The following is a 129,395-nucleotide window of genomic DNA, read 5'->3' on the forward strand; positions in this document are numbered from 1 at the left end:
CCAATGAGTCATTCCAGATATCTGTTCAAAACCAGACTTGCTTAATACTATTTATTACAAAGCACTTAGTCTTCTCTTGACGGGGGATACCTTTAAAATGTTGACAGTAGCAACACATTTCTCTTTTCCTTCAATCAGAAAAAAAAGTCACAAAAATAAGAAACTCATTCAACATAAAATCTGCTGTGAAGTCTCATTCATTCTTTAAAAAAAAAGTTCCTCATATTAATATTATCTGCCTTGGGTATTGGTACATTATTGAAATACTAGCTAGACCTGTAACAGCTCCTCCGATATCTTGAAAGCCTATGACTTGGTGATCTATTTATGTGAAATATGCTTAAGATTAAATATATCGGAAATGCATTTGAAGCTTCTGGAGAGCATTCACATTTAAAACAGTCTTAAAGTCTGAGTTTATTAAATTTTAGAAAAATAAATAAAATACTATGGTGGTTCTACCACCCCTGCTTCTGCTTTTCTCCCTTCACAAATATGAGTTTAAGAGCCGAGGTTTCTAAAAAGCAGAGGAAAGTGAATAGAACACAAGTTTTACTATCCACATTTTCTTCTTCTTAGTGCAACATACTATTATCACAAAAGCAAATTCTCTTTCCTTGAAATGAAGATCCCATCTTCTATGACTTAATTTAAATAACTCTTCTTAGGAAGTCAAAAGATAGTTTAACCAGTGCTTTTAACAAACAAGCAACTATAAATGTCTATAAAATTATACATAACTTGTGATTTTTTAAAGAGTACTATTATAAAGTCTGAAAGCAATATCTAATCATTTGATTTTAAGTTTAATCTCTTTAAAAGGTCTTCTGTTTTAAAAAAGAAATTTTAAGAAAGACTTTATTTTTAGAGAGGAGAAGGAAGGGAAAATGAGAGGGAGAGAAACATTAATTTGTGGTTGCTTCTTGTGAGCCCACTACTGGGGACCTGGCCCACAACCCAGGCTTGTGCCCTGACTGAGAATTGAACTAGCAACCCTTTGCTTTGCAGTCCAGTACTCAATCCACTGAGGCCCACCAGCCAGGGCTAAAAGGTCTTTTAAAAAGCTATAAGCTATATTATCAATTGCCAATTAAATTCCTATTCTAAACTACTTTATAAAAATAAACTGTCACACAAATGTGTAAGTTTAAGGTAACTACATTTCTCATGTTGACTTTTCCCCCAATCTTACAAATGCAGTAAAGCAAGAAATTAAGCACCTAGATGTTGGTTAAACAAACTTTCATCTGAGCAGCATCTTGATTTTGGATAAAGGGATTCTAAATGTAGTCTATAGCCTTCCAGAAAGTCATATTCACATTCACTGTACAGGATTTTATACACACACAAATACAGATTTATGAGAAATAAACAAATTAACCTACACTTTTCATAATGTAAAAATTACAATGTGAGCACACACTAAGGTAAATATTTGAGAAATATTCTTGGTGTTCATTTCTGATGGCAATAACATTGAGTAATATATATATCACATAAGTACACCATAGACACTTAGGTTATTTATGACCTTAGCCTAGGCCTAACCACAGTTTTCAGTGAAAAAGATTCTCTGTTAAATCCAAAGCCATGAGAGTAGTTATATTTACTAGTAATGTTTGGAAAAGAAAGATGAGGGAAGGTGTGATAGCAGATACCAAATGCTTTAAAGTGTACTTGTAGGGAAAGATTAAAATTCCCTTTCCAAGAGGAAATCAGAACTTTCTGATAAAGGCTGTCAAGATGTGAAAAGGTTTGCTTCATGAATGGGAATTCCCAGTCCCATAAACAACCATGCCTTGTCAGGGCTCTTGCAGTGAAGACTCCTGTGTTGGCAGCTGGGACATGGAACATGGTTAGGACTGGAGGAACTCTGAAATTCCTTGATGCAACTTGTATTGAGATTGAGTTTCTGACATATGACTTCTTAGGCAGTTTGCTTCATCTTTTGTTCCTGCCCATAAAGCAGTGTTTAATTTTGCTGTTGTACTGCTTGTGAATTAGTGGGTTTGGCCTTCCTGGGATACAGCAAAGTTTATTTTTCTTATCTAATTGCTCTCTCACAAAAACAATTAGATGACTGTGATGGGCTTCACTTACTAAGTCCTCCACCAACTGCTGGCTGATGTAGGCTACTTTGTAGATTTTACTTGGAGGGTAAAAAAGTTATTGAATCTGCAACGTGTATTATTCTATAAAGTTCTGTTATTGAGACTAAATGGGAAACGCTACTTGGCACTCCTTTTCCTCAGATGGCATGCCAGTACTTACTTGTCACAGTAAGAAATTCTTATTATCAGATTTGAGGTGTAGAGGAATAGGAAGTATGGAAATTTTGATCTATTTAAACAAACAAGCAAATAATAACTATTCCATAGTTTGGAAGAGGATTTTAACTGTAAAATCAAGGCCTTTTTTCAGAAGATTACATTCACTAATAGTGTAGAAATAAAAATCTCACTATGGCTCTAAATATAAGACAAATAAATAAGGTCATGAGGTTTATACATTTTAAATTCTTACAGAGGCCCTATGTTATTTCAGGAAGACAGTTTAAAGTATTGTTCCCTGAGTTCTTGAGGCAACCCCAAATGTAATCTCATAAATTCCCAGACTTTTGAGAGAGAAAAACCCACCTGGTGTCCTTTTCTCCCTTCTAAGAGTAGCTGTTCTCCAAAGTGGTCTGTCCAGTGCTTTCCCTATAGTTCAAATGCTTTAAGAATGTGGCTTTATCCATTTTTAGAAGACAAGCTCCCAAGTAAAACTTATAAGAAGGAAAAAGAGGGCTATTTAAAGAAAGTAAAGCTGCAGAATTAGTTAACAGTGCCGCCGAGTAAATCAGTAATATATCTATAATACATCAAGAGTGGTAATACTGTCAAAGGTCTCAGAAGGTAGAGTTCTACGGATTGTCTTTTTTGACTTCAGTGGTTATTAAGCGCAGTTTCTGTTGCCATGTAGGAAGTCTACAGTTAATTCAAAGAATGAAACTATTAGAAACAGAATGACTTTCCATATTTAAATGTTAAGAAGGCATACATTTGGTTTAAAATAAAGATCAAAACAACAAAATTAATTAGATATCAAACTGAAAATAGCTAGAATTTAATAATTATTTCAAAAAACTCATTCAAAACCGGTATTTTAAGGTTCTGGAATTGTTTTTAATATCTACCTTCTTGGTGGCTGTTAGAATCTTCTTAAAAATTCAAAAGTTGGGAATACTTCAAACAGTGAAATACGTGACTGTTTGCAACTCCCATTAGAGTCTGTTTAGAAAAACTCATTACAGTGAATGAAGACTTCAATTCTGTTGCTGGCAGTCCTAAGTTAGGCTTAACTTGAAGCCATTAAAGGTTTTTTAACTTAATAATTAAAAAAGAGGTTGACAGAACCTACTGAAATGTCCCACCCATTTCAGTAAAGTGCACAAACACGAGTGTATCCTTTGGCTTTGCTAGGACCTCAAGGGAGGTGTAGAAGTCAATGGTGCTGGTGTCAGATTCCTGACTATATTGCTGAGGCTCGCAATCTTCTCTTCTAGGAGGTAATTTTTCTTCTCGGCTGTTTTTTGTCGCTGTTCAGTCATTTCCAGAGCTTTCAACAACTGGGCATTTTCAACATACAAATCCTTCACCGTTGCATCTGCTTTAGTATTCTTGCAGAGCTAGAAACAGAACCAGAAACATCCTGACTCCATTTCTGTCATTCTTTGAAGTTAAAGTCTGACATATGGACAGTTGTTTACAAAGGCAAATGGCTTCTATCAATTATATTCTCTTACTTTACAATACAGATTTAGTATCAGGCTGGCATCAGAGATACAAGTGGAGTACATCCACTTATTCCAAACTGTTTCTTTATATAATGTTTATAGAGGTCGCTGATAAAAAGAACAAACTGATATTTGAGAGTTCAGAAATGAGAAGTGTTTTTCCACCTAAATAAATTAGGTATTATTCCTTTATTCATTCTTGAAAAATATTAAATACTTTTAGAAGTTAAATTTCTGAGTTGTAGGATGTGAATTGTGTTTAACTTCATTCTTAACAGATGCTTTATCTTCCTATTCATAACTATAACCCACTGACTATTTAAAATGTGGCTCATGTATTATAACAAAGAAATAAGACCTGGGCAGTTACTTTTCCTTAACTCTTCTTCTTTTAACATAGAGCCTTGTCTAGAAGATATTTATTCTAATATTGATGGTTAGAATATATAGTTTAGGATAGGGTGGGAAAACTTGTCAGCAGCCTTTGGGTAATTTTATTATTGCTTTTGTCAGTATTTTCTAATTCCTCTTTCCTCATTACACGTTTAACTCATTTACACATAATTTCAAGCAGGACAGCTAAAAGTGTAAAGGCTGAGGGGGGATACAGAGTGGCTAACTGATTTATTGGCATTTCATAGGGCAATGATGAAGCCCAGAATGTAGATGACTGTCAGGTGTAACACACTAGCCTACTCTATTGAACTGTTCTAATACAACTTTTTTCCCCCTCCCTCCCTTCCATTAAAAGATACTTTGATGGTTCTTTATCATCTAAGGAATGAAATTCAAACTCCACAGCATGTTAGGCCTCTACTGCCAACTCCTCCCTATCTTTCTAGTTTCTCCTCCTGCTTCTCCCAGGACAGTGTTATGCCAAACTATTAATGCCAAAGTGTTTGCAGATGTCCATGCCCCAAATATTGTCATAACTGCATGATGTTTCCACAGCGTAAAATGCCCCTACATTTCTTCACCTGTTAAAACCTTACTCAACGCACAATACTAGGTTTAAGAGGCCTTTAGGAAACTTTCTTTAAATTCTTTGGGTTGCAACAAGTATTCCTTCTCACATTCCCCTCTACTGAAAATAGTGGACCCCATTTTCTTTATTTTTGAAATTATTACTGGCCAAATGCTCAATACTTTAAAGGTGAACTATACTACATGTGGGCAGCAATTTTATTTTGTTCACTGCTGTACCTCTAGTGCTTACAATAGGACCTGGCACATAGTAACTATATACTGAATAAGTTAATGATTAAAGGGTTAAATCAATTAAATGTTTTTTTTTTTTTTAAATAGGACTTCTTGTTTCCATTCTATAGGACAAAGGAAAGCTCCTGTCTACCTCTGAATGAAGACCCTCCCTTGGGATTATTCTTCCTAAATTTTACTTATCTAGAAAACCAGGTTGGGCAACTTCTTCCTGCCAAACCCTACCAGTTCGCCTCAAACTTTCCTAGAAAGTAGCCCTTTTTTTTGCATGTCTGTTTAGTGGTTGTACATATAATTCCTAAACATGGAGGCCACACCTGCCACCAGAAGGTGAAAAGGTCCAGACTACTTAGTGGACAGAGTTCAGGGTCTGGCTTTTAGTTCAAAGCACAGCCTTTTGAATCTGGTTATAATTATAAGGTACTTTTTGAGGTTATCATAGCTGTTGCAAACAGGAAAGCTCAAGTTCTATATATTATCCTCCATTTTTTTTACTAATATAAATTTTCTGTTTATTTAAGTAGGACTGTTTCCTGTCTTGGGCCAAAAAAAAAAAAATCTATGACTCTGTTAACAAATACACATTTTTAAAATTGTGGACAAACATATGCCTTAAAAGAGCTCTAGAAAAAAATAATGTAAAATACAGAATTCATTTTTTTGAAGTGGTATGGGCGAATGTGAATCCTAACGTCTTCTATACATTGATAGTAGAATTTGCCCTTATCGGATAACAGTTAACAAGTTAATGGCAATAAAGGAATGCAAAATGAGTTAAAAGTGGAATGTAAGATGGGTGGGTAGAGATGACCTGGGAGTCTCACTTGTTCTTTGAGCTGATTCACTTTCTCCTGAAGAAGCCTTTTCACCAGTTTCAGTTTCTGTTCAACTTCCATCATTCGTTCCTCCATGACAGTTACCAGTTGTTCCTGGTTTTCCTGAAGGAAGAAAACAACACGTATTATCTTTTGAAAATCATGCCACACTGAAGTGAAAACACTAATAGTTTATTTTCCCCATAAGGTGCACCTAGGGAAAAGACAGCAAATGTTTGCCTCTGTAACAGGGAGGGTGGATTTCTTATGAAATGGGAGTTCTGAACACTGCATGGGTTGTATGTGTTAGAAAAATAATCCTATCAGAGAAAGAATCAAAGATAAAACAAAAAAGAATCTTACCTCTGTTACCATCTTCCCCTGAGATAAAGCAAAATTCTTAAAACCCACAATTTAATACCTGTGTGCACTTTTAGCAAAATAGGTATCCAAAGTAAGCTAAAAGATGGTTATCAGCCTTCCACCTGTGACTGGGGTCTTTGCAATACTGTGGGCCTCTTAACAACAAAGCAAAAACTGAGTTTACTCTAGCCTAACATTTCCAGTCAGCTTGAACTATGCATATCTGTTTTTTGTTGTTGTTGTTTTTTTTTTTGAAATGGCTGATTACTGTGAGGGTGTTAGTGTTTCTTCATGATAATTAGCCTCTTCCTGCCAGTTATTTTATTCATCTGTTTCCAGTTTGACTTGTTCATGTGAAGCAAACGTCGGGCTGGAGGACATGTTTATCAACTGAACAGATTTAAAATGAAGAATCTTCTCCCCACAAACAACTGAAATAGGGCAGCAAAAAAGACCAGGCTTCTTTTCCTCTCCTCACAGTACAGTGCAAGTGACGGCCCTTCCCCACAGTCCACTAAAATGTTCACATAAGGAATTTTCCATTTTAAAAAATTCTTCAAATGTTAAGTAGTAAAACTCAGGTGTTAGTGACTGATGGTATAACCAGCCTTTAATAATCACACAGGATGACCAAACATGAGTTGAAAGCCAATGTATTACAAAATAATAGCATTTATTCAAACATAAAAGAAACTAAACCATGTGATTACTTTGAAGATGAAAATTGTAGTAGGCAAAAGTATAATACAGAAAGTAAATTTCAAGAAATCAGGCTTTGAAAGTATCTAGCTGTTTAAAAAATCCCACCTTTTAGAAGATAGAATGGCTGTTTAAAATTTAAACATAAAATGGAAAGAGCCTGATTTCCACTTGCCTTAAAAAAAACACGAAGCAAATAAGAAACAATAACAGCTAATTAATTTAAAGAACAAGGAGCATGGCAAAAGAATGAGGAAAGAGGAAAAACAAAGGCAGTCATATTTAAAATTTATTTTATTGTTTCATCAAAAATTTCCTGTCAAAAAAGTATTGTACATCTCATACAAAACAGTATAAATAAACCCTGATTTTCTTCAAATTCCATATAGAAAAGTAGTACCTTTTATTAAAAATAGTTACAACATATGGAATGAGAAAATATATGGAATACATCCTTTCAAGGATCTCAAATCCATACTCTTTAAATGGTATAAATAAAATGATTTCCAAAAGGCTAAAATTTGTGAATTTGATTCATGAATTCTGTCATTTCTACATAAATAAATAAGAGATATAATACTGCAAAGGCATAATAATAATAATAATAATAATAATAATTTAAAAGAGCACTTGATTCCAAAACATTTCTCAGCTTATGTCTCTGTGTTTGTGTGGTGTGTGTGGTGTGTGTGGGGGTGTGGGTGTGTGCATCTGAGTGTCTGCCATGGTAAGAAATGCCATCAATAGCAGCCCAGTTTTCACAGGTGCCCAATCCTTCTGTAGGAATCTGCATGCACTGCTCGCTGCTCCGGTAGCAAGGCCTAGAGAAAGAAGGCAAGTGGTACACTTCACCCTGGTGTCCAGATCATGTTTTTTTTGGGAGGAATCTAAATTCACACATTTATAATGCAAGCAATTTTTAAAAGTACACACATTAACACCACATACGCAGGCAACGCAACACAAAGGCAGAAGAAATCACATCACTCCACGCACAGAGACAACGTGCACATTCTAATAATATCCTTAAAACTAGTGTCAGCTCAGTTACAGAAACAGCAGGGCCTGTGGTGGCATTCTAGTGACAGCAATGAGCAGCCCACCCTGCTGTGTGACTGGAGGAACGTTTTCGTTTTAGTATGAAGATCTTAACCTATTTTTGTCTACCCAATCCTGAAGTAACTGGAATAAATTATTTTTCCAATAATTTGGGATTACTTATTTTTAAACATTTTTGGGGGGGTTGCTGGGAAGAGCATGCTTTGATAATAGTGTGCCTGAGAAAGCAACGAATAAAATCTTCACCTAGTCATTGGTTTAAAATGTCCAGTAAAAAATGAGGTCAAGGTTTTATAAATCGACTCTAATGAAGAGTTGAAGCATCTAATAGACCACATCGCAGTTTTTATTCAAGAGCTTAATTTTAATATTTGAAAATTGAAGTGGAATGTAGGAAGTTTCTAAAAACATGGATTTTAAAGCACAAAAGGAAAACATTCTTAAAGGCTTTGTTGGAAAGAAAATGGCAGAAGTACATCATGACAAAGCATAGAGATACATGTTAGGAGAGGAAAAGAGAACTGCTCTGATATATAATTATAGTGTGAATGTGACTTTGCAAAGCCACTTTGAGGGGCTTACAGAAAGAGAGTCGGGAAATTCCTTATCAAATGTCAACTGAGAAGCAAAGTATTTGAAAATAGAAAAGCATCCAAACCAGAAAGAATTAATTTATAATTCTACAAACTAAGGAGTATTTGTAATTTTATTTCTAATGCTGAATAAACTAAATGCACAAGACCAGAGAGTTAAGAGACTTCTGAACAAGGATGATTATGAGTGAAGCACTAGAGAGAATAACTATTTGAAAACCTAGGTAATGTAAGGTGTCTGGTAGTGAGTGTCCTGGGATAATGCAAATTCAAAAGGGAGGGGAAGCTCTTTATTATCTTAAAAATGATTTTTTATATGATGTAGTTTGAAAAACTCTAAGTGAGCTATGTCAACTAAAAAGTCACTGACTATACATTGGACTCCGTTAGTTGTGAACAGTCCCTAGTTGTGCATTCCATGGAACTCAGCAGGCCGCACGCCTCTGGTACAAGAAAACCCAGGAAGCTTTGTTAGTAATGCATGTCCTAGAACTGCACTTGAATTCTGTAATACTTTTGGCATCAGACAAGACTGTGCACTATCTACAAGTTATCCTGATACTTTATCATCAATTACGAATATGCAAAGGAGACCCAGAGCACTTAATTACCCAGCTTAGAAGCTGAGGACTCAAAAGCAGCACTGCAAAAAACAAAAGAAAAAAGGCACTGCAGTTCTGACAGAAGATTTACATTCTTTATCTCCACCTTTCAACTGGTATGACTTCAAATAAACAGGTAAAATAATTAGACGGTCTGAGTTTCTGTTAAAGGAAAACAAGAGCCTCATACCTGTGGTGTGTTGGTTTCGGAGGTTCTGTTTTCAGGTTCCTCCCACTGGTGCTGGTTTATCCTTTCTGCTTGCAGCAGCTGGTGTTGAAGCTGCAGAAACTGCTCCCTGGGCACCATTGGACAGGCTTGCTGCCGGAGCAGCTGCAGATCCCAAGCATGAGGGGATGGGCTAAGCATCACAGTGGACCTCAGGTGCTGCATCTGGAGGACAAGGGCAAAGCCCTGGTCAGCTGCAGCGCCTTCAAACACACCTTACCTTGAAAGTGTTAAGCCCGAGTAATGAAGCCTGACCCCCTGACAACCTGCAAATCAGTATAGTGCATGGGTCTGGATAAGGAGTAAATGGGAAGAATCATTTTGCTTGGGAAATAATATAATTAATGAATCAGTAGTCCTTCTTAAAAGTTTAGACTTTAAATTGTTCTTCCTCACTCTTGAGTGAGTATAAGGGTATGGGGTACATGATATACATAATGTCTGAATTCTGTTTCATTTTTTTTCTTAACACTAGACAGGGGTGTCAAACTCATTTTCACCGGGGGCCACATGAGCCTCATGGTTGCCTTCAAAGGGCCAGATGTAATTTTAGGACTGTATAAATGTAACTATTCCTTAACAGTTAAGCGAGAGCTTGGCACTGCTGCCAGGTAGAAACAAGGTGGAGGGCCAGATTCAGCCCACGAGCCTTGTGTTTGCCACCTGTGCACTAGAACATTTAATTATCTCTCTTCAAAAAACAACCACACCAGCGTTGGAGTTCACAAAAGGAAGAGAGTGGTTGTGCTTTAGGGGCTTGCAACTTACCATTCAAAAAGATTCTTAAAAGCAAATGTTCAATGGCAATGTATTTTTCAAGTTAGCAATATTTTTTCAAAGAATCTTGCATCTAAAATTATTTTAACCTATCAGCTTATCAATGTTAATATTTTTAAATAGCACAGTAAAACAGGCAATTCTGGGGCATAAGGTGATATCCTAGAACACCTGAGAACTGAAGTACACAGAAGACAATGTGAAGTTCACATTGTCTTGTGTGAAGTACACAAGACAATGAGGAGGTAGTATGCGTATCACATGCCAGTCAGAGTTGGAGAGAGGAAAAGGAAGAGGAGAATGCACGGCATTTGGCCAGTGAATCATGCCAATTCACACCTGTTGACGGCATCCAGCAGACACAGGGCTCACTGGAAGGCATGCAACAAACATGAACAAGTACTAATCTCAAGAAGTACCTCCAGGCTTGTGAGAAGGGAAAAGGTCCTCTAAGACACGATTATAATGAAAGGTTATTAGGAAACTTCAGAGCCACTATCCATTTTTGCAAATCTAAATTTTGGGGGCGGGCCATTACCCATTTTGAAACATGTTATAGATTCAGAAAATCCACCACTTTATTTTCAGGAACAAGGAACATGGAGAATTATGATCCCATGATTTTATATCAGTGGGATAGTTTTCATCACGTCTTCAAATACTGAGTTGTAAATACTGAGGAAAATCCTGATGTAAATGTAAACAGAAACATATTCCACAGTTAAAGCAAAATGAAAATGAATATTGGCTCTTTCCTTAAGTATTTATTAACTGCTACAGTCAGAAGAAGTGATTACATGTAGAAGGAATTGAATGAGATGTCTCCATGCTATGAAATTCATTGAAAGAGAATGTTCTACCTTCACACACTATCTCAGGCAGAGAACTGCACCCTTCTCTGCTAGTTCCAACCACAGAGTTCTAGGTATAGGTTAGCCACAGACAAAACAAAAACAAAATTGCAGAAGTTATAAAAAGAAGAAAAGTATGAGTTATAAAAAGAGAAAGAGGAGTACAAATTGAGTGTATTATATACCTGAATATGTGTGCTTTAGTCAGTAAGAACTTACAGAGAACCAACAATTACATTGTATATAAATTGTGCAGATATTAAAAGCTTTGGAAGTTAGGTGGCGATGGTTCTGGAACATCATGAATGTAATCACCACCACCGAATTGTACACTTAGAAATGGTTAAAATGGCAAATTTTATGCATATATTTATCACAATTTTAAAAATTAATGTAATATACCAAAAACCATTGAAATGTACACTTTAAATAGGTGAATTGTAGTATATGAGTTGTATTTCAATAAAACTACTAAAAGAATCCAATTTGTTCAGGTCTATACAGAATAATAGCTCAGTCTTATTTTCCCAAAGAAAGCTTTGTTAGAATAGTGTATAAGATGTTCTTTTCAGTCTTTCCATTGGAAATTCCTGCTTCCTATTTATTCAGCTCTAGTGCCAAGTACATTCCCTCATCCATTAGTAAACACTTACTATTAGATCAGGAAGAAAAATATGAGGGAAAATTGCTCAGGATGGCTAATAATGTAAAGTAGGGCTGGGAGATAAGGGGGTTTCCAAGGCCAGTGAGAGCAGTGGGAGAACTGGCCGGCTGCCAGTGTTTGGAGAGGCTCTAGTAGCGACGGAGTATATACCCTGTTACTCTTCAGTGTGGTAGTAGACACGGCAACCTTAGATTCAGATTTCTTATTCACTACAGTATATAATTATTTCATCAGAAGAGCATAACTGCATGTAAACACAGCCTGCAGCTCAAGGTTTTGAACCTTTGAAGCAGTATGAATTCCTATGACATTTATTATATACTGTCAGAGAAAGAAAAAAATGCTTTGGATTTTGCTATTTATAGTTCAGTAACCTCTCTATTAGTGAATGAATCAGAGGACATAAAAGTGACAGAAACCTCAGTGATCATTTAAATGTCAATGTGATATGTTTGCCCATGTTTCATATTTAAAAACCAAGCATCTATTTAAAGTTACCTTTGCATGTGCTCAGCTTCATAAAAATACTTAAACATTTCTCTTCCTTCTGATAATTCCAGCTTAAAAATAACTGTATACATAGTACTTTTTAACAGCACACAAAAAAGGCATTTTCTACTCATGCCTCCCTACCTTATAAAAATTTTACAGTTCATAAACATTGGACTAATATTTCCACCTACCCAAAGCAAAGTATCTCAATGAAATTACAACTTATTAGGGAGGATTTTTACATAAGTTGTTTCATAGCCATCATTGTTCTAAAATACTCAGAGCAATCCAGTACACTGAAACCCAGTGTCCGGGCTAACAAGTTTACAAATCCATTTTTGTGTTTAACAGCTGTACCTCTCGCAAGGCAGTGCTGAGATACTAATGTAATGAACAGTGGCAACACTTGAAAGTTAAACTTCTAAATGCTAATGTTCTTGAATACATTGCATAGATTTCCTTACTGAATAGGTTGTTAGAGAGCAGTCATATCTATAAAACACTATATTATGGAAGGCATCAGGAAAACAACCACAGCAAAGGCAAGAGAGCCATGGGTCTCTTGGCTAGTTTTGGACAGTCCCTGCACTTGAACAGGTCCTTCCATTTCAGGACAGTCAACATCATTCCTTCCTCTGTGAAGCAGTATGAATTCCCATGACTGTGTATTAAGCTAAAATGTCCATCAAACTTGCTAAGATAGACCAAAGAATTCAGCTTGGCAGCATACTTAGATTTTCACTTTTTTCCATAATATGAATTCTATGTTATGCTAGGCTCTCCCAACAAATGGCTCATTCATGGATTAAAATATTCTTCATAGCTAAGGCCATTTGCTTAAAAGCTTATACCTCTATTAGCTGCTCATCCAGTTTTACTTGTTTCTTTTTCAGGCCTTCAGTTTCCAAATGAATTGTTTCTAATTCTTGTTCAAGGGAATTCATTTGACTGACCTGTTAAAAAACAAACAAAAAAAATGCCCTTTAAACAAAGTAAAATGAAACTTCCATCTGAGTTGCTCTACTTTATTTTGACAAGTTTACACTAGTCAGAAATCTCAGCTCTTGAAAGAAAGCTGGGTTCATTCCTTGAAGGAAATCAAACAAAATAATTCAGTGCATTTATTACATTTGAGTAATGTAGTTATAATCACCACTTCTCAAGCAGAGCAGATTTCTTAAGGGAGCTGGCTTTCAAACTTCAATGCCACTCACTGTATGAAATACATTGTACCTTGCAACCCAGAAAATATACCCACTCCCACTTGTTATGTATAAGTACATAAGTACATATCACTGAAGGAAAACTTTCCGAAATAATACTTATCCTTACCATGCACTCATATTTTGTGGTATGTTTTGCTAATAAGAATGCTGATGTTTCCCTAAATCAATTTTATGATTCTCTACTATGGATCTGCAATGGAAAAAACACTGTCTTAAGGCAAACTTTAAAGATTTAAATCTGGGAATACATCAAACTTGATTTCTATAACTCCTCTCTTAATTTTAAAGATGAAATTTGAAGATTTTATGAGTATCCATTTTTGGAATTCTCTTTATTATAGGAAGAATCTAATGAGCTTGAGAGCACTGGGATTTGGAATACTAAATAGAAAACATATGACAATATGCTAGAATATTAATTTTTGATTCTACCAGAAGAGATGAAGAGAGTAGCAAGAACTGTTAAACAGAGTGTAGTCTCCCAAGGTATATTTAAATTCATTGTTAAGTTAAAACCTATCATTAGATTTTTCCCTTAGTGAGTAGCTAGATGAAACCCACTGTCTTACTTGAGAAGCTTTCTTGAATGTATTAAATGACATTTAAATGACATTTCAGCTTTAGAGCACACCCATTCTTCTCACTGCAAATGGTCATCATAACTTTGACAAATATTAATAAAATTATGAAATTTTCATAAAAAAATAAATGATCATCATTCTTGCCAGATTTTTAAACAAACCATAACTTTCAGAAGCGAATAGTGAAAACTGCGAGTTTTAGTTTAGAAAAAGAAAGAAAAACAAGTAATAACAAGAACTCCCAGAGTAACACAGGCCTAGGACTCTAACTTCATGGGACAAAGAACTGAACTGTGCCACAAAGGTTTAACCACATGGTAGCCAGCCTCCCTGATGGTGCCCCACGATCTCCACCCCCTGGTCTTCACACCCCTGCACGGTACCCTCCTCTCTCTCCCAGGGTTAGTGTGTATGACCAAGAGAATACAGCAGAAATAATGGTGCTTATCATTTCTGGGACTAGCTTATAAAAGGTACGAGAGCTTCCGTGATGGTGTTTTGGGATGTCTTTATCTTTTCATTCACTGCCACATCCTGAGAAAAGACTAGGTGGTAAGGAGCTGAGGCCTCTGACAATGAGTCAGCGGGAAAAGAAGCCTCCTCCTAACAGGTATATGAATGGACCTGGAAGTGGATCCTCTAGTTCCAGTGAAGCCTTCGGATGAACACAGCCCAGGCTGATATCTGGACTGCAACCTCATGAGACACCCTGAGCCAGAAGCACTCCGCTAAGCTGCTTCTGAATTCCTGACCCACAGAAACTGTGAGACAAATGTGTTTGTCGTTTTGTTACACAGAAATAGATCATACAGACTTTAAGATGTTCCTCATATATACTTTACTAACTTATAAAGGCTTTGTAATACTAAATAAAGATGAATAACTGTCTTCTTTATGAAAGCTTAAAGTTAATCGCACCTTTGAACCACCACTCAGTCAAAAAGGAGCACACTGTTTGACAAGATTACCAGAACACAGACGTGAGGAAGAGCAAAAACACACCACTGCAGTCATTTCCGTGGAAGCACACCGGAAGAAATGCACACTTAGGGACATGTCATAGTCAGAACATAGTAGACACAGTATAAACTCTTAAAAACTCACCTTTCTATTTGTAGGAGATCTTTCCTTTTGAAACTGTTCACACTCTCTCTTTAAGCTCAATTTTTCCTGCTCTGTGGGCTTCACAGTACCTGATGAGTTGAGATGTTTTTGGTGCTTGGTGGGGAAAAGGTTGGATTCCAGTTGATGGACCTAACCAGAACAAACGTAAGAGGAAGACACGCTAATATAATCACCCAGCCAGGAAAAGCAAACCACGAACATAAGGAAAGTTTTTATTTACCACTTGGGTATCACTGTGTTAAAAATACTTTTATCAGTCAAGTCTGCTAGTTTTTAAAGTCTACTTCATTTCTATTTCAAAAAGATCCTTTCTAGGTAAATCTATTTTTAGCCTGGTTGGCTCTAAAAATCCAACACTGTAAGGAACACACAGGGAAGGAGGGGACTTCTGGCCCTACCGAATGCTAGAAGTCAAGGGAACACAGTTCTAGGCACTTTTGCTCTGACATGAGGTCACAGTCCCATCCATTTCACATCTGAAACAACATATTTACATCAACACAGTTCCATGAGGACAGTGACCATGTCTGTCTTACTTGACATTACAGCTTCAGGGATAGCAGAGTTTGTGGCACACAGTAGGTGTGCTAAATGAAAATCTGTGGCTCTTTAGAGAGTTATTCCTTGAAACAGGTGTTTAAGTAAAGGTTAAACAAAGTTGGTCCACTACTTAGTAGAGGTAAAGAACTTACACATCAACCTAGTAGTTGGAAGAGATGATCTTTAAAGACCATTCTGGCCTCTAAACTTGGAAATAACCTTTGAAAAGGGACACCTTTTCTCTTAAAAGGACTTAGACAAAGAAGATTTGGGTCTTGTTTGGCCACTTTGGTACTACTAAGTCTCAACGGCTAGCCTATTTGAAGAATAATGTATGGCTAACAACTTCCACAAGTCTATATTTTGGATATGAGGATTAAAATAAGATTTTAATGTACTGATAGAACTGCTTATACAAAAATGAATATTGTATAAACATATCAGGATAAATTTTAATGAAAGCAAATGATAAATAAAACATTCTTAAAATAAGTTTGCTGTAAGAGAACACTCAAATTCATACCTTACAACTATTTCCATCACATGAAACATTCATTTTCACATCAAACTAAGCATTTTCAAACATGTGCCACCATGCACAACATTTCCAGTACCTTCTCCTGGGAGTATGTGAGTTCCGCTTTGGTGTTTTGCACCACAGTTTGGAGTCTCTCGTTCTCTTGCCAAAGCAGCTGTTGTTCCTCATTCCTCAGATGATCCAACTTGTCCCAAGACAGCCGTTGCTGCTGGCTGTGGAATCCTGATGGCTGGCTGGCTACTTCTGGGGCCCCGTTCTTAAGAGAGAGGTGTAGAGTTAAACTTAAAAACAAGCTGATTTCTGGTTTTGAGTGTCATGTTTACCTAATGCCAACAATTCTTAGTAAATGCCTTTCAACTTTCATCTTTGTCTTCTAATGAAAGCAACTGTATGTGTGTATATGTATACACACATGTATATATATGTATGTGTACACACACAGAGATAGATAGAAATAAATACAACAATGTTACTGGGGTTTGACTTAAAAAAAAAAGGGCATGTAAACGCTTTCTTTAAAACAGTCTTTGGCAAAATAGCCCCATCAAGTCTAATAGTAAAGGTGACTGAATAGTCAAGGTGACCGCAAGGAAGTCCCAGATCCACACAGGACACAAGTACAAAGAGACTGGTGGCCTAAAAAACTGCCTCCTTCTTATGAAGTTATGCCTTGAACCCAGATAACTACTCTCTTGGCTAACAGAGGACGCAGAGGGAACTCAGAAATGTACTGCTAACTTGAAAGCTTTCACAAGCTCAACTCTGCTTCCATTTTCACACACGCGATCATACCCTTTTTTAGATCCCAAAGCACATGTTGTCCATGTAATTGAGGCCTGAACACAGAAATATACTTTAAGCTACCAAAGTGACTTTTTGGATCCTGAAAATTGATTTAAAAAATAAAAAAACCAACAGAAGTAGATAAGCCTTTTAAGTCAAAACATGAAAAAGATACCATTTCACTTTGAGAAAAATGTCAGCTCAAAAGTAATTTTTTTAAATGGAAACTATGTTATTATTTTTTTAAATCACAGTTGAAAAGTATCACCAAGAGATAAAATAACTGAATTAATGCCTACTTTTATGGAAGGACAAAAATCTCAACCTCTCCTCAAGGACGGCATCCACAGCACTGTTCTTTATCTGTGCACAGATGAAGCAGCACTGTGATATTAAAATGAGATGTGCTTTCTACAACATCAAAATGATTTAGTTTTACAACAAAACAACTTAGTCATGGTCTTCTGACTTGCACAATACAAAAAGTTACCTTGTCACTATGGTTCTATTTATATGAAGCTCAGAAACAAGGGTCCCTAATCGAGGGTGCAGAGGGTAAAGCAGTGGTTCCCTTGGGGTTATCAGCTGCAGGGGACCGAAGAGAGCCTGCTGGGTGCTGGAAGTGTCCTATATTTTGAACTAGGTGGTGGTTACACAGACACAGACACAGAGATATGTAAAATATATTTTACATATACATGTATATAAATAGCCAAGACATATACTTAAATTGTGTATACTTTACTGTATAAAGTTATATGTCCATAAAAAAAGAAAATTACCTTGTCACAAGCATTCTGAAGTTGCTTATGTAAAGACATCACTTCTTGTTTTAAAGCCTCCTTTTCCTGCTGAGTCACTCGTAGATCGGATTTAATCCGGGACATTTGAAGGTTTACGTTCTGCAGGGTGTCCTCTAAACTCTGGACCTGCATGAGGGGAGCAACCTCACACTGTGACCCAAATCCTTGTGGTCTCGCCTGCAGCATGTCCAGGTATAAATGAGCTTGGAGAAGATAACCCCTGGGTCCCTTCTGTTTCCACTTACTATCTCCAGCTTTTTACTACGGCTCAGTGGAAACTCAGTAATATTATGTATATTTACAAGATATTAAATTATATATACAACAATGATAACTATGCCTAGAGCAAGATATTGCTGATATAATCATCTGGTATATTACCAAGTACTATCTTACAGAACCAATGAGAACCAACTGGCATCGCAAAAGATGGTTTTACCTAATTTTATAGAAATTATGTTTAAGCCTGTGGTGTTTAGAAAGAACCTCTTAGTTGAAAATAAAAATATATACGTCTAGAACCCTACTCTCTGCTAACATCTCAATTATTTCAATTAAAAAATTAAATGTGTAAAAGGAATGGTAATACAGATCTTTATAACAGGGCATGAACCTGCCTTAGATAACCCATTTCTAAATTAAGAACAAGCAGTTCTTTTTGCATACTATTTTCAAGCTTTCATAAATAAGTAATTTCATAATGATGAGATAATCTCATAATAATGAACTCTGAGGGAAATATTCAAGTTATGCATGTATCGAATATTAGTCAAATTGACTCATTCTGAGCCCTTTTAGGCCACTTCCACCTGGGATATTCTTTCTTTTGTGGGTTCTGTTGGAAGACACAGGAAAATATAAACTGTGCAGATGAAACAAGAATTGTCCACATACCTTTTCCTGTGAAGCCACTAGTTGCAACTTCAAGCTTTCATTCTGGTGTTCCCAAGACTTCTGTTCTTGCTTCATCGTAGCAATTCTGTGCTCTAAAAGACTTGATTGTGTCAACTGTTTTGGGAAATGGAAAAAGGTAATAGGGCATTTTTGCAAACATATCTAGCCTCAATTTATGTGCCTCCACTTACACTGAGAAGATCAAGTACCAGCTATTTACATGGTGGAGCAGAGCAAAGTGAAAGAGATTTTCCTAACTGACCCCCTTTTCTGCCTTTAATTTTGAAGAGTCTCTTTTCTTTAGGGATTCCCATTTTTCTTTCTCATTGCCTCATATTTTACAGGTTAGACACAGTGGACTGGAAGGCAGTTAGAAATCTCAAGAGTGTACCATAACAGGAAAATAAGGCAGGTGGGACAAAAGCATTGTTTTGGATTTGCTAGGGAAAATGCAATAGAAAAAAAAGTGTCTGTGTAATAGATCGCAAATTACTAAATACAACAATATGTTTATATTATATATAACTAGATAATGATAGATTTAAATACTATTATTAAGTAGCATGGCTAAATATTAAAATGAGACTAACTTTGTATTAATGTATTTAATAATATAGTTATTAAACAACTAATTTAGATTGCTGTTAAAATCATGGCTTCAGCTCTAAGGTCACGTGATGCCTGCTGAAATGCTGTTCCAGGAGACTTTGGAACAGTTAGGCTAATGATTAGGCCCATGCGTACAGAGAAATGCTCATTGTGGTACACACTGTATAATCACAGTAAAAAGCCATCTTATTTTTACTACCTTATCAATACAGCTGTTTAATTCTTCACTTAGAGCTTCCTTCTCTTTTTGCAGTTTTTCATTGTAGCTTAGAACACTAGCAATTTTTTGCTGGAAGTCAGAGAGATCAGGACATCTGTGCAGCTGTAAGAGATAAGCAAATGAGCCCTCCCGTCACATCTCATGCCCACATTTATAAAAAGGTATTTATAAACAGAGCATTTTCATGGCTGCTGCTAGATATTTCAGAGGTCATCTAAACTCTCAGGGACTACAGTTAACTTTCACACAATGTTCCCTGCTAAGCTTCTCTGCATTCTCCAATTGACTGCCAGTTCAGATAGACTCAACCAGACAGACATTAATAGATAATGGTCCTGGCTTTCTGTTTTACTTTCAGGGTAGAATAAATAACATACTGACATCCTGTCATCAATTTAACTTGTGTACATATAGCACAACACATTTTCCTCATTCCTTTTTAACTTAAAAAATCTTCAAAAATCTCAGTCAAGCCTAGAGAATTGGCATGAACCAAGTACAATGTATTAACACAAAGGCGAGTTGAAAGATAAAGCAATGTTTTTCAGCTTGTTCCATGTGCCCTTCTCTTTGGAAGATGCCCAAATTGACACGCTTAGTACAGTGTTGCTGGGGTAGACACAATGGCTTCCTCTTCTCCCTTTATGGAATCAGGACAAACTAAAGACATTTTTTTGTTTCTTTTCAGCATCAACCTTAGCACTATTGACACTTGGGGCCAATAACTCTTTGCTGTGGGTTCTGGCCTGCACACTGTAGGGTGGTTGGCAGCATGTCTGGCTTTACCAATTAGATTCCAGCAGCACCCCTCCCCTTCCCCGCACACCAGTTATAAAAACCAAAAACATCCCCAACATTGCTAAATGTCCCAGGGTTGGGGAGCAACCCCCACCTCCCTCTAACTACTGCTTTAAAGAGACTGACTGTTTCCTACACTTCTTAACTCTTTTCCATGGTGCATACAATTTTAATTTCCCTCCAATTCACTTGGCTTTCAAATTTTCAATTTTTTATTATCATTATGATTGTATGGCCATCTTTCTACTGCCTACCTGAAGTTTTTTTACATTTAGCTTAGTAATAGTATGACAAAATAGCCTTTAAGGGTTGAATCTTGTCTTCAACCAGCAACAAATCTAGCATACCTTACAAATCTAAACAACTGAGAAGGATGTAGGGAGATGTATTTTAAAGTACCCGGGCATTGGTTTCTGAAGGACCTCTCCTTTGCTCACTACCTTGCCTCCCCACTACCAGACCCTCACAAAGCCTGGTATCATTTTAGGTGTCTACAAACTGGCGTGTGACTTCTGCTAATGCCATTCGTGTTTCTTTTCAATGTAACAGATGATAAAATGTTTTGTGAACGAGGGGTTATTAGGTCATATAGAGCAGCCCATGCTTTGTAGATCCCAGCTGTATGGCAGGGATAATGAGCTAACACCATTCCACTGTTGTGATCCAAAAGAATGCCATGAAGCAACTTCCTGCCACAATTTACATCAATGCCACTCTAAAAAATATGCAATAAAAATGTGCCAAATGATGACCTTCCTCAGTGTGTTCTGCCCCTTCTCTTCTGATTGCTAGCTTAGCAAACATGCCCGGCACATGTGTTCCATGCTATGGATTTGGAATGATCATCATCATCTTAAAGGCTGAACAACATGCAGATTTTCAAAGGGTAAAGAAGGAAAATGTGCCCAAGTTCATTACCATGAAGTGGTAGTAACAGCTTTGGAACACTTATCCACCAGAAAAGGGCCCTGTGAGTTTTAACTTCTGCAGTGTTTGCATGGACAGGCAGCTTCTGTTACGGCAGAAGAGATATACTCTGCACAGTAGCATCTGACTTGAAAAGGTTCTATTAAAGCACCCATTAGGAACCAGTACTGTACTAAACATTATGACAGACACAAATTCCCTGAGAGTCTTAGAATCCTATTAGGAAATTAAGACTGACAGGAGCGAACTTGAGGTTGACACGAACATAACACTCGGTGGTAGAAACTCAATATTTCAGCATTCTGGGAAGGACACTTTTATGCTCATAGGCTGAACAGATACAAGAGAGGGAATTTCATCGTCTAAAAACATATTATACTATTAAAATAATCCTTTAGTGAAGCAAATTCACTAAAGGATTATTAAATAAAGGATCATTAAATAAAATGAACTAAATTCTTTCAAACAGAAAGATCCCTGTGCTCATTGAAAAGTTCAGAATAAAGAATAGAATAGGACAATGTCCAGGACATAACTTTAAGACAAACCCTGTTTTGTACTTAAAATTAAGTCTTTGAAACTTTGAAATAGGCTTCTGAAAGGCAGATTTGTGAGACTGCAACCCTGATAGTACTCTAGAATTCACCCTTATGTCTTAGATGCCTCATACATGCTATAAGAAAAAAGGAAAAGAAGGACCAGCTTCACCTGTGTCTTCATGAATCTAGGTGAACAGTTATTAAAGTTATAAGCCAAAGTGATCTTTTTTTTTTTGACAAACATACCACTTTTCCACCTGGTTTGGAAAAAGTAGAATAAATTTCTTAAACTGAAGTGGTTATGATTCATTTATAGCAACAGAAATTCAGTCTATAACATATGTAAATTACAAACTAGAGCAACATTTAGAGATTTAGCAATAGTAACTCTTACAAATAGATTTTCACTTTAAATCCTCAACTTGACTAAGCAATATGCTAGTTGCCATGATTCAGTAAAAGGGACATTCGTGGCAGAAAAGCCAGAAGACCATCAGGTGCGTATTGTTCTGTGAGTCCCCTTCCCTTTGACCCCTCCTAAGCAGCAGATAGTCTTACTTGTTTCATTTTCTCCAGTTCGTCTTTGAGAAGGAGGTTTTCTTGTTCCACAATATGAGTCTGTATTTTAACTTCAGAAAGTTCTGCTTCCAGAGAAGATACTAAAGTGGAGGACTAGAAAAAAATTAAAAAGTGAAATAATGTACACATTCATTTACTCTGTGGAAACTCAGTAGGGTCACAAAAGGCAGTATTAAGGACGTACTAGTACAAATTCAATGACACACTGTTTTATGACCATTCATCCTCATTCTCGAAGGAACTATCTAAAACTATCTTTTCAAAGACTTTCCTCTTAAATGGCATGAACATAATTTCTAGGGTAGTTTCTGCAAGTTTCTCCACAGAGCAAACTTTCTCTTGGGGGACGTACTTTGAGGCTGTGTAAACTGTGTTTGTTCTTAAACTTTTGCTTATTAATTTTGGTGTCTATCAGTAGATTCTGTCTGCAATAATTATTACTCTGATGTTAGCCTTGTCGTAATTTTCTATTTCTTCCTTTCTACATTTATTAATTGGAATTCTACTGTAAAGGGGGGAAGTGTTTTTCCCCCCTTTATTTACTTACCCAGTTTTTTATATAGGTATGGGCCTATAGATATTTGTTTCATCCTACATTTGTAATGATATTTATTTTATGTTATACTATGATTATTTACTTTGTTGATGAAATTGTTCCACCTTTGGCCACAACGTGCCCAATCTTTCTTGAGCCCTTTTTTCTTTCTGGCACCATGAAATATTCCAGGCTCTTCTTGAATGTTCTCTGTCCCGGCCTTGGAATCAATCATTTTTCCAAGGAGCCTGGGTTCCTTTTATAGGAGAAAGGTGTTTAGAAACCAGGATCTGGGCGCTCCATCAGTGTACACACATCTACATCTCTGTCTATTCATACGCCAGTACCACAGTTTTAATTATTAAGACTTTAGGCACAAGAAATTTAACATAAGCATTTATTTCTTGGGATTCCCTCCAAAAAGGCCGTATGGTGGCTGCAGACCAGACCTGCACTTCACGGTGTTCCAGCTCCTCTTGCAGATTGGACTTTTCTTCTTCACAGTTCCCGAATGTGCTGTGTTCTGGCACCTTCTCCTTCTGGCACAGCACTTCTGCCAGACGTTGCTTAAGTTCTCGCAGTTCTTTCTGACTTTGAGAATTCTTTTGGCTAAGTTCCGTATTTTCCAAATCCAACTGTTGGTTTTTGGTTTCTAATTCTGAAATCTAATTAAAATTGAGATAAGTTTAAAAAACTAGTTACCCTACTTCTGCTAAAAAAAACAGATTCAGAGACTAATTGTTCTGTTTCCTCGCTATGTGGATAAAGTTACACACACACTTAATAACAGAAATAACACAGAGTAATTGTTACAAATTCAGTCAATTCAGAAGTGTCTGAAGAAGTGATATATACTCAGTCCAATCCCACTCCACGTGGGTAGCCATTGTGCACAGCTGGACTCGTATCTCACTGTAGATGGTTTTCTATGCACACACAAAACCCATGCACACACAGAGATTTTTTTCTTCTTTATAATAAAAATTGGAATCTTTTCAGATGTTAGGACAGCCTGTTTTTTTCCCTACTTATCATATCTTATAGACTCTTATCTTCCAAGTCAGTGCATTCAGAAATTACCACATGCTATATTTTTTAGTGGCTGTCAAATATTCTATGCATCAAGACATTGCATAATGCAATGAATTTTAATTATGAAGAAACAAAACAATCCTTTATAAAATTCATTTACACATGGTAGCATTTTGTATTTAGGATTTTTTTTAGTGGTGCTGCTGGGTTAGAAGGCATGAATGTACATTACTACTTTTGTAGATATCCTCAAAATATCTTCCTTACGGTGCTACCAACTTATAGTCCTGTCAGCAAGGTATGAGAGCCTTAACTTCCTCACTACCTCTTTTACACTTGATGATATCCCTCTCTAATTTTTGCTAATTTGACAGGTAAAAAAGAAAACTCATTTAATTTGCACTTCCCTAATCACTAACGAGGCTAACCATCTTTTTATTGATTGTATTCTTTTTTCTGTGACTTGACCATTCATATCAATTATTCACTTTTCAATTGAGTTTTGCCATTTGTGAGTGCACAAAATACACTTTAGATGTTAACACCGTGTCTATTTCAAGTACTCTTTTTCCAGGATGTCTTTGCCTTTTGACTGTTTCAGACAGATTTATAAATGATCTTCCCCTACACAACTGCATGTTTTGAGATTATATAAATTAGGTACTGAATGTCACAAGCTATCTGAACAAATCGTAAAGATCTGTGAAAAGATATACTGATTAACTGGTATTTGGTATCTTTGAAATTTTGTCCTTAACTTTCTGCCCTCAATCATGGTGAGAAAACAGGATGGAGCTAATGGTCAAAACGACAGGGTGGATAGATCTAGTACTACATAGGTTTGGTTTTACAGCTACCACCTACGCATTCCCACTGATACAAAGCTTGTATTAAGCACTGAGTCAAGAAATAATAATACATTATTATACCCACAAAAACCAGAAACCTAGTTTCTAGACACAAAAAATTCACCTACTCACAAAACCCAAAAACCTAGTTTAAAGTCAGCATGAGGTGAGTTTATACATTGAAATGCTGGCTTTACAACCTTACCACCACTAGCTATGTAAGTTATTTCAATAGCATGTCAATAGCATACATTTGTAAATTTCAATTAAAAAAAGGAAAATTTCAGACTCAAGAAGCACTGGGAAATATTAAGCATCTCTTTACCTGTTTCTTTAAATTTTCAACCATCTTCTGAACTGTGGCTTTTTCCTGTTTTACAGTTTCTATATTTTGCCTGAAGGGACAATGAAAATATAACTTAAGAGTTAGGCTTTAGAAGTTGAGGTAAAATAGTTTTAGTCCTTGTAAAAATGCCTTAAGAAAATTTAAGTATATGTCTTACCACATTTCTTCCTGAGATCCATTTAATTTCTCCAATTGCAGGTTAGAAATGCTATCTTCTTCATTTAGAGTAGTAATTTCACTTCTCAAAATAGAATTTTCCTCTTGAAGCCTCTCAGATTCATATCTGAAGTACAGAGATTTGAAAAAAAAAACTAGTTACAACAAGGCAGTCATCTGGCATCTTTGGAAAATTCTTTCTAGTAATTTCCAATGAAACAAGTATTCCATGCCAGTTAAAACGAGAAGTCTAAATTAGTAGTCTCTTAGTTCTTAGAATTCGAGCTGTGACATATTGACTCATTTCTCATGGGAAGTAAGGATTTCACTCAAAGACATTAGGGAAGCGTGGCTAAAATGCCTGAACACGGAGACAGAATGGAGAGCAATGCCCACTCTGGTTGCTGATTTTCTCCATGGCAACAATGCTGCTTTGAGCAAATAACTTTATCTCAGTCTCAAGTCCTACCTGCTTCAAACAGGCATAAACCATGTCTTAGCTTTAGTTTTAGGCCCCAGGGTACCTAGACAAAGAAAATTCACTATGTGAATAAAAGGGCCATACTGAAATATACACACTAATGTTTACTTTGTGATTTTTTTCATTCCATTATATTCTGTTTTTTAGAACTGAAAATCATCTGAAGTAAAAAAAGGAAAACCTATATCCAGAATTAAATTATTTTGTCTCATGTCATTAAGATATTTCAGACATGGTATAATATTTTACAAAGTGTTTTAAAATCCAAATTTGCAAGAAGACTACTGCAATCACATTTTATAAAGTCAAGTAACCAGTGGTTCAAGCAGTGTCATTTCTGTCTTTATTTTCAAGTGCATTTCATAGAATCTGATAGCTCCTCAATAAAATTATATGTTCTAAGATAAAGTTCTATTGTCTACAGGATATTAGCATGTATAAGCTACAAAACACATGTATCCTATATTAGTATAAGAAGAGAGTTATCTACCAAGCAAGTTAATAATATACAAAAGGCATTCATTCTCATGTAACATGTTTTCATCAAAATAAGGAAAACAACATTTAACAACAAAAAAATCTATCTGTCCAAATGAAGTGCTAGAAAAGGGTTAAAAGACATGACACACAGTGATGATGCTTGCGGTTAAACAGCACTCTCCATTACTAACTTTCACACCCCAAGTGAATGACATTTATTTCCTACAGAGGAAGGGAATGCCTCCTAGGCAAGGTTATTCTATTTGTTAATACGACACAGAAGCAGAAGGAAGTCTAAAATACTGCTCTCTTCTTGAAGACTAACAGGTTAGTTTCTCTAGGTACAGCAAGCAGCAGAAGTTAGAGTTGGCGAGGTGCTCTGTGGGGTTCTGTGAGGTGTGGAAGTTACATACATTACCTCAGCAGTTCAACTTTCTGCTGCATCTCACTGCACGTGATTTGCAAGTCATGCATCATTGCCTTCAACTCTTCCTCCTTTCCTCCTTGAGAAGGTACATCTTTTTGTTTAATTAAATTAGTGACTTTCTCCCTCAACTTTCTAGTCAGCTCCTGCAGCTTTTGTTTCTCCAGTTCTAACTCTGCTATCATGGCCTGACGCTGAAAATGTTTGTCTTGAAGGCCTAGGAGAGCAGTGTTTTCCTCTAATATGACTTGATTCTGTTCTCCAGGCTTTTCTCCATGCGTCCGGATTGTTCTGCGCAGCCAGGCAATTTCATGTGCTTTTATTTTTTCTAAAATCTGTGTATTCTTCTGCTCGAGGTACCGGTTTTCTTGATAATGTTCTTCTATAACCTGGTGTACATTCATAACCTTTGGCACACACTCTCCCAGTGTCTGACTTAGTTCAAGTACCTTCCCACCAGCTTTGCAGTCCAGGCTCTTTAAACGGGCTTCCCAGAAGGAGAAGCAGTCACACTGTAGCACTGCTCTTTCTTGCAGCGTCTCAATCTTGCCTTGAAGTCTTAAAACAACCACATGCAGGTTCTCATTTTCTCTTTTGACCTCATCATAACTCTTTTCCAGGCTAAGAAATGTTTCAGTCATTTCTTCCACTTTCTTCAGCTCATCCTGTAATCTGAAAACTTCTGAAGTGAGTTCTTTGTTGTTTTCTAGGGCTTCATCGTACTGCGTCTCCAACACTCTCAGCTCTTCCTGGAGACAGTCATTTTCTCTACTAGCATCTTCGTATAACAATTTATACTTGGAAGAAGCTTCAGGGATTCTCTCAAGCATACTTAGTTTCTTTTTTAGCACAGAAACATCAAAAAGTAGGTCCTGTTTCTTTTCAGAAGCTCGATCACAGTCTGCACGTAAGATTATTAGTTGTTCCTGAAGTTGACAAATCTGATTCTTCAGGTCCCAGGTCTCAGTCCTGGTCTCCTCACTGGTTTCAAGTTCAGAAAAACTCTCTATGGATGCTTCAGACTCCTCTATTTTGACCTCCTGTCTCTGAACAGAGCTTGTTCCAGTGCTGCCCAGATCCTGGACCTCATTGTCTTGCAGGTCACTTGGGATGTGCTGCCTGGTTACACTTTCTACTTGCTTCATTCTGTTCTGCAGTAAAAATGGCTCTGTTTGTTCCACAGACTTTCCAAAAAGTCCAGTAGTTGGCTCCTCCAAACAAGATGACATTACTGACCCTGGCTCTAACTTTTGCAATCTCTGTTGCAGTCTAGAAATTTCAGTAGCCATTTTCACATTTTCCTTCACTGCTTGTTCGTGAGCTCTCTGCAGGCTTAAGAGGACATCTCCGTTCTCTTCCAACAGCTGCTCTCCCTGCTGGAGCAGAGACATGGCTCCACTTCCTTCTGCCTCCTCCTCTCCCATCTCCTGGCAGCCATTCTGAAGCCTGGAGGGAGGAGATGCCACCTGCTGCATTTCCTTAATTCTATTCTGAAGCCGGGAGATTTCTGCACTCATCTCAGCTCTCTCTCGTTCTGCATTCTCACAGGTCACTTTGTGGATGCTCTCCATGGCCAGAAGCTTGGACATCATTTCCTGCCTCTCCTGGTCACGTTCCATTTCTAGCCTTTCAAGCCGCTGGTTGGCAAGCTGCTCGGAGACGCCTGCCTGGCACAGGACCTGCTCGCGGTTCTGCAGCTCTCTTTCATGACTGCTTTGCAGTTCATGTATCTGGCTGGACAGGAGGCTTTGCTGACTTTCAGACACAGTTCTTAGATCTTCCAGGTCTTTGAGTAGCTGCTCTCTCTCGACAACCATACTATTTAAGTGTTCTTTGTATGTTTTCTCCAGCATCTCTCTCTCCTGGGTCAAGGCCAGGGAAGATGCCTTCTCTCTTTGGAGAGTCTCTTTCAGCTGCTCCTGGGCTTCTGCACACTCCTGGGTGAGCTCATCCTTCTCAAACTCCCACTGAGATCTCTCCTCGCACTGTTGTTCCAGGAGCTCCTTCAGCTCTTGGTGGTAGTGCCTCTCCAGGCTTTGCAGAGCACTTTCACATCTCTCAGTGACTTTCTGACAATCAGCCTGAAACTGGGCTTCTATCTGACAGGTTCTTCTATTACACTCAGTTTCCATTTTTTCCCTAAATGTGGTCAACATACAGCATTACTAAAACTGCCATTGACTATGGAAGCAAAAAAAAAACAAAAAACATTTCCCATGCACAGAAGAAGCCGCCAAGCAAACAATTTAAATACTTTCTAAAAATAGTTTTCACTTATCCCTCTGTGATTCTTTTATACTGAGAAGGCATCTCATTACTGAGAGCCAGGACCAGCAGCTATAATTCATTTAAAAGACTTCATTCTGCATTTAGAAGGAAAATTTAGGAAAAAAAATTCTTTGGCATTCTCCTGAATGTATTTGTTTTTGGATATTTAACCAAAAACTTAAACTGGTATTTCATGGTAAATGATCAAATGCATTCATATTCCCACAACTTGGGAAATATAAAAAATGTTTCCTTTTACTTAAGTATACATTGGAGAAGAATAATCATGTAAACCACACATATTAAATTCATTATATTTTTGCCTCTTATTTAATGAAGTAGCATTGAGGTCATCAGAGTATGAAGCACCAAAGCTCTCATATGTACCTGAGATTTCATATTACCCGTATTTTTTGGACTATAAGACATACCCCCACCCCCAATGTGGGAGGAATAATGGTTGTTAATGCTGCTGTTGAGTTCTGTTGCCATTTATATTGGTGAAATATTATGTTATTTATGTTATTAAATATTGTATCACATTTTTTTGTTTCAATTTTTTTTTCCTATTTTCCCCCTCTAAAACCTAGGTGCATCTTATGGTCCAAAAAATACAGTAGTAAGGTAAGCACAAAAGCAGTGTTCCATAACTCTGGGGAAAAATGGAACTTTGCCCAGAATCTAGTTTATAGCCTTTTTCAGAAGACAACAAGACTTAACTAGGAAGGAGCCACATTTGCAATAACCTTATCCTCATCTGTGACCTTAAAAGATACAAGTCTGATGTAAGGCATACTTTCCTCTTTTAAAAGAAAAACAGTTTCGATAACCCCAAGGTAGGCTCATGTCTGAACAATGGCAAAACAGCTTGAAAGACTAGACAGGAACTAAGGGCCTATTATGCCTTCTGATTCATCCAGATGTCCTTAACTGACTGGAACTGCTGATGCCTGTGACGGACAGCACCCCAGGTTGCTCCATTTCTCCCATTTTTCTTACCTTCCCTCTTGAAGGTCCCTTTGGTGTTTTTCCAAGAGCTCTTTGCGCAACTCCTCTTTCTCAAGAGTGTGCTTCTCCACCAGGCTTTTCAGCTGCTCCTGGTGAAGTTGCTCTAGTTCCTGAGTCAAGCCCCTCACCTTCTCTTCTGTCCAGGCGCCATCTTGGAGAAGTCGTTCCCTCTCTCGGTGAAAGCTCTCCTCCGACTGCTCCAGCCTGTCCTTAAGTGCCGCTTCATGTTCCAGCCTCAGCTTCTCCTGCAGAAGAGTCTTCTCCTCATCCCACTTCATCTGCAGTTGTTTCTTCTCCTCCTCGTGCCTGCAGTTAGTCATGTGTTGAGCCTCCTGGAGCACCACTGCCTGGCCCTGAAGTTCTGCAATTTCATTTTTAAGGTCACTTATTTGTTTTTCCAAGATGTGCACTTCATTCTCATGTTTTTGCTTCATGTTCTCCTGCTCCTTTTCACAGGCGACCTTGGTTTCCTCTAGCTGCTTCTCATACTGCTGCACCTTAAGTCAGAAAGCAAAACCACCACAGTGTTATTCAACTCAAGGCTACGGCAGTGTGCTGGGGGCAGAAGTACTGTTTTTTTCCGACAAGACATTCTTCAGTTTTGCAATTTTGTTTTACAGTAGCAATTCAAAAACACATTAAATAACATACATTTAAATTGGTCATGGTGTGCTTTCCTTTTATTTTAACTTCGTTGAATTTTATTTGTTTCTCAACAACTTTATTCAAACTGACCAGACCTTTACATTGATGCCATTTGTCTTCTTAGGCATCTGTTCTAACTGCAAACTTAGGGGTTTAACATAGTTAAATTCATATATTTATTAAACACCTATCAGGCATTCTGAGAGCCTTGCGGGGACACAAAGTTGGGTAAGACAAAGTCCCTGTCATCAAAGAGAAACCAGTCTAGAAGTGGTTATGACAAATACGAACAAGTATACTACAAAGCAGAATAAAATAATATTAAGGTAGAGAAAAAAGGAGCTATAAAGTAAACAGAAGAATCAAAGAAGGGAAAAATCATCTTTGGTGGGGGAAATTTAGGACTGGGTTTATGCAAGAGGTAACATTTGATATAAACTCTGAAGACTAGTCTTTCAAAAGATAGAAAGAAATAACACAGCATGTAATAGCATGAGCAAAAGCTCACAATGATGAAAAACAGCAAGCTACCTGGTCTGACCAGAGAATAAAGTAACTCAAGGGAATGGTATAAGAGAAAAAATGAAAAAATAAGTTAAAATGACAAGGTTAAGAAAGGGTTTTGGAGGCCGACATTTAGAACTTGTATCTAATTAAAATGTAATGTTATACATCTTAAGGCTTTTTGTTTGTTTGTTTTATCAAGACATTGTTTTAACAAGTTGGAAATAATGCAATGGCCTTCAAGTTCTATTACATTTTGGAGAAACTCTCTGAGGAAAAGGTCTCATGTATGGCCTATGAAACCATGCTGAAAAACTGGGTTCCTGGTAGCCACCAAGACAAGAGAAAATTTACAGAAAGTGCTACACTATGAGAACAAAGAGTTAAGAATGTACTACATGCAAAAGCTTGTTAGAACTCAAAGAAACTGGAGAGCAAGACTGGTAAGGAGTACTTACTTTATCTTCAAGCTCCAGCCGTAGGTGACACAAGTCCCTGTGATGATGTTCTTTCATCTGTTCGATGACCAGCTCTGCCTCGATGCTCATGTTCAATGGATTGCATTCTTCAGAACCAAGCCCTGAAAATACATGAGATCTGTTGATCCTGATCTTTCAGTAACACAACTGGCATCTGAGGGGGGACATCCACTTAACACAGGAATAATTTCAGCCCAGATTGCCACAGATGAGATCTACTAGGAAACGGTAGAAGTCAAGAGCAGTCTTTTCTGTTTTTGAGCATCAGGGAAAACAAGGCAAAAATGAAGGTGAATAGATTTTGTCATATATACTCAGTGCACCAAACCTTACACAATCCATCTTTTTGAACAGTAGGTGGGGGGTAGATGTGGAAATTGCTGCTTAAATGTGATCACCTCCTAAAAAAAATGCTGTGGACTGAAGTAGTTTACTCAGATCAACCAGCCTTCTGTCCATCCAACAAACTCTGTAACAAATTAGCTAGGGGCAGATATCCAAGATGGCGGTAGAGTAGATGGAAGGTACACTCACTTGCTCCCAGGACCAAACTGGAATTAAAACTGAAATACACAACAATCAACCTGAATAACCTATTGAAGACTCGCTGAAAAAAGTCTTATAACCAAGGATTTATAGAGGAAGCCACGTTGAGACTGATAGGAAGGGCAGAGATGTGAAAAGGGCTGGCTCTGCTCCCGTGGGTGGTGGCTGAAATTCTGGGAGGATAGTTCAGCTGAAAATGTTCCCCCTGAGGAGCATGGGGTCTCATCCCCATGCCAAGCTCCCCAGCCCAGAGCACCAGAGCTGCAAGAGGCTCCTACATAACATCTGGCTGTAAAGAACAAAAAGGATTCTGTCTGGCAAGGAAACAGGAGTCTAGCTTAAATGTAGAGTCTAGCAGACTCTAGAGGTCTGCTAGAGACACAGGCACCCTCTTAAAGAGCCAATGCATAAAATCTCATTTGTAACCATTCAACCTGAGTTCTGGCAGAGGGAGGGTGGAGTGAACTAGAGCCGTGTGAGGAAAGACTGGGATTTGTGGCTTTGGGAAGAAGAGCTAATGGGACAGCTGCCAGGATCCCTGTACTGAGTCTTTCTCTCACACTGCAGACACCATCTTTCTTGGGTGGAACACGCCCCTCCACACAAAGAAGAAATCTTAAAAGCAGCAAGAGAAAAACAACTACCTGCAAGGGAGCTCACATAAGACTGTCAGCTGATTTCTCAACAGAAACATTTCAGGTGAGAAGGGACTGGCATGAAATATTCGAAGTGATGAAAAGCCAGGACCTACAACAGACTACTTTACCTACCACAGCTATAACTGAAAATTGAAGAAGAAATAAAGTGCTTCCTAGAGAAGAAAAAGTTGAAGGAGTTCATTACCACCAAACCAGTATTACAAGAAATGTTAAAGGGAGGAGGAGAAAGAGAAGAAGGAGGAGGAGGAGAGAGGAACGTAGTTATAAAAAAATAAAATGGTAATAAATATGTACCTATTAATAATCACCTTAAATGTAAATGGTTTAAATGCTCTAATCAAAAGACATAGGGTAGCTGAATGGATAAGAAAACAAGACCCATATATGCCGTCCACAAGAGACAAGCCTCAGAATAAAAGATGAACACAGACTAAAAGAAAGGGATGGAAAAGATATTTCATGAAAATGGAAATGCAAAAAAAGCTAGGATAGCAACATAGACTTTAAAACAAAAGCTATTGTGGGGACTTCCAGCAAGATGGAGGCATAGGTGGACCCACCGTACCTCCACGCACAACCAAGATTGGAACAACAACAATTTAGAGGCAGAATAACACCCAGAACTGACAGAAAATTTATCTGAATGGAAGTCGGACAGCCAAGAAGTTGAAATAGACCCGTTTATCCAGACCAGTAGGAGGGGCAGAGACAAGTAGCCAGGCGTGGGTTGGGTGCGATTTGCGGCACAGAGAACAGGGAGAATTGGGTGCATAAGGCAACCGGGAACGCGTAAGGCATCTGGGGCGCACAAGATCGCAGCGGGTGGACCCTGAGTACGCAAGCTGCAGCTGGCAGACCCAGTGAGGTGGCAATTGTGGAGCAGGGCAGAGCGCGCAACCAAGGATCCCAGGGGGGGGACTAAGGTCCCATGGAGAACAGAGCTACCACCATTGTTCCCTCTCGACCCCACCCCCACATACAATGTCACAATCTAGCCACAGCCACTGGGGTGCCCAGCCCCAGTGAACACCTAAGGCTCTGCCCCTCACCGTAACAGGAGTGACCAGACCCCCCCCCCCCCAGAAAAAAAAGAGAGAGAGAGAGCAAGATGGCTCAAACAGAAAAACAAATCAGTGCCCCAGAACTCATCCTTTTGAGCGACTAAGAGATAGCTAACCTATTAGATGCACAGTTCAAAACACTGGTGATCAGGAAGTTCACAGAATTGGTTGATTTTGGTCGCAAATTAGATGAACAAATGCAGGTCACCATAAAAGAAATGAAGGAAAATGCACAGGGAACCAATAGTGATGGGAAGGAAACTGGGACTCAAAATAACAGAGTGGACCAGAAGGAAGAAAGAAACAACCAAACAGGAAAGAATGGAGAAATAAGAATTCAAAAAAAAAAAAAGAAGAAGCTTAAGAACCTCCAGAACATCTTTAAACGTTCCAAAATCCGAATTATAGGGGTACCAGAAGGGGAAGAGGAAAAGCAACAGATTCAACACATATCTGAACAAATAATAAAGGAGAACTTCTCCATTTTAGCAAAGGAAATAGACTTCCAGGAAGCTCAGAGAGTCCCAAAGAAGTTGGACCCAAGAAGAAACACACCAAGGCACATCATAATTACATTAGCCAAGGTGAAAATGAAGGAGAGAATCCTAGAAGCAGCAAGAGATAAGGGGACAGTAATCTACAAAGGAGTTCCCATCAGACTGTCAGCTGATTTCTCAAAGGAGACCTTACAGGCAAGAAGGAGCTGGAAAGAAGTATTCCAAGTCATGAAAGACAAGGACCTATATCCCAGATTACTCTATCCAGCAAAGCTTTCGTTTAGAATGGAAGGGCAGATAAAGTGCTTCTCATAGCACCTTAACTTGATAAGGTCAAGTTAAAGGAGTTCATCATCACCAAGCCCTTATTTTATGAAATGTTAAAGGTACTTATCTAAGAAAAGAAGATAAAGAAAAAACATGTATAGTAAAAGGACAGCAAACTCACAATATTAACAACCACACCTAAAGCAAAACCAAAAGAAACTAAGCAAACAACTAGAACAGGAACAGAACCACAGAAATGGAGATCACATGGAGGGTTAGCAACAGGGGGAGTGGGAGGAGGAGAGAGGGGGAAAAGGTACAGAGAATAAGTAGCATAGAATGTAGGTTGAAAATAGATAGGGGGAGAGTAAGAATAGTATGGGAAATGTAGAAGCTGAAGAACTTATAAGTATGACACATGGACATGAACTAAAGAGGGGGAAGGAGGGGAGAGGGTGTACAGGGTGGAGGGGGGTGAAGGGGGGAAATGGGACAACTGTAATAGCATAATCAATAAAATATATTAAAAAAAACAAAAATGAACCCAAAAGCTATTGTAAGAGACAAAGAAGGATACTACATAATAAAGGGAGCAATCCAACAAGAAGATATAATCCTTATAAATATCTATGCATTCAACACAGGAGCACCTAAATATAGAAAATAAATCTTGATAGACATAAAGGGAGAGAGTGACAGTAATACAATCATAGTAGGGGATTTTAACACCCAATTTACATGAATGGATAGATCTTCCAGACAGAAAATCAACAAGGAGACAGAGGCCTTAAATGACACACTAGATCAGATGGATTTAATTCATATCTTCAAGGCATTTCACTCCAAAGCAGAATATATATTCTTTTCAAGCACCCATGGAACATTTTCTACAACAGACCATATGTTAAGACACAAAATAAATCTCAATAAATTTAGGATTGAAATCGTACCAAGCATCTTCTCTGACCATAATGGTATGAAACTAGAAATCAATCACAAGAAAAAACTGAAACACACACAAAGACATGGAGGCTAAATAACACATTACTAAACAATGAATAAGATTAAGGAAGAAATGAAAAGATACCTTGAACAAATGAAAATGAGAATACAACCACCTCAAATCTATGGGACACAGTGAAAGCAGTCCTAAAAGGGAAATTCATAATTACAGGCCTACCTCAAGAAACAACAAAAATCTCAAATAAACCATCTAACTTTACACTTCAAGGTACTAGAAAAAGAATAATAAACAAAGCCCAAAGTGAGCAGAAGAAAGGAACTAATACAGAGTAGAGCCAAAATACATGAAATAAAGTATAAAAAATAATCCAAAAGATCAATGAAACCAAGAGCTGGTTCTTTGAAAAGATAAAAAAATTAACAAGCCTTTAACTAGACTCATCAAGAACTAAAGAGAAAGGATCCAAATAAATAAAATCAGAAATGAAGGAGAGGAAGTAATAGCTGACACCACAGAAACACAAGGGACTGTAGGAGAATGTTACAAACAACTCTATGCATACAAACTGGACAATCTGAATGAAATGGAGAAATTCCTAGAACACACAATTTTCCAAAACTGAATCAGAAAGAATCAGAAAGTCTGAATAGACAGATTGCAACTAGTGAAATTAAAACTAATAAAAAAACTCCCAACAAAAGACCTAGACGGGATGGCATTACAGGTGAATTTTACCAGTCAAAGAACTAACACCTGTCCTTCTCAAACTATTTCAAAACCATTCAAGAAGAGGGCCTCATTTTATGAGGCCAGCATTATCCTAATTCCAAAACCAGATAAAGGCACTACAAAGAAAGAAAATTATAAGCCACTATCCCTGATGAATATAGATGCTAAACCCCTCAAAAAATATAAGCAAACTGGATCCAGCAATACATTAAAAAGATCATATACCATGATCAAGTAGGATTTATTCTGGGAATGTAAAGTTGATACAATATCCACAAATTAATAAATGTGACATATACCACATAAACAAAATGAAGGATAAAAATCACATGATCATATCAACAGATGCAGTAAAAGCATTTGATAAAATCCAATTTATAATAAATCTATCAGCAAAATGCATACAGAGTGAATACAGACAGACACGGACAACAATGTAGTGAAGGTGGGTAGAAAAGGGGAGAAGTAGGGGATATCTATAATAATGTCAACAATAGAAAACAAAATTTAAAAAAAAAATTCAACAAACAACAAGTGTTGGCAATGGTGTGCAGAAAAAGCATCCCCTGTGCAATATTGGTGGGAATGAAGATTAGTGCAGCTACTGTGGAAAACAGTATGGAGTTTCCTCTAAAAACTAATAATTGAACTGCATTATGACCCAGTGATTCCACTTCCAGGATTATAACCAAAGAATACTGAAATACAAATTTGAAAGAATATATGCTTTCCTACGTCCACTGCAGCATTATTTACAATAGCCACAATTTGGAAGCTGTCTAAATGTCCATCAGTAGATGAGTGGATCAAAAAGATGCAGCACATTTACACAGTGGAATACTACTTGGACATAAAAATAAAGTTTGTCAATTCACATTCAATCTTGGTTCTAAAAAGAAAGTTAAAGGCAGACACTCTGAAGACAGGTGTCTGAATGGCTTACCCTGGTCAGGCTCAAGGCAACCACTGTTAACATCAAGTTCTTCAGACAGTGAGTTCTTCAAGGGAAGTCTGAAGACTTTGCCTTGTGTGCGATATTCTTCCAGCTCAGACTGGAGTTCATCTACCTGGTCTTGTAATTCCTGGAGTTTAAAAACCAATGTGAATCTTAGATGTGATGCCAGGCAACAAAACAAAGAATAGATAAATAGAACATCATCAAAATTAAAAACTTTTGTGCTTCAAAGAATACCATGAAGAAAGTAAAATAATCTACAGAATGGGAGAAAAGTTTTTTGCAAATTATATACCTGACAAGGGACTTATAACTGGACTATATAAAGAATTATTAAAGCTCAATAATAAAAAGATAAATAATCCATTTAAATATTAGGCAAAGGATTGAAATAAATATTTCTCCAAAGAAGATATACTGAGAAGCAAATAAAAAGATACTCAACATCATTAGCCACCAGGGAAATGCAAATCAAAGCCACAATGAGATACTACCTTATACCCACCAGGGTGGCTAGAATAAAAAAGACATACAATAATAACTACTGACAAGGACATGGAGAAATGAACTATCATACTGGTGGAAATGTAAAATGGTGCAAACCCATTGGAAAAAATTTGCAGTCCCTAAAAAAGTTAAATATACAGTGACCATATGACCCAGCAATTCCATTCCTTGGTATATACCCAAGAGAAATGAAAGTGTATATCCACATAAAAACTTGCACACAAATATTCACAGCAGCGTTATTCATAATCTTAAAACAACACAAATATCTATCAACTAATAAAATGTGGTACAGTCATATAATGGAGTATTACTTAGCAATGGACAGAAATGTACCGACACATGCTACAACACAGATGGACCTTGACAATTTTATGCTAAATGAACCAAGCCAGATACCAAGGACTACATATTGTAGGATTCCATTCATATGAAATGTAAACAATAGGCCAATCTATAAAGACAGACAGTAGATTATTAGTTGTCCAGAGCAAAGTGGAGCGGTCACTTCTTTTTGGATGGTGAAATGTTCTACAATTGATTATGGGAATAGCTGCACAATTCTGTGAACATACTGAGAAACAGTGAATTGTATTCCTCAAATTGGTTGAACTGTATAGTTATGAAAAGCATTAAAAAAAAGGAGTGGATGGATTTGGGAAATTTTTGGAGGTAGACCTGACAGAGTTTTACTGAGGACATAATTGAAGACCTACAAAGAAAAAACCTGTACTTGATTAGAGCCAAGAGCCAAAACTTAATTGTAAAGCAGCATAAATGTTTCATTTCTTTACTCAAGATGGGCATATGTATTTCCTGAGAAGGCAGACAATGAACCACCTCAAAAGGAGGTGTTTTCCTCATTTCTGCACAAGTACAATGTTCATCTAAAGCGGTCAGAACTCAGTTATACTTACCTTGTTAGAATAAACAAGTGTTTGTGGCTTAAGAAAAAAATTCAAACACCTAACCTGAGGATAAAAAAATCTAAGATTTCTATCAATCATATAAGGATTTTTTTTGTCTCTTCTGGTAGGAATTTGTAATGATTTACTAAAGATTTGAGTGGTTTCTGCTTCATTTGCATTTGTAAATAAAGCAATGTAATCAGGAAAAGACCCCCACAGGACAAAAGCAAATTACATCATATCAGTTCCCTTATGACCAACCAGGAAAGGCTAATTTGGAAGAAGCACAATCAACATGACGGCATATTCCTTCCCTCGAAAGAAAACTAGATTTTCCTCTAAGCACTAACAATTTCTGCCTTAGACAAAGCAGACTTAAATGCAGTGTTCATGATTCCCTAATAGTTCAAGATGCTAAGTAATAATATTGACAGCTAACATCTGGGTTAAGTGCTTACTAAGTTCCAGGCTCTATTCTAAGCATGTCACATTCAGTCACTCATGGACTCTTCATAACACCCTAGTATTTTTTTAACCTTCTTATCGATGAGGAATTGCGATACCACAGATTAAGTGACTTGCTTGCTAATGGTCACACAGCTAGTCAATGGTAAAGCAGGATGTGAGCCCAGGCACTCCCCCGCTTACTAAGTCCTCTTCGGTCACTCACCCTGCACTGCTGCTCATACTCATTTCTCATCTGTGCCAACCTCTCTTCTTGCAGGAAGAATTCAGCACTGTTGGGATCGAGGTCACCAAACTAGAAAAGGAAAAGGAGAAAGCTGTCATTCTTCCCAAGTGCCCTTCTTTGACCTAGTACATACCAGAAGTCCCAGTTTCTGGTGTTCACACAGTCTCTTGAATATGAAAGGAATGTGACATTTAAGCAGAAACACCACCAGCTGGATGATGGGAAGAACATGCTAGAGAGGCATGTTCAACTAACACGGGGATCACTTTTCAGTACCTTGCAATGTTTTCCTCACGCGCAACCTCTTACACGAAATCTCTGCAAAAATGACTGCTTCCTTTCGAAAACCACCTACATAAATCCTTAACATAAAATTTCCTGGTGGAACTGCTTCTGCTCTTTTGAGTAAACTGAACTTCAGGCTGCATGTCAGGAAATCAAATTTAAACAGATTTACCTTTTCTGCTAACACATTTTCCAAATTCAGTTGAAGTTTTTTGGTCAGATTCTCATATTCTGCCAACTTCTCTGCATTTTCCAGAAGCTCATTTTCTAGACGACTGTTTTCCTGGTTTGGAGAAATTAAATAGGCAGGGATTAAAAAAATAAGCAAACTGTTGTACCATTTTATATGCGGCATGAATCAGTGGTCTAGTCCGAAAATCTGTGTACTTTGAAAGCTTCAGATTAGACAAAAGTAAATGTTAAAAAATGGATATTTCTGGCTGGCGTAGCTCAGTGGATTGAGCACGGGCTGGGAACCAAAGTGTCCCAGGTTCGATTCCCAGCCAGGGTACATTCCTGAGTTGCAGGCCATAACCCCCAGCAACCGCACATTGACGTTTCTCTCTCTCTCTCTCCCCCCCCTTCTCTCTCTAAAAATAAATAAATAAAATCTTTAAAAAAATGGATATTTATCTTACAATCTAGAAGTCTGTCCCTTCTTCTTCTTTTTTTTTTATCTTATAGAACTGTGCTGTCCAGCGTGCAGCCACTGGCGGTCCCTGTGGACACTGAGCACTTGAAATGTGTGCAGCTCCATCTGAGACATGCTGCACGTGTAGAATACTCACCAGATTTCTAAGACTTAACACAGAGACATAAAACAGCCTAATAATAATAATTTTTGTACGCTGATTATATCAAAATGATAATCTTTGGAAACACTAGATTAAATGAAATGATTTTAAATGGATTTCATCTGTTTCTTTTTACCCTTTAACGTGGCTATTTGAAAATCTAAAATGACAGGTATGGCTTACATTATAGCACTGCAGTAGAAAATTCAATGACACAAAAAATATTCTCAACACATTATCACAGAAAGAAAACTGGTTCAGCTGCCAGCAAAGGAGAAGACGGCAAAACTATAAAAAGTAGAATAACTCTAAAATCGATTTTTATTTAGTGATGTTATAGTTTGGTTTATATTTAATTTACAATTTTATTTTGATTCTAAGTTGAAGTCCACAAAGGATATTTTTCTCCCCTCTCTCTATGATACTTGTTAGAAGGGTTTCCACCCACATTTGTTAAAAAAATAGTATCACGCAGACGTGCCATTGACCTATTTTCTATGCCAACGTTAAAGGCTGATTGGAAAAACAGTATTTTCAAAGTACATTTTGCCAAAAGAATATAGAGCCAATATACTTTAATACATTCTAGTCCACACCTTCTCACAGCAATATGGAGTAAAAAAGAATGTGCCTGAAGCATTTAAAAAAAATACTACCTTCTATGATCTCACCTATAGGTGGAACCTAATCAACAGAACAAACAAGGGAGCAAAACAGAACCAGAAACATGAAAACAAAGAACAAACAGTGACCAGAAGGGAGGGCGGAGAGGGGATAGCGGGGAAAGATGGAGAAGGGTCAAGTCAAGGAACATGTGTAAGGCACCCACAGACAACAACAACTGGGGTGGGGGGCGAGAACTGAATGTGGAAGGTGGGGGTTGGGTAGGGCAGAGCAGAGTAAAGGGGGAAAAATGGGGACAACTATAATTGAACAACAATAAAAAATTGTTTTTAAAAACTGAGGGAAAAAATGCTACCTTCCCCTAAAATGCCAATTCTACAACTTTAACCTTTCAAAATATGTCTACATTTAGATGTCAAACAAGGAGGAGCAATCTCAGAGCATCAGGCCAGTGCTGGTGCTCTGGAGACTGCGGAATCCGATTCTGTTACTGACATCAGGGAGTGCAGAGCCCCGACCACGGAGAAGGAGTCACATGTGAATACAGTTGTCTGCAATGCAACAGAAAAGAATGCTATCTCTGGCAAGAACAAGTAAGTGAAATGGAAACAAAGTGATCCGGCCTGCAGTACTGGCAAAAGCAGTGAAGGAGCATAAAAGCCTATTAAGGAACTGAGGGAACTGATGGTTGGTGCAATGGGGCTAGGGGCATGACCCCGGGTGAGTGGGGGTTGCTGGTGGTTCCTAAGGTTAGAAAGGTACGACACACCCCATGTTAGGGGCCTCCAGTTCTACCACACTGCAACCTTATGAAGGGTAACAGTGTGACTGTAAGTGTTCTTTAGTAAAGTGTCTCTGGTGGCCACAGGGAGTCAGACAGAAGAAAGCCTGCACATTAAGTCCACTGAGAAATCGTGATGAATCCTGAACCTGTTCAGAGCCTGTGGAAGTGAGAGGAAGTGGATAAATCTGAGAAACATTTCAGAGCATCAAGAAGACTTGAAGACTGATGAGTGAGGATGGTTGAGGGTTTTAGTTTCTGTGACTTATAGCACATGGTGATGATGTAGAATAGGGAAAATAATTGAAGAGAGGAAATAGTTTGATGGTCAGGGAGCAAGAATTAGCTCAGTTTTTGATGTGTGGAGTTCAGGAAGCTTTCACAACCTCAACAATAGTGAATACTCCATACGTACTCATTACCTCCCTGACAATATATGTAGAGCATCTCATTTAATCCCCGTATCAATGCTACGGGGTAGGTATAATGATGGAGCCCATTTTGCATATTAGGAAATGGGTTTGAGTAACTTGATCAAGGTTTTCCAGTAAGTAGTGGTATCAGGATTCGAATCGGGCAGTCTGAGTCTAGAACCCGGCCTCTCCGCTTATCTCTAGACTACACTGTACCATAGTATCTGGTGTCAGAGTCTATTAAAGAGAAGGATCACTTCCTCTCTTGGGGCACAGGAAAGGAGAGAAGGATGTATAAGGGAAGAGGCACATTTGAAAGCACAGAAGCAAAGCTGATAGGCTCTGTGCAGCAGGGGACAAGAACCATTTGCTACGAGTAGGGGTTGAGGGGAGGGCAGGGAAGGGTGGGGGCATCAACCAGGCAAACAGCCCTGAGGACCCAGTGCTGCTTCAGGGGCAAAGAGGAACAAGATATACTAATCAACACTGTTAGCCAATCAGAAGCCTGGATACTCTGGAAATACAGATCCCAAGGGGGCCCTGCTATGTCTGAGTCATGGCGAAGCGGGATGAACTTACAGTTATCCCTGGGCTGAGCCCTGTGCAATCTGCCCTCTTAAGAGAGCTGCGGTTTCCCCAGCAGGACACAGACCACAGAACTGATAGGGTGATTACCTTTAAAGAGAGGGCAAGGCGGTCTCGGATGTAGTTCTCTTCTGTTTTTGCCTTCTCAATTTCCTGCTCAAGTTCCAAACGCTGCTTGCCCACCTGTTGCATGATCTGCTCTCGCTCCTTTCGGAGTTCATTCTTTAGGGCTGCTATGCGCTCCTTGTACTCTTCATCCAGTTTCCTGTGAGAAGGAAAGACTGATAAGCTGTCATCACATCCCTCAGAGATCCCCATGAGGATCCACCAAATATGGAAATAGAGTCACAGAGGTGGGAAGCAACTTAAGAAAAGTCCTGCTTTCCTTTAGGTTTAGCCACACTTAAGTCACCCCAGCCAGGTGTAGCCAAGCAGGCAGGCAGGCTGAGCCCCACTGCCCTGGGCCAGGGTGCTGGGTAGGGAGGGACCTGGCCCCACCAGTCGCACCTGAGGTTGTACTCATTCCGCCGCTCTATGGCCGCATGGTGATCGTCCACCTCTGAGGCCATTAGAGACTTGAGCTTCTCGGCTTTGTCCAGATCTGACCGTAGCTTCTCTTTTTCTCTGACCATTTGGTCAACACGCTCCCTAGAATTAGAAGCAAACTGAGTTGAAGGGAAACTGTTTGTAAGCAACAAGTAGGCCCAAAAAAGCTCTCATCTGGCTCACTTCAATACACACACAAAACCCAACTAAAATCCTTCCAAAACAAAGACATTCCACAGCTCCCTTCAAAAACCTACGTGCACATCTAAGCTCTCCCTTATTTTCACTGTAGAGAGATGATGGGAGTTTAGCCATATTCGCATATCGAATAAAGGAGTGCATGTCACAGGCAAAGGGATGACTTGCTGGGCGAGTATAAAAGGAAATGAATCAAAGCAGGTGAACCTTTCACCCAACTCACAGTAAATGCCGGATTTCTGCTTTAAAGCTGGCCAGAGCCGCCTGGTGAATGCCATTCTTGGTGACCAAAAGTTCATTTTCAAGAGCCAGTGTCAATTCTGTCAGGTTGACGTTTCCATCAAGGCTGAAATCCAAGGCCTAGAAATCGGAACAAGTTCAGGACAATCATGAGTTCTATCCACTGAAAGCAGAGAATGTGAAGGCTACCAAACCCAGGGAGCTAAGTTTATAGTCTAGAAGATGGATGATTATAGTTCTTTAGTGATTGCTAGTGAACAATCTTCAGTCCAGAACATGACTAACTTCTTTTTAAGGAAACCATCGCATGGTTATTTAAAGAAACATGGTTATTCAGTGCTATCTGGTACTTTAAATAAACACAATGGAATAATTCTAATCTTTATCAACCAGAGATCAGTTAAGAGCTTTTCTCTTATCAATAATTTAGTGGTTAAAAACCTGGAAAGTAGTTAGCAACAGACTTCTGGTTAAAGGAAGTGGGAAAATTACCTCTCATCTCTGAGGTTTTGTGAGTAGAAGTACCAGTAAGGAGAAATCAAATCAAATCACAGTTTTAAAAAAACCTGGAATTTTTCAACCCCTTCCTGATTTGTCATTTTTCTCCCATTTCTTGCTGCCACACCTTCAGGATCTCCTGGCTGTTCTCAATGCCCTCTTCCTGCCAGGTGTCAAGTATTCTCTCCACTGACGCATAGCCCATCCCGTCATCCAGGCAGGAGAAGACCCGAAAGCCAATGGTACTTGTCATCGCCGATGGGGTTGTAGTACGTCGTCCACTCTCATCGAAAGACTGGAAGAAGAAAGAGACTTCGGGAAGCCCAGGCATTTCAACAAGATGTGGATGAAGACCAAAACTGGTCAGTCCTGGCCACAGGGAGCAGAAGGCATGTTTCTCTAACTTATGCCGCTACAAGAAAAGCCGTGCAGCCCCTTTGATCTCCTTCCCCCAAGTGTGCCAAGAATGCAAAGCTTATCAGCAACAATTGCTCTGGTGCAGAGTTCCTTGGTGTAGAAGCAAATGCGTCTCTGCTTAACCCCAGGTTTCTTCCTCAGCTAACATTAAGGGGCATAATTAGTGGTCTTCCCACTCTGTAATTTACAGTCATTTCCTAAACCCAACTTTTCCTTCCCAACAGTTTAGTCTTAGTCTCATTCTTCTTTTGCTTCTTTCTCCTTAGTATTTTCTTCAGACAACCAATCAAGTCATTAAAATTTATTCAAATGGATTTTACTTCCACTTGTAAAGAAACTACTTCCCATTTCTTTCTTACCTGCATGGAAAGATGCCTTTTCAGTTGTCTATATGGAGTAGATGCCGATGGTGTAAGGGATTTTCCATTTTTGAACACACCGTAGAAAAAATCTTCTACACTCATTGTACCATCAGGTTCAAGGTTATGGAAGACTTCTTCAAGCATCTATAAAAGGATAACCACATATTTTAAATATTTCACTCAAAATAACACAAGGCCCAAAGTATACTTCTGGCTGAAAGAAACTGGCACCACTGTTGGTCCCAGGACTCCGGAGACGGAACACATCCCTTACTGTAATGTCACTGAATTTGCCTTCCTTCCTGGTGACTTGTCCTCCCACTTCACACAAACTAAACAGAAGTCCACTTCAACACCTTCACAATCTTCACACAAATAACAATGAACTGTTTTCTTTTTTATTCACACTTTTAGAGCAGGTGATTAATGTTACTACACAAATTTAAAAATTACTTAACAATATAAATATATAGACTCCTAGTGTTGTAACAGTAAAAGTTAGGTGGATATCAGGCCATTACACTGTGGGGACTTACAAAATACTGTACTTATACTGCATTTTTGAAGTTGGTATGTCAGTACAGTGAATTTGGCCCAGGGCAGATTGTAACGATCTTCACTTGGGTCTGAAACCCCTGCCTTGGGATTTAGAATGTTGTTTGGAACAATGCTATGTGTTTTGGGTTTTTAATTTATGTCAATGCTTTAGCACAGGAGAAATGAAGATTGGGTAAGAAGGATTTTGTGTGTGTGCGATAGAAGGGTTCCAAGAGATTGTAAAGAGAAGGGAATTTTGCCTGGCCATTTTGCAACCTCCCACAGTAATCAGGAGCCCTCATTGTATAACTGGGAAAGAGGACACTGGACGCCAGTCCCTTCCACGGGCTTGCCTCCGAGATGGTCTGTTCCCTGGCTCAACAGAAGAGTGGAGAGGGGGGTAAAGCAGATGAATCACTGGAACACAAACCAGGGAGGGAAGGCAAAGGCCTCTTTCTCCTCCTGGCAGTTGGATTCTTCTTTATTTGGGGAGCGGGGAGGGGTGGCTAAATTTTTTCTATATGAATATGCCTCCGATGAAATAGAAATTACCTGAGGATCTTGTTAAAATGTAGACTCTGATATAGTTAAATCTGGGGTGGGGCCTGAGAGTCTGGATTTCTAACAAGTTCTCAGGTGATGCCCATGTTGCTAAGTAATAAACAGAATAAACAACAAATTTATTCTTTTTGCATTACAGCCTACAATTAATTGGGTCCATTCTAACAAAGGCCTCTTTGTAATACATCCTCAGTTTTCAATATTCATTTCATAAGTCTGGACTGTAACTAGGATTCCTGCCATCTCAGAATTGTTGATTTTATTCTTCATGTAATTGCCTGAGGCATTTCTTTAATCTCAAATGCTTTTTTCCAATTCATATCCAATAGGAAACATCTGTTTCTATTCCTATTTATATACCACTTCCTCTGCAGAGAATTCTAAAACAAGAAAACCATTCTAAAGAGTGGAAATCTTTGGCAGAAGCAACAGTTCCTCACAGAGAATTGTGTGGTGAAAACAACGGAAAGGTATTTGGGTCAAGGCTCTGAAGTTGCCAAGATCCCTTGGCTTCTCCGTCTCATTCTTATCAACCAGAAGAATACTTGCTTAGTGGACAAGACTTTCAGGCCCGTCAAACCAGGAGTCACAGTAAAACCCAGCTGTGCTGACTGCAGTTAACAGCGTATTTTGGCTCCAACCTTAGTCCACACTATTTGAGTTTGTGGCCCCGGCCAAATCAATGCATGGCTTCCAGATTGCCCAAACACCCATCACCTGACCCACTCAGAGTGCGACCTGCCCATTATTGTACATGGGGGAGAGGGCAAGTGGCGAATAAAAAGGATGTGAACTCAGAAGAGGGTGGATGAGCAGGGTTGGGCTGAAAAGAGTACAAGTCAACTGGGCAAGTGGGGCACCCCCTGTGGCCTGTGCAGGAGCCGAAACTGGAACCCTGAGGACATTCTTATTCCCCATGACATGCCAGTCAGGTCTTTGGATGGTTGATGTCCCAATGTGTAAGTTGCAAAACAATGCACTCGAATAGGGGCCATGAACCCAAGTACCTAGAGAGGCCAGGGAGGCAAATAAATAAATGACAGGACAGGACAACCTGGACACAGGAGAAAGCACTGCTATTTAAAGCAGTGAACTGAACACATGAGGGCAGGCCCTGTCCAAAGGAACTAGGCACCTCTCACTGCCAGTAAAATGCAGCCAGACCCAACTTTTAGAAAAATTTCCTGATTTATAAAACTGCAGTTTTGACCAGTGTGGCTCAGTTGGTTGGGTGTCATCCTGCAAAGCAAAAGGTTGCCAGTTAGATTTCCAGTCAGGGCACATATGAGGGGGGCACCTAAAAATCCCCAGAATTATCTTCTGGAGGGTGGGCCCCTTGTAGTACAGGCTTTCTCCACTAGGTAAGTGTTGTAGGAACCCATCTGTGCCAGTGTACCAGCTGGTGTTGTTGTGAGAGGCTGCATTTGACCTCAGTGAATTTTTTTTTGAAGACACTGTCAACATGTTTGCCCATTTCATGATTTATGAGCGCACCTGCCCACACCAGGCTAAATAGTCAGTAATTTTTGATAAAAAATGACACAACCCCCGTGCCCCACCCTCCCTATTCACCCTAGGTCATGGGTTTGGTCCCAGGTTGGGGCACGTGCAAGAGGCAACCGATAGATGTTTCTCTCTGACATCATGTTTCTCTCCCTATCTTTCTCCCTCCCTTCCTCTCACTCTACAAATAAATAAATAAAATACATTTTTTAAAAGTGCAGCAAAACAGTTCAATTTTTAAACATTGAGCAGGCCAAATAAAATAGCCATTGGGCCATATTTGGCATCTAGAGTGACAGTTGGCCACCCCTGCCCTGCAGATGTCCTTGCTTCCAATAAGCAGGGTATGAGTTACAGACATAACCCGGGACTCTAGTTCCCCCTTTGTGGTAACGCAACACGCAGCAGTGATCTCACTGTCTCCATCTATGAAATGAGGAGTGACTAAGTCTAAAATTGCTTTCAGTTGTAAAATTCTAGGATTCCAAATTGTATGCTGATGAAATCATCTTGAACTTTCAGCTCCTCTGTGGTCCAGAGAGCTAGTAATACAAAGTACCAGAGCAGGCTGACAGCTCTGGAGGTTAGGAAGTGGAGAGACTGAGCAAAAAGGAAAAAGCACTCATGGACACGGACAACAATGTTGTGATTATGAGAGATGGGGAGGGAGGCATAAGGAGGATAAATGGTAATGGAAAATATAAAATAAAAAATAAATTAAAAAAACAAATACTACAGTATTTCATGATTTTTTAGAAGAGGAAAGCACTAAGTAAAAGTTGTATTCAATAAGCAATCTTTACTCAACCTGAGATCAGAGGAAAATAACTACATATGCTACTTCTTTCCTTTTAATCCTCACCTAAGAATATGCTTATTGATTTTAGAGACGGGGAAGGGAGGGACAGAGTGAGGGAGGGAAACATTGATGTGAGAGAGAAACTTCTATCAGTTTCCTCTTGCAAATGTACTGACTGGGGACCAGAAATTGAACTTGCAACCTTTCTGTTTATGGGACGATGCTCCAACCAACTGAGCCACACTGGCCAGGGATACACTCTTCTTTTCCAAGGTTCTAAAAACTCTACCACAAAGATGCAACTTCCTGCAAGTGGCTACAGTTTAATTCAAGAGCTCCTCAAAGACAGAATCTCAGTGGCTGACTTCCCAGGGAAAAGAGAGTGGAGTCTCTGTAACACACTGCAGGAAGCCAAAATATGGCTGTTTCTAGCCTGTGGCCAGCTGAACTTTTACTATGATTATTATTCATGAATAAAAATATGATGCGTGGCTTACCTCTCCATTGACATTCTGCAAACCATACTGCTCACAGATGGAGACCAGCTTCTTTCGGTTCAGGTGACCATCTCGGGTAATCCCCAAATCTTCACAAATCTCCTGCAGTTTCTCTTCTATCCAGTCTTGGGGAGGGGAAGACCCACTTTGGGAGGCAGTCAAATCATCTGGGTTCCAAAATCTTAGCTGGCCTGAAACAAAAGCCTACATTGTGTTTTCTCCAAAGGGATGGCAAAGAGACCTAGTTTCAAAGAAAACGTGCTTTTTGAAAGTAAAAACTATTTTTTTTTAAAAATACTATGCATGTTGATTCCATTTTGAGTTGATTCTAAAGTTCAAATAAAATGGGACCGTCAGTTCTCAGGCTGCAACTAGAGCAAACAGGCACGTTTTGGGGTTCGCTGGCAGTCAGACCCGTGTAGGAACTATTTCCCATGCAGTCATGCCAAGGCTCTAGTCTTGTTTTATTCCAACAGGAAACAGGCACAGGCTTACGCATTGGTGTCATCGAACGAGAAGGCTACTGAGAGGCATTCCGGAGAGCTTTAAGCATGCTGCCTCGACCAGAGCTACCATGATTTTTACTATCTCCATATTCTTTCTAGTGTAAGCACTAGGACTACTTTAGCTGAGAAGAAAATTTCATGATAAATATAAAATAATCATAAAGTCTCGAGATTAGCTTGTTCCCCAAATCTTTACACATGTGAATATTCTGACTGGCAATTCAACTTGAATGAATAAAAGGTTGTGACTCACAAGTTATTAATTATCTATATGTTAAGGATAAGTTCTATTTGAAGACTTAAGGGTCAAACTATTTATTTAAAAATCAAAATTTGTGTTCTAAAGTTCTCACTTCTAGTTAAATTTTCAACTTACCTATTAGAGAGTCTTTAAAGCCATTACTTAAACATGAGATCCTACTGGCACAATTTTGTGTGCCTGGAAGAACCTTGGAGGGCTGAGCAGAGCATAGGGTTATTCAGCAAAGAGATCAAGCCTCTTACTGCTGTGTCTTTACAGGTTGGAGACCTAGAGAACACGCTGTAACTGCATTTACAGTTAACCTGCCAGGGTAGGCAGGTTCTGTCGGCTGAACCACAGTGCCATCTGCTGGCCAGAAGATCAACGTGTTTCGATGTTTCTTAAATACATCTACAACTTGTCAAGAGATAGGTCAGTATTTAATTCAGGACTGTTCACAGATGAATTTCAAAGTCTATATGAGAGTAATTAACCTGTAAGTGAAATCCTACATCTTAGTTTCCATATCTTGCATGATGTTAAAGGTTAGTATTTTAAAACGAGCTACCCAATTGGGAATGGATTGCTGCTGCTGTTCTTAAGGTTGCTTCTTAGCAGGCCGCCAGCACACCAAACTACTAGGGAGAAGGCTAGGAGATGCAGGAAGGGGAGTGTGGAGAGTGCCTGTGGACAGCAGCCCTTCCTTCCCTGACACACACTCAGTTCTTACCTTCCGCTTCATACTCCTCACTGTGCTGCGTCTTCCAGTGCTAGAGAAGGCAAGAGAAGGTGGTTAGTGTGCTTTAGAACTCAGTTTTCCGAAGACCAGCTAGCTCTCTGGCTCTGAGATCAGCATCTGAGTGAGTCATATAATCAGGACTCTCACACAGCCTTCTGCAGTATCTCACCAAGGATTTGCCTTTCCCAATTGTGAGGTCACTTATTCAACAGCAAAATCTATCACAGCCAATATAATCAAGCCAGAGCATATATACAGATTCTAGCAACTAATAAGGGTTTGTATGTATGCACTGATGAGTTTGGTCTTCAACAGATGTTTATTGGGTGCCAGGTATTATGCTATATCTTTGGAATACAACTATGAATAGCATTAACATTTCTTGCCTCGAGGAGTTTACATGTTAATGAAGACATGCAGACAAAACAAAACAAAAACCAAACAAACATACCAGGAAGTACAATATTGTAGTGTATTAAGCACTAAGAATGGAAAGTTCAAGATGCTATAAGGATATACCTAAATGGATATCCTTCAGACTTGGGAGATCCGGGTGGACTTCCTGAAAGAATCAATGTCTAAACTGAGAACTGAAGAATGAGCAGGAGACAGCTAAGTGAAAAATAAGGAGCAGTTACTATTTGCTGACGCATGGAGGCAAGAACAGCCTGGTGTGCCTGTGGCACAGTAAAAGGTAGAGATACAACCCAAAGAAAGGTAGGCTGGAAAGCTCCAGTAAAATAAAATATACATTGCCAGTAAACTGCATTAAAAGCAGTGAAGTACATCTGACCTGGGCCATTTTATCCCCTTATCATGCTATATTACTGCTAGTGTTCTCTAAGTCACAGCACACAGCTGTGGTTTGCGTTAGTGCACAAAAACACTCAGCCGAGGACACAAGTCGGAACCCAAATCCATGCCTGGCTCCACTGGCCGTCATGGCACTGTCTGCTCCAACCAGCGGCAATGAGAAGGTCCGCAGTGGCTGTGGCCTCATCGGCAAGCTGCCTAATCACTCCTTTTGGGAGGTTCTATGACCAGTGCAGGAAACCCCACTGAGAAAAGGTATACCCCCACCCCCCTGCCTTTCGACACCTGGCCGCTGTCTCTGCAGAGAGCCAACTTTATGAATGAAGCTACCTTTGATGACCAATAACCAGCTTACTCTGATGGCTGAACTGTACAAGATGAACTGATTTCTTAGAATCCTGAAATAAATCCAACATGAAAAGGAGTCTAGTTATCTCCTGTCTCCAGAGCTTGGATTCCTCAGGGCAGGCAGTGTGCCACCTACAACTCGTAAACGCTGCCTTTCAGCAGTAGCTTGTTCAAGTTGAGATGAGCTGAAGGACTTCTTCCAGGCAACCTAAGCACACCTACTTTGTTCCCTCGCCACACTCACCTAGTCCCCTCCTCTTAACTGAAGGACAAGTGTCCACCAGGGTGTCACAGTTCCGTATTTTCCTTAGAAACATGTTGAAGATAGCACTGATTCAGAGAGTTCGGTAAATTTTGCCACACTAAACTGAAACCACAAACTGACGATGCTGAGATGGATTATTCTCACCATACAGAAAAAAACATCAAAAGGCTGTAACTCCAAATATGTAAATTTACTACAACTCATTCAGATGCCAACTGAAAGTCACTGATATACACGGTGTCTGTGGAAAAGGAGTTAGGGCGCGATGTGATTTTTGCTTGTTTGTTTGTGGTTACAATTTTATCAGCCCGCATTTCCACATAAAGACGTATCTCAGACCTGGAAGATAGCTAAGCATGGTGGGGGTAGGGAGGGAACAATGGAGTAAATAGTCCTCCACAGATTTTCTTATTTTATTGTTTCTGGGCAGAATTCAACTGTTTTTTTTTTTTTGTATTCGAAGTTTTAAATCAATAAAGATCTACTAATAAAAGCACCCTGCCTATCTGCTATCTGTCCCTCCCTTTTTATTTCCTTATACAACAGAGCAAATGATTTAAATGCTCACATAACTTCAGCACCCCAAGTGTGAAAACTCACTGAGCATATAATATGTTGGACACACCCTAAAATAAACTCCATTAAATCTACCTAAAACAAATAAACTAGGCATCTATGGCCTAAGAACCTTTGGTCAAAATAAAACCTGCCAAATCACAAGCAGGGGGTGAGGGGCGGGGGTGGTTAACAGCACAAACTGACAGCAGAAACGGCGGAAGAATGAGTACCCTGGACATGAATGATGAAGGGAGCCCCTACTGGAATACAGTTGGAAAAATGCAAACACACCTTCAAAAAAGCCTTAGGAATAATTCCTAAAGCAATAAGGTGTGTATCTTGCTACACAATAGTTTCATTCTTACATTTGCTCACTTCTCAATGCATTCTAAAATAGTGAGCAAATAGTTCAGAGGAGCACCAACATCTCCTGAGTCTATGGGACTGGGTGCAGGCACCTGATTCAATCCCCAGGGCAGTACCTTCCGCTGTGCTCTTTTCCTGATTCTTGCCCCTAACTAGTAAGAAACAAAGTTGAAGGGATTACAGCACAGAGGCAAGAGCCGCACTGCCAGGCTCGGAATCCTGGCTTACCTACCAAGTTTGGTTTGGACAAGTTTCTTAACATCTTTTGCCTCAGTTTCTCCATCTATAAAATGGGAATAAAGTAGTACATATTTCACAGAGCTAGATGAAATGCTTAGAATTGTGCCTGGCAGATATAAGCACTATATAATGTCATGTTTTTATTGGACAGGTATCAATGTAGTACATATTAAACTTATGTTTGTAGATTTTTTTTCATTACATTTAAGCTTAAAGCATTAATTTGGGTCGCCCTGGGGAGGTTATTAGTTACCCATGTCAATTTGTAAGAAAAATGCCAAGTCTCCAGCAAATATGCACAGAATACAGACAGACAAGTTACATAAGAGGCAACACAATCAAACAGATGCGGGGAAAGTTTCATTTCCTCAGCAATCAAAGAAGTATAAATGAAGACCAAGGAATCACTTTGTTGTCATTAAATTAGAAAAGTAAGATATGACTGTTATTAACATCAAACTCATCATTTAAAATAGGCCTGTTTATATGTTACTGGTAGCAGTGTAAACGGCTATTACACTTTTAGTAAAGAAAATGATTTAATGTAACAAAAGCCATAAAAGTATTCATACTCTTTGACCCAATAATTTCATGTGATTTATTATGGCAATAAAGTCAAAGGAAGAATAAAAACAGACATAAATACATACATTTAGCATTTTTTATAAGAGTATTGAAAACAATTGAAATATTCAACAATGTAATGGTACATTATAATGCGGTCACTAAAAGTACAATGATAAAACCATGTAAGAGCATAGAAAAACATCTTATGAAATGTTAAGGGAAAGACCATAACAAAAATGCCACCTACGCTACGATCACTACTGGCAAAATATTTATACAATTAGACAAAGACTGGAAGGAAATAGATAATAAAGTAGGTACATTTGGTTGAGGGAATATGGGGAACAATTGTATTTCCTTTACTGTAATAAATGTTGTTTATGTAATATAAATAGGCAAACCTTCACTGTTTCCTTTGCCCACCTGCCCTCAAATTCTCACTACATGAATTCCTGTGACCTGCGGGTGTGGAGAAGAGGAAAGTCCTCTCTGAAGGGTCCTGTAGCCATGTGACCTGCGTGTAGAGAGAAGCCCTGTGGGGGAAGCCCAGGTGCTGCTCTGGAAGGTGAACGCTGCTGGTACCCAAGTCTCCTAAGCTTAGTGGGGTGTGGAAAGACCAGGGACACTGATCTGGGGCCTACACTGGGGACTGACTATGACCATCCAAAGGAGGCATTCCTCAGATGGCCTAACCCAACTGCATCAGGCAGCACGACTCCCCAAACCCTGGGCAGCACCAGCAGCTTACATGCTTTCACACTGACTCAGGGCAAGAGGATGTGGGGTAAGGGATAACAGTGTTTTAAAATCTCTAGGGGAAACAATTTTCCAAGCATGTCTCCCATGGCCCTATGTAAGAAACATGGAGCCAGCTAGGCCCAGCCCATGCTAATGGCTACATTTTCATTCCAAGACCACCTCAATTGGAGAAGGAGTTTGCCATCCCAATAGAGGGATGTAAACACACTGTAGCTGAAAGTTTGTTACTACATTGCAATTGGGGAACTGGCGGGGCGCGGGGTGGGGGGGATTCAGTTCAGTCACAGCTCATTTATTTTCATTCTCACTGCCTGGAGCCAGTAGTTCCAATTAAAAAGCAGGGGGAGAGGGAGGGGAAGGCAGGTGAAAAGGTTGGGGGGTTAGATCATCAGACCACTGGAACACCACCAATAAAGGCAGGCATCATCCTGGAACAAGGTCATTTAATCGCTGATGGTTTAGCCAGCAAAGTGAAAGCCTAGCAGGTGGCCTCTAGACTCAATTGCCAGCAGCACTGGAAGGGGGATAATCACAAAAATCTCTGGGGAAATGGGGGAGGAAGGGAGGGACTATTGCTGGGATGTGTTCTCAACACTAATTCACAACAGAGGAGTGTAAATTTCTCCCCTTGAAATCTTGTGTAGCCTCTCACTGGAGAAAGAATAGATATCAATAAAATTTTTAAAATTGCTCTGTGGGACTTCAGCTGCCCCCGCCTCTGGAGGCAAATGGTGGCTGGCGGGAGCACAGGGGCCTGGCAGGGAGGGGCACACGGCTGCGTCTGGCTCTGCCATTTCCTGCGACCCCTCATACTTTACTCCATCTGCAAAGTGGGGACACACAGCACATGAAAGAATATGCCTGGCACTTGGGAAATATTAGCTCTTTTATTATGTCACCCAGAACAATAGTGTGGTTAAGGGTTTGGACTCCAGAGTCAGACTCCCGGAGTCCAATTTCAGTTCACCACCCCCACTTACTGGCTGTGCAGCTTTGGGCAAGTTCCTTAACTCCCACTGTGCCTCAGTTTCCTCATGGGTAGATCAAGAGCAATGCCTACCTAGGGGGGAGTGCTAATATTCGGAAAGCACTTAAAAGAGTGCCTGCTACCAATTGAGTGCCAAGTGTCTGTTAAGTGAATAAATACTACAGTGACTATTCCTACGACCTGGGCATTCAAAACTAGGCCAAAGGCAGAGGAAAGAAGCAGCAGACAGACCAGTGTCAGCTTTAAGAACAAATCCAGAAGAGACTTGCAGAGATAACAGCTTTGAGCATGAAGTTGTGATGAAGCAATCAACTTTTTCCTTGAAATCCTCACCTGAGGACATGTTTATTGATTTGGGGTGGGGATGGGGGGACAGAAAGAGAGAAGGAAACATCGATGTGAGAGAAACATCGGTCAGTTGCTCCACCACACACCCTGGTACCCTGCCTGAGGATCAAAGCTGAAATCTAGGTATGTGCCCTGACCAGGAATTGAACTGAACCCACAACCTTTTGGTGTATGGGACAGGATGACACTCTTACCAGCTGACCCACCTGATCAGGGCATGAAACAATCATCTTTTGATTCAGTTTAGAGGCAGGGCTTTCTCAGGGGCCTTCCTCACGTGGACAGTGTCCTCTGGGTGGCCACAGCTGGCAGGGCCTATGCTTCCATATTACCATGCCAAGTGTGCTCGCCAACAGCCCCACCGAGAGCAGGCAGAGGGGAGAGGGTCAGAGGTTGCCAGGCTCCAAAATGGTTGCCACAGAAGGCAGCCCCCACCCCTGCAGGCAGACAAAGGGAGCCCCCAACCTGCCTTGGGGGCTGTACATCTCGGTGTCACGCTGGCCATTGTAGCCAGCTCTCTACAGCTGGATGAGTATGTCTTGCACACGTGGGCCCCACAAGCGGCACTGCTTTCAGGAATGCTTTCTTTGGAGGGACACCTGCTTGGCTGGACTGCAGAGCAGATGGCCCGAGCCTCTCGGATCCCGGGCTTCCAGCGCCGAGGCGGGGCCAGCATCTGCAGTCTGTGGGCCTGGCGCAGCCCCTGCCCACAATAGTGCAGTCACAGCCCCCACCAACCATCTGCTCCAGGGCAGACCTTGTGCCCTGCAGAATGGAAGGATAATTAAAACAATTATGGGGGCACACCCGGGGCTATTCTTTTCCAGCAGGTTGCTGAGCTGATCTCAGCAGCTTTAAGCAGAGGTTTTTTTTTTTTGTTTTTGTTTTTGAAAGGGTACAGCCTAGCAAGTCCAGAGAGAAGAGGAAGGAAATTTTCTAGAATAACAAAGCTTCCCAAACAAACTGAACCATAGAGTCCATTTTACAAGAGTAGCTAAGCAAAGGAAGTCTCTGAAAAAAAAAAAACAAAAAAAAAAAACCCCAAACACCCCAAATTGGTTTAGGAGAATGCTTATGATTGAAACTGTAGGACTTTTAAAAACACAGCATCTATGGTGCTTTTAACTAATAGTCCTAAATATTTAAAAGCCACACTCTGGGCCAGGTACTAGAAACTAAGTGTGCCCAACAGGGTCGGCTACTGTTTCTGCGGGGACACACTTCCCGGGATTTTGGTTCATTTCCTGCTCTCTCAGCTGTGAAGGCAGAGTGAGCAATGGAGGACCTGACGGCCCAGCTCCTAACCTGTCTGTTCTGAACCCAGGCACACGCTGCTCAGTTGTGGAGCTGTTGCAACTAGAATGCAAATCAGTTCCTGAGACAGATCCTGTATCACGGTAATGTACAGTCCAAACCTACGTGTCCCTATTAACCAGTGTTACCCCAATTTTAAAAAAAGGCAATTAAAAGTTACACGTCAGTGCTGGGAGTAACAAGAATCAACGTTGGCATGATTTTCAAATGCACACATTTAGATGAGTCCTGCTATGTTGCCAAAAAGCCTTCAGTGTGTGAAGAAATGCTCAATTTAAAAGTTTTAACCTTAAACTTCTCCGACAAAGGTTGGAGACTGGTATTGGTTCACTGAATTTTAAAGTCCTAAAGGAAAAAGATTTTTTCTATACATCCGCTCATGGTATCCAGCTCATCAGAGTTGCTCTCGATGGGTAGCGAATACTGCTTTTCCATTTGGAAAACATGTTAACAGTGTATAATTGGAAAATGTTATTGTTATCGTTAAAATTGCCTTGTTAATTTTTGATTTGTTGCCTATATCATTTCCTAGTTAGAAAATAAATACTAGAAATTGGTGACCTGGAAGTAGATACAGGTGGGGGCTGACTCCAAGGGAACTGCCCCTGGGATCAAGCCAGAAAGACTTTCCAGAACAGCAAAGCTTGAAAGACATCTTATTAGCTTTGAAGGGTCTTCTTTATATCACTTTCAAGTGATCTACAATTGCGACTTGGATGAGTGTTTCTTCTCTGAGAATAGCCAGATGACCTAATCAGACTGAAGAAATATAAAGGGAAACACGGGAATCCCACTCATAAACTGTATCCTGGTGATGTCACATCATTTGATGGAAATAAATGGCAATAGTAATAAAGCTGTCTACAGACCATCAAAGTCAACGGCCAGGATAAAAATGTAATGGGAGTGATGGGAAAACAGGTTCATTTCCACTTCAAAAGCTCTTAGCAGAACTTCTCTCAGTTCTTAAGATGTTTGCTCCAGAATTCAGTATTTACTCTATACCATGTAAATGAATAATTCATAAAATTTAACCACAAGGTTTATGCATGTATGAAAACGAACATAAGGGGAATGAATATAAGTCAGTTTCACACTTCTTGAAGAAGTTTGATTTTTATGTAGGGTAGTAAAATCAGTTTGTTCTTTTTTTTTTAAGTTTGTGAACCCCCACCGGCTCCCATCTTCCTACCCGCCAGTCCCAGCACAAAGACGGCGTGCTTGTCCATTCTTGAGTGAAAAAAGCAACTGGCTTTAACTTTTCTCCCAGGTCCTCGCTTAAACTGCGTGGTTCTGGTTTTCACTATTATTGTCTACAGTTGAAAAAATAATTGTTTAAGCCCTCTCGCACTTGATAAGAATCTTGCTAGGCCTGATTTATTCCCGGTGGAGGAAAACACTTAACAAGGTGTCCCCTGTTTTCAACGAGGACAGAAAGCGAAGTGGCGCTGCCCCAATTGTGTTAGTCGGACAACCTTTCCTACCAGGGCTGAGTAACACAGAGCAGGATTGAGAATTGGCTTTGTTTTTCTGCCCCTTTCCACCTACCCCCAGAAGAAACAGGAGCATAAAATTCCGGGTCAGTTCAGTAGCCGCAGCATATACGCATATAAAAGGGGGGAAATGCACTGTTTAGAAACTAAAAACTCACTTCTTGTTTCTTAATGAAGTGAAGCAAAAATGACTGACGACAACCAAAACCTTCTCACTAATCACACCTTACGTTGGAATCAAGAATGTGCCCTTTGTGAGCCTGGATTCATTCAGAATAGAATGCCCAGTAGAATTGCCTCGAGTGAAAATGATCCCACGAAGAGAAAAAAAAAACACCACTTTCCTTTCAATACCACCCAGAACGAGAGGTCAGACTCCCAAGGGATCCACTTGCCAGAGATGCACACCAAGTGGGACGGTGGATGCCCACTTCAGGAAACCCACCTGTCCTGTGTGAGTCAGCACGTTCCGCCGCAGGGTTTCCAAATGCAGTTCTGGAATACACCTGTCGGTGCTGAAAACTTAGCAAGATAGCAATGGTCCTTCCCTATGGAATGGCTTTATGGGCTTGTAAACTAAACTTGGTAGGGGAGGCATGCTTAGTAGCTAGGTTAGATATTTCCTGTTTCACCAGGAAAGAATCAAATGGCCTAAATAAAGCTGGGGGGTGGGGATAAATGTGTGGGAAGGGTAGAATGAAGATGATTAAAATGTTTACATTTTGCATTAGGGCATTAACATATGTGAAATTGAAATGAAAGTTGAATATAATCGAAAACACCTTGTAACAAGATTTATTCTGGTATATTCTATTCGGGGGATGAGGTCGTGGTGGTGGAGCATGTCACCCCCTAATAACCATGTGAGCCCTCACCCGAGGCACCAGATCACAACGGTGCACGATCAGCAGTCACGAGAGGAGCACCAAGTCGCTGCACCTAATGAAGCCTGAAGCTTTGTGTGGAACTTACATTAAAAATAAATTTGATCGCTTGAAAGCAGTCTATACCAGCATCACCCTCACTTCCTCACTTGTCTCTGCATTTCTATGTTTTCTTGTGTGGCAGGGGAAGGGTGGAGGTGCAGGTAGACTGCAGAGAAGTATGATTACTGAGAATTACCTAGAAGTTTAGTTATACGTATGGGAGTAGACCTTCCATGGAAAGATGCAGAACCACTAGCCCAGGAGCCTCGGAATGAATTGTCAATCTGTAGCAACTCCCCTACTGTGGAACAACCCTAGAAAGAAGCGGGCAGGGTAGATTATTGTTTTATCCCTGAAGATGACTGTTTGCTCCCATATCCCCCCAGGACGAGTTTCTAGAAGGAAGGACGCCACTTCGAGGACAGCTTTTATAGGTGCTTGTGGCACCATTCTATCCCATTGCCCACCTCTACCCAAGTCCTCAGATAAATAAAATAATTATTTGATTCAAGCTAAAGCTAAAATTCGTCTCCTCGTGGGTAACAGCAGCTAGACTTCCCCTCCATTTAACTTCTGACAACAGTTACAGGTCCTGTTGCCTTCATCAAAAAACTCTCAAGTCACCCCAGGAACCACCAGGCAGATCTGAGAGCAGGAGAAACTGTAGCCCAAAGGCAAGCTCAGATCCCACCTGCCCCTGAGCCAGGATCCAGGAGTCAAAGGAAACCAGTGATCAAAACCAAGAAGGCCTGTCTCCAGCTCTCCATCTGACTGCTCCTTATGAAATATTCACGCCAGCGGAGACCAGTCCTGCTCTCTCCTTCAATACTGCCCAGTGGTGCTGAGATGTATGAGCCACTGATAAAAAAAAAAAAAAAAACAAAACACAACCGAAGATTAAATTCTTAACACCCAAAGGCAGGAGACCAAAGGGCCTCAGGCAACCGAAAGGGAGAAAAAAGAAGTCAACGGTACAATAAAGAACTCCTGACAGATTCTGAACTCTTCATAAATTAAGAGTAAATAAATCCCACAGGTCACTGAGAATTTTTTCCTCTCCGGAGTCCCCACTTAGAGGCTACCCTAGAATAGGAAAGATTACCCAGCACTCTGGGAGACCTAAACAGCTTCTGTAGAAGGGGCGAGGGTATTTCTAGCACAAGCTGCCCAGAGCGTGAATTTCTGTTGGCCTGCTGAGTCGAGGCCCCTATGAAAACTGGCCAGGAAACAGGACTGCTGTCTTGACCCAACAGTATGCAATAAGACTGACACCCTGATGCAACTATGTCACCAGGCATCTGTGAGTGTGACCTACTATTGCGATTACTGCCTGAAGCTGGGACTGGCCTTCCTTACTGCCAACAGGAACATCAAACATGTCATGTGAACCTATTAATTTTTTAAAGTGATGAATTGATTTCAAAACTGACAGGCTCAATGCAGCTCACAGATCACTTCATTTTTAAGCAAGAAAGCAGCTAGATGAGCTTTGGTTTGAGTCCATATTCAGCAATTTAAAAAGACAGGGTGAAAGGTGCTGCCTGGAACTCCTGGAGGCTTTCTGGGGAGGGATGTCACAGGCTATCAAAGTGAGTCAGGAGAAGTCCTCGGGGGAACAGACCATGAGAGAAGCGACCCCCTCCAGGCCTCTATTAGTTGTTCTGCTCATGGTGGGTCCTGGAACACAAAAGTTTCTGTATTTAGCATCAAAAGGTCACACCCGAGAGGTTCTGGAGAGGTCAGAGAAGCTCAAGTCCATCAGGGATGAAAAGATTCTCCCAACATACCCTTCTATTAAGACGCAAGTAGCAAGATTTTGCCCAGACGCAGGCCTCCGCTCTTCATTAATACATGAGGCCAGAGTCTCACTTTTTAAACAGTAAATCTCACTGGAAGTCAGTGGGTAAGATAAAACAAGGCTTTGAGAAATATACTGCCAGCAACAAAAGCAGCTCTGCCCAAGAACTTTCTGTGTGTTCCCAGGTGGTAACTAGAAACTATCTTATTAAAAACTAAGGAATCATTTAATTCCTTAGCACCAAATAATAATGACTTGGGTGTTAAAAATAGTTGGAGAAGGAAGATACTAGACTTAAAAGTGTTCTGGAAATAACCAAAGCTAACCTCCTAAAATGCTGAGACATATTTTACCCATTTTTTTTCATAAAGAAATGTCTCAGATACATTCCACACCACTGAGAGTTATTAAACAGACTTTGTATAATAAAATGATACCCTTCCTGACAGCAAGATAAATATTACAAACATTGCAATAACCAAAGTGTGCAAATTACTTGCCTCCCCAAAACTGTATATGTAAAAATTTTCTGCATGTGAATATATGTGTTTTATTGGGGGAAACAGACTAAATTCTCACAGGGACCCACAAAAGGACCTGACACCAACCAAACCAAGACGGGAAGTAGCCTCTGCCTCAGACTGCCTGGTCCCCAGGGCTGTGATGTTCTAGGCAGCGTTTTCCTTCTTGCTTCTCATGGCCTTCTCTGTTTTCAGTTGTCACTTCTCTCCCACACTACTCTTTTACCATTTCTGCGGTTTCTCTCTCTTCTTCTCTAGCTACATTTCCTCTTCTCTTTTGGCTCACCTTTTTGACCCTGCCTCTTCACTTCTGGGGTGAGAATAGGTATTGCTTGTTTTTAAAAAACGGTGCAACCTCTGACTGGCAGATCAGTCATGGGTCTTCTAAATTGCAGTACTTGTGGCTGGTTTCATTTCTGCTCAGTACTTGGGCCCTTTTGTTACCTTTGGGTTTGTGGGTATTCTGGAAAGTTGAGGATGCTAGATGTCTGATTGCTGGGGATGTGATTGGAGCAAGCTTCCTGCAAATTGCAGTGAGCTGAACATTCACACACATGCCCCAAACCAGCCTACAATCTACAGACTACTTTCAGAAAGTTGAGGCACTTAGCCTCTTTTCCAGTTTATATTAGTATCTGAAATGCTCGCATCCCCAGGCTGAACTGGGGTGTGCAAGAAATATTTAGAGCTTGCTCAGCACGGCATTTTCAATCACATTCTATAAATGGCATGCTGTTAAATGAGCCATAAAGAAAGAATCAAGAAAATGTTACTGCTTCTCCTTTACTGGTACATTATGGCAACATGCAAGATGAAAAGCAGGGAGATGAGGGAAGCAGGCGAACCTGACTGTTGGAGAGCCGGACATGCCCGGGTGCCCCAGAACCGGGAAGAAGAACCATAGCAACTGCTGAGTGCTGCGACAAGAACCAAATTTGAAAACTGTGCCCCCACCCAAAAGATAAGATGCCAGCTCTCAAAGCCCCTAAACACACTGCTTTCATTTCCTACCTGTCATGGATGCTGCTTTATAGTTTGGGGTTGGGGTCTGTTAGCTTTTTACACAACTAAAACCAACAGGGTCATGGAGGAGAGATCTATTTCCTAGAAAGTTATGAGAAGTGGCAGACACCAGATAATCTAAAAATAACTGAATCCAAAATGTACAAATACAAAGCATGCACAGAAACATTAACTCTCCCAAAGTTGAAAGGGATGAAAATATTCAAACAATAGAAAACATAGCCTATTTATCCAAAAGGCAAGTAATAAGATCATCAAGGAGATGGTAACTGAGAAAAGTCATTCACTCCCTCGGGCCTCCTGTCTCTGCACTGCGGCGATGTGGGTATCCATGGACACCCACACCTGCGGCCCACACGATGCGCCTGTCCGATTCCTTACCTCATTGCGGTCACTGGCCGGGATGTGTAAAGGCCTTGCTTCTTCTTCTTCTAGGGGCTCAATCACTGTCACCTCTGCAAACTCCTCCACAGATTCTTGAAACTCCGGTAAGGACCTTCGCCCATAACGTTTCCCACCTCTAACATATTTGGGCTGAGCTTCTAGCGGGCAGTCTGGGCAAGGAGACAAGAGTTGGGGCCACATTACATGACAATCTCAGCCCTCAGTTGATTCTCACAGCCGCCAGAGGCAGCCTCTTATACCAGCCCCAAAATAAACCACCACCATTCACCAGTTGTGGTAGACGTGGGTGTGTGGGAGCCACCAGGGCAGATGCAGAGCATAGCTTCTAATTCTGAACGATTTCACTGTGCCCAAGGATACCTCTGCATGTGATGGGAGAGAGGCAGCACTGGCAGGGAGGGGTTGGACATAAAAGTACAGAATGAAGATCAGAACAAAGAAGGGGTCATGCTGGTTTTGTTTATTAAGCTGGTGTTTTGCAGGAAAGGGAGAGGGAGCGATCAGACTAACGAAGAGGCACACTGGAGGAAGTCTTGGAAAATCATGATAAAACAAACACTGTAGCAGCACTGTAAAGTTAGTAGCCACACCAGTGAGTCTGGAACACACCCCTCTTGTACCTCAGTGGCTCCTTTGTCAGCCATCCCACCTTGTGGTCTATCAGTCAAGCAGGATGACAGAACAAAGAAGCTGACACCGTGGGTTTGAATCAAACAATGACAGTTCATCGCTTATATGAAACCTGGCATCAAGAGCTCATTATAAAATTAAAAGCTGGGGAATAAAATAGCAAACATGAAACTGCATTAAGAAAAATGGTGTATGATGTTTTTTTTCTTCTTCAAGAGCTTCAGTGTCATACAAAATAAAAAGAACTGTGTATAAGGAGAGAGTCATCTCTTGACTTTAAAGAAGAACTTCAGCATTCTGACATAACATGTTGCAGGTTCAACATTCACCACCAGCACCGCCACCACTGCCACCACCACCGCTGCTGCTGCCACTGCCACCGCCACCACTGCTACAAACCAACCTTTTTCTACAAAGGATCGCTTTGAAGCAGTAAAATAAATACTTCACTCCATGCAAATGTCATCTTAGATACAGGGTTTGTTGGGTTTTTTTGGGTGGCAACTTGCACAGAATTAGGAGAATAAAATACCCTATTACATAAAAAAGACTGGCAATGCTTTGATTCTTATCATCCACACAGACATCACGTCTCTCTGGAGAACATAAATATGTGTTCTGTTTGAACACGACAGCCCTAACAAGATATGTCTGAATTCGGGCATGTAGATTTGTAGATGATGTATGTACACATACCAGCAACATGAAGATGGTTGATTAGATAAGAACTAAAAGAATAAAACCTTTTCTTTATCACCACTGAAACCATGTCAGAGGTTTGCCATTACTTGGTAGTTTCCCTGGGAGGACGGGTGACCCTGCTAGACTAGTTCTGTCCCCTCCCCGCACTGCCTGTCCTCTAGCATAAGCTCAGATTTCGCAGATGTGGTCAGAAGCATCCTGAAAATGCTCAGCAAAGCTCAGAGTGAAGTACTTATGCTTGCTCTATAATTTCCAGCGATATTTATATCCAGCTTTTTAAAAGTCCCAGCCAAGTCATTGTATTAGGTTGAGCGATTCTCTTACAGGAAGTATTAAGGCATACAAAATTTATATTGAAAATCACATGCATATTTGAAGGTACCTTTTATCAGAAGAGAGTGTGTCAGCTTGTGAGTATTCAGGATCGGCCCAGACACCCGAGCTACTTGTTGGCAGCTGACACCCACAGATGCTAGTCAGATAAGAGGCAATGCAGAACCATCCTTAATTTATGACACATTCTTAAATTGTACCAGGGACAACAAGATACACCATTAATGATGGTGGGGGCTTAGGAAAGAGGGAGAGGAACATGGGGCTTTCCCAGTGTGTGAGCACAGCCACAGTCTGGAGATGGAGAGGGCAGAGGAGCCCTGAATGCACGCTGCAACTTTTCCAGAGGAAAACAGTGTGGGACAGAGCAACCATGTTTTTTTCTTAAAAAACAAACAAACAAACAAACAAACACCACTGTAATTAATCCAAAACCCACTTGCAGATGAAATGGGTCCTCAGTGGTAGCCACAAAACAGTTCTTTTTCTAAGCAACACAATGTAGCAGGTTGCGAACCCCTAGGAACTACGTGGGGTTTAAGCCAATTTATTCACTTACTTATTTTTTCCATTATCAGAACTTGAAAATTTTTAAAATTTATTTTATTATTGTAACTAATTTTGAGCAAGCTTTAAGATTGTTTCCCACAGAATATACATACATTACAAAGTCAATTTTCAGAGAAACTTATTAAAATGTATAATTTTTTTGGAATAAAGATATTAGCACACACAAAAGATAAATGGGGAATTAAGGTTTCCTTGTATTGAAGGTCCCAAATTGTCCACGTGACCAGTGAAGACTCAGACTAATCACACCAATTGAAAAGTCATGACTCAGACTCACTCTCACCTGTGCCTCTCTCATTTCCAGCATCAGCATCATCGCATGACAAAGAGGGAAAAGACAGCGAAAGGGGGTCCAGAGAGAACACTGCCAATAGCCACTGCTGTGCTAAGTACCTGAAACTCTATTATTTTCCTTATCAATCTCCATCGAGCCTATAGGAGTCCATGGCCGCAGTCCACCAGGCAGGAGGCCTCCGTGGGGATTTCAAGACACTCTCACACATCCAAATTAAAGAATGCCTTACCCCTTTCCTCACCACGCCCAGTGAAGACTTGTAAAACTGCAGCCCTGGGTCAAAGTTTACTGGCTGTCTGAGTACATCCAGATGTAACTTACATAGTTCAGGGTTTCCTACTGGAACGATTTTATCTATGGGTCATTTAACTTATTAAGAAATAAAGTATTTACATCTACAGCTCCCTTTAACAGAAGTGTAAGTAGCTGCTCCAGTCATGAGCTCCACAGAGAGGTGGGAAATGCCAGTGAAACGAACAAAATCATAGAGGAGTGTGGTGCTTTCAGTATTTTATTTTCTCGAACATATATTTATAATTCTGCCTGGACTGGCAGGCTTCTACGTCATTTTCCATTTCTCCTATTGGTCATCACTATATACAACCAACAGTGGGCTTTGAAGGACAACAGACAAGCCCAGAATGCCTAGAGGAGTCTTGGACTCCGCCCCGGACAGCTTATTATGAGACACACCAACCCAGTGAGGTGACGTGAGGCAGTCCTGCCTGACCTAGTTTGGATGACCTAGGCTTTATTCCATAAACCAAACACTTGGTTTGATTCAATTTCCTAAAGACTGCTGGAATAATATGGAAGCAACTGACAGTCTTTACAGAGAAAGTGGGCAAAAAGGAAAAAAAAATCTACTTATGGTTCAAAAGACATAAAACAAAACAAAAAACCCCATTCCTTCTCATCTTAGCAATTAAACAAAATCTGGATGCTCAGACACCACATTCTTTTAAAAAGTTAGTATTTCTTTTAGAAAGGGGAAGGGAGGGAGGGGATATGGGAGAGGAACGCTGACTGGCTGCCCTCCCTCCACGAGCACAGCGACCTGACAGCCCGAAACCCTGGCAGCGACCGGACCAAACTGGCGACCTTTCTTTCACTTTGCAGCAGGACAACCAACCAACTGTGCCACCCAGCCGGGCAGACCCCACATTCTTCACTCCATATCTCATCTATCCCAAGAAGAGGAACTCCAGACCTGTGATAATAATGTTCACTTTCCAGAATCAGCATACACCACCATACACATGCATGACTTCTGACCACAAAGTCTTGTACTTATAATAAAAGAACAATCGAAATACAGTGTCAGTGAGAATGACCCTCAGGGGATAAGCCAGCTGCAGGCAGGGAGAACAACTGATACCCACCCAACCCTCCCTGACACCCTTCCCCCCGCCAACCCCACTCCCACAGCCACAGTGTGATGCAGAGTGCCACTCCAGAGCAGCCAAAGGCAAAGCAACAAGGACCCAAGAGGAAGCTGAAGTAGTTCCTTGAAAGCCTAAACACTATTTATTCAATCAATGCTCTCTTTGCAAAAACACAAGCTTAAGACCTGGAATGAAGCAGCATCCACAGCACATACATGGGAAGTTAAAGAGGAGTTTCAGAGACGCACCACTTAACTCATACTTATTGAGCACCTGCCATTGGCAAAGCACCACATTGTACCTATCGAGGGATAAGATGAACATTTTATCATTTTTAATCCAATTTCCATGTTCCTAAAAATGACCTGAGAATATTTCCAAGATGAAGAGGACAGCCCTGCCTTTGTAGAGCTGATACTCTTATTTTGGAATTGCTTGTGCTGAGAGCCTTGTGCTCTGCTTCCCTTCCCGTCCTGTTCAGTCAGCCTGGGAAATCACTCCCAGGACTGCACCTCCTTGCAGAGGACCTCAGCAAGGGGTACCACCAGTCTGAGGCTCTCCAGAGTCCAGTTCTGCCAAGCTCACAGGAGTTCTGAAGTCTATCTCAAAATAAGAAAGCAAATATGAAGTGCAGGCAAACCTCAGGACAAGCACTCCAGAAGCTTTCCTGGGAAAAGGCAGTTGTGCAACAAGTGAGGACCCCTGAAGCCCACTGCTCACCCCCACTTCTTTGCCTACTCTGACCACGCCATTACACAGGCATTTCATACACAGGGAAAATGCAAACCGATTCTACAGAGAGAAAATGGAAGGAAAGCATCAAAGACAAGACCAAGACAGAGAGAGATTGACAGAGACTGACACATAGAAAAGCAGACAGAGATGGAGAAAGACAAAGAGAGACAGACTGAGACAGAGAGAGAGAGAAGGGGGTGGTGACAGAAGATGGGCAGAGACCCAAAGGCCTGTGGAGAGCAGAGTGGAGGAAGATCAAGAGGAACAGGTAGGGAGGGGACCAGAGCTTAAGAAAGAGTGTGGGGAGGAGCAAGGAGGAAAGAGGTGGTAGAGGTGAGCTGCAGCGGTGGAAAGAAGAAAGAAGTGAGGTGGGTCTGTCCCAAGGAGGGGAGGGGAGGAGAAGAGAGGCCAAGAGAGATTCCAATGCTACCCACCACTCCCTCTGCCTCCCAGCATGCTCCCTGCCTCTGTGGGCGGTTGTCAGGAAGCAGCTTCTGGGATCAGGTCACAGGGCTCCTCACCTACTCCTCTCTCTTGATGCACATGTTCAGTTAGAGCTTTCAGGTCCTCCCTGGATGCAAGGACATCAGCTCTTATCAGTCTCAATGATGAATCTTGCTGGAACATAGCTGCTTCCAGACACAAAGGTAATGAAGGTGGCTTGGAATTTCAAAGGTTAGCATCTCACAAGGGTGTCAAGGAGGCAACCAACCCCCAGGGGTGACTGGTCTGACTCCATGGTCTATCTTAGCCCTAAAGCAGTTGAACATAGGTCAAGAGAAAATTCTTTTGAGTAGATAATGATGATGTGATTATTTCTCCAGCCTTCTCCTGGAGGAGCTGGGAATCAGGGAGAGACACCCACATGGGGTCCCAGAGCAGGAAAGTCAGAGACAGCCTCACAGCCCTTGATTTCACAATAAATTTCCCCAATCTTGTTGGACCTCATTTTTCGTAGTGGGTGAGATTAGTAGCAAATGCATAGTGACGTTATCCAGCCCATCATCTCAGAAACCAGAGCTGGCTCCGCCTCATTATTGCCCTCATTTTCTCTTCCTTTATCTCAGCAACAGGCTGATGTGAAAGGGACATGCCAATTCTCTAAGATTCCTTGTAGAAACCGATCGTCGTCTATCTCACATTTGGAAAACTTCTCATACACTGAGGTTGAAATAAACTTACAACATCAGCAGAACTCCTGAGTAAACGGTTTCATTATAAAAATTCTCACCAGCCCTATTTATTTAATTTCAAATAACGTGAGTATTTTTTGCACATACCCATATATTTTTAAAAATTATTTTATATATATTTTTCAATAACACATTTTTTAGTATGTCTATTAGATGTGTTTCTAGAAGTGGAATTTTGGGGTTAAAGTTGTGGGCTTATTTAATTTTTTTTGAATATTTTATTGTTTATGCTATTACAGTTTTCCCAATTTTTTCCCCTTTGCCCCTCTCCACCCGATCACCCCCCCCCGCCAACAATCCTTCAGGCAATCCCCACACCACTGCCCAAGTCTATGGGTCATGCATATATGTTCTTTGACTAATCCCTTCACCTTCTTTTAGCCAGTCCCTCCCTTCCCCCTCTCCTTTTATACAGCTGTCAGTCTGTTTCATGTTTCTATGCCTTTGAGTCTATTTTGGTTGTTAGTTTATTTAGTTCATTAGATTCCACATAAAAGTGAGAGCATGTGGTATTTGTCTTCTACTGACTGACTTATTTCACTTAGCATAATAGTCTCTGGTCCATCTATGCTGTTGCAAAAGGTAAGAGTTCCTTCTTTTTATGGCTGTGTAGTATTCCATTGTATAAATGTACCACAGCTTCTTTATCCAGTCATCTACTGATGGGTAATCAGGCTGTTTATATATCTTGGCTATTATAAACAATACTGCTATTAACATGGGGGTGCATGTATTTTTTTGAATTGGTGTTTCAGGATTCTTAGAATATTTTCTCAGAAGTTGGATCGCTGGATCAAAAGGAAGTTCCATTTAATTTTTTGAGGGAGCCCCATACTGTTTTCCAGAGTGTCTGCACCAGTCTGCCTTCCCACTGACAATACACTAGGGTTCCCTTTCCTTGACATCCTCGCCAGCACTCGTTTGTTGATTTATTAATGATGGTCATTTTGACAGGCATGAGGTGATATGGATCAATGGAACAGAACAGAGAGCACAGAAATAAACCCACACCTTCATGGTCAATTAATATTTGACAAAGGAGGCAAGAGCATACAATAGAGTAAAGACGGTCTCCTTGGTAAATGATGTTGGAAGATCTGGACAGGTACATGCAAAAAAATGAAACTAGATGACCAACTTATACCATACACCAGAATAAACTCAAATGGATAAAATATTTAAATATAAGTTGCAATACCATGAAAATCCTAGAGGAAAACATAGGCAGTAAAATTTCAGATATCGCATGTAGCAATATTTTTGCCAATATATTTCCTACAGCAAGGGAAACAAAGGAAAATGGGACTATGTCAAATTAAAAAGCTTCTGCACAGCTACAGAAACCATCATCAAAAAGAAAAGGGAACCCACTATATGGTAGGAACATATTTGCCAATAATACATCGGATAAGGGTTTAATTTCCAAAATATATAAAGAACTTATATGAGTCAACACCGGTAAGACAAACAATCCAATTAAAAAATGGGTAAGGGACCTGAATAGATACTTCTCCAAGGAGAACATACAGATGGCCCATAGACATAAGAAAAAAATGTTCAACATCACTAGCTATCAGAGAGATGCAAATTAAAACCACAATGAGATATTTATATATTTTTTAAAGATTGAGTTTTAGTTTAATAGCTGCTTAGTCTTTGATTACACAAATACGTCATAATTTGCCTAACAAATACATTGCCAAATATTTATGCTTGATGTATTTGTTCCCTATTTTTTAAAATTTTATTTATTTTTAGAGAAAGGGGAAGGGAAGGACAAAGACGGAGAGAAACATCAAATGTGTGGTTGCCTCTCATGTGCCCGCTACCGGGGACCTGGCCTGCAACCCAGGCATGAGCCCTGACTGGGAACTGAACTGGCGACCCTTTGGTTCATAGGCCAGCACTCAATCCACTGAGCTACACCAGCCAGGGCTGTTCATTATCTTAAATGACTATTGTTATATATAAATCTTTGTGCACATCTGTAATTATTTCTATAGTATGAAATCTAAGAGTAGCATTGATTAGCCAAAGGCATTTTTATAGTTTTTGGTACCTACTGCTTTACCTGACCACCACTGGGCATGAGTGTTTCCAATTCCCCCTGACCTCACAAACTGACTCCCCTCCCCCTCCTCTGTTGGTGGTGGTGATAGTGGTAGGGGTTTTATTTTGCTTTTAATTTGTGGAGAAATGTTCCAGTCCTTATTGTTAGCATCCTTTAGGTACCAAGGGAACAGAAGACTAAGGGCTTCCTTATCTTACTCAGCCAAAGAGAGGACAGCAGAACACGCCTGTTGAGCCACCTGTGTATAATAACTCCTAAAATGTAGGAGGGCCTGGCTCAAGGCCTCTGAATAGAGTTGCAAACACAAATCTTCAATCTTTGCAATTCAGGATCAAGTCCAATGTCTGTTCATCAGGCCTGCTTCAATGCAGATTAGCTGAGTGAATAAAAGACATCTGTGTATTATAGTCAGAACTTCCTCAAAATATAAGGAAAATAATTAAAATTAAGGTGGGATCTGGAATTAGGAACATTTACTACAAAAAAAAACCCCAAAACACAATCATCAGCACCAAAACCATGCCTAGCCTTGTTTTTCTAATGATTTGGCTTTTCCAAATACATGTCTTTTCCCCTCACCAGATAAACAAAGGGAAGATATTTTACATTAACCATATCAGGGGAGAAAGAGACTAACTGCATTATGCTAACACTGACTGCAAACAAATCTAATGCAAGAAGCATCAGATGAGGACGCAAACCTCTGGGGAGCAGATCCAGACAGCACGTCGGTGCCTGGTGCCGTGGAGCTGACAGCCTGCGCCAGCATTTCCATCACAAAAATCCTATAATCCAAGGACGCAGCAAATTGAATAAATGACTAATAATTAAGTTGTTGTCTCTTCCTTATTCCAGGAGAATAATTTAAAAATTAAATCGTACATGTAGATATGAGGGAGTTATGCCACTGGCCACGTTAATCAGTTTGGAATTTACAAAAGATTCCCTACACTCACAATCCATTTTTCTGCCCTTATCTGAATTTCAGTATTTTTTCATCATATTTTTGTATTATTGTGGTTATTTTTGCTTTTTTAAAGAAAACACTCTCTTGTAAGATTTAGAATCATAAATATCAGAGTTAAAAGTATGCTGGAAATAATCTAGTCCAGTGCCTCTAATTTTAAAAATAAAGAAACTGGCCCTGGCCAGTGTGGCTAAGTTGGTTGGAGCACGGTCCTATAAACCAAAAGATCACGGGTTCGACTCCTGGTCAGGGCACATACCGAGGTTGTGGGTTTGGTGTCCAGTCGGGTGTGTATGAAAAAAATGATTAATGTTTCTCTCTCTCATCAGTGTTTTTCTCCTTCTCTCTTTCTCCCTTCCCTTGTCTCTCTAAAATCAATAAGCATGTCCTTGGGTGAGGATAAAAATAAATAAAAAGAAATTGTACCTCAGAGAAGTTATAAATAGCTAAACCCAAGCTATGGAAATAATGACTTAACTCCACCTCCTCTCAAATACTATTATAGCTATGTATTTGTATTATTTATATATAACTGCCTTTTATTAGGGTTACATGAAAGTGTGTCATGTACTGGGCATTTCTCCCTAGGAAGCGAAATGCTCCAGTGTCAATGTATGTTAGGTAAAATCTTATAGAAACAGGAAGCTAAGTTTTTTCATACACTTAGATAAGGTCATTTAGATATCAGAAGACAATACAATGAAATTTTGGAGCAGAATGAATTTTTAAGCATTTTTTAGTACAACCACTTTTAAATGCAAAGTGACCACCAAGACCACGGAGGTCATGGCGTATAAGGCCACCCAATTAGAAGGACAGACACAGCATTTCATAACTGCTGAATCAAGGCTCTTCCCCCCATATCAAGCTGGCTTTTCTATATCATGATCTGGTACAGCATCTGGTATTTTTAATGTATAGAAATCTTAGATGTTATAAAATGTCAGTTCATGACTCTGTGCCCACTATGGTCTCCTCTGCTTTCAGTCACCTTCCAAAGTCTAGTAGGTCCACTGATTTCAGAAGGCAAGACAAAAATACCACAGCCCTTAAGGTAGGTAGGTAGGTAAGGTAGATGAAGTAAGTACTGAACAGGCACATCATCAGAGGGCACAGACCTCCCTGTCACTAATGGTCAGGCGAAACTTGCTCTTATTCACTCCTTTCTGCTGCCTCTGGCCACCTGTCAGAATCCCTCTGGCCAGGCTGCACTGGCTGAGGGCTGGGTTATTCCCAGCTCATCCATCTGAGGGCAAACACCTTTAAACTGGAGGCTCCTGAAATCACATCCCTTGGTGATGTAGCGTCAGCCTCCTCCTCTGTCACTATCTGTGACAGTTCACTTAAGCTATGCCCCTCTTCAGGCCTGAACATGCTCATGGAAAAAATGGCAGCATTCTCTCCAGCCTGACAATGATATGGTCTATGACTTAAGGGATGGTTATTTTCCTGAAGGGGAAGGAGTGGGTGAATTTGGGTGGCCTCTTGATACACTGCATTTGAGTCCTGACTCTTCTTTCTCTCTCTCTTGCCAGCCAGTCAGCCTGGGGGTGTGGAATCACATTTTAGAGTGGGTGGGAGAACATTTGAGTAGAAAGAACTGCACGATCCCCAGACACAACTGGAAGGGCCAGACAGAGACGGGCAAAGATAGAAAAAGCAGAGATGCTCAGGAACATTGATGTGGGAGGAAGGGCTGACTCATTGCCTCCTGTGAGATAAAACACTCTGAAGGCACTGGCTCAATCCTAGATTTTATTCTGCCAGACCAAACGTCAGCAAAGTGGCGTAAATGCTGGATGAAGTGCATCTATAAGTACTCTGCTGCTTCATCATATGCATGTGGGGCAGGTCTGTAACAAAGGTTCACTCCAGCCTACCCAGAGGATGGAGCACACAGCAAAACTATAAAACCTCCTTCTGTATGTTGTCCTGCAGACTAGTCCAAGTTATGGTCTCGGAAGTGAGGCACAGGACTCTGAAGTCACCATCTGGAGCCAGACTCATAAATGCTACTTCCTAGCTGTTACCAAGCTCAGCCAGCCACTGTCTGTGTCCTCATCCCATTACCTTGGTCCCAGCACTCTGCAACTCTACAGTGCACCCTTCACGTTTGCGGTCACCATAAACCTGTGTATTTGTTATGACAGTTTTCTGGCAGGGGACTGTGCAGGTTTTAAAAAAAGGGCAGCAAAAGGATCATGTGGACTAGGGGCAGGGCTGCCCCTCCCAAACCCACACAAAAGCCCCTCACAGCCTAGAGGGGAACATGGAACGCATGCTTCTGTTACCTATGCTCTTAGCAACTAAAATGCGGTGACGTCACCAGAGCTCTAGTCAGGGTCCCTAGATACTGCACTGTTGTTACTAAGATGACAGACAACCTTAAATAAAGAAAAACATCAATAAAATGTGAGACCCTGTAAGAACAAAAGTCACGTTCCAGCAGCAGTCACCTACAGAATATCTGTTAGTTTAGACAACTTTGAGACAGCAGTCAAGGCAATAGCCTCCCTCCCAGGCTCACTGTGGGCTGCCAGAGGGCTCTGGAGAGACTCAGGTTAAGGATAAACTTCCTGGAGGTGGTCACCATACACAAAAAGGCGGACACTCAGTCCAGTGTTCATGCATATGACACCAGTCTGGAGCCCTTCGGAAGGAGCGATGAAGAACTGGATCACTAGTGAGGATCAGAAATGAGTTCCCATCTGTGCTTTGTCTAAATAGGTCACAATGAATGGCTCCTTGTGGCCACAAAATGTTAATGACTTCTCCCCAGTCTCAAAAACTGGACTACATTTTTGATGCTCTTTTAAAAGTAGGGTTTATTAAGATATAATTTACAGAGTAAATGTCATCCTTTTGGTGCATAATTTTATGAGTTGGAAAATTCATGAAATCTGTAACTACCACCATAGTCAGGATATTCAAGTTTCATCACCCCCAAATTCCCTCATACCCCTCTATGATCAATCCCAGACCTGATAGAACTGTACTGTATTTAATACAAAGGTTAACACTTTTTAAACTTCCCCTTAGATATTTACCATATTTCATTCATTGTAAGACACAACCCCACCTTGATTTGAACACTGAAACTAGGACGTGTACCATAATCTGTGGCACTTTACCCTTATTGGTAATCATTTTTCTTCTTAGAGATACATAAAATAATGTGTTTTATCATCTCTGGTGCCCTTTAAAAAAATCAGTGAAGTATATTAAAGTCATAACATTTGAATACTTACTATGGGTTAAGCGTTCTACCAAGCCCTGAAAACACAAAAATGAATCAAATGGTTCTCAAGGAACTATCACTTGAGGGGAAGAGATAAACAATTATGAAATGTAGTAATGTCTACAGTGGAGGGGTATCCGTCACTAGGACTACATGAAATTATCTCTAGATTGGCCACCCTTCTTCTTGAAGGCAAAATCCACCCCCTCATTTGTACCCTTCCGTGTACACAGGAAATAAGGATGAAGGAAGTATCTTTTGGCTTCATTGCTCATTCCAGGAGTGAGTTATTGCCACAGCATCTGACATATCGCCTAGGAACAATCCAATTATTTCTCCCGTAACTCACTGCTGTCGTAGGGAAGTCTCATTTTAGTGTTCAACAGCTGCAAGGCTTTTATGATAATATCAAAAGACAAGTCACTGAAAATAACTGCTTAATCTGTGAAAGGCAGATGCCCCAAATCTTTCAGAGACATGCTTCAAGGTCCCCAAATTCTTCCCTGCACAACTTTTAAAGGGCAACACAGAGAAGACAAGTTAGTGTCCTTACCTGGTTCTTGAAAGTGTTCTTCATTTGATAGAGTCCTGGACAAGATAAGTATTAATGCTTCTTTAAATTGGTCAAAATGCACCTAAAAAAAGCAATTAAAATAAATTCAAAATACTTCCCACAGCCTTAAGGTATAAAATCCATCTATACACAAGGCACCAGCCCAGCTGTTAGCATCCCGAGAGCCTTGAAGTAAGTCACAACCTGCTTTTGTTCCCTCTTCTTCCTCATTTCTCCAAAGCACTAAAGGAAAATGGACTATTTCTGACACCAGTGTCATAAATGCTAATATCAATACTAATATTTATTTAATCCTGAGGGGGAAAGCTATATAGCAAAACCTTCTTTATAAATACAGACAAAGATGAGTTTTGAACTCTTCTTTTATTTTCCTGAACAAGACCAGAAGAAAAAGATGTTAGGTTTAAATATTAGGAAATACTTCCCAGGTAAATGACCCTTGGTAATGATGCCCCAAAGATGCTCTCATCTCTTCAGATACTCTAGAAAGAAGTCATCTTTTGAGGATGACTTGAATACAGTCTTGCCTGTGGCAGGTATATAATATTTATCTCCCGAAGGCCTTTACAACTCTAAAAACAAGCAGAAATCAATAGCAAACACAAAAGATAAAAGGACCTTCGAAAGCATTTTCCTGAATCCTTAAAATCACAGTTACTTTGACCGCAGTAGTAAAGAACTTGAGTTTTATTTAAGTAAATACTGAGAATTGAGATATCACTCTGGTTAAAGGGGTGATATGGTTTTCTGTGTGGCCAAGTATGCTCTTCCAAAACGTAACGTTATGTGATCTCACCACGGGGCAGAAGGGAGAGATGGTATTTCTTCTCACCATCACTCTAGCTCAATATTGTGGCAACTATTTACATAGAAGCCCATATGTAAACACAAAGTTAGTAAATTTGTAATCTGTGCTGTTATGAGTCCCTTTGGATATCATTACAAAACAGTGTGTAGAAGTTTTAAATATAGGTAACAGATTAAAAATTTCAAATTAAAATTGGAAAAGCAACAAACCTCATTAGTTATCTAAACAATGGAAGAAAAATCATACAATGTCTTATCCATGCAAATCAAAGGAGAGGAATCCATTGAGATTCCTGTCATAAAATTGTATATACTTGTAATTTACCAGACTCTCCCAGAGTACATGTGATTTCCCTACCACATTAGTTTTGTTTAATTGGAATGATATTCGAAAAGCATATTTCTTTAGATCCTGCACACTAACAATCAGCATAATCTACAGAGCCAGAGCAGAAATCTGTCAAGGGAGCCAGGGCCACACAATGAATGAAAGGGTTAAAAGACTGTAGAAACTGTAAGCTGTGCTAATTAGGTTTCACAGGTGCCAAATGGCTTTGAAGCCTGGGGAAGGGAGGAGGGGCAGGCTCTGCTGTGTCCCAGAGTCTGAGGTGGGCTTCAGGCACTGCGGCATCCTAGCTCCAGTTCCCAAGGACAAGCGCATCTTCCCAATCAGCCAGTCCATCCACAGACCTCACTTACCCAAGGGCTCCAGCTCAGGAGCACTTCCAGGCACTTCCTACTTCCTGCCAGAATCACGCCTCCCTCTAGGGTGTGGTTGGGGGGGGGAGTAGAAAGGTTAGGACCACAAGCTCTGGTTCTGACCCTGGCTCAGTTACTCACTGCCTGTTGTGAGCTGGCTAAATTACTAAACCTATCAGAGCTTCAGTTTGCTCATCTGTAAAAATGGGAATATCTAACAACAAGTATTTATGATTCACTCATCAAACACTGAGCAGCTGCCATACACCAGGCACTGTCCTAGGCTCTGGTGACACAGCAGTGAATGAGTGACAAAGACCCCTGCTGCCAGGGAGCACAAGTACTCAGGGGAAGTCACAGGGAATCGGGCAGATACTGTGCAAAGAGCATGGCATGTATTTTGTTATTGATAATATATTCCTGATAGCTGAGTTAGGGATAAAATGAGTTTGGTCAAGCATTTAGAGCTTCCTGGGACTTATTAGGTATTTGACAAGTAGAAGTTAACGCTACTAACAGGTACAGTAATTGGGGTGACTGTTTCCACCACTTTTACAGAGAAACAGGGCTACATTCTCAAGCAAAACAACTGGTCATGGGAGTAACCAAGATAATGGAGTGGGGGGGAGAGAGAGAGAGAGAGAGAGAGAGAGTGTGTGTGTGTGTGTGTGTGTGTGTGTTTGGGGGGGCAGGGCAGGGGGGTGGTGACAGCAGGGAAGCCCCAGAGCCTGCCTTGCCCCCAGGGTCTGTGCAGTAGTCCAGCAGCGGAGATAATGGTCCAGGCTGCTGTGTTTAGGGACCTCCAACTGGGTTTCTCCTCTGCCTTTTTCCCCCTTCTTTCTTAAGGTATTAATGGAGATGGCATGAATAAAGCCTAAGTCTCTTGTTGCCACAGTTATGAATTGAACCGAAAGAGGCTCCTGTTTCAAAAAGGCAGGGCTTGCTTGAGACTTTCAAATTCTTTTTTTTTTTCCTAAAGATTTATTTATTTATTTATTTTTAGAGAGGGAAGGGGGAGAGAGGGAGAGAGGGAGAGAGAGAGAGAGAGACAGAGACAGAGACAGAGAAACATCAATGTGCGGTTGCTGGGGGTCATGGCCTGCAACCCAGGCATGTACCCTGGCTGGGAATCAAACCTGCGACACTTTGGTTCACAGCCTGCGCTCAATCCACTGAGCTACAACAGCCAGGGCGAGACTTTCAAATTCTTTCAAGTTGTCTCCAGGGTCTCTGATGGGGCTTGCAAAGACAAAAGTTTTGACAGTGGTAATGAAAGAGCCCTTCCGAACTTTGTCCCAGCAGTTCAATTCAGTGAGTGTTAGCCATGAAAATCACCCAGGGGGCTCTGCACCTCAGTTTTACTCCCCCTGAAAAACGGCAAAAATAGCTATAATCTGGAAGTGAATTCTAATCAGCTCCCAAGGCTTTACTATACCATATTTAAGAGATACTTAGGCTCACACAAACACCCCAATTTCTGGGACAGCAGCACCCTCATTTACATGGAGGTCGCTTATCTCTCAGGCTCAGTCGGGAAATTCGCCAGTGGAGTCCAAAGCTGAGGACAGCGTCACGATGCCCACACAGTCTTCTCATAGAAAATGCCATAGAACCAACTCAGAAGCTCTTCATCTCACTCGACCTGATGTGTTTTAAGTTCCATTATCCTGCTTCCCAACCCACTACAGATTGGAAGCAGTAAATAAAAGACAGGGCAGGGCGCTCCAAGGCAAGTCCAAGAAATAACTATTGACATACTGGGGAGGAGGAGGAGGGACTATCTGCTAACTAACATAAATAAAGTACAAAATTTTGTACTTGAACAAACTATTTTTAAAAACTATATAAATTACATAAAAAAGGCACATGCCCTCAAAAACCTAACAGGCTGAGATTATTTAGTGTTGGAGCAAGGACACATGTGCTGCTAAATAAATCCTGAGGATATTACTCTTATAGAAGAATACGTGATAGACCAAGAAGATTTATATGATCAAGAAAAGCCTCATATTGCTTAATGTACTCTTTGATAGGGTAAGACATAAATTAAAAAAAAAATTAATCCCCAATGGCTAACCTTAAAAAAAAAGTCTGCCACTAACTGAAGAGATCCAGTTATTAGAAAATTGTATAAATGTGGGTCCTGAAGAGTACTAGAGGAATGGGGGGATTAATGTAGGTTTTCTTTCCTGGGCATTGGGTCATTTGGTACTCACAGCATCCATGTGAGATGGTCAAGGCAGGCATCCCTCCTTAGCATTGACGAGAGAGGCTCAGAGAAGGCCCGAGCCTTGCCCGAGGCCACATGTCTTGAGGGGACGGAGTTACTTGAGAACCCAGGTCTTCTAACTGGACACGTTGAAGTGCAGCTACTCTGCCAGCCCCACACTGCTGCATTCCTGGTCTGACCTCTCCAGGAAATCCCTCTGCTGCAAGTCCTCAACCTGACACAAAGCCACTAAGTACAAAGCACTGGTGCTTCGGAGGATATAAGATCAAAAGATACAGCCCTGGCTGGTGTAGCTCAGTGAATTGAGCACGGGCCTGAGAACCAAAGGGTCACTGGTTCAGTTCCCAGTCAGAGCACATGCCTGGGTTGCAGGCCAGTCCCCAGTACAAGGCCTGTGAGAGGCAACCACACATTGATGTTTCTTTCCTTCTCTTTCTCCTTCCCTTCCCTTCTCTCTAAAAATAAATAAATAAAATCTTTCTAAAAAGACATACATAACCTCTGCCCTCAGGGGGTTTACCAGCTACACCCTAGACTCCAGGGTGTGGGAGGGTAGAAAGGGGAAGAAAAGAAGAAAGTTTACTAGTAACTACAAGGAAGAATCTGGTGAGTTCTGAGAGAGACAAAAACAAGCTGGTAGGGGGGCCTCTGACAAAAGAGCAAATCCCACCTGGCCAGCAGGGAGGAAAATAGGGACATTTGACAACATCTGAGTTCTCCAAAATATTCACGGGCAGAGCTTAAAGTTTTCCAAAATGGACTTACAATGTATTAAATTTGCCACATTTTAGAAGGGTCTATAAAATACTAAACATGATTACTAACTCAGAGGTTCTTCATAATCCAACGTCTATCTAGGTGACCCCTTCTACCCCACCAAAAAAAAAAAAAATCTAAAAATGTAAAACCCAAACCTGGCAAACTGATGAAAACCACTGGAGAAGTGGCAGAAGGCAAGATGGGTCAAAGGGGTCAATTATATGGTAACAGATGGAAAATGGACTTTTGGTGGTGAGCATGTTTTAGCATAGAGATAGTGAATTATAATGTTGTACACCTAAAATTTATATAATATTAACCACTGTTACCTCAAGTAAAAAATATTGGAACAGCTTTAATTTTTAAATTGATCTTTATTTTTCTTCTTGCAAGGGTGTTTAGACACTGGACCCTGCACTTTAAACAGCAGTGAATCCCGTATCTTTGAAGAACACAGTTCTCTAAGAGAGGCAGGTGACTGCTACTTTCCATCCATGCTCATGAATACTGATGCGGCAGAAAAGCCCCTTAGGGCACAACCCAGAACCCAAATGTTAATAAATGCCCTCTATTGTGAAGAAACATGCATCAGCGGGCTCACTAACTTCAGTAACTGGAATTTTTAAGTACCATTTTTTGTCTTCCAAGGGAGTTGTGCTGTTGAATTATGTTAAAATTTAGAAATCATCCCAAATATACAATGCAATTAAATCTCACAAAGTAACAAGCTTCCGAGCTGTGCATCCCCTGGCTGGTACCTCCTCATTTGAATAATAATTGCTGCCATTCATTTTACAAGCACTCCTATATCTTGTATGCCTCAAAGGGCAGTTTGCAGCAATGGGAAAATTACATGACTGACTGAAAACACACATGACATTTAAACTAAATTAACAGGAAGACCAGTCAAGTCTGATTTTTTTGTCATGTGTCATTACTGCTTAACAGAAATTTACCTCATCACTTTCCTCTCCAAATTTCATAAGAATGCGTTTTTAGAAATACGATTTGCATTTCTGAAAAAAGAATTTAAGCACCATTTAAACAAGAAACAAATGGTATTTTAAACCATACACACAAACTGCAACAGGAAGGAAAATAAGGAACTTAACGTTGCATAAAATAATCTTGTGCAATCTTGGAGACCAAATGCATAATTTCCACATGTGTGCAGGCCACACTTCACACAGACCCAAAGTGAGAGAACTCACGCCAGCGTTCAACAAAGTGTGCTTGTAAAACAAGACAAAGGCTCATGTGACCATCTTCATAGGAAGGAGGTTTGTATCTAGTGATACAAAGGGAAGTCAATGAGAGAACATTCAAAACATTGTTAGTTGAAATGGGTATAGAAAGTTGGACTCCTCAGAAGATCGATGTAGAGGAAAATAATGTTTCTTGCATTATGCAAAGAGAAATGACATAAACAAAAAACAGTTTCAAGTGAAAGACATAGTTATAAAACGTTATATTCTAAATAAAGCATTCTAGTTATTGTAGCTAAGTAAGTTATTTCCTTCAGACAATGTCTAGAGAGGCAGAGGCCATTTGAAAATGCAAGTTTTAATACCCTAAAGCAGCTGTATGAAGTTGTACTCCAAGACTGATCCAAGGAGCCCTGCCTTCAGATGGAAATAGATGAAACCACCACCACATGAGTTTCTAGCAAATTCATATTCTGTTCTAAAGAAATTCCTCAGAAAATCATCACTGGAAACTCATTATTTATTGAACACCCATTCTAGGGGTGTAAGAGAAGGAAGGAGATACAGAACACAGTAGTGAACTGTGTGCCTGGCTGTAGGATGTCTTTGATATATACACAATCTAAGTCAACCTTCATCACAGTCTTACAAGAAGGGTATTATTTTCCCCAATATACAGATAAAGAAACTGAGACTCAGAGATAATATGCCCATATGGCTGAAACGTGTCAAGATCAGTATATGTACCTAGGTGTGAATTCAAAGACTGTGCCTCAATAATACACTGTCTTGATGGCATGATGGGGGTGGGGATCGGTTGAAGGGAGATAGAGAATTAGATTCATTTCTGCATCTCTGGAGTCTCAGGAGGCTGTGAAGACATGCACTTACCCTCGGGGTCTGGGAAATCTGCGCTTCCCTTCTGGTGTTGCTGCAAATGAGATGCCTGATCTTGGACATATCACTGTACTTTTCCAAGTTCTGGATTCCAAGTTTCTCTTCACCCAGATGAACATTTAAGTCTAAAAATCTGTGATGAACACTGAAGAACTTTAAGTCCCCTCACCCAGACAAGATAACTCGTGAAAGTATCAGTGAAATACTATGGAAATTTAATGAGCATTCCTGACCATATTTTCTCTGGTGAAAGAGATGACCATTGCTGAAATAAAGCAGGTAGACAAGAACAGCTTTTAATACTTGTTCCCCACTCTTGCTGAGAGCCGAAGGCCTTCCCAACAGCTCTCCCCTATGCTCTTGCTTTCATGAGACTAAATACAGCTGAGAGATTCAAGGTTCACAATATGCAAAACCAAAGTTAATTTTGCAATGACTTTGACAAGAAAATGTTAATACAGAATGGAAACAAGTCTTGTAGGCTCTGACTCAGAATGTCTTCTTATTTATAAATGGGAACTCGAGATCCTTAGAAGTTTAATTCAACCCCAGATGAGACTGCTATAAAGGAAGGGAGTGATGGAGAGAGGTCCATAGTCACAAGACCAACATAGGAATCAGAAAATATCATTCACTCTTTCGGGATACTGATTGGTGGTTAAACAGTAAGGTAAAGGGAAGGTTCAGACACTTAAGAGATGCAATGAGAAATGTTTCCACCGTTCCCTCTAATGAGATCAAAAAGGCTCGGATCAATACTATGAAACAGGAGCACAAACAGGCAGTAGTTATAAATAGGCACTATTGGATGATCAAGCATAATTTTGCACACAGAGAACAAGTAGCAAGTCCAAATAACTACCACCAGAAAGTGCTTCTGTATTTCTGACTTACTTTTCGAATGGTTAAAATATGTACATGAAAGAAATCTTTAAAAGCTTTTAATGAATTAGAAACAACAAACAAGCAATCCTCCTGAAGATCTGTAAATTAATCTCAACATCTATAAAATAATGAAAGGTGGGAAAGCTGAGCTAAAGCATGTATTTGTACAGCTATCAAATTTTAATACTAAGAAATCTTTAGGTACCTTTGATGACCAAGGTCTTCCTACCTATGGGACTCTTCGGAAGCCAATGATGAGTTCTGCTTCCAGGTGGCTTGTTCTGATTCTATACAGTGCCAAGGGCATGGGGCCCTTCAGCATCCAGATTCATATTAAAGAATATAGCAAGGAAATGCATCAGAATCCCAGGAGGCTGCTCTGTCTCAGGTTCATATTTGATTGGGATATTCAATTATGAAAGGAAAGTGTATTTTTTAAAAAGGATATAATTAAAAGCTTCAATAAAACCAAGGTACATGATCATATTTATGTCCAGATTTTTAATAAAAAAGATAGAGAGGCATATGGAAACATATCATTTAAAAGACACAAACCCAGGAAGCACCTAAAATGCATGTCAAATGCTTGGATGAAAACTTAGTTCAATACAGGAATTAATGTGGTTCCCTTTTCTAAATGTTTGTAGTATTTGCTCCCAGTACTACTCACCTGTCAGGTATATCATGTGACCAGACAATAAACTCTTCAGTGTCTTGAGCAGTCCCTTGTCTTAGGATCTCACCCACCTGATATCTGCTTAACTGTGATGAAAATGTGAATGGAGCTCTTTTTTTTTCTTACTACATTTTTTTTATTTTAATCATTGTTCAAATACAGTTTTCTCCTTTTTACTCCCAATCCAGTCCCCTCTCCCAACCCTCCCCACTTATCCTCCCATTACCACCCTCCCCTTAGTTTATGACCATGTGTCCTTTAAGTTTGTTCCCGTGAACCCTTCCCACTGTTCCCTTAAATTCCCTCTACTCTCTTCTCTGGGCACTGTCAGCCTGGCCTCTATTTCAGTGTCTTTGGTTATATTTTGCTTGTTTCTTTGTTTTGTTATTTAGGTTCCTGTTAAAGGTGAGATCATATGGTATTTGTCTTTCACTGCCTGGCTTGTTTCGCTTAGCATAATGTTTTCCAGCTCCATCCATGCTGTTGCAAACCGCAGGAGCTCCTTTCTTTCTGCTGCATAGAATTCCATTGTGTAAATGTACCATAGTTTTTTGATCCATTCATTTACTGATGGGCATCTTGGTTGCTTCCAGCATCTAGCTATTGTAAATTGTGCTGCTATTAACATTGGGATGCATAGGTTCTTTTGGATTGGTGTTTTAGTGTTCTTAGGATAGAGTCCCAGCAGTGGAATTGCAGGGTCAAAAGGCAGATCCATTTTTAGTTTTCTGAGGAAGTTCCATACTGCTTTCCATAGTGGTTGTACCAGTCTGCAGTCCCACCAGCAGTGCACTAGGGATCCCTTTTCTCCACAACCTCTCCAACACTTGTTGTTTGTTGCTTTGTTTATGATGGCCATTCTGACTGGTGTGAAGTGGTATCTCATTGTGGTTTTAATTTGCATCTCTCTGATAGCTAGCGATATTGAACATTGTTTCATGTGTCTTTGGATTTTCTGTATGTCCTCCTTGGAGAAGTGTCTGTTCAAGTCCTTTGCCCACTTTTTAATTGGATTCCTTGTCTTCTTAGAGTGCAGTCTTGTAAGTTCTTTATATATTTTGGAGATTAAACCTTTGTCTGAGGTATCATTGGCAAATATGTTTTCCCATACAGTTGGTTCTCTTTTAATTTTGATACTGTTTTCTTTAGCTGTGCAGAAGCTTTTAATTTTGATGAGGTCCCATTTGTTTATTCTTTCCTTTATGTCCCTTGCTCTAGGGGACACATCAGTAAAAACGACATTACACGTCGTGAAATGTCTGAGATTTTCCTACCTACGTTCTCCTCTAGGACTTTAATGTTGTCACGTTTTATATTTAAGTCTTTTATCCACCTTGAATTTATTTTTGTATATGGTGTAAGTTGGTGCTCAAGATTCATTTTTTTGCACGTGGCTGTCCAGTTCTCCCAACACCATTTGTTGAAGAGGCTATTTTTACTGAATGGAGCTCTTTTGATAAAATAATAGAAAACACCTACCAGCAATATCCTCTTTCCTTCAACTGGTAATTCACACTCTGAGGCATCAAGCACACACACACAGTGTTAGGCAGAAGTAGGTTTACAGTTGTTCATATTGAAAATAATCCAATAATTAATAAATAATAATACAAGAATAAACTGTGTTTTGTGTATTCACAATTATAAACCTACTTTGGCCCCACCCTGTAAAACCACTGTGCTCAGGGGAATATGGCTTCAAGTTATAAAGCAAGGTTGAGCAGATGAATTGAAACATAATTTGGGGATAAATTGTCTATTAGTAAAATGCATGAAAATGGCAAGTTGATTTGTTACTCTCCTTAACGCTGTCAAAAGAAACATTAGGCTTTAAGAAAGATAGCAAAAAGTTATTAAGGATGGATTTTAAAATAAAAATAAACAGATGACATTCATGTTCTTAGCTGAGGGGGAGAGTGTTTTTTTAATCTGTTTTCAAGGAAAGATGATTAATTGAGCTGAATTCCAATAAAGGTAAACTTAAAAGTTTTGTTTTATTTAAAAATTAGACTTTCTAAGATTTAAAAGGTAAAGTTAAAACCATAAGTGTCCTGGAGGCTGATGGGTACTAATGTATTCAAAAACCAACTTGACAGAAAACTGTACTTTGTGACAAACGTAAGACTAGTAGAACACCTGACATACAAGACACAGAACAATACATATTTGTTGAATTAATGAATAGATTAATATACTTAGGTTTGTTACGCTACTATTTCTTTCTCCTGTTTCATTAAACCAGGCTCCTAACCCTTGTGAGTTTTCTAAAACTAATACCTAAAGAGAAAAAAGATGCCCTGGCTGGTGTGACTCAGTGGATTGAGCACTGGCCTTCGAACCAAAAGGTCCCTGGTTTGATTCCCAGTCTGGGCACATGCCTGGGTGGTGGGTCAGGTCCCCAGTAGGGGGCGTGTGACAGGCAACCACACACTGATGTTTCTCTCCCTCTCTTTTTCCCTCCCTTCCCCTCTGTCTAAAAATAAATAAGTAAAATCTTTTAAAGAAAAGAAAAAAGATGACTGGCATTAGAAACTTATTTTACAACTTGTGACCCTTCTCAATATACCAAGAAGGTGAGAGCACTTGGATTGCTTCTATGAATTCTAAGAATTTTTTCCCTATAATTTAACATTATAGACCATATAGGGTGTCTATAACAGCATATGGCCAAGTTTATGAAAGCATCCGAGAATAATTCAATTTCACAAAAAATGCAAATTTAACAGTAATACATTAATTCACGCCAACCCTGCTCTCAAGACAATCACCAGGGACACCCACATGAAATCAATACGTAGACATCTATTTAACTTGTATCACGGGCTCCCTAAGCAAATATCACACTACAAACCACTTAGGTATCCCTTATTCACAGGCAAACAGTGAACATTTTATAAAGCGAGCTGAAAGTGTCAAGTCATTAACAAATCAATCGATAACTGCTTCCCGCTTGAGTTTGCCAAACGAGGGCACAGATGTGCAACATCTGGACAGCAAACTGCTAACTGGCTGCAAGGTGTGATCTGCTTACAGCAGAGGCTTCCGTGTTTACACTGACTCCTCAAAGAAACCTTCCGTTCTCTTATGTCTCCTCTGGCTTCAGTAAGCATGAAAAGAAACCCACTCTCTCATACTATTCCTTAGATACCAAAAAGCCTGAGATCTCCAAGGACCACAATGGGAAATACTACACTACTCTTTTGCCTCCTCAAAGTGTCTGGGACTGAGGCAGAATGAAACAAAATGCCTGAGTGCATTACGTGATGAGGAGCAAATGGTTTAATCCTCGTAGCTCCCACTTCTACTGTTTTCAGAGCAAAATTTTTAGCATTTGGTGGGGCACACATGTATTCACAAGTAGCCAACTACTCTAAAGGGACCAAGAATGACCCTGGTTTTGCAAACAGTTACTTCTCTAAGTGTGAGCCCTGTTAATCACCACACTCATGGTGCCCAGCCCTTCAGAATGTCATCCTCTGTGCACAATATCAGGGCGGTCACTACTTCTATCTATCTCATCTCACAGAGAGCCAATACATCACACGGTGTCTGAGGTCACTTACCCAACTTGTCAGCTAAGAGACAATGAAAATGAAGAGAAGTGAAAAAAAGTTCTGCTTCCTCAATTTACACCACATGACAAAAACTTGTCTACAATGTGTCAGCAATGACAGCAACAGGCTAAAAAAGTATTGCCCATTTTCTCCTCTCATCCATTCAAAGACAAACAAAAAAAAATTAACAGCAAGACTCAACCCAAAGCCATACAAATGATGCTCTTAATTGTGAGAACTGAACACAATCTCAGGTCGGGATGGATCAAACATCCTTTCCACTAACAGAGAGGGGGGGTGAGGGTGGGGTGGGGTAAGAAACCTCTTACTCATCTCAGTGACTTGCTCTGTGGGGAGAACATGACTATTTGTTGTCAAACGCAGAAGTTAACAGCAGCACACACACATCTCTGCTGGAAGTGAGTCGTGCTGGGTCTTAAATGAGCCTGCACTGTATTTACTTACCTTCCTGTCTTACTTCCTGGGTGAAGAGTTTAATTAATACTTCACCCCAGCAACAATGCACAGAAGAAATAGCTTTATTGGGAGTGAAAGCCATAACAGCAATCTGCTTTTCCTGGGAATGGCAGTCTCTGTACTGCACTTCCCTTGTCCTCAGTGGAAATCTGTCAGCTCCCTGCTGTCTCAGTGATGAAAGTGGAGCCCATAAAATGCTCCACAAAGAACAAGAAAAAACTGGAAAACATTCCTGTTAACTCTTCTTCTGTCTTTATTTTAGATGCTCAGTGCACACCTTCCCAGAGTGCAGATGACAGCAACCCTCCATCACCTGAGCAAACTGCACTGCCACATCACGCCCATTACAGTCTGTCTGTTTCTCAGGTTAAGAGTTAAGGGCACATACAGCCAGGATGTCAGAAACAAGTTGCAAGAGGTGTGGTTTGCCCCACCCCCAGCACCCGGACAGAAACCGCACCCACTTCCCACTGCCGGTGCTCTTCCCCAGCCTTACCCTGCCCAGGAGGTTGTCCTGAAGCAGCGTCTCTTGCAGCACCGGAGCCACCTCCTCCAAGCTCAACATATGGCAAAGGTCGGTGAGTTCCTCCTGTCCCAGGGACCCAGTGCCTGTTGTGTCAAAACTGTCAAACAGCTCCTTGAGTCGGGCCTCATGCTGGTCTTGCTCCACCTCATCCATCCCATAGCCCACAGCGTTCACCTGTGCGGGACAGAGACAAGGACAGGTTGGGGCAGCCCCTGGAATCCCGCTGCTGCCACCCCTCCACACACTACCCCTACCCTCTGCACACCCTGGCCCCCTTGTGCTGGTTGACCGGGACTTTGGTGAGGGCCAGCAGGAGAGGTAATGCTGCACACCCACCTGCAAAACCACAGGTCTCTCCAGGACCCAGCACTGACCAGTGGAACTGCCCCATGCACTCACCTGGGGGAGGGGGGAATACCAACAAGGTCAGGTCACCGCAGGCTAACATTACCAGAATGAGGGAGTCTTGCAGACAGAAGGCGCCCCCCCAGGTGGGCAGCCAGTCTGGCAAATTCAAGACTGAAAGTGATTCTCTACCAGCTCATCTAGCCTAGGACTTACAGACGGTGAAAGGCTACTTCTGACATCCAGTCCTTTCAAATGAAGTAACTGTTAGTGCCAACAAACTGCAGGGCTACAGCTTCCACACAAGTCCTCGAGCTCCAGCCAACCTGTCCAGATGCTGCAATCTGCTGGCTCGGACGAGCTGATGTTTAGTTTCTCTTCCTGCAGCCTAGATGCTCCTCTTCGTGTTTAGACCAGAGGGTTGCAGCAGCAGGCACACGTCTGATACACAACCACCTCCCTGTTTACATGAGACCCAGTGCCTTTCACACGAGTTCCTCAAAAAGCAACTCAATTAACTTCATTGTTGCAATTACAGGTGTGACAGGAAGCGTATTCCCTGAAGCTCACTTTAGTCCCAGGAAGGTTTAGGTAATGCTTAGTTGCCTAGAGAAAGGTGAAAACAATACCCCAACCTATCAGACAGTGAGGTTTAAAGGAGCCACAGACCACATGAATCCTACAGAGTCTCAGGGGACCTCTACCATCTAGGCCACCTCACCTCTGTTCGCCCTGTTACTCTGTCTTCCATCTCTCTGACCCACCCAGACCGGATGTTCTTCTTCCATTGTCCATGGGATTGGTAAAAATATGGAATTATCAATAACTCTCGCAATCATTTTTGCTAAAAATATATAACATAAAATACTAGGGACATCCTACTTTAAAAATGAAGCTATTTTTGGGGGGGTTTTTTGCTTGCACATTAATTCATTTATAATGTGTGGGACCTTCCGACCAAAGGCTGCCACCTGCACATCTGGAGGCACCTTCACCACGATGCCATGGAAGACAAGTGCGACATCCACCCTCGAGACAGTGACCTCAGCGGTCTGAAACAAGGCCCTCAGAACCAGCCCTTGACTATAAAAAGCAGCACCTTAAAAAAATTTTTTTATCTTGCTAATATAAGTTTTTATTATAAGTACCACATAACATGAAATCCGCCCCATTAAAATCTGAATCGTGCAGAGAGTATTGATCTCCAGATCTTTTTCATCTTACACAATGAGCTCTATACCCACGGCACAGCAACTCCCCATTTCCCACCCACCCCCAGCTCCTGCAAACACCATTCTGCTTTTTAAAGTAGCACCGTTTACATAAAGCAAGCCCTGGGTCAGAAAACTCTAATTTAGAAGTGATGTTCTATGGAGCAGATCATTACAACATGGAAGACATGTATGTGAGTGAGTTAAGATGCTGAACATGGCCAGATCTGAAAACGAGAGCCTTCCATACAAATCTGTGATGCTCTAGGTTGTGTGGATGTCTTTCCACAGATAGCTGTTCACAACATGACAAGCTAAAACAGAACCATAGTCATCCCAAGGGTTTCAGCAGAAGCAGGTGGAGTCGGAGGATGGATTCCAGCTCTGCCACGTAGCCCGATTCTTACTGGGGCTGGACATTAACATGGAGAGGTACCATTCTGGTCGAGGCTCCCGGTATCAAAAGGCCTCTTCTCTTGATTACCAGTTTTTCTATTACTAAGGTGCTGCTGACTCTGGCTACCTTCCCAGAGTTGGTCTGTTGGGTTAACTAATCACTATGTAAATGTTTTCAAAATAAATGGAAAGCGCTATACAAACATCAAGGCACCAGAAAAGAAATGCCAAGGTGTTAAGCATAGCCACAAAAGTTAGGAATTTAGAAAAGCCCAAGGCTTGGCTAATGAGATTCACTTTGAGTCAGCCAGTTAATTGTCCGCTAAGATCTGCTGAGAATCCCCAAGGTGCTCTGGGATTTTTGGGGTTGCCATAGTTCTCAGACTCACTCTTGGGGTTTAACCATCCCATGGGCTGTGATGCTGTAATCTGACCAACTTCATAAAAGCCAGACTAGTGTGCTTTTGCTTGATTTTGCATATTAAAAAACAACTCAAAAGTGAAAGAATTCTAACACTTCCTCTTTTAAAAACTACTTTTAAGGGTTGGGGGTTTGTCCGTCTCCACCAGTGAAGGAGAGCCATAAAACTCACCATTTTCTGAGCAGTCCTGGTCTTATCCGTGGCTCTGAATTTGATAAGCTATCATGCCCTACTCTTTGGAAAGTCACTGGATTTTCACAAAATAAAATTCCTTTAATAAGAAAACACTCCTGTGACTAAAGGGGGAAACAGCCCTACGCCTAGAGAGCAAATGATGGTACATAAGAAAACATCCAAAAGATGTTACATATGGCAACAAGTTGTCAGTAGGCTTCTGGCACAGAATGCGTTTTTACTGGTTGATATTATCCCCCAAATGTTCATCAGTAATTTCATATGTAAGAATTTTTTTCTCCCCACTTGCCAGAAATTTCTTTAAAGGCAAGGTCCACAACTTCAATTTCTTTTATAGCTTTCCCCAAATGCATAGTATTTAGGGAAATGTATTCTTCATACCACGATGCAGTAAACATAGATTACTGAGTATATGGAGATTTGAGTGGAAACTTCACCTGAATAACTACAGAAATAAATGAGCACATGAAGAATTTGAAATGCCCACTTCTTCCGAAACACACCTCTACTCCCATCCAACTCTTTAGAAGGTGTGTTCAGTCTTAGACATAACCAAGCAGAAGTAGAAAGGCAGCACTCACTGCCAAATGGCTGTATGAAGTTTGGTTCAAGGATTTAGTAAGTGAGGCAACGGATTCTTACACTTGGGCTACATTTGTTTGTTATGGGATGTGGCTTTGGAGGACAGTCTGTACTAAAACACCTTCCCTGGGCCCCTCGTTTATAGAGTGGGAAAAATAATACCCATCTGGAAGGGCTGTCCTGAGGGTTAAATACGGTAAGCAACTGAGAGTAGTTAATCCCAAAGAAAGTTAATACCAGAGGGGAATTGAGAAAACCACCAAGAAAATACCTGTGACTTACAAGGAAGGGGTGAACTGAAGAGAGGTAACTTACACAAGCCGATCAGCCACAGATCTGCCTTTAAAGAAACACAGCAGGAGCTGTGGAATGCCAGAATCCAGAGGGCAAGAATGGGCAGGGTGCGTATTATGTACAGTAAAATGCTGTATTACTCAATGGTAATGGCAGTAGGTAATGTTTAATGTTTCTTCAATCTTTATTTTTTTAGGATTTTATTTATTTATTTTTAGAGAGGGGGAGGAGGGAGAAAGAGAGGGAGAGAAACATCAATGTGTGGTTGCCTCTTGAGGGCCCTCTACTGGAGGCCTGGCTCACAACCCAGGCATGTGCCCTGACTGGGAATCAAACCGGTGGCCCTTTGGTTTGCAGGCTGGAGCTCAATCCACTGAGCCACACCAGCCAGGGCTGTTTCTTTAACCTTTAAAGGCAGACTATTGATAAATGTAATGTGAAACAAAAGCAAAAAGGCTAAACTATAGTTGGGAACTCAGAAAAAAACAATTTCTTTTAACTTTCTGATCATTTACTATCAGACTGGCCTATGCAGAGTACTTTACCTATACGACCTCGTTTAATCCTCCTAATACTTTAAAGTAGATCTCACATTCCCATTTAAGATGTAGAAATCAGGGGTTGGCAAAAGTCTGCAATTTGTCCAAGGCTACAGCACTAACATGAGGGTGGAGCCAAGATCGGAACCCTGGTGTGACTCGAAACAACACTGTCTCTCAATCCCACACATAATAACACATTAAGGGGACCACTGAAATGATACTGGCAAAGCACTTGCCTCCACCTTCATGTGATAACCAGCGAAACAGTGCCAAGTGCCAGGCGTGGTTCTGTTGTAGGGAACACTTGCTGGCCACAGACTCTCCCAGGTCGTAATGGTGGGGGGCTCCTCCCTCCCTCCCACCCTTGACCCTTTGTTGAATAATTATAGTCTCCAAGGCATTAGGGATAGACAGAATAAGTACTTTCTTTTTAATAAAGCATCTCTGGAATATAGGGCAAGGAAGAACTAAATGTGTTTGTAAAAATGATCATGAAGAATCCCGTACCTTCAAGACTGGACAAAGTCCAGGAACTGACAGTTGTTAAATTAATTCCCCAAAACACTTAGCTACGTCTAATCTGTGCAATCCCACACTTTCCAGAGTCAAAGCCTGGCTGATGCCCACCGCTGACAGGAATCTTACCCAGAAATGAAGGAAGTTGGGTTTGGAGTCATAAATCTTTCTTCAAATGGCAAAGAACAACTCCAGTTTTATAAAGCCCGCCACAAACCTGAGCCTCCTTGCAACCATTTACCTTTCCACCCAAACTGTCAGGAGCCTTCACCACTCCTCTGGGATGAAAGGGCCAGTGTGGGCAGTATTTTGGAGTTCTAACTAGGGATGGTTAAATAAGAGGCAGATGCACAGAGCCATTAATCAAAACATTTATCACCCAGTGACCACCCATAATGAGAACTACACGGAGCATCTGCCTTCCAAATAATTCAAAACAAGGCTGCCAAAATGTGCAGCCCCTGACAGGGATGTCCATTACAGAGCTGTTATTGTGCTCCGCTCGGCAACCCTGGCTGATGAAATCACAGTGCCAACTGGGACTGCAAGAGGCATAGAAGGAGGTGCAGCTGGAATGATGAAGTCCCCGACATAAGGCCAACATGAAGTGGACACGTGAACTTATGAACTTTCCAGCATCCAAGATGTAGAAAGGAGCTTGTAAGAACGGCATCCCAGCCAAAGCAGACGTCTGTTCTGGGCCAGAGGGAGTAAAAGGGGGACAAAGCCTGGCAAGGGAAAACCAAATAATAAATGAGCACAATGCCAGAGCCCCTAGCTCAGGCCTTTTATTTTCCCTCCAGATGGTCCAACAGCTGAACAGCTACGAGGAATGTCTGCATGTCCCTCTTGGCTCAGCCGCTTTCGCTGGGTATTATAATAGATGCTTGTGGATCTGTGTTCAGACATGGCTGTTGGGGGTCCACAGACCAGGCAGTGACCACCAAGTGACTCATTCAGTTACTTTACAACTGAAGTGATAAACAGGCACAAACCCTGCTTGGGCAAAGCTTTTCTTTCACGCCTTTAGCTTTCACCGTGTGGTAAGTCAGAGCCTCATAATGCCAACGATCAAATTAAATTGCCCACCTTCTTTTTCTTCTCTCTTTTCTGCATTTTATTTTGCTGCAGATATTTTCAGTCTTACCATTTTGGACTAATTTAGTATAAAATGAAATAGGGACAAGAATAAATTCAAGTTTAGTAAAGCTTAATAGAAAAAGCACATGTCCCCATTTATGTATCTATATAGAATATTTCAGCTCAAAACGACTGCCGTGCACACCAGTCACTGTGAGATAGCCTCCTCTCTGCTCAGATTTCATTTCGGCCTCAGCACCTCATTTCTAACTGGATACTAAAAGCACAAGAGCATCACCAAGAATAAAATCATGATATAAAAATATAACACAAAAGCTTAAATGACACCACCCAGAAAACAAAGTCACATTCAATTTTAAAGAATAATAATCTTTGCTAACTACACTGTAAAATTTCATTTAATTAAGAGTATTCTACTAGTATTTATTCTAAAACATACATAAATTTAGTATTTTACTGTACTGAATGATGCAGCCAAGCCACGCTTTTGTTAAACCTAAGCAAGGTGGATTACCTAATCGAGCTGTTAGCTCAGGAGAGCTGGAGGAATAAAATCATTAGCCTAGCACACTGTAGATTCAATAACCTTTAATCAGCTAAGAAGTGACATTACAGAAGCAGAAAACCCACTGTTACTTTCTTAAAAGAGACTGCTTGTAACAACTTTCACTTCTTGAGCCATATTAACTCAAATTAATGTAAAATGCCTGCAGCTATGAAAACAGTTCGCTGGGATCAAAGTGAAGAGTTTCACTTTTGACATCTGTAAACAATAGGTTTTCTCAACTTTGTTTTTTAAGTGAGCACTAGAACATGAATACTTTGTAATTTTTCCATCCAAAAGCTGGAATAAATGGTTAATTGCTGTTATAAATTGCCATACAGAAGCATCCTAATTTCAAACAGCTACTCATTTGCATATACCCATACTCTTTTTAAAATTCTATTTTATTTGTTAAAAGGATAAAATATCTTGCCCAAGCTTCGGTAAGTCTCTCCACAAGCCCCTGTACAGCATATGTAAGTTCAATAGCCAGAATTCAAACCACATAATTTATTGGCCCACAAATGAATTGATATTTATAAAAATTGATCTTCTGAAGAGACTTTAGGTTGCTTGAATCCTCCAAAAATGCTCTGGTTAAACTTGCCAACCCTTTATTGATATTAGCCTGATAAAATGTATTTTCATTATCAACACAAATAGGAAGCATCAAGATTGGTGAAATGTTAGTTTAGAAAGCCATCATGTGCAGTGACATTTCAAACAATTTACTTGGCCAACATTTAACTTATGACAAGAATACTGCCCACTAAATTAAGATTGGTTGTTTAGAATTCATTGGAGCCTCTCTGTGACAGTTAGTATCTTTTACATTATAATATCTTTATGATTTTTAGGGTCATCACGTAACTAAAATAAAAAAAAAGAACAAGAAAAAAAGACACCCATACCGTTCTGAGCAACTTCCTATTAAAAAGACAGATATGTGACATTTTAATGCAAAGACTGTGCCTGTGACGGCTTCCTTTCTGTTGCTCCCTGTAAAGCCTTCTCCTGCCTTTGCCCCATGTCCTACCCATTGGGAACATCCACAAGCCCTACCCTTTATGTATACTGCAGCTCAGAATTCTCTCCGTTACAGATGCAGCACAGAGTGAGTGAAAGTAAACAAATCCACAAAGAAGCGCCCCAGCAGTTCACTTGACCTCCCAAAGGACACTGACAACAGCTGAAGAGGCCAAAAGAAACTGCAGGCTGCAGCCAGCCTGTAATGTTACTTTCACACACAGTCTGGGTATTTTCACATCCCTCTTCAACTCCAGAGCAAGAGCTGCCAGTATTCTAGGTCAGCCACCAACATGCTAGCCACTAGAGAAGGTCAAGATTAAATTGAGCTGACATGGAAAAATAATTTCCTTGCAGACTGTCCATCCTTAGGAAACAAGTAAACATATACATTTAATTTAACGTATGTATGGGAGCCAAATGAGAATCTTCCATGGTCTCAGGGGCTTAGCCCATGTGCCACGGTGGACTTGAATAGGATTCTAATCCCAAACAGCTCCCACCTCAGTCACAAAAGACAGCCATGCAATCTGTTTTCATTTCATACATTCAGTAGTTAAGTTGTATGGCAAGCCCACCTCAGGAATTCCTCAACCCTACGAGGGGATCTGTTCCAGTAAAGTAAAGACAGCAAAAGATCTCATGATAGCTGAGTTGTCTAGACACAGGGTGCATGGTGGAGCAATCTTTCCAGCCCCCACTTCATCTGCAGGCTAAGGCTAGGGCTGAGGCTGGGAAACCGCCTCTTTCCATCTCTACCTCTTTCAACTTCACAGAAAGAACTCTCAGCAGTAAACTGCTTCCACCAGCTTCGTCCTTTCGCCAGGGACCGGTCTGGCAGCTGCAGAAGCCCAGCTCCTGGAACCCTGGAAGCTTCTCCCGCTCCCCGCTACACTTGCATTCTGCTTGGCCTGGCGAGCACGGCTTTCAGGCAATAAACGAGTGGCATTTTGTTCTTTTCCCCTTCTTAGTAGTAACTGCCCTGGGAAAGTCTTCCTATATGCATCGACCCCACACACCTCCGAAAATCCCCACTTTAAGGTTAGCTCTCCGATACTCAAAATACTCCAGGCTAACACCTCGGGTTTCCCCAGACAGGGTTCTCTTCAGCCTCTCAATCACAAGGCTGCCTGGGTGGCACAAGGCAACAGAACAACTATCCCTTCTGTTCCGTCCAGGTCTCAAGTCCACTCCTGGACCAACATACAGAAGCCCCTTCCAGCTGTCGGCTGCAGGCTGGGACCACGCGGGTGGCGGAGGTGCCCGGACCCGACTGCGGAGGCGAGGTGCCGCAGAAGCGCGGGTGCGCCGCCTAGGTCCCTGGCAACATGCGATGCAGATGTGTCCCCGACTCGCCTGCCCATCGCTGCCCCCAGAAACCGCAGACGCCCCGCTGTAGCGCCAGGCAGCCAGCTCTCACGGCCCCCGCCGTCCTCGCCTACCTTCTGTCGGCCTCTCCGCTGCGCCCGCACAGCCTGCCGCCTGCCTCCAGTGCTCTGCAAAGCGAAGGTGGATGCTTTGTTAGGGCGCAAGTAGCGGGACAATACTTCGCAGGCGGCGCCGAGGTTCTGGGCGGGCGTCCTTCAAAAGGACGGGAACGGAGACCCGCGCGGCCGTCATTTCCATATGTAAGAGGCCAGCTTTTACAAAAGCCCGACTCGAGGGGGTTGCGGCGCGCGCGTCCTCCCACCCCGGGCCCACCCCCGCCGGCGCAGTCCGCGCCTCCACGACCAGCCCCTCCTTCGCCTCCGAAGCCTCCCCCTCCCCGCCTGGTCCCCGGGGAGAGTCCCGACCCGGTCGCCCGCCAAGCCACCCGCTTCCTCTCTCTCGGCCGCTACCTACGCCCGGGCCGCGGAGACGGCTCCCGCCCTGGCCCCGAAGGGAATGCCCCTGCCCGTCCGGTGCCGGGTACGTGCCAGGCGCGCAGGGCCCCACCGACGACGCGGGGGCAGAGCGAGGCCTCCGCGCACCCCCAGGCCGTGGAGCGGGGGTCCCGGAGGCCGGCTGCACGCTTACCGCGCGTCCCGGGGCTCAGGCGCCGGTCGCCGCCGCGGGGACCATCGCCGCGGGCGCACTCAGGGCTCTCACGCGCTGGCAGCGGCAGCGGGACGGCCGCGCCCAGCGCGCTCGGCTCCCGGCGGTGCCGCGGCCACCCGGAGCTTTGGACGCCGGTTTGGAAGGGCCAGGCCCGCGCGGGGAGGAGGAGCCAGGGCGGCGCCGGCCGGGGCGCGGCTCCTCCTCCCGACCCGGGCCTCCGGGCGGCGGGGGGCGGAGCGCCTGGCGCCTCCGGGGCTTCGCCGGGTCTGTCCCCCCCCCCAACCTTGATCGGGACTGCGTCCAGGTCCCGACTGCTCGGGGTCGCGGAACCCGGAGGAGCCCGGTCCGATCTTGTCTGCGGCTGGACGCGGGGAAGGTCGTTGTAGAGATTTGAACTTGGAAAAGCCAGGACTCAAGCGGGTGTAGGTGGAGGGGACCAGCGCCCCGAGGTCGCTGCCGGACAGCGGCTGGCGCGTCCACCATTCGTCCCCTGCCCGCTGGCCTCCCTTTTCTCCCAGACGCGCCCTCGCACACCCCCTGGCACAGCCCGCTACGCCCCGGACCGCCGGTGGCCACTTTTAGGTGTGTGTGTGGGGGAAAGTCCCCGCCTCCAGCCAGCGGTACTTTAAGGTGAGCATTTAGGTGCCTCTCTTGCCCTCGGGCGGCCCTGGATTTTTCAGCCCTCCAGCGCCCATTTCCGTTATCAGAAGAAAGGTCCAGAAGGCGGAAGGGCTCTAGACTGGCCTCTGAGTCCTTTAGAGCGAGGCAACACTGCTCCCAGATCTTAACCGGCTTCTGCACCTGCCCCCCACTGTCCGCATCGGCCCCCACCCCTTATCCAGTCTTCCGCGGGGACATCCGACCCTCGGTCACTAGCCACCCAGGACAGAAACGCCTTGGAGTTGGTAGTTTCCAGCCAACTATTGCTCGACGTTCACCGCCTCCTCCGTCTTCCCCCCTACTCCACTCCCCCGCCCCCAATCCCCAAATCTCCGCTAACTCCCCCATCCCTGCAATTCTGACCTGGATGCAAACGGGATACCAGACCAGGCCTAGAGTGGTGGCAGCTGTGGGCTGGGGCGATACCCAAGCCTCTCTGAGCTGCAGGATTAAATGTGTTGCCCTTGAAGACGGAGACGCCTGATTTATTATAACCCACAAATCTGGTTATTTCAACAAGGAACTGGAGAAAGCTGCCTTGCCTCTGCGAGAACAAGGGACAGGAAGGAAACTAGCATTTGAGAATCCACTGTGCTGGAAGCACGACGGAAATGATCTTACCTAATCCTTGCACTACCTTCAGGATGCAGGCATTATTGTACTCGCTTTGCAGCTGAGGAAACTGGACCTTAGAAATGTTAAGGACCTCAGTCAGGATCACATAGCTAGTATTTGGCAGAGCTGGGTTAAAAAAAAAAAAGCACATTCAAAAGCAGATCACATGTGGTAAAATTGCATGAAACTAAGAACACACACAAACGAGTGCATGTAAAATTGGCGGCATTTGAATAAGGCCCTAGGATTTTATTAATGTCAGGTGTCTGGTTGTGATAGTGTACTAGTTATGCAAGATATTATCACTGGGGAAACTTGGGTGAAGGGGACATAAGGAATCTCTACATTATTTCTTACAACTTAATATGAATCTATAATTACTTCAAAGTAGAAAATTTTAAAAAATAAAGCAGATCGGTCTTATTTTAGAAACCAAGCACTCTTCCTTCCACAGACAGTGTGCCTGGGGAATAAGAAAGGGGAGAGGTTCACGTTCTGTGTGCACACCCAAACTCTCGCAATTTAAGCATGGTTGTTCAGTGACAGTAATTATGCAACACGGTTGTTCAGTGACAGTAATTGTGCAACATGTACGCACTATTAAGCCAACAGCTAACTTGTTACCAGAATATTTACATTGGTATCATTTTGTATATAAGGGAATAATGTCCACTGGGGGCTAACACAGCTAAAAGTCTTAGAAGGTAAAAGATAAAGAGATATTTTTCTTGTTTTACCTAATCTCTGCCATGGGAAACTCAACCTATTGGTTTTCTCTCCAAATATCCCTTTTTAATCTGCAAGAATCTTAAGGCTGAGACTGCTCATTAGTTTAAAACATAGTGATTCTTGGGGGCCAGAGATGTTGGAACCAGTACTCACTCCCCGTGGAGGAAGATCAAAATTGGTGAGGGTTATATAATTTGAAAAACAGAAGATATTCTTTCTTGAGAGGAGTGAGTGGCATGGGGTGAGTGCTGAGGCTAGAAACTGGAAATTACATTCAACAACCTCTAGTCTCCCTACAAAATGGAGGAAATGTAGCAGTTACTTCATGGTGTAGCTTTGCAAAAGCAATTTTACTAAGGTAGGTATAACTTAATGTGATATGTCTGTAATTTATGTTGCACAGGGTGAAGGTTAATCTTAGTCCACTCAAGTCACCAGAAGAAAGTGGGGACTTATCAATACCTTAGAACCTATCACTTTAGCTTTTCTCTCTATTAAAACAAAAATGAAGATAATAGCAGAAAATAATAGCCAAACTCCAATTTTACATTATATGCAATAACAGTAAAAGTGGAAAAGAAATGTAAACATTTACCCTGCATTAATGCCCCTTACAAACCACATTTCACTCCCATCTATTGCAGTTTATCTGCCTCTGATGTCATCTCCCATCTTATGGAGAGCCTTGTTCTGGGACCCAGGATCCTTCAAGTATTTGCAGATGATATTTTTGAGTGGCTTTCTGCTGCATTTTTCAGTTTTAAACTGGCTTTCTCAGATGATCAAAAGCTCTAAGAAGTTACCTAAAGAGTACTCCAGTGAAGAGAAAGTTACTGTTTCTTCCTGAAAGTAACTTTGTAATGATTAATTTAGAGTCAGGACAGAAAAAAAAAAGAATTAAAAGAAGAGAAAAAGCAAATTCAGACTTTGTAAATTTCCTGTGCAGAGTTAAAGCTCCCCCCCCCCCCCCCGCCCCCAATCAGGGAAAGCCTGTAACTCTACCAGGGGTGTCAAACTCATTTTCACTGGGGGCCACATCAGCCTCGAGGTTGCCTTCAAAGGGCGGAATGTCATTTTAGGACTGCATAAATGTAACTGCTCCTTAACTAGGGGCAAGGAGCTCGGTGCTGCCACAGGGTAGAAACCAGGTGCCAGGCTGGATAAAACACGGTGGAGGGCTGGATTCGGTCCTCAGACTTTGTGTTTGCCACCTGTGCTCTAACCGAACTGAGTCCATCTTCCCCCAAAGCTGCTTGTTGGGTGTAATTTATTTTTCATGTACAAAATAGTGAAAAACAAACAAACAAACACACAAACAAAAACAAAACCCACATCTCCTCCCGTCACTCTGTAGAAACTCCCAGGTCCTTCTACACTTCTTCAGTAAATGTCTTTCTTATTTCTCTGACCATTTGAACTGATCAAAACAGTCTCTGGGGAAACTGTAGAGTTACACCATGGAGGGTCAACTGGTTCAAGCACATTATCAATTATGGTCCAGCCCAGAGCCTGTTGGGGTGAAAGGGAATCATTCTCCCCACGGCCCTAAGCAGTAGGTAGTGAAAGGAGGAAAGGGGAAATTGATTGGAGACATGCAAGTTAAAGACTAGGAGTTTCAGTCACAAAATGTAGGCAGTAAGAACCTAAGAAATTGGCAGGGAAAAAGGAAAACAACACAGAAAAGGAGCAGGAAAGAGACAGAAGGCAATCTGATTTATGCTTTTGCCCTAAAAGGGCATTCACTAGGAATTAGGATTCTCTCTTCATTTTCCCTCATTAAATACATGAAGAAAGAGGAAACAGATTTGGCACAATTTAACCTTTTTTCATCTTCACCTGAGGAAATTTTTTTCAGTGCTTTTAGGGAGAGAGGAAGGGAGAGAGAGAAACATCAGTGCTAGAGAGAAGCATTGATTAGTTGCCTCCTGTAGGTGCCCAGACATGGAATCAAACCTGCAACCCAGGTATGTACTCTGACTGGGAATCAAACCCACAAATCTTGGTTATGGGATGACCATCCAACCAACTAGACACACCAGCCAGGCCTACCACGGCCCTGAAAGTCATGAGCTATTCAAAAGAAACATCAATCTTCATTCTTGCCCTTGAGGAATATATCATTCTCTCTTGGGGAAGCAAAAATATGCACACATGAGAGAATAAGGGAGTAATGTGATGTGGCATTGGATTCTAGTCAGCTCCTCCAGTTGGGCGTCATACACATGTATAACATGACAGAGAAGAGAGGAATAATTTCCCTAAAATCATGGCTTCTATCAGGTCATCCCACCCACTGCTTTTCATGTCAGGTCCTGGATCTCCTTCCTAACATTAGAGGCCCTGCAGATCCATGCAAATGTGTGTATCCTCAAGGTCCCCAGACAATCTACCCTCCTTCTGCCCTGCTCCTGTGTGCTGCTGAGTCTTCCCTCTGCTGCTCTTCCTATCCAAAGCATCCATCCAAAGGCCTGTTTGCTGCCCTGTCTCTGTTCACTCTTCTCTATTTGACCCAGCAGTTCATGCATTTCAGGAAGTGGTTATTAAATATGTGTTTTGGGGAGTACGTGGGTTGAGCATTTACATGCTCTCCAAGTACTTGGTCCTCACGTGGAGAAGAGCTGTTGCATGTGTGTGCATGGGGGTGGGAAGGGGTCTGGTCATCATTTTTGAACCATCCTTTTTCATGTGCTGGAATCTGGAAATGTTCTGCTATTCCAGACTGTGGTGCCTAAAGGTAGACAACACAGCTTCATTCAAAGTAGAAGGAAATGAAATTTTGGTGTAAGAAACTTTGGTGTTCCTTCCCTTCATACTCTCCTGAATATTTGGCCAACACGGCATGAAATCTTCACCTTTTTATTAAAAAAAACCCTTGACTAGAAAATGATGTAACATTTTTCCCCAAAAAAGACCACTTTAAATTTTCTAGAATTTGATGCATATGCCAAAGAAATGGAAACCCAAAAACTTATATATTAAAATATCGATAGTTCGTCAAAAGCTTCTAGTAGCTACATTCCAAAAAGTAAAAATTTTATATTTTATTTAACTCAAAATACCCCCGAATAGTATCATTTCAACATGTAATCAATATAAAAAGTATTAATGAGATCATTTAAACTAGTATTTGTAGGAAATCTTTGAAATCTGGTGTGTATTACACATTTACAGTACATCTCAATTCAGACTAGCTACATGTGGTCAGTAGCCAGTGACCAGACAGTACAGTGTTAGAACAGGAAGAGGATTCCAACTTCCTCTAATCCACCACCTGTTGTGACAAGGAGCCTGGGTTCAGGAGGGTTTAGTGCCTTGCTCAAGACAATTGTACAAGTGATTGCATCAGAACTCTAGTCTGGGCCCATCCACCCCAGTACTGGCCTCCTGTGAAGGTTCATGGATGGATGATGCAAATAGCTGCCTCTGAATGAAACAGTGTTTTAAAATATGTTTTTAAGTCACCTCCCTTTAAAACTTGTAGACTCCCCAAAAAAGAATTTTAGTGAGTAAAATTTCAGAAGAAAATAGCCAAATATATACTATTTTAATACTTAGAAATGACAGTCCAGTAGGCCATTTAATGCCCACCCCACAGCCTGCTTGCTTTGTACTCAGCAGAATCTGAGCCTGCAGGGTACCCAGCAGAGAGGAGGCTGGGGGACCAGAAGGCAGTGCAATGCCTGCGCTCCAGGGGCATGTGGGAGTGATGCCTCTCCACCTTCCATTGTTCATCCCATCCACATCAGCTCCTGCCAGCACCCCAAGGATCCATATTGTTTTCCATAATTAATCTCAAAGACCTTGAAATAACTAAGTGAATTTTTGTCTTCCACTCTGCACATTTGGTAGTGTTTTCTGAACCAAGCCAAAGCTGAATTCAGGAAATGACCATTTCAAAAACAGAAAATGAGACCAATGGGAAGACATTGCTTCTGTTAATGAGGACATTTGGCAGTAAACTGAATAATGCGAGCATCTTTGCACCTGAATTTTTGAGAAAGCAATACCTACCTCATTACGAAAAGCAATATAAATCTTTGATATACGTTTTGTTTTCAATTGGGAGAGAATGGGCATGATTCTCTGAAGATATAATTTAGGCCACTTTGCCCCAAAATACTGAGGTCAGAGTGATGACAAATCTAATGGCAGTGACCTCTGTGAGTCCTATTTCAATCTTTGTCAAATGCCATCTTAGAGGCTGAGGGTTAGGAGCTAATATTGAGATGCCCAGATGCCATACTCAGGCCTTAATAAAAATGTACTTTGTCCAATTCTTGATTATTGAGATCTCCTCCCCCACAATGTACAGCCGATTTCTGGGCCCCCTAAAGTGCAAACAAGATTAAAGGAAACAGAAGCAGAGAGAAAGATCAGTGTCTATTTGTGTGTTACTGGTCACAGGTCAAAGTCAATAACAAGTCAAAATGTGTGTGTGTGTGTGTGTGTGTGTGTGTGAGAGAGAGAGAGAGAGAGAGAGAGAGAGAGAATATGAACGAATGAATAGGTAGATGTGCTCAGTAGCTTGTTTGTCCTCTCTGCCCTTCCCCACCTGCTCTGTGCACTAAGAGGCCAACCCAGATGCACTGCATTAAGGGGCTCCTTTGTGCCCTGGCATCCCAGTAGGCCCAGCTGATGGGGTCACTGGCAAAAGATGGGAAGTCAGAAGGAGTATGAGGTTGGGGCATTTATTCACCCAGCTTGGTCACTTTAGGGTATTCAGAGGCTGGTTGCATCCCTTAAGATCATAGCTGTTGTGCAGCCCTCTCCTCTTGCCAATGAGGCCTAGGATTAACCCCCTGACATCACCTTCCAGGCAGGTACTATCCTTGTTTCCCTGTGCCCAGCCAACCCCTTTGTAATTAGTCCCTTTATTAACTATTCTCCAAATACCTAATTTGAGTTTATCCACTATTTCCTCTGAGATCTTGATCAATAAAGTCATTATGCATACATTCCATGCTCCAGAAACAATGACCCTTCTCTCTATTAGCATATAATACCTTGATTTTTCTATTGTCCAGAATTTTAGGTCAGTTCCCCCAAGCAGACCCTGAGATGAAGAGTTGTGTGCAAGAGTTTTATTGAAGAGACGCTCCTGGGAGAAACCTGCAAGGGGGTGTGGTGGAGGAAGAGGAAGGGGAAGCAAGACAGAGAGAGCAGAGGTCAGCAAGGATATAATTTCAGACAAAGTCCCAGCCTCAGCTGAATCCTGAGTGGAACTCTGGGGCATGGACTACATCTCAGAGTTTGTACCAATAAGTCAGGGACCCAAGGACATCCAAGTCAAGAACCTTCCATTTATGCTCCACATATAGTCGCTGTAATTTGAAAGTATTTAAGGAGGGAGACACACAGATTAATTGGCTCGATAATGGAGTTATTGGTGAAGAGGAAAGAGAGTGACCTCCAGGTACCAAAAAAGCTCACAGCAGCTGCTCAGAGATGCACCCTTTAAAAAAACACTACATATAACTTGCCCTGGCCGCCGTGGCTCAGTTGGTTGGAGTGATGTTCCTTAACTGGAAATTTGCAGGTTCAATTCCCTGTCAGGGCTCATACCTAGGATTCAGGTTTCCTGTCCTGTCCAGGCACACATGGAAGGCAAACCATCGGCACTTCTCTCTAGCATCGATGTTTCTCTCCCTTCCTCTTTCCTTTCCTCTCTCTAAAAGCAATGAAAAAATGTCCTCGGGTAAGGATTTAAAAGAAAAAGAAAGGAAAAAGAGAAAACACTGCAGGCAATTAAATAGTATTTGCTTTTCTGGACTTGGCCAATATACTGTAATATTAGTAAAAATCGAATCAAGGCCAATTCTTAAAGAGCAAAGGCATCTTGGTGGGAATCTTAGCTACCAGATGCAGGTAGTAGTTCTGTGGTATGTGTGCATGTGGTTGGGGGCAGGGGAGATGTATCAACACTTGCCATTTCCCTCTGAAGCTTCTAACACTTGGAAATTTGTCATAGAAGCTTTTCTCATCTGCAGTTCAAACACTTTTTTTTTCAGCGGGAATTTAGCTGAAGTCGAAATCACCATCTGGTATCTCATATTGAACCAGGTTCTTTGTGTGCCAAGAACTTTTTCTCTTGGCAATGGTGTCGACTGTGATCTTTCAAAAATATTTCCTGGGTTGGCAGACTTGACTGAACAGAGCAAGCGGCCTGTCTTGGAATTTAGGAAGAGACGTGTTGAGCAAGTTGTTTCCCTAGGAAGAAAAGTGCGAGGTGAAAAGTTGATCCTTAGGTTTTGAAACCCCAGAAGCTGTAGCTGTCATTATTGAACTGTAACCAGCTAGGGAATAAAATCCCAGCAATATGATTAGAAGTAGCAAAATGTCCCACAAGACCTAGAAATGGAGTATTCGATTCATACCAAAAATGCTATTTAAGCACTTTTAAGGTATAAAATGATATCCTCCATGGCTTAATGCAGCGATTTTCAACCCATATGCTGCAAGGGGTTTTGAAACATGTAACACCTGACTATTTATTTAGTCAGGGGCACTGACCTCTTTTCCCTTAGACTGTCAAATTTAAAAAAATGGTACTAGTCAACTCAACAATAGTTGTCTGGTATGATTGAGTAAAAATTATACTTATGTTTGTCAGATTGGCAAAAATGTATATATTTTTGGTGTGCCAAAAATATTTAGTAATTAGTTTATGTGTGCCATGAGGTGAAAACATTGAAAATCACTGCCTTAGGGACATACCAATGACAAAAAAGGGGTCTCTGCACTCAAGTGGTTCACCACCCAGTGGCCAGGATGCCCAGGAGCAAATAAGGCAGATGATACTAAGGAGTGTAGCTGGCACCATCTGCCTCCTCCCAGATGCTCTCAGATACCTTTTACCATTTTGTGTGTCCCTCCATCAAATGCTATTGTTTCCAAAGGCCTGCACCTATAGCTCTTCTTCAGTGGCTGCCTTTGGATTCTATGTACATACACAGAGAGCAGAAATGCTTGGGAGCTTAGTCCCTAAACTCAGTGTGGGAGTAAGGAAGCCCGGATCTCTGACCTTACAGCAGGACATAAATTCATAGCCCTATAGAATCAGGCTGAGCTATTCTCTCCATGACTTTGCCTGAACTCACCCTTGCTCAGTCTCTTTCCTCTCCCTCTCCTACATCCCGCATTTACATGCTGGTCTCTTCTGGGAACATTTCCTTAATAAAATACTTCCCTACAAATCCTCCTCTAAGAATTGGCTCCTGGGAACCTGACCTAAGACAAGGGGCACAATAAGAATATAAACAAAGCCCTGGCTGGCATAGCTCAGTGGATTGAGCGCGGGCTGCGAACCAAAGTGTCCCAGGTTCGACTCCCAGTCAGGCCACATGTCTGGGTTGCAGGCCATGACCCCCAGCAACCGCACATTGATGTTTCTCTCTCTCTCTCTCTCTTTCTCTCTCTCTCTCTCTCTCTCCCCCTCCCTCCCTCCCTTTCCTCTCTAAAAATAAATAAATAAAATCTTTTAAAAAAAGACTTTGGCAAATAGATTTACCTTAGGAACCTTAAAAGAAAGGAATATAAACAAAATGCTATGAGAGCTCAGGAGTGACTAATTCTGCCTGGACATCAAGGAAGTTTCCATAAAAGGAACATTATTTGAACTAGGCATTGAAGGGTAATTTGGATTTTGTCAGGCAGAAGTAAGTGAGGAATGTCATAATAAATCTAGGGAAAAATACAGAGTCTGGCACAAGTAATGCCCCTTTTTATTACAAAATCATAAGCATGTAATTCTGTAACACAACAATATCGCACTCAAGCACAGCACATGCCATAGTAGGTGTAATGTTCAAACTAAAACTATAAACCATTACGCCCATATTATTACCCTACGGACCACACCCAAGCAGCTGTGACTTCCGCCAGACCCTGCACAGACACGCACAGGGATGATGAAGGCAACGACGGAGGCAGTGGGGACAAAGCTGCAAAGATAGGCTGGGATTAACCAAAGTCTTAAATATTGTCAAAGAATTTGGGCTCTTTACAAGCTATTTTGGTTTCTGAGCGGGGGAGAAACATGATAGACCTCTCTTTTAGAAAATAATTAAATGGAAATAGAAAAACGGGTCAGAGATAAGAGATAAACAATGGAAGCCAGTTTGGGGGTCATTGCAGTATTCTGGGGGAGGATGATGAGGAACTGACTTAGGGCGCTGGGCATTGGAATGACCAGGGGAGGATGGATTTAGGGAATGAATGAACAGACTTGTCAACTAACTGGATGTAGATGGGAACAATCAGAAGTGGCCAAGTGCTGGGTTAGAGTAAAGAGTAAATGAGGGTACCACCTACCAAGGGAGAGAAACCAGGAGGTGAAAGCCAGAGAAATGAATGAGCTTGTTTTGCCTATGTTGAAATTAAAGGAGACACCTGAAGTCTGAGAATAAAAACATAAAGAAAATAATGGGATATTCAGACACTGAAGTTCTAGTTCAATGTTAGACCAAAGAGAGACACTTTTTAAAAGCAGCTTTCTGGAATGGAATCAAAATAATAAAACCAACCACAGAAACTTGGACAGCCTTTAGAAATAAGAACACAAAACTTATTTATGACAAAGTGCAATACTTCAGTTTTGTTATGGTTAAAGTTTACTGATTAAAACTAGAGTGGGGCATCCACATGATCTAAAGATTATGTCTGATGTATTAAATTTGTCTGGCTGTTTGCAGCAATCTATGAAAGCAGAGTCCAATGGCGATGCTGAAAGAAAGAAAAATAATGCCATTAGTGTGTGCAGCCTGTTATCTGTCTAATGTAACACATTGCTGGAGGAGGGACAGCTGGAAAAATAAATCCATTAACAGACACTGGTCATTTCCTGGCCCTTAATTATTGCTGTTCACTTGCTTTATGGCCTTGCATTGATTTTTTAAAAAATAAGTCAATATGTCCATGTGAGAACTGGCATCCCTGCAGCCTTGACATTTAAGTAGCATACAGTTAGAAGAGAAAGCACAAGTCCAAATTCCTAACAAATGTTTCCTTTTGAGGAAAAGTCTACTTTACACAAGACACATTGTTTCAAAAGCCAAATGAATTATAGGGCAGCAGAAATGCCTCACTATTCTGTATCAGTGTTATATGTAAACTCTTTTCTTTGAAAATACTTAACACTTAGAAACTAACACTTCCTCCTATCCTAAGGTAAGATATATTGATAGATTTTGGAAGCCAAGACACCTATAGAAATAACAGAGGAATAGAGGATAGAAAACACAGTGGGCAAGAGAAGGAGGACATTAGTTGTGTTTATTCATTCTTTCTGCCTCTCTTTCACTCCTTTCCTTCATCCCTTGCTGAGTCCTTCCCTTCCTCCCCCCTCCTTCCGCCACTTGCAGGAATGCTTGAGAACTTACTGTGTGTTAGAAATTGTACTAGGAGTAAGAGATAATATTCTGAACAAGACAAACATACATAAACTCTACCCTCAGGGAATCTATCATACTTGATTTCAGATTCTACATTTAAATAAAAGATAATATCACTTGTTTTTCACTCCTGTTCTCTCTCACTTTCATGTTGTATAATAAAGCATATTAGTTTCACCTATTTGTTTGGTAAATGTGCTGGGCATAACCCAGCTCGGCTGCCTGCATTTGAAATACAACTCTCTCACTTAATAGTTGTGTGTATTTGGCCAAGTGACTTAACCTTTTGACCTTCTGTCTCTTCATCTATAAAATATAGATGGTAATTGTACATGTCTCATAGGGCAGTTTTGAGTATTACAAGAAATAATTCATTTAGAGCTTAGAACGGGCTCTGATGCACAAGGAGTGATCAATTGATGTTACCCACTGTTATTTATATCATGCACAGGAGTAAGCAGATGAAACAGGCCATATCTCTTGAGGAGCTTATAGTCTTGCAGGTGGAGACAGACAGGTACACAGATAAAGGTAATAAAGTGTGGTGGGTAAAATGATGAAAAAAGAACGCTTAGGCTATCATGGGGGGTTCACAAGGAAGGGAGTGGTGAATTCTTTGAGTCAACTCTTTTGAGATGGATGTAATATCAATCCAAAGTAGTTTCTTATTTCCCTGACCCTTAGGTAAATGATCCTTCCCTATTAAATGCCTGTTTTGCTTGCTTTATTTGCTCATGGTTATTCCACTGTGAATAGTTACATAAGCACAAATGAAGGCTTTTTATGAAGGGATATTGTGGCCCCTCTTTATTTACACTCTGAATAAAGGAGCTCACCAGAATGGGTGAAACTAGGTTACATTTTCCTGATTTATTATGTTCAGTGGCATATTTCTTATACAAATCAGAGTTGTTTGTGCAAAGGGAAAATAGGCCTTTTCTAACCCCCAGAAAGTAATCTTATTCCTTTTGCCAGTGACTGTCTATGTCACAGCCACACAATTTTATTCTGGCCAGTGGTCATCAGAGTAAGCTGGGAGTCTGGGAAGATTTTCTCAATAATATGAGACTAATGGGAGGAAATACCACTATTCTTCTCTGGATGTTGTTGGTCTGCATGCAATGGCTGGCACTACTGCAGCCATCTTGTGACCATAAAGGGAGATACCACTGACACCCTAATGATGGCAAAATAGAAAGATGGAAACAAAGTGGGTCCCTGAAGATACCCTTGAGCTGCTGGATTTCCTTATCTGGGTCTTGATCCACCTCCACACTATGTGTTGTGTGAAAAACTAATACCTTAATTGTTCATGTTGCTTTTAGATGGTTTTTCTTCCAGTTACCTCCTTGCAGTAGCTTGTCCCCAAGGATTTGGGGTACTTCCCTGCAGAAAAATTGTACATACTCTTTCTTTTAAGCCCAGTCATGGACGTAGGACTTGCTTTGACTAAAGGAATGTCAGCAGCACAATGGGGCACTTCTGGGCAGAAGCTTCCAGGGCCAGCATGTGGCCTGCCAAGCTCCCTGTCCCCTGCCCCTTTGATCAGGGAAGCACGCTGAGAGGGGGCCTCTGCAAACCTGGCCGTCAATGACTACAGTCAGTAGGGCCGTCTTGTGCCTTCCATGATGGACATGTGGCATGAACAAGAAATAAACGTTATCATTTTAAGCTGCTGAAATGTGTTGTTATTGTTGTTACTGTCTGGTCTATTGGAGAAGTCTGGTCTATTTTGACTGGTAAATATCCTAAAAGCTGTAGTGGCTGAAGACCATGATGTGAAGGCAAGAGCTTGAGATGCAGCACCTTGAAGCCAAGTAACTGAACAGTGACTGGGAAGAACAGGCCCACCTCTGCCCACTCCACGCACTTCTTGGTTAGTGAGATGAGCCTCAGAATGGTAAGTAATTTAATCCATATAATGCTCTTAATATGTCTTCATTTCAATGCATTATTCAGAGTAAATTAATCACAACTTATTAAGTGTCTCTTTAGTATCTCTGACACTCACCTCATCACTTTGCCCCACCAGGCTATTTTTGTAATGACCTCGCTATACACTTCCCTAACCACTTGCCTACCTAGACACACCTACCTTGGGGCTTTCGGTAATGGCTCAATGGCCACAGAGCTGAGTTTCTGTTACACAAATGGGAAATGAGGGTGATGTGTCAGTGGGGGCTGGGCAGGACAAGGGTGATAGTGACAGGTACACTTACATACCACTTGTTCTTTCCCAGGTGCCATTTGAAGCACTTGATATGTAGTAACTCAACCCTCATCTTCTGAGGCAGGTATTATTGCTCTTTCTCCTTTCTGGAGGAGGAAGCAGAGACACAGAGAGGTTAAGTGTCTTGTCCAAGGTTGTACAACTAAAATGTGGTGACATCTGGACTTGATTCCAGGCAATCTGGCTCCAGACTCATGTCCTAACTCTGAGGCTCACCCAAAAGCCCCAGGGGGTGTTCTTGGGCATCAGTTCTTAAAGAAGCAACAGGTTAAAAGCCCCTTTGAGCTTCACTTCATGTAAATCCAAGCTGGGTGTTGTTTCACAATTTGCAAAGCAAGTCTATGTCCTGGTTTCCTCAATGGTCAGATGGCACTGCTGATGGTCCTGTCCTCTGCGAAGTAACTGAGGCATGTGAAGACCCTAGTTCCCAGCTGGGTTTCGGTAACGTTATTGGGGCTGCTGAAGCATTCTGGGACAGACCCTGCCTGCAGAGGGTGCAGAAATCTTGGGCGTGTGCAGAGTCATGCACGAATTTGAAATGACCATTTGGGGATTTCTCCAGGAGTTTGTAGGAGGATACAGGTTGTAAGGTGACAACAGGACCTGGAAAAGGCTGTCTGGAGAGTCACTTCTGGGATCTGCAGACAAAATAGCAGCCGAGATGCACTTGACATTCTGGAATGGATGGTCGGGTGAGCCATTGAGACCAACTGTGAGTTAGAAGGTTGGGGGCAGAATACTATTGAATGTAAACTGCAACTGAAAAAAAATTTTAAAGAGGGTTGGGGGCATTTCTCTGAGGACTGAAAGGGGTGCATAGATGTGCATATGAGTAGGGTGGTGAGGACAAGGAACTTGAATCTGAAATTGTTTCAGAAAGGCTTACATAGCGCTAGAGAAAGAACTTAGTACTTCAGGAAAATGCAGTGAACTACATGCAGGTCCTAAAAATACAGGTCCTATTGGTTTTAACTCTAAAGTGTTTTCTGAAATTGAACACTTCTTCTTACCATCCCACTGTGGCCACTGCCAACACCCTCCTTATGGCCACCATTGGGTCTCTCCTACACTCCTGGGTCAGTCTAACTGGTCTCCCTTCTTCCACCCTTGTCCCTGCCCCAACCATTGTTTGCCTCATAGGAGACAAGGCAATCTTTTTAAAGAAATCAGTCGGTTCCTGTATCTTCTTCTCACTCTTAGAATAAACCCCAAATCTTTGCTGCACAATCTGGCCCTGCTTAACACCTGGGTCTCATTTCTCACTCCCGCCCCTCCCGCCATGTTTCTCCAGTCTAGCCCCTTAGGTCTTCTCTCTGCCATATGAACACGTGAAGCTCCTTTCTGCATTAGCTGTTCCCTTTGCCTGCAATGCTTTCCCCCAGGCTCTTTGCATAGCTGGCTCCTTCTCCTCCTCTGGTCTTAATCCAAATATAACCATCTCCAATTCCCCAATCCCCATTCCCTGCTTCTCACTCTCTCTTGCCACCTTTTGTACCATCAGCAGATTTCCTTTTCTCCACAGCACTCACCGCTGTCTGAAATGATCTTGTTTGTTCATCTGCCCATTTAAAGGGCTGTCGCCAGTCTTGCCTATTAGCCTGAGTGAGCCTCGCTCACCTCATTCATTGCCGTAGCACCCAGATCAGTTTCCAGCTCACGAGGCTTCATAAATTAAGAAATAAGTAATTTACATTTAATTTCTGTCAGTAATGCCTTTCAAACAGTTTACTCACATATGTCCCAGTGGGAAAAAGTAGAAAAATTAATTTTATTTACATTTAATTGAATATTAATGCAGTCTTTGGATAATGGCAATGGAATAGTGATATCTGAGCACAATTTCCTGAGGTTATCTACCTCTAGAAAATATGAAATTACATTTACCTTCAAATAAATTATTTTTAAACCCAGGAGCAATGATAGATAGGTTCCTATTTTTAAGTATTATGAAAATATAAAATATAAGCTACAGTGTTTCTATAATAAAGAGCTTATAGTTAGAAAGACTAAAGATACAATATCAAAATCTAGTTAACCATATTTTCTTTACTGATTTCTTTGAATAATTTATTGGTACTGAATATTTATTAGCAATCCTTTGAAATATTAACATTCTGCCTGGATATTAACTGCATTTGCCTATTTGTCTTATTTCTGGATTTGGTTCAACATTTTTATATTTAAAGATCCTTAATGGAGAGCCCTCTGGGACATAGTCATCTTCATTCTACATGTGGCTAAATTTGGTCATATTTACTGGTTGTGCAAAGGGCCCGTACTGAGAAGTAAATATTAATGCTGACTGAGTTCTGAAAAAGGAACCCTCAGGGCACCTCTTCTCCTTCTTTCCATTTTTAGACACCTCTGTTAACTGCTTTAACACTTGAGTACAAGTGTTTTTAAAGGAACTTGTGAAAATTTGGAAAGGATTTCATTTTTAATATCCCAGATTGCATCCTCTGCATTTGGTTGGTTTCATTACATGTGTTCCATCTGTCTTGGAGATACTGAAGACTCAGCTGCAGAAAAGGGAAAGGGCAAATTTGTTTCCCTAGTTCTCTAAAATATCTAAAAATTCCTTCACTTGGAAGATCTAGTACAGGGCTTCCTTCACTTCTGACTTCCACAACACTCACTACCCAGGAGCCTGTCAACCTGCCATGCAAAGCAGGGAAAAGGAGAAACTGCTTAGTTACTCCCTGGTTAGAAATTTGCAAGGCTGAAAGCCTTTTGCACAACTTCTACTTTGAGAGACTTCTGTAAGATTTCCTATCCTTTTAGGTGAATTTAATGAAATACACAGATTGGTTCTTCTATTATGAATATACTTTAAAAGAATATAATCGACTTACTTGCTGGCTACAGTTGATCTGGGAATTCTGATACCTTTCTTTCCTGTTTCAGTCTAAGTACAGAATGAAAACAAATCTGGAAAACAACACATTTCTTTGCCTATCCCCAGCTGCACCTGACAGTGAAAGAAGTTGAAATCTTACTCCTCACTGGACAATACATCCAATTTCAAGCTTCTATTCATCTTTTTTAAGCCACTGGAGAATACCTAGTAACGTTTTTTGTTCCTCTGAAAATCAGCTGGTTATATTTGTAACTGGAGCACTTCATGAATTGGGTGTCTGGGAGACCTAAGTGCTTTTATCTGCCCCACCATTGTTTAACATTATATTTATGTATTTGCTGAGTGTCTTGTAGCCTTGTTAGTCTGGAGACTAACAATCTTTTACAATGCAGGTAACACCAAATAAAATAGGGATTCTTCAATGTCATCTCAAGGGACTTTAATCTGTAGCTATAAAGTGACACCTTTCATGTGTGAACAGAATCAAACCTTCAATAAGCAGAATTCATAGCACCCAACTTTAAACCTCTGCTGAACTGAGATGATGCTAGTATCCCAGTTTGTTAATTTGTGGAGGATCATTATTTTAGAATTGTTATAAACAAAGTATTTTAAAGCAAAATGCCCTGTTTAAATATTATGTGTTATTTAAAGCTGACTTTACAGTTTACAAACCGTGGTTCAAACTGATAAATGTATACATTAGTGCCTAACCCACATAATATCAAATTTTGTCATGTCCTAGGACTCATCTGAGAGCTCCATTCACTGGCCATCAATATCCCCTATCCTGTTACAAGACCTTGTCATCACCTAGAACTGCTTCTCCTCTGAAATATGGAACTGTGAAATTCCACTCTGACCGCAACCCTCTCCCCTTCTCTGCCCTGTACTTTCACCTATCTTCAGTCTTAATAAGGCACTGGACTTCAATTTCCCATCTAACCACCCTGAGTCCTCTTGGATTTAAGGACACTCCCACCATCAGACACAGCTCTCTTCTTCCTTTGACTTGCTGGCACAGTCAGCCTACAGACCCTCAATCTTGGATCCAGCCATTCATCCATCTGCCTTCTCTGGCCCTGGAGCATTCCAGGAGAGAATCACATAGCACATAATCAGGCAGTCAGGTGCTGATACAGACTTGGAATTTCGGATGTCACCTGGACACTCAAGATGATCCGAAATTCTTAGATCATTCCTAGTTAATTCCTTATAATCTACCTGGTCTGAGACATGTGGGACTGACCTACATAAATCATAGACACTCAGGACAGAGCCAAATTATCTTATTCGAAATACATAAAGGTCCTTTTTTCCTTTGGATTTGGTGTGAGCCAAACTTTTCTGGGTTTTTTTTATGTGTTTCTTCTTATTTTCATTTTCTTTTGCAGTTTTCCAAATAGATTACTTCTTGGAGGAATTAAAGAGTTTAGTGGAGTATTAAAAAGTTTAAGATAATCATGAAATATTGACTACACAGCTACTATGTGCCAAGCACTGTTTTAGGTGCTGGGGATACAGCAGTGAACAAAATAAACAGCTCTGCCCTCATAAAGTCTATATTTTAGTAGCAAGGGACAGAAAATAGGCAAATCAGTAAAATATATACAAGTCTAATAGGTGGGACCGTGGAGTCGTGGAGTGGGGGTGGAGGCCGTGAGGTGTGCTGTGGGGAGGCTGCTCTGTGTACTGGGTGCAAGCGTGAGCCAGGCTGCCTGGGTTCCAATCTCAGCTCTGGCAACCACTCCAGGTGTGACCTGGAGCAAGTCACCTAACCTGTGATTTAGCTTCTCTATCTGTAAAATGAAGAATGTCATGCTACCATATCCTAGTGTTTATGTGTGGATTAAGCAACTGAACACACACAAAACACCTCTCTTGGTAAGCATTACATAACTGCCAACAGTTTTATTGTCAATAGTTGTGTCATATGGCACCCCCTCGCTTTCGTAGCCCATACTCTGGGGGCAGAGACAGGGTGACCGAAAGGGAAAGGCCCTCACGTGGAGGAGCCTATCATGTCCAGGGCCCTGGCAATGTGCTCATGTGGTGCTTTTGTCAAATTAGCAGAAGTGAGATATTTTCATTGCAAGTGGTTAAGACATTGCCCGTTTCTATATTTTTCCCTTATGTCAGGTAGCAGTGAAGCATCTGTGGGCATTTGGGGATCAGCTAAGAGGAAGTTGAATTGGAGACAAATTTAGCTTGGGTTCCGTGGGCAAACATCTGTGTGGTTTGGACACTTCCATTCAGCCTCAGCTATTGCTGGTCATCCTGGGACTTTGCTGCCCTCTGTGCCTGAGTGCAGAGCGGGGCAAGGTGATGGGAATGTGTCCCACAGAGCCTGGCGGCAGAGGCGTGGGTGGGGGTGGGGGGTTGGGGGTACAGGGTTTGACACATACAGAGCCAGAAGTTAGTCTGTGGAAACTTCTTGTAATCCTCCAATATATTAAATTGTAAACAGAGGATTTGGCTCTTGGGACATAGTCAAAACAGAAGTCTTTTTAAACAGTAATTTACTTATTTAATGATTAATAGTTATTAATTATCAACACATTATTATGGACTGAATTTTTGTACTCCCCTTAATTCATATGTTGAAGCCCTAAGCCCCCATAATGATATTTGGAGATGGGGCCACTGGGACATGACTAGGTTTAGGTGAGGGTGGGGTCCTCCTGATGGCCTGAGTGGCCTTAAAAGGGGGGCAGTGAGCTTGTTTTCTCTTAGCCATGTGAGTCCAGAGTTAGAAGGTGACCGTCTGCCAGTCAGGAAGAGGGTCTTCACCAGAACCCAACCCTGCTGGCACCCTGATCGTGGACTTGCAGCTTCCAGAACTGTGAGAAATCAGTATTTGTGGTTCAAGGCCCCCCGTGCATGGTATGTTTTACAGTAGTCCAAGCTGATAAACATTATATGTTTCTGTCTTTTGTAATAAAAATCACATTAGATGGAATTATAATTCCTGTGTTTGCAGAGTTGAACCCTATAGCAGCACTACAAACAGTAGGTCCAAAGTCACAAGCTTTATGCACCCTCCATCTGTGTTAGAAAACAAATGTTACCCATTCATCTTAGAAAAAATATTGAATTATCCTTCTACTCTCTCTTCAGGAAATATTACAAAAATTATTGTCATTTTAGAGATGATCAGGATTTATAGCCAAATATGTAGGGAAAAACATTGTTGTAGAGGGGGTGTGCCAGTTGATGACTATAAATTTCATTGTTTTCTGAATTTCATAGGGTTTGTAGTATTTGCCTGCTTTTTAAAAATTTATAATTTATGCAATTTCTTTCCTAATTCTAAATATATCCATTTTGTTCCTAATTTTGATTTAGTACATTTTGTGTTCTTTTCCCTGAACAGGCCCTCCTCCCAAACTGTACCCATTCCAGGCCCACAAGCCCTGGATCCACTTCTGTGGGGAAACAGGAATGAGGAAATGCCTTCAGTTTTTCATCATATCCACACTTACTGTGTAGAACAGAACACATGTTTCAGGCCTCCTGCTATTGAACCTGATTAGAGTCTTTATGTCCACACGGATTCCCCAGGGGCACCTGAACTGACTCCTCCCCTTTCTTCTAAGACTGCTCTTATTGCAGTGTTCCCAGCACACCTGTGAAGAGCCATCCTCAGCCCAGTCACCTAAGCTGGGTGCCAAGCGTCGGCCTCCTCTCTCTACACTCTGGCTCGGACCCAGCCTTGTCTCCTCAGCAGGGCTCAGAGTCATCTGCCCTCTCCCCACACCTGGACCACTTCAGAGGCAAGATTTGTCTAAAACCCAAATCTGATCATGACACTCCTTTATCTGCAATCCTCTCACTGTCTCTAGGATGAAACAGGCCCCGTAGCATCCTGTGGTTTCTGCCCACCTTTCCAACCCAGCTCCTACAGTTTCGTGTTTGTCACCCCTCACTTCTTGAGCAACCCAAGCTACAGGTTAGGTGAGGGGTGAGAAGCGAGGGCTCTGGAGCCAGATTGCCCCAATTCAATCCTGGCTCCACCACTCCTAACTGCATGGCCTTGGAAAAAAATCACTGCCTCTCTGTGCCTCAGGGACCTCAGCTTTATAATGGGAGCCCAAAGAGCACTCTCTGCAGGGCTATGAGAACTAAGTGATACGATACATGTGAAATGTTCGGAAGAGGGCCATGATAGGTAGAAAAGCTCAGTAGAGAGGGACCTTATTATTTCAGGTTTCTTTTCTCCTGTTCTCTGCTTGACCAACCAGCCCTTTAGACTTGGCTAAGTGATCTCCTCCTCCTGAGAACCTTTCCCACCTGGGCTGGTGGGCTCTGGGCCATGGCCCTGCCTGCTCACCTCATGGAAGGCTCACCACTTCGCTGTGTCCTGCACAAGGCTATATGGTCCTCCAGGTGCGGACTGGGGCTACCTCCCTTACAACCCAGCACCCACCTAGAGCCTAGCACAGGGCAGGCATTCAGCAGGCGTTTAGAGGCTGAATAGATTAAACAGAGAATACAAACTGAAGGACAAAGTGTTAAAATAAAGAGAAGCCAGTCTTCTTCTACTTCCTTGACAATTCACTTTTCAAAGTGTTGTATAGTATGTGGACTTATTTCACTGTTTCGCTGAGTGGTCCTGTCTGTATTGAGTTCTTTCCTGGCCAATTCTTGGGCCTGATAGCAACATGCTTCTGAAAAAGGAGAGGAATAAATAGTGTGTGGGGTGTGGGGGAGGGCAGGCAGGATGCTGGGCAGAGGAAGAGAGCCTGCTCCTCAGGAAATAGGTGTCCAGCGACACCATAGCCACATAACACTCTTTTAGTGAAGGGGACTATGGCGGTAGGAGCAGCATTTAAGTTTATTTTTAAGGACAGAAGAGAAAACCCTGCTGTGTGGAGTCCTGGCTGAGGGCATGTTCAACATGGCAATGGCCTTGACTTCAGTTAGACTTGTCCTCATTCCTTTCACTTACAACACTGCAAAATAACTCATTTCTTGGGAAAAGATTAAACAACACAAGAGAGTACAAAGTAAAAAGCAAAATCGCCCACCCCCTACCCCCAGTCCTACTCCCCATGCACATTCCCGACAGATTTGAAAATACACACGGAGACACGGCAGTCACATGTCCAACAGGGCGGCGACCATGCTCAAAAAATCAGAACCGCGAAATTCTGCTGAGATGTGTCCAGAGACACACCGGAGGGGAATACTATACAATAACCACACATTCTGTTTAGTGAAAGAAACCGTTTAAAATAAAATACACACAAGGAACACTTTTCACCAGGGAAGGCCTGTGGCGTGGTGGGGAATGCAGAGCGGGCTCTGGCGTTGCATTGGGCTCCCCTCTTTCCAGTGATTGCTCCACAGGGCAGCACCGGGGGACGTGTCCCCCAGTCAGAGAGACAGTAAGGAGGGCCTAGCACTTCGGGGTGCTCAAAGAAATGAGGCTGCCTATAGTCAGGCCAGAATTGTTTGGTTTAAAAATGCCTGGGTTGGAGGTCCCTGAGGGCATGGGGGACACTCTGCTGCAGGGCTGGGCTGGGCTGGGGAGGGCAGAGGAGGAATCTAACCTCAACCCCTGGCTTCCCCGCCTCCTCTCTTTAAGGCGATCGGCACTCTTCCAACTGGTCACTGCCGAACAAAGGCAAAGGAAAGCGCAGCACCTGTAGACTGGGGCTCTGGGAAGCAGAATCAACAGCTGTGCGAGGGGAAGACCGGCGCGGGAGGGCGGCCCTGACTGAGCCTAAAAACAAAACCCGCCTGACAGCCTAACAAAGGCCTCTTGTCAGCGCAGCAAGAGGGGCTGTCCTGGCCGCTCCTTGCGGGGCTGTTCCCGGGCCACCAAGTGGGGAGTGAGCCCGGACCCTCCCTCCATCCTTCTGGGTGCCACTGCCCTCAGTAAACACCTCTTCAATTGTCAGCGCCCAGCCCGTTGCTTCCAGGCCTCTCTCACCGCCACCTCGTTTGGGGGTGGGTTAAAGATGGATTGACTGTGGTACCTTGTTTACAAATCTGCCCACAGCGAAAGCAAAACCGGTATGGCCCACGCTGTTCTGAGGCTCTCTGATGGGTCTTTGCAGAGGAAGGGGAAGTGCGGCGCGCTGCCCCCGGTTAAGGAGAAGACCTCGGAAACCAATCTGTTCTACCAAAGCCGTCAGCTGGACCCACCTTGGGTTCTCCACGCAGCCGGTCCTTGCCACCTCTGCACGCACAGAGCTTGTGTTTGTGCCCCAGGCTTCAACTTAGATTTGCCAGGAAGAGGTTTCTCAGCTTGAAAATGATCAAACCCCTAAATGGGTTAAAAAAGAAAATTGTCAAGAGGAAAAGCAAAAACATTCGGGAAGTAAGGAAGCATATGCTGGATGAGTGAATACTCCTAATAGTTAATTTGAAAAGGCTTTAGAAAGTTTTCCTGTTTGATTTAAATAATTTTAAACAGACTTAGTTGTCATCTCTATGACTAGAGTCAAACTTGGGGGCTCAAAGCTGTCACCATTGTTTATGCTCCTCAATGGCTCACTGTTGCCCCCAAGTGTCTAATATAAGAACTGCAGCATAACTTGTCATTTTCTGCTTTGTTAGCGGTGAACATCCACCAGTCTATTAGTTCTCATGACAATAAACGGTATAGAATTAAAGCAATGTTTAAGCTTGTCGGTGAAAGCTGTATAACTCAGGTGAGTTTTCACCAAGTCTTTCATTTTATAAGACATCATTATATCACTTTTTTTTTCAATTCATTGTGCCTTTGCTGAGAGGATACATTTAATCCTCAGAGGGAGTGATTATGATTGCATTAGTGATGTAGGTCCTACTAATGAGACTCCCTTCCAGAGAAACCACACGATTTATTCACTGATGTGCATTAGATTTTATTTTATAGCATTAGATTTTATTTTATAGCATTCGATAAAAATCCTATATTCAGGATGATTGAAAGTCTGCACAAAGAGTGTCTAATGTGAGATGATTTCTGATACATGGCTCAAACACACAACACCAAAGTGCAATCTCCTTGCGCTCACCTGGCACCTCTGTTTTCAGTGAGCAGATCAGATCCCAAGTTTGATGTGAAAGTAGGCTACCTTAGTATAGGGTGCACTAAGGTTTATATAAAACTAGATTTATATTAACTGCCCATTCTTCCTGTTTCTTGCTCATTCATGTAGTTTCTCTGATTTACTTCTTGCTTCATCGAAACACAGAATACATTGTCCCAGATAGAACCTGGACAGTGGCTTCCATCCTGAATAGATCAAGGAGCTGCTTCCTTATGCAGAAAGGTTGCAGCAGGCTCCTCCTCCTCTTCAGATGGCAACTTGCTCTGAATACACATCATGGAATATTTCTATACTGCAGTGGCAGCCAGGGTGTAACTTCCCAAAGTAACCTGTGATTCCTGAGTGCTTACCTGTCTATCTTTCACTGTTGAAGCTCTGATGGAGGGGCCTGGGTTTTACCTCCCCGAAAGCAATCAAACAGCTCTGGTCAAATTCAGTGCCTGCATAGAACCCACATGGGGCAGATTCTCTTAGACCGAACCCCATGCCTCTTCCCAAGGGAAAGTTGTGAAGCTCATTCTAATTGGACAGCCAACATTATTGAAAGTAGAGCACTTGGTGGAATGGTCACCATGTTTTGAAATTCTTTCAGGCACTTGTCTGAGGCTCCTGTGAACTAGGTCAACACCAGCTTTATCACCATGGAGGGTAAGGCAGAGATTATACGATACAAACTGACATACGAGTCCAGTATTCCTGGGCCATTTAAACTGCTCTGAATAAAGTCTTCCCTATATTTCCTGTGACATTCCAAATTTGATGCATCTGCATACATTTAATTCTAAGAGTCAAGGTGCCTGTCAGCACCTGCAGAGGCAGCTGAGAGCCTAGGTAGCAGAGGCTCCAGAATTTCCGTGCAAAGAGAGCTTTGGGGTAACTATCCGCTTGAATGTAGGGGCCATGGAAGACAATCAGTTGCTCAGTCCTTCAATGTTTCAAATGGGCTCTTTCTAAGTATAGAAACATGGTGTGGAGAGTTTAATCAGTCCAGGCTGAAGTGTCTTCAACAGAGCAAGAGACCTGTGATTGTTTAACAATTTGAGAATCTTGAAATAGTGGGGACAGTGCCACCAAGACTTCAGGCTTGGCAGCTCAGCCTGGAGGGGTTCATTTCTCTAGGTGCCCAGAGGAAGGAGAGGAAGCAATCAGGAGGCCTGGAGCCCAGGCCTATCTTTAGTCTTGTGCCTTTGCCTCTGCCACTGACCTCTGCTGTGCCACACTCCTTGCCACCATCCGTCAGGGCCATGCTGCTTGGATTGCTATGTGCGTGTCCATCAAGGAGTGTGTGTATATAGTGGGAGGAGTCTGGGCTCAGCGGGAGTTGTTTGAAGCTGTTAAAATACAAGATAAATATAGCACACCATCTTGGATTATTAGTTTTATTGAAAGGCTAATATACAGTTCTATAAGAGAAATAATTATATATCATAGAGTATGAATCAGTCGGGATTGAGTTCTTATGTTCAGGAGTTTGAGAGGCAGTCAGCTCAGGGCTGGTCAGGCCTGCCACAGAGTCAGGGACACAGGTTCTTCATCAATTGTTTGGCCTCGAGTAGCTTCCATTCTCGAAGGCATCTCATAGTACAAGGTAGATGCTGGAGAATTAGCTTTTAAACTTGTGTTCCAGACAGCAGAATAGAGGAAAGGATGTCCCTTGAAGGATGATACTTCTGGAAAGTCACATGTATCACTTTCTTTACGTCACATAACCACAACTCTCTGCAAGGGAGATGTGGAGCAGTGATCTTCACTGGAGGCAGATGTATGCCGCCTGAAATGCGGTAGTCCTATGGCTGTACAGGAAAGGAAGTAAAGAGTGGGGGTCATTTTTAACAAACTTTCTGGTGATGCTGATGCTGCTGGTCCTTGAACCACACTTTGAGTAGCAAGGGACACGGCCTTGTGTGACCTGGCTCCTGCCTACTACTTCAACCCATGTTCCCTCTCTCTCTCTCTCTCTCTCTCTCTCTCTCTCTCTCTCTCTCTCTCTCTCTCTCATTCCCTGTGCTTCTTGCTGGGTCTTGAACACTTCAAGCTTGTGTTCCCACCTGGGTGACTTTGAACTTGCTATTCCCTTTGGCTGGAACTCTGCTCTCAGCCCTTGCATTAAGAGCACAAAATAATTTCTCCATGACCTGATTTGATTTTAATAGCACCTACTTGAATTTGTATTATGTATTTTTGTATGATTATTTTTGTCTTCCCCTTCTAGAATGTCAGCATTATGAGGGCAGGGAAGTTATATGTCTTGGCTAACATTGAATTTCCAGCACTTAGAACAGTACTTAGCACATATGCTCAATGTATTTGTAGAATAATATGAAGGCTCCCTAAATATAAATATTAGTTCTTGAGATCAGGAACCATACATTTTTTCAAATTTTATTTATTTGAAATACAAGATAAGAAAGAGGGGAAGGAAGGGAGAAAGAGAGGGAGAGAAATATCAGTGTGTGAGAGAAACATCTGCTGGTTGTCTCTTTCTGGTCCCCAACTGGGGGCCTGGCCCACAACCCAGGCATGTGCCCTGACTGGGAATTGAACAGGTGACCTTTGGGTTTGCAGGCCAGGGCTCAATCCACTGAACCACACCAGCCAGGGCTGGAGCCCTGGTATCTTGTATATCCACGCTTCTCCCCAGTACCTAGCATGGTATAACATATACTGCTGGCATCTGATGAATGCATGTTGAGTGGGATTGCACAAGAAAAGAAATACCTGTCTAATTTTCAGATGGGTCAAAGGTAGAGTAAGATCCTACCTTTACACAGGGCATGATGGCTATACTAATCTTGAAACCTGGCCCTGGGTGGAGGTGAGAACAGGCCAGTGGACCCTGAAACAGGCCTCTGTGGCAGCCCTTCCAGAACGTAGGCTCACCTTGGGTTCTTCTTTGCTAACATCGTGCAGTTCAAAATTTTGTAGGTGTGAATCTGAGAATGCCAGAGCAGTCTGTAGAGAATGTGTGTGATGGGGAGATGGGAGTTTTGTGTCACTGGACTGCCTACTGTACAGGTTCAAGTTTTTCCATTATTCGTTCATGGGACACAACATGTACTGAGTCCCTGCTATGTGTCAGGCATAATGCTAGGTACTGGCAATGCACATAGCCTGCATGTATGAAAATTTTCTCCCGAACTTGACAAGTAGCACCAAATACAGCAAGGATTTCTGATTTATATATTGCAAGACTATAAGACTACATGGTAAATAATAGTTCTTTTACTTAAAAATTGTTTAGCAGGTCATCTCACAGTGCTAGAGAACACTCACTGGATTAATGAGTTGGTGTTTGCTAAGTAATTTGTGAGGGCTTGGCTGGAAGGGCTCCTTTGGGAGCTCTGTCCTCTTTGACACTGAAGTAGGAGAGGGAAGAGCATCCCCACCCCCACCCTCACACATCCCTTTGTCTCTTACACTGTAAGGAAGATATCAATTTTTAATTCTTTTTGGTTGGCAGTGAAGTAGAAGAGAGTGGCTGCATGGCTTCCTTGGCACATTAGTATGTGTATTAGTATTTACTGGTAACTAAACATCTATATTAATCTGTCGGCCGTAATGCTGATGAATGTCTTTTTAAATGAATATGGCTAGGAGCCTGACAAAGACAGTATCAAAAACATTCATTAATGTCAATACTGTGCATCTGTAGGCTGAAATTTTTTAACTTCAAAGAAAAGCTTTTATATCTGTGACCTCACCTCCCACTACATATTATTATTTTAGAAGTCTCTCTAGGGGCAGGTTGTTCCACGCATGGAAAGCCAGGTGGGGTGAAGATAATGAAGATGCGCCTCAGGCTACCCAGTCTCATTCACAGGCATCCCAGGCCACATGCCACCACCAGGGCGTCCCTGGGGGCCCTCTCCCTGCTTGCTCAAAAAATAAAGGCAAAGATGAAAAAATACACTAATTTCAAGCTGTGCTGGGAGCACGCAGACACTTGGGTCATGGGCAGGGGAACTGGGAAAACAAGATTACTTTTGGGAACATCTTGAGAGAGTCCACAAACGAGGAGAAATCGATTACTTCCAACTAATGTCAAGCATCCAGAAAGCCCAGAACTGGGAACCTTGAGTCTCCTGGGCCTGAAAAGCCAGTTCCTGTTTACTTGATCTACGGAGGCGACTTTCTTCCTGTCTGCTCCAATTTCTCCCTCTGTATGCCTTCATTTTTAGTATGCTATTTTAATCTATTTTCACAGAATCTTTAGCTTTTCCTGTCTGACTTCCTCCAGATTAAAAAGCCCCTTGTCGTCGTTTTGCCTGAGGCTGGCCTGGGGACTCTGGAAGTGGCTCTACTCTGACTTGGTCAGAGGGGCATTTAAAAAAATAACTCAAGTAGAAGTCAAGAAAAAAATAATCCTGGATGGTAAAACTTTCCTGCCTCCCTGACTGTACTGTTCAAAACCTAATTCCGTGTTTCCACGTCACAAAAACTGGGCCGTGTCACCTTCCGTGGAGTGGGCACTGTGAAGGTTGCTTCAGAATCTCCTACCTGCATATCTGATGAGATGACTGGACACTGTAGGTGGTGGTAAATTCTTCCACCCTGACTAGTCACAAAGCAGAAGTAACCTGTGATTAATGACTTTAATTCTTCTCTCCTTATTGGTGAGTGGAAGAACTAGTAACCCAGTTTACAGCTGCCATGTGGTCCCACCACCTTGCCATCACAGTCCTGCCCCTGGAGATGTTTGGCACAGGTTAGTGTCTTACTAAATACCAAGTGTCCTTTGAAAATGAGTGTCACCTTGCCTGCTGTTTCGAAAAAGTATAGCTCATGCTGTGACTTGCATGCAGTGGGCACTCAATAAATACTGTATGAATGCAGCTTATCACCCATCAGTTGGTTTCTCTGCATCTCAGTTTCCTCTATGTAAATTGAGAGTATTGGCAAATGATTGATTGCTTCTATGTTTTCCAGTTTTCACATTCTAGGGGTCCTTTCAAATGGCCATTTAAAATTATCTTCCATCTCCAGTGCCGTTTCTAAGCAACAGAACAGTATTTCCCTGAACTCCTTGCCTGACCTCTTCCGCCCACAGAGATGTTTCTCACCGAGCCTGCAGCATTATATTATCTGTAATGCTCATTTATTTATTATCTGGTGATACATCTCAGGTTGTTATTTAGCTTTTCATCTGTGTGGATTCTATCCTTACAATTAGAGTGTAAACTTCTCAAGCTAGATATTATATAAAATGTGCCCAGTAAATATTTGTTAAATAAATAAGGATCACAGCAAGAAATAGCCATAATTCTATGTAGAGGGAGTTCTGGGCTTAAGGGAAGCAGACAAATCAAAGCTGAACCCCAAGTTTGTGGTTTGGGACACTTGGTGCCTGATGATGCTATTCCTCAGGGTGGGTGATCCTGCAGGAGAGACAGATGTGGAAGGAAGAGGGAGAGGAGGTGAATTTAGTGAGAAGCTGCATTCTATACCTTCTTGGAGACTCTCAAAGAACATTAGCCAAGTAATGATTTTGAGGCATGAGATCCTGGCCAAAGGAACATACTTTATGGTATTTAGCCCAAAGCTCCCCAAATATGGAACATGGTCTGGGAAACACTGATGTAACATAAAAAGAGAAGCCGGGCTGGGAAGGAAGCCTGCAGAACAACTAGCTTTGAAGGACAGGTCAAAGGAATTTGAAAAGGAGCATGCAGTGAGAAGGGAGCTTTAACCCGGCTCCATCCTTCCATGGAGAGAGAGAAAAACTGAAGCCCACCTCTTGCCATGGAACAAGGGAGTCTGTGGGCTGTGTCCTGAAGGTGCAGACTTCTTTGGAAAAAAGGACTCACAAGTACTTCCTGATTTGACTCTCTTATCACCCTTTCTTCTTAAAGAACTCACCTCTTTTGCCAAGAGGAAGCCCATATGAACACTCTCAAGCATTAGAATAACCCCATATCCAATCTTGGAACTAAAATGAATTGCCTTAAATTAGACCTGATACAGGCAGAGACAATGCAAACCTTAACAGCATAGAAAAAGTAGAAGTTGCCTTACTCACTCCCTATCATCTGGAATTATCTTAAACTTCCCTTTAATATTTCGTTTTATTCTCAAGAGCATCAGTTTTAGAAAACTCCCTATTTGTGTATGGAAAGCTGAGAGATGGTGAAACAGATGAAGAGCACAGGAAATGCGAAGCAGTAATTTCCACAGTGCTCCCCCTGGTGGGGGTGAACGATGGGGCAGCCACTTTGGAGAGTAGTTAGCAGCCCCTCAAAAAATTACACCTAAAATCCCCCCATAACTCAGGAAAGACTATAGGAGTCCCTTTTGGGGTGACAAAAATGTTCTAAAATTAAATTGTGGTGACAGATGCACAATTCTGTGAATGTACTAAAACTACTGCGTACTACAGTTTAAAAAGGGTGAATTTTGTGTTATGTGAACTATGTCTTAATAAGGCCATTACATAAAAAAGAAGAAAATGCAAGGGGGGAATGAATACTTTCAAGATAAAATTTTCTCCACATAGTAAAAAATCAGTGATTTGTTGTTTGTTCCTTCTTCATTCCTCAAATGCTTTTTTTTTTTTTTTTTACCTCCACAGCTGTGTGGCAACTGAGAAACTGCCCCTCTCACCCTTGACTCCTTTCTGACAGAGTAATTTCAGGTGGTAAAAGTAATATGTCTTTATTCAAGATTTCTTTTCTCAACTTAAAGTGCAAATACCATCCAATTCTTGCTTTCTGACATATTTGTACCCATGTGGAGCTTTGTCTTGACATGTCTATAACATAGGATATGTTAGTTTATGTCGTTTATCTGTACATGTGTTAGATCACTTTTCCAAAAGTCAGGCTCATTGAAGTACAATTTACATTCAGTCAAATTCACCTTTGGAAGGTTTCTAACTCTGCGAATTTTGGTGAAAGTTTACAGTCATGTATACTCCAGCACATTTGAGATGTAGAATGTTTCCACCACCCTAAAATGTTCCCTCACATCCCCTCTCCCCACGTCTAGGCCTGCACCCTCAATCTGATTTCCACCCTTAGGGTACTCTTCAATTTTTATTTCATGTTTCCATGTTTTATCCTGAGATAAATCTATCAGGCAAGATCTGGCTTTTTCACCCCTATAGCGCCCAATGTGGTGTTGGTCACCCTAAAGTTGCTTTGTAAATAGATACTGAATAAATAAATGAACGAATCACTTGACTTTTAGATCCCACCAAATCTTATCAAGGACTCTGCTCTCTGGTTTCCAGGATATGCCTTTTGAAAAGAAGCTATTAACCTTGTGAACAACTCTCTCCTAGAGTTTTTATTTATACAACCTTTTTAAAAAAAGGCCATAGTGATTTTCCACTTCAGAGATTTTGCTGAGCATTTCAAACATTTCCTTAGACTTGGGGCATACGAGTTTGTTTGTTTAACCAGCATGTGAGACTCTACACTCTCAACCCGAATCAACAGACAGAGATAGAATCTGGGACCAAATACAGCTGCTGCTCTCCCCTCCCCTGCCTGCTGGCCCAGGGTCTCAACCAGAGCTTCCTGGAATAAGTTCTCAGATCCCAGGGGTGGAATCTGACACCTGCTGGAGGTGGGACTTCACCTCTCTCATCATGCAGGGTGTGGCCCTGTGAAAACCCACCAGCAGCTGGCTCATCAGTCAGGCACAGATCCCCTTGGTCTTTCCTGTTCTGATTCCTCTTCCATATTGATGTGAATCAGAAAATTGACATTCACAGAACAATTACAGGCAGTGACCAGAATTCCCCCTGGCCTGACTGGTTGTATGAAATGGCCTAGTTCTGGAAGAGAAATTCCCGTTCTTGAAAAGTGTGGTGCTGTCCTCCAGGCTGGCCTACTTGCTCCACATTGATGGGTCCCTGTGTGCTTTCTGGGGGTTGGCTGACCCCCTGCTGTGCCCTCTGCACAGATGGCAAAGCCCAAGCAGCACAGGCACCACAGAACCTCACATTTTCCCTCTGAGGAGGTGGCAGCTTGCCTCCAATACGAAGACTTGATGCCGGCATCAAATTGTTCCTGGACAGAGCCCCATGCCCTCTTGTCAGACATGTGCCCCTGCAGTTTGCCCTGTGGCTTCCCTGGAGCAGCTCCGCTGGACGGCAGTCCCTGCTCCCTG

The 129,395-nt window shown here is 41.5% G+C and overlaps 1 protein-coding gene across 6 annotated transcripts; it reads right to left on the reverse strand.

The window, feature by feature from the left end:
• Positions 1-945: 945 nt before the first annotated feature.
• NIN (ninein) lies at positions 946-97,911 on the reverse strand. Of its 6 annotated transcripts, none has more exons than XM_045822117.1 (32): positions 97,743-97,911; positions 97,169-97,222; positions 88,523-88,726; positions 75,817-75,898; positions 64,859-64,948; positions 63,121-63,293; positions 50,404-50,443; positions 48,927-49,117; positions 45,027-45,173; positions 44,378-44,545; positions 43,736-43,872; positions 43,276-43,416; positions 42,859-43,033; positions 39,744-39,854; positions 39,266-39,355; positions 37,169-37,307; positions 31,482-31,603; positions 29,866-30,371; positions 26,593-28,737; positions 25,215-25,340; positions 25,037-25,106; positions 23,281-23,496; positions 22,276-22,389; positions 19,433-19,555; positions 18,625-18,738; positions 17,710-17,856; positions 16,221-16,400; positions 15,046-15,195; positions 12,986-13,087; positions 9,315-9,515; positions 5,818-5,931; positions 946-3,667 (listed from the first exon to the last, which is right to left on the reverse strand). In XM_045822117.1, exons 3-32 carry the CDS (start codon positions 88,703-88,705, stop codon positions 3,458-3,460), a joined length of 6,507 nt encoding a protein of 2,168 aa, XP_045678073.1. In that variant the 5' UTR covers positions 88,706-88,726; positions 97,169-97,222; positions 97,743-97,911; the 3' UTR covers positions 946-3,457. The 6 variants fall into 6 exon arrangements, with proteins under 6 accessions (XP_045678073.1, XP_045678074.1, XP_045678075.1 ...); XM_045822119.1 differs by having other exon boundaries at positions 3,519-3,667; positions 5,805-5,931; XM_045822118.1 differs by lacking the exon at positions 64,859-64,948.
• Between the last annotated feature and the right edge of the window lie 31,484 nt (positions 97,912-129,395).

Source organism: Phyllostomus hastatus, unplaced genomic scaffold (assembly GCF_019186645.2).
Source record: "Phyllostomus hastatus isolate PE091 unplaced genomic scaffold, TTU_PhHast_1.1 phas_scaffold_501, whole genome shotgun sequence".
Lineage (NCBI taxonomy): Eukaryota > Metazoa > Chordata > Mammalia > Chiroptera > Phyllostomidae > Phyllostomus > Phyllostomus hastatus.

Excerpts from the sequence above, each read along its gene's own strand:
- NIN (XM_045822117.1), bottom strand. The coding sequence starts at position 88,705 with ATGGATGAGGTGGAGCAAGACCAGCATGAGGCCCGACTCAAGGAGCTG. Across the intron at positions 31,604-37,168 it reads TTGCCTTGAGCCTGACCAGG|GGCTTGGTTCTGAAGAATGC; the intron begins GTAAGCCATTCA and ends ATGTATTTTCAG. Across the intron at positions 19,556-22,275 it reads AACTGGAGAAAATGAAACAA|CTGCACAGATGTCCTGATCT; the intron begins GTAAGACTATCT and ends TATCTCTTACAG.